Below are 144,179 nucleotides of genomic sequence, written 5' to 3' on the forward strand. Positions count from 1 at the left end.
GGCCAGCATCCTTAATACTGTTGATACATACCTGTTTGTATTGATCTTCATTCTTATGTTTTATAGGGAACGTTGATATCTAATGAAACATTGTCACTGTTACGTGTAAGCTAGTTCTCCCTGAGACAAAACTAAAGAGTTCTTTGCTCTGAAAGTACCTCCCTTTCCCCTACGTCTCTCCTAATATTAAAGATGACTGCAAATGTCTTTCTAGGGAACAAGGATTTTCTTTTACAGGAGCCAAGACTTAACAATGCTGTAGGGGGAACGAAAGAATCTATATGACAAATCTTGTAGTACAAGTTTTTGTGGTTAACCAGGAAACGTGCTATGAGTCAATTCTTTGGAAAGAGTTTAGTAATTAAATACAAATGCTATGACATAATCATTTACACGCAGCAGAAAGATTTTTAGATTAAATCTGCCCTGACCCCGTTGCTCAGCAAGTGTTATCAGGGATTCTGGAGAGTCACCCGTTTATTTACATTCTAATTTGACCCACATGTTTTATTATAAACAAGGGCCTGCATTTGCTCAAAGAAACCTGCTCCAGAGTCCAGAGCAATTCTTGTTAATGAGCTCGGCTGACCTAGATTTGTTCCAGTGGAGAAACCCATAAAATAACAGCTTCGGCATTAGATTCCTTCCAATAACACACACAAACACATACACTTTCTCTCTTGAAAATGAGGTCAGTTCTTATGCATCATTCCAGATAAACAAGGCAGGAAATTGAGCTCTTGTGTTTAATAAGAACAATTGCATCATCAGCCCCATCTATTTACAATCCAGTGGCCACCATGTATCAGCCTTATGCTTCCAATAGATGAGCGTTTGCTGTGGGAATAGTTGCCACACACAAATATACTACAGTCTTCAAAAATGAAGTCTTCCAATCTCACACTGGCTTGGGAATTGAACATGCCTTGGACTATTCCCAAGTCCAAGCTGTTTGTATATATCTGACACAAACTGAAAGGAACAAGTTGCTGATAGTAAGAGGCATTCATAGAGAATTTGTAGGGTTTCCCTGAACTGATTTAAACTGTCAAAAGGAAGAATGTTCAGTTGGTTCAGTCCTAGGATTGCCAAGTGCCAGGTGGTGACAGTGGCACTGCACTCAAGTGTGGGAGGGAAAAGGGATGGAATTGGCAACACTGAAGCTATGGTGTCCTTTCTTGGCAAAGAGTCGTCCCCCCACCATTACTCTAAGTGTTCCAGTGATCTCAATGGCCTTTATCTTAGAGATTTGTGGAGTCGCTAGAATGTCACACTAGGAGGGCTGTGATGTCAGTAACACTGTCAACTCCCTTCAGTCTAGAATTATTGAATCCCGAGGAAGTTTTGTTCCCTTGTCAAAATTAAGCAAATGACGAATATACTAAGAGCCTGCTCCTATGTAGTTTGTAGGGATCCCTTCTGTAACTTTGTCAAAGATGACTCCAAAGCTGTCCAGAAAGGGCCGAAACAGTGAGGTGATAAAACAGCAAGATACAGGAAACACAACTGAAGACAATCCCTTGTAGACTTTTACCTACAACAGGGAGTTAGAGGCAGAGTGAGGCATTTTCCTGCCTCATGCAGGTTCTGTATTGCCATTCTGAACCAGACAGCAGATTGTTGCAAAGTCTTGCCTTGGACTTGAGTGGGCAATGCAGATTTAGGAGGCAACAATGGGCATAGACTACGACCATTGACTCATCTCATATTGCTAGTAGCCAGGAAAAACATGTTTCCCAAAGGCATGTTACCTTTGGAGCTTTTGTCTTCCAGCGAGCAGCAGCATTGCTCTGGGAAGCAATGATGGCTCAAACCACCCTCATCACTTTCTCCTGCACTTCTACTAGCAGGAAGCTAACTGTGCCCTGCAGTATGTTGCTTGGATGATAACCTTGCTCTGCAGGGAATTCTGGGGAGCATGCCACATGATGCTTGGCAAAGTTAGTCTCTCTTCACAAGTCATCTTATACAAGTATGCTCAAGTGACTTACTTTCTGTGAGGTCTTATATTCAAGTGTACTCTATCTCCCTAACAGTGCATGTGTATCCACAATGAGAGAACAAGTGTAAGATCTTTCACTTGAGTGTCCCTGTGTAACATGTCTTGTGTAGAGAGACTCTCAGAGATGCATGTACTCTACCCTCAACAATCACCCTGTGAGATGGATGGAGCTGAGAGAGCTCTGGAGAGCTGTGACTGACCAAGGCCACCCAGCTGGCTACAAGTGGAGGAGTGGGGAATTAAACCTGGTTCTTCAAATTAGAGTCCTGCTGCTCTTAACACAAAACTGGCTCTCAAGTAATACTACCCCTTTATGATATGAAACTACAGAAGGATGGTTGCATATGGTTTTGCTTGAAGTCTGTGCATGGGCAGATTTGTATACCTCGATTATACTTTTCTTTCTTCATTTGTGCTTTGTGTATCCCACGAGGACAAACTAAAATATCAGACATGCATGCATTCTCCCAGCCCTCCTGCTCTGTTGCTCCGCGCACCACCCCGGATGCCTGCCATGCCTGGCCCGCGGCTGCTGCTCCCGGCCAGGGGGCGTGGGTTGGTGGTGGCGGCAGCATGGGAGGGCTGGGAGGCTACAGTCTCTGTGAGCCAGGCGTGGCAAGTGGCTTCCCATCCCTCCTGCTCAGCCGCCCGTGTGCTGCTGCCGCCAGCTCTGCAACATGCACCCTCACCCCTGATGCCCCCTCCGGCACCTCAGCACTGGAGGCGGTTGCCGGACCTGCTTCAATGGAGGCGCTGGCCCTGGTGGCATCACACATCACTTCTGGTAAAGAGCCAGAAGTGTCATATGGCAGCATTTGAGTTGCCAGCCTCCATGTGAGGAATGGAGACCTTCCAGAATTACAACTGATCTCCAGATGACAGATGTCAGTCCCCCTGGAGAAATGGCCTGGCAACCCTAGGTACAACAGCCGTATTACATTTTGTACACGTGGAGGAAATCTCAGCATCTTGCTGTGATGGTTTTTTAAAACAGAAATTGAAAAGTCCAGTTTCGATGAAGTCCCTTAATGAAAGTGTCTTGAACTTGGCATTCAAAGCTTTTCCAGTCAGTGCTGTCTGCAGCTATACATCTTTGCTACAGTGAAGGTGGAGACACTGGTGGGAAGAGTTGGCTGTTGGCAAATCCATTACAAGCTAGGCCTGAACTAGTGATTTGGGCCTCAGCTTCTACTGGGGTCAGCATTTCTGAACCTTCAGAGTTTATTTGGCCTTTGCTGACATTTTGCAAAGCAAGATTATAGTGGACTGTAGGGATGCCAGACCCCTGCTGGGGGCGGGGGATCCCCACCCCCCACTTCTGCTTATCTGGCCAGCGTGGGGTAGCACATCTTCTGTGCGCACTCCTGTGCGCTACTGCCACCCAGGTCGGGCCCGTTTTGGCCTGGATCAGGGCCACTGCAAAGCGTGGGAGTGCTCCTGTCCTCCACAGGGGCCCAAAACGCATCTGTTTGGGCAGATTGGGCTCATTTTGGCATGGATCGGGCCCGTTTTGAGCTGCTGCGGAGCACGGGAGTGCTCCTGCGCTCTGCAGTGGCCCAAAATGTGCCAATTTTTGCCTGGATCAGGCCCATTTCAAGCTGCTGTGGAGCGCAGGAGCACTCCTGCGCTCCACAGTGGCTCAAAACGGGCCTGATCCGCACCAAAACGGGCCCGAAATGAGCCCGAAATGGGCTAAACCGGGCGCGTTTTGGGTCCCTGCAGAGTGTGGGTTGCACCCACGGGGCTGCATGATGACGTCACTTCCCGAAAGCATGCACCCCCCACCAACACAGGTAAGTGCCAGGCCCTCTTTAGTGAGAAATTTCTCTCAGAAAGTTCCTTTTTTGCTTTCCCCTTCAATATTCTCCTTTTATCTCATCTCCTTTCTTCAAATTTCTATTTCATTTCATGCTGCTACAAACTTGAATTAGAAAAGTAGAAGAAAAAGCCAATAAAATAGAACGACTACTTTTGGCAAATTAATACTCCATCAAATACCACTGTTGCAATTATTTGCTTGCCAGCAAAGGAGATTTATTTTTAAAAAGTATGTGCCTATGTTCAAATGTTGAATTAAATGTGATGTTTTAGAAATATTAGTGTATATGTTTACAGTGTATGTCAGATTTTCTGAATTCCAATTTTTTAAAAATTAACTTATTAACAACTGAAAAATTCCATCATGAATTCCATTTCTGAAATTGTCCAGTTTTCACACACACTGATATCTACATACATATTGATTATATTCATATTTAACTTTTCAGACAAAAGTAGTTCCCAAAGGGGCTCATAGCAATTAGAAATAGAAATAGAAATTAGAGCTACAGAAAGTCATTCAGATTTCATGTTCACTTTGCTTTTTATAATGTGTGAATATGAATTTGTGAATCTCTCTCTCTTTATCTTCCTCTGGAGAGAGATGATCAAGTAGTCCATGACCTTGGAGAAGACCCATCTGACAAAACGGGTACCAGTACAAGTATCAGTTTGGACAATATGAGATAGCACAGGGTACAGGAAGTGCTCATATGTTATAAAATGGTGGTATGCCAGAACTGCATAAATTCTGTAGCTGCCTTAGGCCTGTTCCTATTGCTGTTTGTACAGCAAGGCAAATAACAAACAGGTCTTATTAGTACTTGATGATCAGAGGAATAATTACTGGGAAAGGGCCAAGGCAAAATATATTGTGGAAAATCCAGTGATAACCATGCTACTAAAGAAGCAGCTCTGATGCAATGGAGACTGTGACTGCAGGTCCGCTAAGCTAAGACTAAAGGCCAGTGCAGACATCAACTGCACACACTGTACACAAAAAGGGAGAGAAAGATCCAGTGACCTGAACCCATGAATGCCTGATCCGAACTCCCTGTGTATTCAGGAGAATATCTGTAATGATTCTTATGGAGTCATCTGTATGTACAAAGGCTCTTCCACACTATTGGGAAAACTTCGTTTAAAAATACTTTCCATGTGTCAATCAGTTCTATACTTGTATTTAACTTAGTTCATTAGTTGCTTAAAGTTTGATCCTGCCTCCTCAGCTTGTGTGCATGCAGATAGCAAGTTGTGGAGCTTCGTAGGAGGCAAGCTCCCCTAGACCACAGACATGTTTGCTCCACCAGGTGAGCCATGGTCACATCTACGCACTCTAGCTGCTTTTACACGGAGGATTTTCCCCGTTTCTGCCACCCAATGTATACAGTTTTTTCCATTTTTCCACATGATGCCATCTTGTATTTGTGCACAAAATGTTAAAAGCCCATTCCTTACCCACCCCTCACCCCCCTTTATTTTAAACCACCCTGGCAAGATGCTGTCAGCATGAGCACTTTCTTGTGTCTGAAAGGGAATGAATGGAAATGCCCTTTTCTCTCCCTTCCTTCCTCTGCATTATATCAGTGAATGACCCTGAAATTGCTGGGACCCCCTGTCCACAACTGCCTGGCATTTTTGACACCAATACAATTTTTTTTAAAAAAGAAGGGGAGGGCAGAGCAGAGCAAGGCTGTCCCACTCTTTCCACAGTACAATGCCACTGTGTGGCACTCTGTGAAATCTGCAGGTATGTCTTCCCTGATACTTCATGATTTGTCCTGTTTTTTTTTTTTGAGGGTGGACTGGAACAGATACTACAGAACTGTGCAATTACACAATAAAATTGCAAGTTGTTAATGTATTTCACCACTGTTGGACAGGGAGTGGCTGCCTTTTGCTCCTGCCAAAAACGTTGAATCTTTTTGAAAAAGAAAAAGTACTCAGGAAGAGTGTAATTGAAGGACTACTATGAAGTGCTATCTAACCAATTACTCTCTTTATTTGTGATTACTGCAAGGGGTCAGTTCTTTGCATCAGGTACAGGCTATGCAAATTCATGGAGATTTTTTAAAATTAATTTTTTTTAAGTATTATGCTTTTCCTATGCAGTACTCAACAGGCTCTCCAGAATAATAATTTTAAAATAAAACATGGTAGGAAGAGAATCCAGAAAACACATTGTGGGAGGGCTTCATAGTACATCAAGTGTGACAGGAAAACTATGACTAACAATGGAGAGAAAATGGATTACCCTCTGCTGTTTGAAATCTCCATTGCAAGGGCAAATTCACACACAGTTGCACCAGCAATCTGACCACCATGGAAAACCACTCTGGTGAGGAAAGCCTTCACTTAAACCAAGCATTTTAATTCAGCAGTGGCTTTTTCACAACCCACCAGGCTACTTCTCCTCCAGCTAAATGAACAGCTGCTCCTTCTGTCTGTAGAAACCTGCTGGGTTGTCTTGTGCAATGTATGGAAGTATTGTGGCTTGAGAAACTTGCTTGGCTGCAATAGAGCATACTGGCATGTCCAAGAGTGTTAGAGGCAAACTAGACAAGACAAATTATGTGAGGTCATGCAAGTGTCTGTTCCTTCCTGCCCATGTCCATTTTACCCCTGATGAACACGTGCCCTGTAGCCCTAGTCCATACATGTGTCGGGTAACTGGTGTAGTCATTGCTGTGAATGTCCATAGTCATAATCAGTGAGTCGCCATTGCAGAGCGTCTATTTTGAGCAGCTTCCACTTCCCTCTCCCCTCTTTTTGCCCTTAGATCTGGCTTATACTCAAAATGTTTTGCTTTTAATCTGGCAAGTTTTAAATTCCCCCGTTTTCTAGTTGACACTGCCGCCTCCCTACTCTTCCTTCCTGCACCCTCCTCCTCCTCCTCTTCATGCAGCATCTTCGGTCGGGATGAGGAGGAGGTGGGAAGAAAGATTGTGGCAACACAAATACACATCTGAGCAAGCCACCTTCAATCTCCATTATTCCCTGTAGGGAAAACTAGGGGAGCAATCTAGTGGGATAGGGGTGGCATTTTACAAGCAAAATCCACCAAATATTTGTCCCCTAAAGACCCCCCAAGTTTCAGAGAGAATAGACCCCGGGAAAGGCATGATCCATAGGTTTCCCCATGTCCTGACATTTCTTCTTCACAATAGTAAAAAACGGAGTGGCTGCTGGCACCTACTTTGAGGGGCTTCAAACTGACCTCCCCGAGGTCCAAAATCCACCAAATTTGCAGGGGGAGATAGTCCTTACTGTCCTCTAAAGACCCTCCCAAGTTTCAGGGAGATTGTGCCCCGGGAAAGGCATGATCCATGGGTTTCTCCAGGTCCTGTCATTTTCTCTTCACAATAGTAAAAAACAGGGTAGCCACCTACTGCTGGCACCTACTTTGAGAAGCTTCAAATTGATCTCCCCAAGGTTCAATCTCCCTGAAATTTGGGGGGTCTTTAGTGGACACTTAGCAGTTGGTCCCCTGAAAATTTTGTAGATTTATTCTGCAAAATGCCACCCCCATTGCCCTAGATAGGCCCCATAATTTTCCTCATAGATAATAATGGAGATCACAGGTGGCTGAGAATAAACAGGCAGGAAAGAGTTGATTCTGGCTGACAGCAAGAAACACTGCCATGGCTTCTGACATAGGTATTGCCCACTTCCTTTTGCATAGATGCCCCCCCCCCCCTTCCTAGCAGGCTGAACTGCAAGATCTCAGTAGAGGTGTGAAAACCCCATTTTCAGCCCCCCCCCCGAAACCCGGTGGGTTTTTTCCTGATACATCCAACTGACTAAACAGGGCTCCCTCTCAGAAAAGCAACGTGGAAATGTGTAAGTGCATTCACGTGTCATACACATGTAATTTGTCTTGTATAGTTTGGCTCTCAGTGAGAAAGGTCAGCAACGAATAAATTCAATAAAGTTTGGTTGCTGCAGTGGCTTAGGATAGGGAAGAGGCTTATTTGGCACCTTATAGGAAGCCATTCTGCTTACTATTCTTTTCACAAACACCATCTGGGAGCAGAAGTTGCCCCATAATCTACAGTTTACTCTGGCGAAAGAACTAATAGCTAGCTCTTCTTCTGGATTAACATTAGGAACAAACTACTGTGTATAGATTGAATTGGCCAAATCATTATACTTCCAGAGGATCCAAATTGACATCACCAGGATTTCCTGCTGGCTCAGGACAGTCTGGATTGAGTTTCTTAATGCAGCCAATTGGACCTTTCAAACGGAGGATGATAGGGTTCAGAACAAGGGGATTTAAAAGCATGAGGAAATCATCCTTCCTCTCATAGAGGGGAGAATGGGAACTGAAACTATGACCGCCTCAAGCAACTCTTGGTTGTCTTATTTTAAAATGTATCTGCTTCAGACAACTGAAGACTGAATCAAAGATACATTTGCCATTAGTAATTGTTTGGCACTGATGTATAATGTAATACAGATCTTTTCTATCTACAGCAACATTCACCTTTTCCATAAGTGTGTCAGACCCAAGATTTACAAGCTAATGAACTTGAAATGATAGGTAGACAGTGCCCATTGCCCCACGCTCTGCCTTTTTGGTGAATGTAATAAGTCAACCCTCACAAGGATTATGCTCTCAAGCTGTCTGAAGGCAGGTTATCTGTTGAAATACTTACCCTTTTATGAGGGTGAATCCAAAGTGCATTGTGTAATGTATAATAAAATTAGTTGGGGGGGGGCAAACAGAGGGAGAAGAAAGAGAGGAAAAGATAACACAGTAAAATAAGCTCCAATGACTTCACCATTCAGTAATGGCTCCTACCAAATAACAGCCCTGTAGTTTTATCTTTCAAAACCAAGATTGTGTTAATGCTCTAAAATTAAATCTCTTGTGAAGTTATCTGGAATTTCTCAACAAGTTTAAAAGGGGGATTATTTTTTCATCCGAGGTCATGCCTCAAGAATTTGTAGGAATTCCGCCTGGAAAGTAATAATCAGTGGAAACTGGCAGTCAAAGCTAATTTATACTACTCTTCCAGATAAAAATTCCTTCCATCTTAGACCTGCATTTAAAAAAAAGAAAGAAGATTATTATCACTCTTGAGAGAATACATCAGTGAAAAAATTAGCAAGAAATGACTTAAGAGGAGTCTTGCTGCATCTGTAGAGGGTTTTTAAAAAATCTTTTTTTTTTAATGCTTGAGTAGTGGAGACAGAAGAAAAAGGGAAGTGAGGAACTGCAGGTCAACCACAATATTATAAACTTGTGATCATGATTGAAAACTTGTGATCACGATGAAATGTGATGATGTGCGCCTGCCTCTAAACTCGAAGTGTGTCTGTTGTGCTACATATCACTGCAAGGGGCTGGTTTATTTTTCACCAGAAGCCTTATTTACACATGCATGCATATCCTTTGATTATGCAACATTGCATAATCAATTATGATCTTTGGATGATCTTCAACAGGAGAGTGATGGAGGAGTGTGTCCCTGTTGATTCTCCTGGAGCTTTTTGTGGTGTTCAATACCATCAGCAATGGTATTCATTTGAAAAGGCTGGTTGAGTTGGAAGCGGTGTTCCACTCTTCCTTAACCATTTGATTCCAGAAGGTGGTGCTGGGGGACTTCTGCTCGGCTCCATGGCATTTATACTATGCGGTCCCACAGGGTTCCATTTTGACCATTACATGCTGTCTAATATCTACATGAAACTTCTGGGAGGGATCACCCAGAGGTTTGGAATAAGGGGCCATCAAAATGTATATGCCACCCAGCTCTTCTTAACAGCTAAGACAGGTGGGTCTGTGGAAGTCCTGAACAGGTGCTAGGATAAGGTAATGGGATGGAAGAGCCAGTTTGGAGTAATGGTTAAGATCTCAGTACTCTAATCTGGAGAGCCAGGTTTGATTCCCCACTCCTCCACTTGAAGCCAGTTGGGTGACCTCGGGCTAGTCACAGTTCTCTGGAGCTCTCTCAGCCCCACTCACCTCACAGGGTGTTTTGTTGTGGGGATAATAATGGCATATTTTGTAAACCACTCTGAGTGGGCATTAAGGTGTCCTGAAGGGTGGTATATAAATCAAATATTATTATTATTATTATTATAAGTGGGCCAACGTACTAAAACTCAGTCCAGCTATGACTGACATGCTGCTGGTCAATAAAAAAGCTGCTTGAGGAGTGAGGAGTCAGCCTGTCCTGATGGGGAGTGTCAGTGGTCTGTGTTTATGATCTAAGTTTTTATGCTAGGCTGGGTTTCTAAACAAACAAACAACATAAAGTGGATAACCTTTGATTGTATTACATTGTTTTGTTGTAAAGGACTACATGGTGACAGGGTATGGGAGAAGTTTTATTTATTTATTTAATTTATAGTCCACTCTCCCCACGTGTGGGCTCAGAGTGGATTTACATCATAAATACATAAAAACAATTAAGAACAATTAAAAACATTGGTGGCAATCATGTAGGTACAACATTAAATATAAAAGGCAGCTCATATTGCACCCTACATCTCAGCACCTTAAGCCCACAGGGCAGGGTGGTTAAAATGCAATCAGTGTAGGGTTCGGCACATATTCCCTCCCCCCCCCCACTGGGAGGGGCTGGTTGGATGATATATCTGCCTCAACCCCCATAAGTCTGGCGGAACATCTCCATCTTCCAGAGAAATGATAATAAATCTTGTTGAGAACAGGCCTCCACAGAAAGTTCCACCAGGTAGGTGTCAGGACCGAAAAAGCCCTGGCCCTGGTTGAGGCAAAGTGAACCTCCTTGGGGCCAGGGATCACCAGCAGCCTCCAGGGAATATAGGGTGAGAGGCGGCCCCATAGGTATGTTGGTCCCTGTCCACTAAGGGCCTTAAAAATCAAGACTAGAACCTGGAACCTGATCTGAAACTCCACTGGGAGCCAGTGCATCTGGCACAGAGCAGGTGTAATGCATGACTGGAAAGAAGTTCTGGGCAAGACACGCACCATTGCATTCTGGACCAGTTGTAACTTCTAGAGCAGACACAAAAGCAGCCCAGTGTAGAGCGAGTTACAGTAATTCAGCCTGGAGGTGATTGTTGCATGGATTACTGTCGCTAGATCACAGGTTGACAGGTACGGTGCAAGTTCCCTGGCCTGATGAAGATAAAAGAACACAAACATGACAACTGCAGTATCCTGGGCCTCCATTGACAAGGAGGCATCAAGAATTATACCCAGTCTCCTTACCATTGGTACTGGCTCAAGGGACACCCCACCAAGAAATAAACTTGAAATAAAGTTAATTTTAAAAGATCAACGAGCAAATCAATGAATGAACCAACAAATGAATGGACTTTGTTGAAAAGTATTTTGTCTGAGGTGTGATAGGCTATGCAAATTTTATCTATGTTGTTGAAGGCTGTTTCACACTTGCAAGTTATCATGTGACTGGGCAGTTGTCAGCAAATGAACATAATGTATGAAACTGTATATATGGAAAATGACCACTAGGAATCTGTCCTGGGAAATCCCAAGGACGGCTAATGTATCCTTATGCCACACAAGCTACTCTTTTGGATGATTCTGGTCAGGCCTGATTCAGATAAAAGTGTACATTTAAGAAGCCCAAAGCATCTAGGAGCTTTAACTCCAGGGAAGAGATACACCTCAATAAACTTTTTGGTCCCTTAGCTGGTATTTCACATAAGTAAATACTATTAGAGAATCTCTGCTTCCATTCTAAGCATTTATTAAAACATATCCAACATTTTCAACACTGGCTAAATCAACAGAAAATCATACTATCCATCATTACAACACAGATCATTAAGGGAGAGCAATTACATGAGTCTGTAAAAGTTTCTTACTCCAAAGATCAGAACAGAAGGTCTTAAGCAAGGAGCCCCTTCTAGAAAGAAGGTCTTGCATCTGCTTACTCCTAGTGTAATAAGCAATCTGCGAACTCTTGTATCTCCTCCACTGCGAGATGCATGCTTGCCACATGTGTTTGGTACTCATGCACCTAACTGCACAGGGTTTCTGTTTGGAGCACCAAAGAGGAATTCATCCATACTTCCTCTACTTGTAAGTTTTACATCCAAACCCATCTGCACCTCTGCTGAGCAGTGACCCCAATAGATCTCTGCATTCCAGCCACAAGAAATGGCTTCTCTGAAGGCACAAGCTGTCATGTGCCATGAGGAACTGAAGCTGAGCTATAGGATAAGGTTGCTCAAGTTTAGAGTCTAACCGCCTTTAGGATATTAAGATGGAAAGCCGGTCAAAAACGCACTAAATAGATAAATAACTGTATATTTTTCCAGTACTCACAAACAAGCAAATAAAATCCATATCTACTTATTATTAGTGTGGAATTTTTGGATAAGTGTTTTGTTATGCAAACTGGCCTTTTTATTGAAGCCAATGATTTTAAGGGGAAATATCTATGTTTTGTTAATTAACCCCCAAGAAGCAGCCTGCTCTGCCGTAAACTGGAAGCTGTGGTCAAGTGGCTGAGACACAAGCTAAAACTTAATCCATAGAGGTGGTGGTTGGTAAAACTGATTTTCTACATGGGAGTGACCTGTTAGCATGGATGGGATTAAATTATCCTATGCAAATTATGCAAAGAATTTAGAGGTGCTCATCCAAGTATCTGAGGGTCTCTCTCTATCCGTACGAATCCATGTGGCAATTCCTTTCAGAAACTCCTTCTCACTGTGCCACCCCCTAGAAACTTTCAGTCTTTTCCAGCCTGGGTTTGAGACTTGTCTGGTGAGGTCAGGAAGACAGACAGCCTTGTTCCACAGAGCATGTCACCAATATCTGACGGTTTTTCCACCTTTGTCTGTGATGAGTTTATATTATGGTGTGGGGTTAAGTTTGCTATTGATATTTTTAATGTTGGTGAGTTTTTAATTTTGATGCATATTGGCATGTTTGTAGCAAGACTCTGGCTTTTTGAGGGAAAATTGGGGTATAAACCTTTCTAAAAAATAATCTTCCTTATGCTGAGTGAGAGTGACTCACGGTTGTTCACTCTCTAGGACCTCATACACAATGTTTGAGTGAAGAGACCAGAAACTGAAGGTGGAGTTTCTTTTCTTTTACTTGCCTTGCAGGTCTTTTGCTTCAGCACAGTAGATGAGACTGATTCTATCCAAGGGTTGTTGGATGATTGGGTCAAGTACTGAAATGGCATGGGTGTGTGTGTGGAGTGTGAGAATCTATGCCTCCTGTAAGGTGTGCAAGAATGAACATGTGAAATGTTCTCGATAACATAGACTAAAAAACCAAATGGTGCTCTCTCTCTCTCTAGTCAGTGTTTATTATGGATACAATCTTCTTCCAAGGAGCCTTCCTCCAGACTTACTCCACTGGAAGAAGAGCAACTTAAGTTGAAAGAAGGCCTCGTGATGCTTCGAACTTTGCTTAATGGAGTGGTAGCATCAAGTGCCCAAGGCTCATTAACTGATTTGCTCACTCTTTATGTAAGCAATTGGGTGCCAATTGGCATGCAACAATTGTGGGAAGTGGGGGAGGGGGTAATAGAACTCTTATTGGGCTGTGTGAGAATTAGAGCTGCCAATTCCAGTTTGAAAAATTCCTGGAGATTTGGGAGTAGTGCCTGGAGTCGGTGGAGTTTGGAGAGGCGAAGGAGCTCAGTGGGTATATGATGTCATAGAGTCCACTGTGTGAGGCTGCCACTTCCTCTAGTGGAACTAATCTCTGTAGTCTGGAGATCAGTTGTAATTCCAGGAGAAGTCCTCCAGCCCCCATCTGGAGGTTGGCAACCTTCGTGAGAACACACATGTGTGAAGCATTGCTATTTGCATTGTATTCTTTAAATATGTGAAAAGTAATCTAATGAACCAGAACTGTTTGCTAACAGCCAAAATGATCAATGAAAAATCTGTTTCCCTTATCATAACCTGCAGCACATGCGCTAAACTGGGCAGTGTTCAAACATCTCTACCTTATTGTTTATCCACTCTTATGGAATACTTGTACCTGGTTCTTTAGTCAAATAGGAAATCTGTTACATTTTTTTCATGTAGATCCACAAACAGGTCAGACTGGAGCTGCTCTAATATACAATTACTCTAAGTTAGACACAATACCAGAATAAATTATGTCACATTGTGGTACCTGAACTAGGAACCTCACACATTAACAACAGTCTCAGCTCACTTTCCCTATAGTTCCTTAGGCTTTCCCACCAACTTCCAGGCAAAAATTGAAGTCATAAGGATTTAGTCTGTAGAAATAGAAGATACAGTGTATCTGCCTCCCTTACGCTTATGCAAGGTTCCAGTACATGACTTATTTAAAAGCTTGTGCATGGGGCTGCAGCAGCATTCAATAGATTGTTCATACATTCACCTTGAAAACTGCAGCTGCTCAGAAATGTGTAGAAGTGGAAATGGTATAACAACATGGTCTACTCTACAGCCAGAGGCTATAAGTTACAGCTGCCACATGATAAGTTTCTAATGAACTACTGCATGGTTCTTGTTCTGCCATTCTCAATCTGCTATTATCATTTACAAGTAGATAATGTGTGACAAGAAAAAAATTGCATTTGCAAACTTGTAATTCAATCATTTTTATTACTCTACTGCTACCTCTCTTTAACATTATATAATGGCATTACTGTGTTAGGTGTTGAAATAGGAGTGATATAGTCCTTGCCCAATGGGTTATCATCTATGAAATGGATGAAACAGGCACAACTGACATTGCTAGAGATTGGAAATTAATTGCGTTGTATGGGTTGTGAATGGAGATGCATGTACTCCATGACTTAATGTATAAAGCAAGAACAATAACAAACCTAACATTTGGGTACAGAAATCAGCATCCTGAAAACAAAAGACTGGGTTCATGTGATTGGCAGCCCCTCTGTGGGAGGGGGATGGCCAGCTAGCTTGATATAAGCAGGGACTCCAATCAGGGCACTGATGAACCAATGTGGCCACAAGACTTTGCATTGCATCTGCTGTGCCCAGTTAGTCCTCTTTCAATTATGTTGATGTTGCTGAGTGCCTCACTTGAGACCCAGAATTCAGATTTATTTATTTATTCATGTTATAGTCTGCCTTCCTCATGCAATGGAAGTGAGTACAATCAATAGAGTGAGGAGACAGCGAATAAACAATGTAATAGGACTGCATGTGTGTGCTATGTGCTATCAAGTCACTTTGACCTTATGACAATCCTATGAATTAATGACCTCCAAAATGTCCTGAGCCTTGCTCAGATCTTGCAGATTGGAGGCTGTGACTTTCTTGATCGAGTCAAGCCATCTCATATTAGGTCTTTTCCTACAGCCTTCAACTTTTCCTGGCATTACTGTCTTTTCCAGTGCGTCTTATCTCCTCATGATGTGACCAAAGTACAATAACTTCAGTTTAGTCATTTTAATGTCTGTGGAGAATTCAGGCTTGATTTGATCTAGAACAACAAGAAATTCTTCTTTCCACAATGAGTATTAAGATGTTAATCCACTGCCAGAGGATGTGGTGATGGCCACAAGCACAGGCAGCTTTTATCGGGGGTTAGACAGATTTCATGGAGGACAGGTCTATTATAAGCTACTAGCCATGGTGACTAAAAGGAACCTTCGTATTCAGAGGCCATAAACTTCTGAATACCAGTGCCAGGAGGAAACATCAGGGGAAGGCCTTGGCCTCTATGCCCTGTTGTTTTTGCCCTGCATAGCAACAGATTGCCAATGTGTAAGACAGGATGCTGGACTAGATGGACCATAAGTCTGATCCAGTAGGACTCTTCTTAAGTTCTAACCTGGTAACTAATGGGTGGCCAGTGGAATGACTGCAGAGTGGGTGGGTGCTAAACGGCATCACTAACTTGTGGGTCCTGCTGTGTTTTGGCCCTCTGAGCTGTATAAGCACCAGTGGTCACCCCAAGTCTCCGCCTGGCAACACACCAGTCTACTAGCTCTCCCAATGCTTGCGGGGTGGATAGGTTATTTTGCACTTCTTTCAGTACACTACTGCCAGCTGGTCAATTTCAGAATTACCCATGAAGAGGGCCAGCACTCCCAGCTTCCCTTCAGTGTTGCTGATTAAAGGCCCTGCCTAGAGCCCACATCTTTTGCTATCCAGTGACTGGTTATTATGAGGAAAACTTACTACACTTGCTGGGAAATTAGCAATCTAGCAACCAGCTACCTCTCTTCCCTGGTGCCCATTTTGAATAGCATGTTCAAATAGTGAAGGCCTAAGTGGAGAACAACTGCCAGCAGTGAAAATAGTAAAGATTTTATTAAAAGGAAAAAGTCCACATACATACTTTGCACAGCGACAGACTGAGCAAGGAATGCAAAGAAAGGGTGCAAACATGCAGTCCTCTTTCCCTCGCTCTATACATGCCCGAGCTGGACTTATTCTAAGGCGCACTCTCTTTAAGCTTTGAAGTTACTGATTTCTAAAAGCTTCCCATTACCTTTATCTGGGCTGTCAGTCCTTTGTCTGCTCCATATGGCAATGGCTACTGTCCAAGAAGTTGCTTGATGTGAGATGCAAATTACCTCCAATTGGAATCAGCCTTGACTTCCCCCTTCCTGCCTTCTGCTCACAGACAGAAACTTTTAAAAACCAAGTATAGGGTTTGTGCAGAGCCCAAGCTTCAAAATAAAATAAATTTCTCCACAGAGTGATAGCTGGAGTTGATGATAGCTGGAGTTTCTGAGTTGATTTGGAGGGGAGCCCTATGAAGAGTGACTTACAGTAGTCTAGCCTCAACATTACTATGGCATGGATCCACAGGGCCAGATCAGCCAAGTCAAGATAGGGGGCCATCTTCCAGGCTAAACTAAGTTGAAACACAGAGGTTTTTTGCAGCTGCATTAAAATATATAAATATATACATATAAAATATTTGCACATTTGTTTAATTTTTAAATTCACAGTATTCAACTTCCTTTTTCATAAAATGTTGATTTATTAAAAATGCAAAGTAAGAATGGTCCTGGAAGAGGATGCCAGTCAGTTGCCGATGAGGCCTCAATAGTATTTCAGACATCTGAGACCCAACAATTACCTGGCTGCTTTATGAAGCAGGTACTCATACATTCACATTACAGATGGAAACACACTGTTAGCAGAAGATGGTCAGTGGAGAAACATCCAGAGCTGGGAGGGTTAAGTATAATCCTCCCCACCCCGCCCCAATCATTCCTTGGTTCTCCACTGAAGATTACTGCCTCAGCAGCTGCTTATGGCAAAAAAACAAAAACAAAACCTAAACTTACAAAAACTTCTAAAAATATGCACAACTGTTTGTCATGTGTCATTTGGGCCTCAGAAAATCTATTTCTATTTGCTACTGTCTCTCCTGCCTGGTGTGCAATACCCATTTGTCATTCCCCTACTCGCACAGAATTCCACATTGTATTTTTATACAAGTCCAGTTCTAATGTGAGAAGCTTTCAGAGACTAGGTAATTCTTTAGGAGTGAAAACAGAAGACAGATTTGCTTCCAATGGTGAGCTCATTTCTAGGTCACCACTGAGAGCAGAAAGAGTTGTAGGCTCCAAAATAAACAACAGTTTCCACACCAAAGAACCCCTGTTTTGTTACAGGGTTCCCCACAAGCTATTTCTGCACATTCGTGTCGGCAATTTGCAAGTCTGGGCTGTTTCCCCCACATCCTCATTGAGTCTTGACATAGGGTACATTAAAATGGCACATTGGTTTCATAATGCTATTCACAGGATGTGCAGTACCTTCATCCAGATGGAAGCCACCATCTCACATAGGCTCACATCCTGCTCATCTGAAACAAAAATAATGGTTATGAAAACTATACTGGAACAACATTCTTAACTCCATTTAGTCAGATAAATCTCTGTTTATGCACTGAGACTCTTAAAATTGCTATGAGAAAACAAGATTCATTAAATAAGACAATATTGCTAGGAAAAGAGGAAGATCGAAATGAAATGGATTAACTAAGTAAAGGAAATCATGGCCTTCATTTTGCAAGAACTGAACAAGGCTGTCAATTATAGGACATTTTGAAGAGCATTCATTCATAGAGCTACTGTAAGTCATATGACAGCGCATAACATACACACGTATTGCCAAGGCATGCAAATTTAGGATTCTTTGACATGGATATTCCTCAAAGCTCTCATTGCAAAGAACAGGGCTAAAACTCATGATAACAAAAGAAACCAAACGGATATGAGGCAGCCTGCAACTCTCCACCCCCCCCTAAAAATAACAGTAAATATATTGTTTGAAAACCTTGGATTTGAAACGGAAACAAAATTTTTCTCAGTACACACCTCCAGCTGTGGGGCCCAAGTTGACCAATTTCTCTCAACTGAACCTACTTCACAGGGTTGTTGTGAGGATAAAATGGGGAGGGAAGAGAACATATGCTGCCTTGAACTCCTTAGAGAAAAAAGGAGATATCAAATTGATAAATCTATGGGTAGGATGGCTAGTTAACTGTAGAGTGAGTTTGATTGGTGGATTTTTTTGTAGGCCAGTAGCTTAAGTGAATTTATTTGCATGGATGTTCATTAGCAACAAAAAGTGCCACGTTTGAACTCTAGTTAATTCTATTCTTACTATATTGCTTGGCAGGTGGGAAAGTTCTACAATTAGAGGAATGTGGGCCAAAGAATCAAGACTCAATTTTCTCATAAGCCAGATATACGTTAGGAAATGAGTAAACTGCCATGTCCGTGTTAACTGAAAGTGACAACAGAAAAGGTAACCTCCATTGGCGAACAGTGATGGGCTTTTTTTTTTTTTTAGAGAGGTGATGGGCTGTATGAAGCTGTTTTCCATGGCATTCACCAGTTCCTTTAAAAATATTCTCCACAAGGAGATGAGAAACGAGGCCCTCCCTCCATTCATGGTCATGTAAAGCTCAGCTTGGGCAAGTAAGAATTTGCCCACTTATTTATTTAAGGGCCAAAGCCTTATAAATTCTACAATCTCTTCGAGCTGCTGTGCTGAGAACAAAACAAGCAACATGTGTATTTGGTCTTGGTCATTTCATAACATCAGAGTGAATCTATGCCAAGACAAACAGAAGGGCAACTTTAGCAAGAAGCAGAGAATTTTGTTTTATTACCACCATTTCAGCCCTTTCTGTTTTCACATTTCGTATGAAGGCTTGGATGTTTTTTACAATGTGCAGTATTTAAATGGGATTTTTTAAAAGCAGGGCATTTAAGTACAGTCCATCAACAGGAGGATTTTAGAATTAAACTACAGCTAAGACTGTCACAGCTGCTTCCCCCTTAAACTTTGTCGCAACTGCTTCATCACATAGGAAGAGATTTGTGGCAGCCAAGCTGCAAAAAGAGCCTGGCCAGACTGCAGGGTAGCAGGATACTGTCAGAAAAGCTGTCAGAGTGACAAACTTCCTGATTTTCTGGCACTGAAGAAAATGACTGTATTTTATTTCCAAGGAAAATTTAGTGATGCTGATGGGAGCCAGATTTATTTGCTGATTTAGGCATTAATGCTGATAGTCACTGTAAGACGATGCTTTCTGTTACACCTTTACTCATTTGCTCCATTCTTTGTTACACAGTGAGAAAGTGGAAAAAGTAGTCTTTTGCAAGGCCACATCAGGACAAAAAGGATACCCTCATCTCCCTCCCTCCCCCCTCCCGCACACAGAGGTGATAGGTTCCAAATTGGCTGTTTCAGCAGGAGGGCCTGCATTGATGAAGCCTATCCCAGAGATTGTGGAGCGAGCATTAGGGACTTCAGGGGGATTAGGGGAAATCTAGAAAGATATACAAAAGAGACAGGAGATGGGAAAAGGAAGTGTTTCAGCTCTTCTGGAAGTGGAGACAAGTAAATTGCAGGAGGTCTTTGCAAGAGAGTGGAAGAGGCAGATCTTGCATAACAAGCCATGTGAAATTTACTACATTTTGAGGCCAGGCAGCATTGAAATAGGCTATGATTGAGAAAGGATGTGCATGGCCCTCAGAAAGGATTGGTGTGCAGATTCTAGGGCAGAAAACTAGCCCTAAATTTCTGGAACCCACAGGGGTGCTCTGCCACAGGGGTTCACCTCCCTTTATAAACACAGAGAGATTACCTCTGCTGTGTCAGCCAGGGCTGCCACGCCAGGGGATTCCCCAGTGGGATTTCCCACCACTCAGCTAACAAGTAGGGGGAAATGGCCAGGAAACTGTGGAGGATCTATTGTGCAATCCAATGTGCTGACATCACTTCCTGTGCACCTGGAAGTGGCGTCAACATATCACCGGAGGATCTGGGGAAAACTTTATTTATTTATTTACTTATTTATTTATTTATAGCCCATCTTTCTCACTGAGACCCAAAGTGGATTACACAGTGCAAGTGAATACAATATAACCAACAGCTAGGACATTCACTAAGCAAACGACAAATGAACAACAGGACATTCAATGAACAATGTGGTATGGTAGCATAAAATTTGAAAACGGGTATACAGCTGAACACAGAGATGAAACCTTTCTGAAACAAAACATAACTAATTAACATGACATCTTTAGCTATGTGGAAGCGATCCAATAGGAGCATATCTACATCAGTAGATAGTACCCAACAGTATACTCTCTGTCCCTTACCAAGGTATCTCTTCAAGCTGTTTCTTATGAGACAGCAGTATAATCTGAGTAGAAAGGATTCCTGAATAATTCAGTTTTGCATAGTTTGTGGAAAACTAGGAGAGAGCGTTCCTGACTTCCACATGCAGGCCATTCTATAATGTGGGGACTACCCCAGAGAAGGCCTGTGTATGGACAGCTGTTGATTTTGCCCACTGCAGGTTGGTATCTGCAGAAGGTCCTGTTCACATGAGCAAAGCTGCCATGGCTGAAGATAAGGAGAGAGGCAGTTGCACAGATATGAAGGGCCAAGGCCGTGAAGGGCTTTGAATATGATAGTCATGACCTTGAATTGAACACAGTAACTGATGGGTAGCCAATGGAGTTACTGCAGAATGGGGTGGCTAATGCATGCTCCATCTAGCTCGTGAAAGTAAAGGAGCTGCAGTGTTCTGCATCAGCTGGAGTTTCCAAGTTGACTTAGAGGGGAGACCTATCTAGAGTCCATTACATGAGTCTAGTCTCAATGTTACCTTGGTATGAATCCAGGCGGCCAGATCAGCTGTATCAAGGCAGGGGGTGATCTTCTAGGCTAGTCTGAGTTGGAAGAAGACTTTTTTTACAGCTGCATTTACTTTAGTAGTAGAGCTAGAGTCAATATAACCCCCTAGGCTCTTAACTGAGTCAACCAGGGTTAACTGAACCTCATCAAAAAGTGGAAGCACAATGTCCTTCAAGATCTCTGCTCTCCAATCCGCATCACTTCTGTTTTGTCTGGATTCAATTCCCTGTTTGCAGGGGGGACTTATTGGGGGTGTGGCTCACTAGTGACATACTGATGTCACCAACAACATGCTAACTATGGTTTATCTATGGATAAAAGCATGAATCTCCAAGGCTTATTACATACAGCACATTCCAGCACCCTCCAGAGTAACCACGCACTCGACAAGGGTGGCTGCCACTTCTGCATCCCTATCCACTAATGCATCCATTGCAGAAATCTGTAGGGCAACTACATGGGCATCTGTCTTAACCTTTGTGAGGCACTACAATATGGACAGTTTTGCCTTGGCTGAGGCAGTGTTTGGTAAATAAGTCTTCCAAAAGGTAGTTCTGCAGTAATTCCACTCCTCTTTATTGCTCCCAGCTGGGATAATGGAACTTTTTGAATATCCCATTCTAGGATACCTTCCTCCACTGATTGAGAACAAAACATTGGACTTATTGTGGGGGTTTCTTGTTATCAGTGACTTGGAAGGTATTCTTACCCACTCAAGTTGGAGAGGAACAACTCTGTTTGATGTGAGGAATGTAGGGGGTCACCTTTTTGGGGGGGGGGATCATTCAGTATCTCCAGTACAGGTTTCCAAAGTAAAACATGATTGTACTCTGAGATGGATACATCAGCGGTGGATTTGTCTCTTCTGAAGCTTGGCAAGTCATGAATGGGAGGTGGTGGGTGGTGGAGCACCTCCTCAGGATGATGGGAGGCCTTTACAAGAGATTTGCATGTGCCCCCAGAAAACACCTATAAATCAAACAGGCACCACTCTATTATATACTTCCTGTTGCTTAAAAGGGAAAAAGTGATGTCACAATGAGGCTCCTGATCACGAATGAAGGGTATTTAAATACCCCCCTGTGAAACCATTTTGGGTTGGAAGTTCCATATGACATCACTGCAAAGATACAAGACAGATTTCTTGTTGATATAAATCCGTTTATTTTCTGTTGTAAGAGGTATCAGGCAATTTAAGCCTTGCCTCATGGATGTTAAAAATGTTTACTTTTTTTCCAGGCAATTACTTCATGACTTCACAGAAGTAAAATGACTTCATATAAGGAGTGTACATGTATTAGAATGATTGACATGTCAGTTACAAAAACAGAAAAAGACAGGACTAAAGGAAGTGACCTTATGGGAATTACACAAAATATTCATAATGTGATTTTCTCTAACGTTTCCTTCAGGACCCTTGCATGTACTCTTGAGACTGTGAAACAATAAATGCTCACAATTTTCTTGTTCCTTATTTGCTGTACACTATTTATATAATTTGAAGTGCTTATTCTGTAAAGGATATCACATTTGGTGAACATTCAATTTTTTTGTGGAATTTGGTTACCTAAATAGCATAGGTATCTACTGCATATTCTTTGTTCATGTGTATGGTAAACAAGAAACACCCCCCCATGCCTTCTTCACCATTTTATGAACTTTATTTATGTCACCGGTTACATAATCAAACACTAGAATACTCACTCAAGAGTGTTGCCCATCCGTGATTAAGTCACAGGCACTAGTCACTGAGATGCAGTCATTTTTATACAACAATAACAAGACACATTGATGGAGGTTAATATTTCCTATTTTGTTCATGACATTCTCCTCATAGGAGAAAATCCAAACGCATCTATTTAAGTGAGATGACCTCGATAAACTTACTACAATTGCTACCAAATTGAGCATGTGCCTGTCCTTGGCACTTCATATGGAAGTCAGGATAGGGAAGCCTCTGCATACACAGATGGACTCTTGAATGAGGAGATACTGATAATCATACCCTATTTGCAGGGACAATGCATACCTATAGCCTATACTCTGACACCATGGCAATGCTAGTGACTTACAGGCACTTTAGGCTGTGTCACAGCAGCCGTTTCTGCACTTCCTAGCATTGCATTTAAACACCCAGATTCTCCACACAACCTTTGCACACAATTTACTCCCAGTTGCCACACATGGATGGTTCAGCCACAATCAGAATAAATCTGGATGTGTTTGTGTGCATTGGTGCAGAGGCATCCTTGCTTACTCTTCATGAATCCAGTGTGTTTTCTGCACATTAGTCTATTTCACATCCCAAGATTAATCCAGGAGCATCAAAACACCCAGAAATGGCTGTGATACTTGCTTGCATAGGATGACCCCTTCTTTTGGGTTGTGGCTGGTGGGTTGTGACTGGCAGCATCCTGTGGGATTGGCTAGATTATGGTCAACAGCAATGGAAAGGGGAGATGATGTTCCATGTGTGCACCCATCCTGAACTTAGCATACTTGAGATCTGTGTCAGGTGACTCTTCAATTCAGCATCCACTTAGCATTTTACTTGTTTCAAAATGATAGTGCTGTAAGCAACAATAGGGAGAGGGTGCTGTTGCTGAATCAAAACCACTAACAACCACAAGCCCCAGAGCCACACAGAGCTTTATATGGTGGATAATGATGACACAGGTTTTTCTTCTGCAACCTTGTTTTAACTGGAGCTATCAGAACGCTGAGGGCTGTTCTACTTCATAGGAACAACAGAGCATTAATGTTCTCTGAAGAGCTAAACCAGGTATGGATGTTAGCCCTATAATTCAGTGTTGACCATAGACTGTAAAAATGTTTCATGTTCTGCATGATTGGAAACCTGAGGAACATGACGTAATGCCTCCCCAAATATGGAAAATTTTATTCTGACTTTGAAACTTGAGATGCATATTAAGGGATACTCAAGAGAGTAGCTTTTTTCCCTCTTTTTATGAACACATAGCACTGTTCATTTACATTCTCAGGCTTAAGAAGTTCAAAATGAGATTTTGCAATGCTTCTAATTTATCGTTCTTGCATTTCATGTACTCAAGTCCCTAACACCTCAAGCTTACACATTTATTCTGAAATATAAATCCCACTATGTCCAATGGAGCTTGCTATCAAAAGCATTCCCACTTACCTGAGAGTATTATTGGGTTGGATCCAGCAAACTATCAGAGGAAAATAATGACAACTCAGATCTTTCCCTTGTTCTCTGCCCTCCATGACCTTCAACTAGAGATGGGCACGGAACGAAAAAAACCGAACCACTCAGTTCATGGTTCGTTAATTTCAACGAACATGAACTTAACGAACTCACCCAATTTCAAATCGGTTCGAGGTTCAGGGGGGAAGACTAGGATTGGGTGGGGGGAGAGAAAGGGAAAAAGCACCCTTTCCCCAAACACCTCCCCAGTCCCCAGTCAGTAAGAAAAACAAGAAAGCAAGAGAAAAGAGGCTTTTCAGCCCCTTTTCCAGCAGCCAGAAGCATAAACTAAGGCTTCTAAAACTATACCAGTGGCTCTTAGTGTTGAGTGTTAATAATTTTATTTTCCTTATTTGGGAAGCAATGAATGTAAGCGGTTGTGCTGGGTTCCTGATGTACTTGTAGATTGGATGACACAAAAGTAGAAGAGCCCTTTCAAACTTTTACCTAAATCTTTCCAAAATTTCTTCCCAGACCTTTAAGAGCCCGTGGGTTGTAATTTTTATTGATGTTTTTGATCTTGTGGCCATGTTTGTAAGTTGACAAGGAACGACAACATATACATATTTTAAATACATAAAATTAAACTGCAGAGATGTTGTAAATATGTATGATCCTGGTCAGATGGTGATTATAGATGGTCATTTATCCAGTTTATCTTATACAAGCATATAGGAACCTGTGTGGAAGAATTTACCACATATTACCATTTTAACTCATTTTGTGAAATTCTCCTCATTGCATGGCCAGACACACTAGGGAACCATCTAATTACTTGCCAAATGACATATGGTGGTAGCAAGTTGCAACAATGTGCAGGTTGGCCCTATGTGGTTGAAAAAATCAGCACACTAAACTAGCATTTCCCAAATAGCAATCTGAATCCACCCTCAATCTTATATACAAATCTGCTGGTTGAACCAAATTGCTCTCTCAAGAAGAAAATTATTTCAGTGGCTACGTCAGAGAAGATTCCAGACAAACCCAGCAACTCCTACTGATGGGCACCTTAAGTGTCTCTATGGAAAGTATTAGATCCAGAGGAGTTAGCCGTGTTAGTCTGTAGTAGCAAAATCAAAAAGAGTCCAGTAGCACCTTTAAGACTAACCAATTTTATTTTATTGTAGCATAAGCTTTCGAGAATCAAGTTCTCTTCATCAGATGCCTGATCCGGATCAGGCATCTGATGAAGAGAACTTGATTCTCGAAAGCTTATGCTACAATAAAATAAAATTGGTTAGTCTTAAAGGTGCTACTGGACTCTTTTTGATTATGGAAAGTATTGTGACTTTAGTTTTATTTTAGGATCAAAAGCGGGAGAAAAAAAACCTTTAAAACTTCATCACATAAAGCAACGCCATTCAGTATCTGCCAGCATTTCCATTATGAACCACAATTTTCAGGAGTTTATAACTCGGCTGTCAAAATTTGCTTCCAGATGAAGTTGGAAAGAACCCTTGTTCCTGTGCATTTGTCCCTTCTTCATGGTGGTGGTGGTGGGAAGTGGGTGTTGAAAATTCAGGTTATAATAAAAAGCAATATGTAAAAATGTAGTGGTACTGGCTTGCCGGCTGACCCATGACAGTAGTGCCTTTTGGTATGCTGCTTTCTAAATCTGGAACAGTCTCCTACTCAAAAAGCATTTGTTAAAAACAGCTTTTGTATTTTATTCGTATTACCATATTTTATTACTAGAATGCCTATAGAAGCTGTGCACTGTACCTAAAATGAAGTAAAACAAGAAGCTTGGCTTTTTAGGTGTATGGTCTTTTGTGAAGGGGGGATGGGTGGGCAGGCAGGGGGCTGATCTATACAAGCAAGAGCAGCAGCACTGGGTGATTAATGGAAAGCACCACTTAGATGTGAGGAATTACAAAAAACATTCCCACCTGCAGAAAATTAAAACAAAAACACACTGAAAATGGAAAACTAGGACAACAAAGAACAAGCTAAATCAGAATCTGGTTGCTGTGATTTTTTAAAAGAATATTTGCAAGAAGCTTTTTCTGTGGCGGGGGGAGGTGTTCAAAACTGACATCTCCATATAGTCTGAAGTGGTTTGCTCTATTATTTCTACCACTTCTTTCTGTTGCACATACAGACCAAGCCTAAGAGACTGGACATACTAGGAAAAGGGATAGAAAAGACAACAAAGAAACAAGAGAAATATTTGAATTTTACGATACTATCTGAAATGTGAAGCTCGGAGAAGGTAACAAACTGACATTTTAAAGAAAAAGTCCAAAGTCAAACATTTTGTACCTGGCCTTTATAAAGAGGCAAGAACCCTATGGTGCAAAGCCATGCAATTGAACTATACCAAGGGTTGAATTGTCAGTGCTGTTTTCTTCTAAAAGAATAATGCTTAAAGCTATAGAGACATATACATATATTTGAAAACGCTTTCTGTCTTTTTTATTGTTTTCACAATCAAAGGGTAAATAGAGTTTAGCAATGAGTCTTTAGGTGCATTTTCTGAAATAACATTTTTACTTCTCTAACCATGATCAGTGCTATACTTGAAGCACATTAGTGATGTCTTCAAAACATTGAAACTTATAAAAATGAAAATCTGTGAAGCATGCATACTTTTAAATATGCATTATATGAGCACAGGAAAGGGAAGAGAGCCTATGAAATTCCATCCATGCAACTGAGGAACCGGCCAACACCAGCACCCCTTCTACTGGTGTGATGGAAAATACAACAGAGAAGGAATCAGGTGCGTGCATTGAAGAGTGTGGCTACTCATCCCAGTTTTGTGACCTTGCTGTCAAGGAGAGTATACTCACACAAATGTAGTATAATCATATATACCCACAGAAATGTCACAAACCATCATGGAGTTTTGTGTAAGTGCATGCTTAATATGAAATGAGTGAATCCAGAGCATATATATGATTTTTCCAAAAACCTTCAAGTAGTCAGAGAAGTTGAAAAGATCTGTGAGAGGGTCCCACAGTGGATATGAGATATGTCATGTGTTCAGTAGCCATGAAAAACCTGTCTGAAATCAGTGAAGTAAGATGCTATTTCATATTTGGACCTCCAGAGTTTTGGACTATTTTAAGAAAACTAGAAAAGTCTGCTCTGTTATATTCTGAACCTTCCAATGTAACTGCTTCATCTCTTACAAAAACATCACTAATGTGTGTTATTGTTGTAAAATATGAACAACTTGAGACATGAGCAGTTTCCAATGAGAAAAGCAAGGCCAATTTGCTTATTTATCTACAATGGTCATAACAAATGTAGTTCTGTAGTCTTGACAACAGGATCACAAAATGCTGACAGCCATATGAAGAATATTAGAGTTGTTCGGCACTAATCAAAGACATTTCTGAACTCTTGATTTCATACTGATGAAAAGCTTGTGATTCAAAGGGCCTCATTGCCAGTGCTTTAGAAGCTTACATATTTTGCTTACAGAAGCCTCTTCCCAGTTGATTTCATGATGCATTCACAGGTTTGCCTATTATCTCTCTCCCCCCCCCCCCACCCCTTTGGGTCATCACACATGTGTTTTGGCCTTTGAAATAATTCCATCATCATCATCATCATCATCATATCATCAGAACTCCTTTGACTTCTGTAGATAAGTCACACTAAATTAAATAACACAAACACAGTGGCTCTTACAGAAATATTCAAAAGACAAGAACTGTTGCTCTCATTGCATCATCTGTTTTAACTGCAAGTTAGCTAATGACACGCAACCCAAGACTTCTAGGGTTACTGGTGGGTCCTCCTGCCGGAGTTGGAGAGTCATATAGTCAATCTTGATTCTCTAAACTGTTTGTACCATTCGAATGTGTTTGTTTACATTGTTCTCCCCTCCTCCATTTCATTTTCACAGCAAACCTGTGGTTTTGCTTAGGTTGATAGACAGTGATGGGTTCAAGTTCTCCCCAGTAAGCTACTAGACAGAGGGCTTTCCCACATACTCTACTTATTCCTGATTTTCTTAGCAGCCGATCCACAAGCATTGGAATAGGTTTGGGTATGAGTCTTCTGCACATTTGCCCTCCCTTTGCTTTTTTACAGTTGTGGAGTCAGTTTATTTGTTCTGCATGTGCCTTAAATAATCAGGATTTTCAAATAAGGGTGCTGTCATCAGTGGCATCATTAGTGATGCCATAACCCCTCCCCCCCCGTTATTTTTTGTGCATCTTTTTATCACTGTAAGGGCTGATTTAAAAAAAAAAAGATTGAAAATGAACACATGGAGAAGCCTCTGCATGGGGAAGCCTGAAAGGGTTGCAGCTCCACCACTCATATCTAAGTTCACCTCCTCCTGTGGTCCAAACTGGAAACCCCTGATGAGGCTGACCCAGAGCTACCACTGTAATATATGCAACAGATTCTCTGAATTCCCAGCTTTCATTTTTTTAATGGAAGTCTCTAGCCCCTTCTCTTGCAGAGACATAAGGGGAAAAGCTTATCTCTGTAATAGAAGGGGTTAGAGACATGCTTTTTTAAAAATAAAAAATGAAAGCTGCGAATTCAAAGAACCTGCTGAATGTATTGTTACAACATTAAGTTTACAGAATGCTATGAAAATGAAGATTTTAAAACAAGATAGAAAACAAAACCAATTAAGGAGGAAAGGAAGGTGGTGGTGGGGGGAGTGGTTTGATGATGATGAATGTTCAATAATCGAAAAGTGGGTTGAAGATGGGTGGGACAAACACAGGCCTCTCCAGTACTTTAAACTAAGTATCACTTTGGTATGGTTGCCAACTTTTAAACTGGTTTCTCTATCTGTCTTTCTAATATCACTTTGATCTGCAACAGTTATTTAGCTCCATGCTATGGAAAGTTTCAATTGCCCATTTCCACACATTAAACAGCTTTTAAAGGGACAGGATGTTTTTTTCCTGCCCAGTTAGCAACCATACATACTGATTTTGCACTTTCTATAGAACACATTTTTCAAAACCAATTTCTTGCTAACAAGTAAACCTCTTCCCAGAAAGTGAAGTGCAGCATACCCTCTTACACTACATAATGTTTTCTTGCTAGCGTTCAGCTCAAAAACCTCTATCCTTTTCATGTATCTACCCCAAGATGACTCAGCTTGACTTCCCCTGTTTCTGAAGGAATTTATTAAAGGTTTGAGGCCTATTTTCTTTTAAAGATTGTCTGATACTTTTTTAATAGGGGGACTAACTTAACATCAGGACCTCTTATTTGTTCCTGTTTTACCAATAATTGCAGCCTTACCAGCTGATTTCAGCCTTGCCTGTAATTGTTCTCTGGCTCCAGCTGTCTGCGGCCGCCTGTCAATTAGCCAGCAAGCACTGCCGTTCAAAGCACTAATCTATTCATAAATTTCAACCCTCTTAAAAACACACATTTATAATGATGAAAGATTAAAACAAAAAAACAAACTCGCACTTTGTTTCCATGCAGAACAGAAAATGGTTACAGAGCCCAGGAGAATTCAAGCCTAATTGGAAGTCATTTTCATTTGCTTGTTGAATTATGTACCTTGCCAATATAAGTGGCAGCTCCAGAAGGTATCATGAAACGGACTGCTTAAGCCCACTCATTTGTTTCATTTAGATTTGCCAAATGGCCTTCAACTCCAAGGCTGAACTAAGAGGCCGTGTAATATATTGGTCAAAATGCCTCTGGAAGGGTAACTTTTAAAAGTTAAAAGCACATTGACTAATTACCGTTATTACTGACAGCTTGAATGCTTCTGTACTGTATTTTGCTCTTGGAAAAGCAGTAAGGCTGGAGGTTGTGGGCAAGTAGTCCTTCCTTAGCCTTAGACCTGAACTGTAGAAAAAGGATCCTCAACATTTACGTTTGAGAGAAAAGCTGATAGACTGAATAAAATATTTATAATAACCTTTCCAAATTTGCCTCCAATAGGATTCTTGAGAGACAGTATCCACTAAATAGATAAATAAAATGTTGTTAGAAATGTAAGTCATCATCAAAGAGCTTCAAAATTACTTCAATGAGTCTACTTGGCCTTGTGATCCTGAAAAAAAGAGAAAAACATAGTCCTGAACACTGCTTGGCAAACTACTCCTCCAAGTGAAAGGAATTTCAAAATCTGGTCATCACATGGTGAGAGGGGTACGACTCTGGTTAAAAAAACCCTCTGTGAATGCTCCACTATGGACCTGGCTCTAGAATTGAGTTGCATTCCTAAATACACTTATTAGGGAATAAATCTCATTGAACTCCTGCCTCAGTAAGGAAGGTTAGAAGCACTTGACACATCCTATTTCAGAGGATATTTTTGTGGAATTCCTGGTGGTATAGTACACTAATATAGTGTGAAAAATATTTGATAACTACTATGCTAATCTGAGGTAAAGAAATCACTACAAAGAAAAATGAGCTCTCAAATTAGCTATGCAAATCTGAACTTAAGTTGCTTACCAGTTTTCCATACTGATACACCTTATGTCACTCAGGGCAAGTGGGGAATTTCTTTAAGACAAGTAGCTTGCCATCCTTCAAGTGCCCCAACATATATAAATGGACATAGTCTGGCAACAGCTGCCTTGACAGATGGCATAGACATTTTCAAATAAATTTATGTGCAGGGCACTACTATGAAAGAAAAGCAGAGTAGTGTGTGTGGGAATAACATCACAATTGTGCTTGTGAGGGGGGGGGAGTAAAAGTGAGGGCTGTCCAAAATTACATCATTTCCCTGCAAAATTTGCCATTCTCTCTGTGTGTCAAGTATATTTCCAAAAATATTCACTACTTCCTCATCTTTCCACCATTTTGCTCATTTTCTGGGTCTGTCCTCAGCTACTGTTGCCCTTACTTGTTGCTCCTTTAGCATGTGTGCGTGTGTGTGGGGGGGGGGGGGGCAAACAAATCCTCCTATCTGGGAAACCAGGCCAATACTTCCTTCCTTGTCACTTTCATGGTGTGCCAGTACAGAACTTTTATTCCAACCCAATTCTAGCTGTGTAGTTACTCATGATGACCACTTGTGGAAGAATGTGTGCTGGGATGTGCATTAAGATGGGTATTCAGCTACCTTCTATTCTAGTTAGTCAATTAATCATAAATGGACTGGGGTGAGGAAGAATCAGCAATGACAACAAGGATGCAACCAATCTTCTTCTGGCATCTGTCTCTTTGTGAAGGGTTTCACATGCATTTGAAAAGAGGTGTCCTACCAAGTAAAAAAGGGAGGCATATTTTTACAGGTGAAAGTAAAATGTGCCCAGCCCATTTTGCCAGAGCACTAAAAAAAGCGGTCTGCTGACATTAAGTGGCCTAGCATTTACCAAAAGGACCCCAAAGAGGTTAGTGCCATGTGTTCATGGAACTCATAAAGATGCACTCCATATTCCAGTGGGCTCCAGAACCAAACAAAGTTTTGCTGGTGTTTTATAATCCACATTGGTAGGGAAGGTGACATGGTATAGCCTAGTCTTGTCAGATCTCAGAAGCTAAGCAGGGTCAGTACTTGGATGGGTGACTGTGATGGGCTGCACTTGAAAGCAGGTTTCCTAAGTGCAGCAATCAAGGAACTGGGAGGGAAAGAGTTAACTCTTGCTTGGAATGGAGAGCTTGAGTGACATGTTGCTCCCTCCTCTCTGGACAGTTAGAACTCAGCTGAAGAACTGAGAGTTGGTTTCTGACAGGATTGTTCAGAGAGTGTTTTGTGAGTGAGTCTGACAGGGAAGGTCAGACAGATTCCCCTATAGAGTGAGGAAGACAAAACTTTTGCCTTAACTGTAACATCAGTGTCCTGTAGAAGAATTTTATTTAAGAACTCTTAGTATGAGTCAGCAGAAGCTGAAGCCCACTTGAAACAGACACCATAGAACTGCGAGTGTGTTTTGACAAGAGTGATTTGGTAATAAGTTAGATTCCTTTTGAAGTCCAAAGGAGAAGGGTTTTATCTTCTTAGGAGATTAATTCCTGCCCAGGGGGTTTAGCTCTGAGGAGAACCCCAGGTCTGTTGTGAAGGGAAAACAGTTTTAAACTAATTCCAGGAAACTAGAGCCAGTTTGGTGTAATGGTTAAGAGTGCAGGACCATAATCAAGAGAACTGGTTTGATTCCCAACTCCTCCACTTGAAGCCAGCTGGGTGACCTTGGGTCAGTCACAGCTTCTAGGAGCTCTCTCAGTCCCACCCACCTCACAGGGTGATTATTGTTGTGGGGATAATAATGACCACTCTGAGTGGGTGTTGTTGTCCTGAAAGGTGGTATATACATCAAATGTTGTTGTTAAACTTATTACTGTTATTATTATCATTATTATAACCTGAGCTGTCATAGGAAACTCTGTGAAGAAACACTATTGCTGTAACTAAAGCGTTAAGTAAAACACTTCTTATTTCTAAGAACCAAGAATATTAGAAACTAAGCTTCAAGGAAACTATTTTGGTGTTCTGTACTAACCAACAAAATTTTATCTCAGCACTTTCATTCCCTGACTCAATCCCTGCCTGTTAAATAAAGTTGTTATTTCTCTTTGAACATTATACAGTCTCCAGTAGGAATGTGCAATCTGGATTTCGTATTTGTTAAAAATTACCAAATTAACCTGATTCGGTAAAATTCAGTATTACCAAACTTAAATCTGTATTACCAAATTTAAGTTTACCAAATTTATTCAGTAAAAATTCAGGAAGCACAGCAGCGCTGTTCCTTTCTGTTTCTTGGGGGGGAGGGGTTGGGTCTGGTGTCTTGCTGTGTATGTGTGTAGGGGGGCTTTGGTTGGGCTTTTGTGGGGGGGCTTTGATTTTTGGCTTTTGAAGTTGATTATATTTATGGTTCATTTTGCTGCTTGTTCTTCTAGGGGGTTGTTTTATCCTGTTGTGGGTAATTTGTTTGGAGTTTTATAGTTCCTGTTAACTTTACTAAATTCACTTGTCTTTATGTTTTCCCCTGTTGTTGGGCTTTCTTTACAGAAATTTGGTTGGTGTTTTTGGCTCGGTTCTGTTTTCGTTTGGCATAGAAATTTGGTTTAGGCAGGTGTTCAATTGTTATTGGTTTTTATTCTGGTTGGGGGTGTTTGTTGAGGTGCTTGGTTCAGTTTGTTAACTTAACCTAGTGGTGTTTGGGTGTACCTTTGGGATAACCTGAGATAACCTTAGTGGGATAACCCACTAAAATAAAATTAGTGGGCACATTGATGACCAAAAGCTGATGAGGAAAACTCAGCATGGGTTCTGTAAGGGAAGATCTTGTCTCACCAATCTGTTAGAGTTCTTTGAGGGAGTGAACAAACAAGTGGACAAGGGAGACCCGATAGATATTGTTTATCTTGACTTCCAGAAAGCTTTTGACAAAGTTCCTCATCAAAGGCTCCTAAGTAAGCTCAGTAGCTATGGGATAAAGGGCCAAGTCCTCTTGTGGATCGAAAACTGGCTAATTAATAGGAAACAGAGAGTGAGTATAAACGGGCACTTCTCACAGTGGAGGGTGGTGAGCAGTGGGGTGCCACAGGGGTCGGTATTGGGTCCAATGCTTTTTAACTTGTTTATTAATGATTTGGAATTGGGATTAAGCAGTGAAGTGGCTAAATTTGCAGATGACACGAAATTGTTCAGGGTGGTGAAAGCCAGAGAGGATTGTGAGGCACTCCAAAGGGATCTGTCGAGGCTAGAAGAGTGGGCATCCATGTGGCAAATGAGGTTCAATGTAGCCAAGTGCAAAGTAATGCACATTGGAACCAAAAATCCAAAATATAAATACAAGTTGATGGGGTCTGAACTGGCGGAGACTGACCAAGAGAGAGATCTTGGAGTCATGATAGATAACTCACTAAAAACGTCAGCACAGTGTGCGACTGCCATAAAAAAAGCTAATGCTATGCTAGGGGTTATTAGGAAAGGGATTGAAAACAAATCAGCCGGTATCATAATGCCTCTGTATAAATCGATGGTGAGGCCTCATTTGGAGTACTGTGTACAGTTCTGGTCGCCACACCTTAAAAAAGATATCATAGCACTGGAAAAAGTACAGAGGAGGGCAACTAAAACGATTAAAGGGTTGGAACACTTTCCCTATGAGGAAAGATTGAGGCGCTTGGGGCTCTTTAGCCTGGAGAAAAGACGACTGAGGGGAGACATGATAGAGGTTTACAAGATAATGCACGGGTTAGAGAAGGTAGAGAAAGATGTGTTTTTCTCCCTTTCTCACAATACAAGAACTCGTGGGCACTCTATGAAATTATTGAGCAGTCGGGTTAGAACAGATAGAAGAAAATACTACTTTACACAAAGGGTGATAAACACATGGAATTCGTTGCCACAGGAGGTGGTGGCAGCTACAAGCATTGCCAGCTTCAAGAGGGGACTGGACAAATATATGGAGCAGAGGTCCATCAGTGGCTATTAGCCACAGGAGATAGATGGTATTCTCTTTGTGGGGAGGTGGTGCTCTGTTGTCTTGGTGCTGGAAGGAAGGCAGTGGGAGGGCTTCTGGTGTCCTGGCCTCACTGACAGTCCTTTAGATGGCACTGGATTTCTAGCCACTGTGTGTGACAGAATGTTGGACTGGATGGGCCACTGGCCTGATCCAACATGGCTTTGCTTATGTTCTTATGTTCTTATGAGAGAGTTGTGGAGTGTGAACTTTTAAAAAGGGTTTTTAAGTTTGGCTAGTTGTAAGTTTGCCCCATAGGGAATAATGGAGATGGGGGGGTCATTAGAGGACGATTAGGAGTAGGTCCACTGCAAATTCAGTGGATTCTTTCAAAATGCCACCCCCCCATCTCCTGGATAGCCCCCAGATAATTTTCCCCATATGGAATAATGGCGACCAGAGGTGACTGGGGACACCTTCGGGGGACATAAAATGGCTCCCCAGGCGCCAATCTTTATGAAACTTGGGAGGTTGTTAGAGGATGGTTAGGAGTAGACCCCTTAAAAATTTGTTGAAATTTGGTCCAAAAATGACTTCTCCTCCCCCAGGCTGCCAGATATTTCCAAACTGAGTTTCCCATAGGAAACAATGGTTGAATTTTACTGAATTTATTCTGTATTACTGAACCAAATTGGAGAATAAATTTAGTATTCCCCGAATTCTGAATATTTTTCTGAGTTTGGTATTACAAAACCAAATCAACATTTTTTTCCCTGTGCACACCTCTGGTCTCCAGTGCCATCTCCAACAAAAAGGAAGAAGGCTCCTGCTTCTACTCATCAAGTTCCTGGCTGGGCTAAAAAGCCAAAATTATATCTGACTGTCAGGGTGGAACAAACAGTCTTTCAAACCACAAAGATTAACACACTACTTGGAGCTGCTCAGCAAAAGCAAGAAAACTGAATTTTGGCAGGAAAATCTACCTTAGTAGGGGGAGTAAGGGGTCCATCATAGTGACCACCAAGGAAGACTCTGCAGAGGAAGGCACTGGCAAACTACCTCTGCTTCTCACTTGCCTTGGCAGCCACTTGCTGGGGTCACCATATGTAGTTTGAGACTTGACGGCACATACATACACAATAACCCACCCCAGATTTTATGCCATTTAATATCACATGATACATATAAACAAAACATTCGTGTTATCATTACAATAATTTTTTTAAAAAAAATCTCGTGCTAGTTTTTAAAATGTATTTCTGTTAACAGGGAGTAACCGCAATATAAAAGTTAAAAGTAATGGAACACTGAAATCTGTGTGAAATGGTAGTTATGCATATCAAACACACAGTACTTTCCTTTATTTGTCATTCATCATTTGACTTCTCTGGCAGTTTCTTCAAAATCCAAGCTTGCAGTTTTTCTAGCTCACTTTTGTTCAGTTCATGATAAAGGTGTGGAATACTAACAAATGTTGTTGGTATTCCCAGAGATTTCAACATCCTGTTGGTCTCTTCACCCCAGGAATGCAAAACTAGTTCATCAACAGTTCCATGGCACTGAAATAATTCTGGCAGTTCCCTTTCATTCTTCATCAATGCCTATTGAGAGAAGAGAGATCTGCAAGGTTATCACTCTGAAAACAAACACGTGTACCTGGTAGATACTCAAGTTCATAGGAAGGCACAATTCCACTGATTTATAGAAGTGAGCATACAGGCCAGCAAACAGAGAACTAGCAATGGATATCGGTTCAATTCCTATCCTAGCTAAAGCACTTATTCAGGTATAATTAAGAATGCTGAAGTAACTGAGTGACAATTACTATTTAGTCAGTGATTAACCAAGGCATTATAAAGGTGCAGGTAAGTTGAGGCTAGAATAGGCAAAGAAGGGTCATCTGAAGTTGCTTTATGCTGTTGGTCTACTGGTTCATCTAGTCCATCTAACAATGGCCCATCTAATTCTATCTAACTAACATTTGAGATCTCCCTCGCTATGCTGCCCAAGATTATTTTACTTGAGATGCCAAGAACTGAACTTGGAACTTTGTATAGCCAAAGTTATGTACTCTACCACTGAGTTATGCCCCTTTTCAAAGGCTTTGGTAAAGAAGTGGGTACTGAAGAGGACCCTGGAAGAAACAGAAGCAGATGATAGAAAAATGCTGTTTAAAGAATCAGAGGAGACATGAACAACAGAAACAAAGGAAACCAGTACACAAGCTTGCATAAAGAACACAAAGTGGAAGGAGAAGTGAGAGATTAGATGTAGCTGGAAGAAGAGATTTCAGAAAGTGTACTAGAAGCTTGACACATCTAAATAACCAGGGAGGATTCTTACAACTACTTTTTTGCAATCACTGCATAATCCAATCAATGTGAAACATACTAATTTAGTCTCCGTAAGGGGCCACTAACTGCGTTGGACAACTCAAGTTTTGAAGTTTGCTGACACCTTGGTGCTTGAAGAGCAAATGTGTGTAGACCAGTTTGTGAGACAGGATGAAAAGTCATTGTGCACAAAAAAGGTCAAATAATCTGCCTTAAGATATTCTGAATACTGCAATTTGATTAATACAACATGGCAGTTCTGGGATTTAATTATCAAATACAAATACACATTCCATTAATCACTGCTGTACAATGTTCTGTGGTTTTTAAGTTTAAAAAGTATAGGCTAGTTAACAGTTTTACACCCACCTGGTAGACAGCAGAGTTCTTGTTGAGAAAACTTGAAAGAGCAAACACACCTGCCACGTCTTGGTGATATCTATATGCTAAATGCATTGCCATGCCTCCTCCCATTGAAAAACCACCTATAGATTTTGGGGTGGGAGAATAAGTAATGAAAGAATACCATATTCAAATATTTCAAGACTTGAGTGACTTTAGAAGTTTCTAAGTAACTGCTTTATACTTTCCAAACCTTACACAGGCATATGCATACATACACATATGTTTGATCAAGGTATGATTTAAGTGAGCTGTCCAGCCAAAATGATCTAAGGCCTGATTTTGATTTACTTTAGTAAATGAACATTTTCCTACCATCTCTTAGATGTGAACCCTACCCTCTATCCAGATTGAAAACTGTGTACCATTGGAACACAGGTTAAAAATGACACCAGATTAATTACCAATTAGTGAGTTTACTATATATTGTTGAAGGCTTTCACGGCCGGAGAACGTTAGTTGTTGTAGATTTTCTGGGCTGTATGGCTGTGCATTGCAGGAACTACAATGCCAAGACCATGGCCATACAGCCCAGAAAATCTACAACAACTAGTAAGTTTACAGTTTACCTGGCTTTCCTTTAAACTGTAAATATGGTCACAAGTAATGATGAAAATGGACAGATGGGGCAGATGAGGATTTAGGTGTGAGGGGAAGGGGCTAAGCATATTATAAACAATCCCACAGTCCATTTCTGATCACTCAGGCCCTGGTTTTAGCTGCAAGTCTGAACCAGGTCTACGGACATATTTCAATGGGACATGGGAGTAGGGATGTGCAATTCAGGTTTGGGATTTGACTTAAAATACCAAATTTTACCTGATTCGGTAAAATTCAGTGTTGCTGAATCCAATCCGGTATTGCAGAAGCTCTTCAGCAATACCAGATTGAAGTTTACCAAATGTATTCGGTAAAATTCAGCAAACTCAGGAGCCGCAGCAGCAGTGTTTCATGCTGCCCATAAAAATCACTGCTTCCTGCTTGTTTTTCCGGGGGGGGGGGGGGCATTTTTGGACTAATTTTTACCAACTTTGCTGGGGACCTACTCCTATCTATCCTCTAATGACCTCCCAAGTTTCATGACGATTGGACTTCAGGGGGCCATTTTATGGCCCCCAAAAGAGGGTGCCCCAGCTAACTCCAATCTCCATTATTCCTTATGGGGAAACTATGGGGGTAGCATTTTGCAAAATAAATCTTCAAAATTTTCAGTGGACATACCCCTGACTGTCCTCTAAAGGCCACCAAAGTTTCATTAAGATTGGACCCCGGAGGACCATTTTATGGCCCCCGCAAAGAAGGTGACCCCAGCTGCCTCCAATCTTCATTATTCCCTATGAGGAAACCTTGGGGAACTATCTAGGGGAACTATTGAGGTGGTATTTTTCAAGCAAAATCCATCAAATTTGCAGGGAACCTACTCCAAACTGTCTACTAAAGACCCACCCCAAGTTTCAGGGAGATTGGACCCTAGGGGGCCATTTTATGCCCCCCAAAGAATGTGCCCTCAGCCACCCCATTTGTTTCTAAAGTCATTTCCATTGCAGAAACACATGGATCAAGGCTTCCCCAGAGCCCAATCTCCCTGAAACTTGGGGGAGGTCTTTAGAGGATAATTAGGAGTAGGTCTACTGCAAATTCTGTGGAGTTGAACCTTGGGGAACCATTTTATGGCCCCCTAAGGAAATGCCCTGAGCCATCTTATTTGTTTCTAAAGTGACTCCCTCTGCAGAAACACATAGATCATGGCTGCCATGTCCACAAGCACACTCCCAATTACAATATGCACACAAGACAGCCCAACAGAACCAAAATGAAGCACACACCCACCCCAAAAAACCCAGCACCCTCTGAGCAGGCTGACCAGCTACTTTCCATTGTTCCCTATAAGGACCAACATCACACCTGAGAATCACTCAATCAAAAATGAAGCAAGGGACAGCTCAGAAGGTGCTGGGTTTGGGGGCGGGCTTAATTATAACAACAACAACAACATTCAATTTATATACCGTCCCTTCAGGACAACTTAATGCCCACTCAGAGTGGTTTACAAAGTATGTATTATCCCCACAACAGTAATCACCCTGTGAGGTGGGTGGGGCTGAAAAAGCTCCAGAGAGCTGTGACTAGCCCAAGGTCACCCAGCTGGCTTCAAGTGGAGGAGTGGGGAATCAAACCCAGCTCTCCAGATTAGAGTCCCGTGCTCTTAACCACTACAACAAACTGGATTTTGAACCAAATTTTGGTTCTGTTGGGCTGCCTGGTGTGTAGATTGTAATTGGGATTGTGCCTGTACCCACTGCAGCCATGATCCATGTGTTTCTGCAGTGGGAATCACTTTTTTCCCCACAACAGAAACTAATGGAGAGTGGGTGGTTTGCCTACTCAGGGGCTGCTGGGTTGAGGGGTGCTTTTCATTTTGGTTCTTTTTGACTGTTTGGTGTATAGATTGTAATTGGGACTGTACCTGTGGTCATGGCAGCCATGGAAGCAGTGATTCCCCCCCCCCAATAGAAACAAATGGTGTGGCTGCGGGCGCCTTCTTTGAGGGCCATAAAATGGCTCCCCAAGGTCCAAAATCCAAAGAACTTGCAGGGGACCTACTCCTAACTGTACTCTAAAGACCGCCCCCCCCCCAAATTTCAGGGAGACTGGACCCTGGGGAAGGCATGATCCATTTGTTTCTGCAGAGGTTGACAGTTTCCCCCCAGAATAGAATCAAATCGTGTTTCTCATTGAAAACAATGGCTGAATTTGCTTCCTATTGCTGAGCTGAACTGGGGAATGAATTTGGCATTTGGGGAATGCCCATTTTTTCCCTATTTACCAAACTTGAATTAGCCATTTTTTTTTAAGTGCACATCTCCACATGGGAGTATCTAAATTCCTCTGGACTGAATATTCTAGAAACATGCAGAAAGTGCATTTTTCAGAACTAAAAAATCTTAATTTGGCTTGGGCTACACAGCCTTTCTTTATAGAACAGAATTAAAAATGGTGTTATTAGCAAGCTGACAGGCTACTAGCAGTGCAATCCCATACAAAATCACTTTTCTGAAGGAACTCTGCATAGGATCATACTGTAAGTCCTACAGTTTAAGGGTCTGCAAGGACTTAAGAATAAATGATTAAGAAATCTCTCCCTACACAATGCAAGCAGTGGAATACAATGTGATCCCCGAGAGGCAGGGCTCCTTCTATGCATACCTAATAAAAGTCCCCCAGGCATGTAGAGTCTCTAACTTTATCTGTGGTTGGTTGGACCTGTTTCATTGTCTTCATGTGAAGCACAATATCATGAAGTATTTTGTTAGAAGGAAAAGGTTAGGAACAGTGAGAAGTGTTGGCAATGAATTTGGAAATTCCACTTTATCACAGAAGCTCCCAGTCAGGTCTGTTGCCCACTGTCCCTCCATACTGTTACCCAGCTTAAGATATGTTGCAATAGCCTCGTGCACCTGTTCCCCTGTTGCTTTCCAGATTCCAGGACGGTCAAGCCCTTATCTTGGATGGCTCGCCGCAGCGGCCCTGGGACAGCTCCTTCCGTCCCACTACTGATTGTGTCTGGCTGGAAGAGCCGGAGGGGTGGGGGGACATGTGGAAGGGTTGATATAATGTATCATGTACTCAATGCGTCATTCTTAACAAGAGACCTGTGTACCACCAGATGCCTTTTATTGCTTCTGTGTAACCTATGGACATATGTATGGCGAAGCCTATGATATCTCAGTAAAGACCCATTTACTCAAGAGAGCTTGGACTTCTTGCTGAAAGGGTTGGGAGTCACCTTCAACGTATCCTGTCTTCCATAGACTGACACTCCCCTTCTATGAATGTCTAAGTTCTGAAGTTTGAGCAGCCTAATAGTGCAATCCTAAAAAAAAGCAGTTAATGGACTTAGAATGGTGTAATGTCACTTGGGATTGCACTTCCCATCCTCCACTTGCCCTCTTAACTGATTCTCAACGGTCCATGCTCCTGGAATATATTCAGTTGTCATAAGCCTCACAATTGCCTTTTTTTAAAAAAAAACCCTAATTTGCAAAGTCCTATTTTTCTGCATAGCTGGAAAGTCCCATAATAGGTAGAAACATCAGCTTTGTTTGTGTGTGTTGCATGGCTATCCTCCATGCAAAGTTCAGCCAATTTATCATTATGAATAGTAAAAATGTGTACACTTCTAAATTGCTTTTTATTTTTTATATTTTTAAAATATTCAACCAAGGAAGGACTGTATAGCCTGACTGTCAGGCTATGGATGACAGGATATGGCAGAGAGACCCCTGTACCATTGCAACAAGAAGTCCAGGCTCTTGGTTAAATGGTTTTACTTAGAAATCAAATCTTTCCATATATATGTCCATAGGATTACTCAGAAGCAAGGTAAGCATCTAAGCAGTAAGAGCAAGATTGTCAGGAATAGTAATTCTTGGGGAAAACCTTCCTCTTAACACACACAGTTGTTCCTTCCCGACTCCCAACCACAAACAGGATTTGTGGTGTGAATTTGCCCTGAGAACATCTCGCATAGCTGTACTATCAAGCTGAGTCACTGAGAAAGCAAGAGATCAAAGCTGAGACACAGCAATGCATGGGAGTGAGTAGTCTACAAGGTCATGAACACTGAAAGTTTCTGCAGTCCGTTAGAAAAGCACCTGCAAGGAGCCTGTGAAAGAAACAGTTATGGCATTGGCAATAGGACATCAAGTTACAGTATGAAACATTGGTTCAGTATTAGCATTGGCATGGATGGGGCTCAGACATGACCCTGACTCATAGTGGGATTTTGATGGATCATTGTTGAGTAAGAATTCCTATGCCTATTAGGCACAATTTCTTCTGGCTTCGGTAGTATCAACCTTTTTGTGGCTTGAGTTAAGGAACCTCAATTAGTTCAAAGGCAACCCACATTTATTTCCAACATAATTAACACAAGAAGACACCTGGAAAGCGTACAGAGTGTTGGAACACAAATTCAGAAAATTTAGCATAAGCTAAAGTAATAGTTTGACCATGGAAATAATATAGCATAGTAGATAAAACACTAGTAGAGGTGTTATTTATAAATAAGGCATAATGTGTCAGGGGATCAACTCTTACTTTGTTCTTGCTTTTTAAAAAAAGTCTTAATTGCTCCTGAGCCCTCTGCTTGTTCTCTGTGCCACCCGGTGAATTATGGCATCACTGTAAACCTTATAAAAATACAGTGTGGAAAAGTTTTGCTAGGTATAACTATGCATATATTCACTCCCAGACACTGCTACATATTGTGCATACACAAGATTAAGTACATTCTGATGTATGGGAATACAGAGGGAAAAAGCAACACACTGAAATCTCATTATGAATTTGTAAATGATTTAATCTCTCTCTTTTTTGCATCCACTTAGTCACTAGTTGGCAAAGCAAGCTGTAATTACTCACCAGCCATTTCTGATAATGCTGTCCCCTTCTGTGAGGAGAACATTAAGCAATGGAGCTTTTATGTGGCTCATGCAGCTCAGAGAAAATCAAATGCAGCCTTGTTGAAATTTGGTTTTCCAGGGGAAAAACCTGCACTACAGTTACCAACTGACTACTGTGGCTTGGCAGACCCTGTCTACAATGGGTTTAATTGGGGGACACAAATGTGATTACCAGGGAAGCCTGTACTTGTCCTGCAGGAACTTTGATTTGGACACGCTATTAAACGAAGACCTTGGTCCTACCAAGAAAGATTTCAGCCAGTTTTCAATATCAAAAGTGAAATTCAAAAATAAAATCTAGATTATAAAACTAAGCACTTTAGCAGATTAACAAAACAAACACCATACAATGCTTTGCTAACCATCAACTACATCAAATAACAAAAAACAGGTTTCGCTTACCGTAACTGTTGTTCATCTAGGTCTTCCGTGCAGGCACACATGGGACTGCGCACGCGCAGGCCTGCCGATACCGGAGATTTTTATAGCTCAAAGCCACCAGGGGGCGCTCTCGCCTTCCACCGCGCATGCGCGGCCATTTTCCCGCCTAAATGGACTATAGAAGGCGGAGCGCCCCACACATACCCTCAGTTCCCCTTTCGCCGCCGTACTACTCTCAATTATACTATACAGCGGGGAAGGAGGGAGGGCATGTGTGCCTGCACGGAAGACCTAGATGAACAACAGTTACGGTAAGCGAAACCTGTTTTTCATCCACGGTCTTCCTGTGCAGTCCCACATGGGAGATTATAAAGCTTAATACCTGGGTGGAGGTGCCACAGTAAAGTCACTCAAAAATAGAATGCAACACTGCGGTGCCCACTGCAGTCTCCTTCCGGTCCAGAACGTCCAGCGCATAATGCTTGATAAAGGTATCCGCTGAAGCCCACGTCGCCGCTCTACAGATGTCATGCAGAGGAACACCTCTCAGCAGAGCCGCAGATGACGCCAAGGACCTAGTGGAATGGGCATGCACCTCCAAAGGACAAGGTAAATGAGCAGAATCATAACATGTTAAAACTGTTTGAACAACCCATCTCGCAATAGACTGAGATGTCGCTTTCTTTCCCCTCTTTTGTCCTGCAAAACAGACAAACAAATTAGAATCCAAACGAAAAGGCTTGGTACGATCCAAGTAAAAGAGAAGAGCCCTGCGCACGTCCAACGAATGGAGGGCCCTCTCCGCATCAGAAGACTGCATCGGGAAAAAAACAGGTAAGGCAATGTCCTGAGACAAATGAAACTGAGACACCACTTTAGGTAAAAAGTCAACTTTAGTCCGTAAGACCACCTTGTCCGCATGAAACTTCAAATAGGGGGGTTCTGACGAAAGCGCAGCCAATTCCCCCACCCTTCTGGCTGAAGTGATCGCCACCAAGAAAGCCACCTTCAAAGTAAGGTAGCGTAAAGGACAGGTAGCTAGAGGTTCAAAAGGTTTAGACATCAATTTAGTCAATACTAGCGGTAAAGACCATTGAGGGACAATAGCCCGAACAGGGGGGTACAAATTATTCAGTCCTCTGAGAAACAATTTCGAAGTGTAGTGTGAGAAGACTGATTTCCTATCTATAGGAGGATGGAATGCCGAAATTGCTGCCAAATATACTTTAACAGAACTATTGGCTAAACCCCCTAATTTAATCTCCCAAAGGAATTCCAAAACCTCAGGCAAAGAGGAAGAGAAAGGGTCCAAATTCCGGCTGCGGCACCACCCAGAAAAGCGTTCCCATTTGAACGCATAGGACTGTCTCGTGGAAAGGCGTCTAGCATTCAACAAAACATGAGCTACAGCTTCAGAAAACCCCGATTGTGAATTATCAGCCACGCCGTCAGTTTGAGTCGTTGAATGTCGTGATGCAAAACCCCGTGCCAGGACAGAAGGTCTGGAACGAGTGGCAATCTGATCGACTGCGACTGCAATCGAAGGAGAGTGTGAAACCAAGGTTGTCTCGGCCAAAAAGGGGCTATCAGTATGACCGTCGCCCCCTCCCCTTGGATTTTGCTCAGAACCCTGGCCAACAGGGGGAATGGGGGAAATGCATAACACAGAGGACCCGACCACTCGACTTGAAATGCATCCCCATCGGACCCGGGACCTAGACCCCCCCTGGAGCAATAGCGATGGGCCTTGCGATTGTCCAGTGTGGCAAAGAGGTCCAGTTCCGGGAAACCCCACATCGAGAAGATCGGAACGAGGTACTTGTCCCGAAGAGACCATTCGTGAACATCCCGGTGTAGTCTGCTCAGCTGATCTGCTTGGAGATTCTCCACCCCCGGGATGTGTACCGCTCTCAGCCAAACCGAGTTCTGTATGGCCCAAGTCCACAGCTTCATCGCCTCGGTACAAAGGGTCGCCGATGCCGTGCCACCCTGTTTGTTGACATAAAACATTGCAGTCGTGTTGTCCGTCAACACTTGCACTGATTTGTTGCGCACGGTATCTGAAAAGGAGATCAGTGCATTTGAAATAGCCCTAAGCTCAAGGAGATTAATATGTTCCGAGCGTTCGGCCTGAGACCATGTGCCGTGAGCAAAAGCACCCTCACAGTGAGCTCCCCAACCCAACAGGGAAGCATCAGTGGTTATGGACAAGTGAGTTTGACGATAGCCAAACTCCACACCCTTAAATAGATTCGCATCTGCCAACCACCATTCTAACGAGGCCACCACCCGTCGAGGGACTGATAAACGCTTGTTCTGGGAATCAGAGTTGGGAGAAAAACTGGCATTAAACCACATTTGTAATGGCCGCATGAACAGCCTGGCAAACGGAACCACAGCCGTAGTAGAGGCCAAACAACCCAAGAGAGTCTGGATAAAATGAGCTGATTGAAAACGGCAGCGCTGCAGCCGAAGGACCATGCCCTTAATCCTGGCCGCCCTGTCTGAGGGCAGGAAGCCAGCATTCTTGATCCCATCCAAGACTACTCCTATAAATTGTACAGACCGTACTGGGGTCAATTTTGACTTTTTCTGATTAACGAAAAGACCCAACCTAAGACATAAATCCAAAGTCAGGGACACTTGGGTAAACACGTCATCAGCAGAACTTCCAACCAGGAGCCAATCATCCAGGTACGGGAAGATTCGACAGCCCTGTAACCTCAGATGGGCCACCACCACAGCTATACACTTCGTAAAGACCCTAGGAGCAGTAGCTAAACCAAAGGGTAAAACCCGGTACTGGTAAATTTTACCATCATAAGTAAAACGTAAATACTTCTTATGTTCAGGAAAAATGGAGATATGGAAATAAGCGTCCTTCAAATCAAGGACAGCAAACCAGGAGTGTCTAGGTAAAAGGGTCAGAACCATTTGCAAAGTGACCATTTTAAACTTTCGAATTTCTATAAGTTTATTAAGGGCCCGTAGGTCTAAAATGGGTCGAAGACCACCATCTTTCTTTTCCACCAGAAACAGGTTAGAGTAAAAACCGAAGGGGGCAGGATCACAGGGCACCTCTTCAATTGCACCCTTCTGAATCAGGGTGGCCAATTCAGTTAAGATCTCCGTATGAGGAGGTCCGGAAGAAAAGACAGGGAGACTCAGGTAAGGTAAACTCACAAACTCAATTTTATAACCATACTGAACAATATCAGAAACCCAAACATCGGAACCGATGGACAGCCACTCCCTCCAGTAAGCATGTAGCCTGAACCCAAACATAGGTTCAGGTCCCTGTAATTGTCAGAATTGCTTCTGGGCGTGGGGGGCGTCCTTAGCCTGTTGATGCTGAGAACCAGGCTTGGGACGGTGACCTTGTCTGCGCCTGGAAAAGGATTGTTGAGGGCTCTGGTAACTCCTCTGAGACTGATACGAATACCCCTGATAAGGCTGGTACCGATATGATCTGCCCCGCTGAGAAGATCTGAAGTAAGGTCTGGCGGGATGCTGAGGAGCCTGGTGCAGAACACCATAGGACCGTGCTGTGAGACGATCCGTTCTCTTTTTCGACAGGTATTCATCTGTCTTCTCAGAAAAAAGGAGTGTCCCTTCAAAAGGTAAGTCCTCTACTTTGTTCCTCGTCTCAGGCGGGAGAGCAGTCGTGCGGAGCCACGCAAATCGCCGCAAAACCACTGCAGAGAGCAAGGAACGTGCAGACGTATCGGACAAACTCCTGCTCGTATTAATCTGGTGCCTCGAGAGGCGGGTGGCCTCCTCCTGGATGACACGCAGGAGGGTCCGCTGGTCTTCAGGGAGTTTGGGAAGGAAAGCAGCCACTTTCTTCCACAGGAAGAGCTGGTAAGCCGACATCATAGCCGCATAGTTAGCCACTTTGATGGCAAAAGCAGCAGAGGTGTACAATTTCCTCCCTAGAGTATCAATCTTTCTACTGTCCTTGTCAGTAGGAGCCGACATGGAACCTTGTTTGCCCCTTGCCTGCATCTCCTCAGTGACTAAGGAGGAAGGAGGTGGATGGACAGCCAAGAACGGATGGTTTTCGTCCTTTGTACGATAAAGGCCTTCCACTTTTCGGTTAGTGGCGGGGATAGAAGCAGGCTTAGCATTGAGCTTCTTCCACAACTCAACAAAACCATCGATCAGCGGAAAGGCTACGGAAGGAGTGGAACCCGAGTAGATATGCTGGTAGATCTTATCAGTAAATTTCGACTCCGTAGAGGTCGTTTCCAAATCCAGTGCTTTAGCCATTCGCTGAAGCAATTCATTATAGGCTCTGAAGTCGTCCGTCGGCGAAGGTTCTTCCGCTGGGCCAAGTTCAGCATCAGGCGAATCCGAAGGAGGGGACTCATAACCCCTTGGTCGGTTCCGATGGTAATCAACCTCAGAAAGGTGCGGTGTTCCATGCGAGTCGCCATAGGATCGGATCCGAAAGGAAGGAGACATCGAGTCCCCTCGAAAAGAGCGGTCCGATCGGAGCGGACTATCCCCCCTGTAGTATGAGGCCGCCCGGCCCTCACTGCTGTATCGCTCCCTCGAACGGCTCCGAGTCGGGTACGGGCTGTATCTACGGCCCGATCCACTTCGATAACTCCGACCCGATCTGATGGACCCGGATTCATGGGAGGTCGATCGCGGGCGTCCCGTAGGGGTCGGGGGTTTCTCTACCGGAACCGGGTCCTCTTGGGAAGAGGTCAAGACAGGAACCGGGTCGGGATCCTTGCGCCTCTTTTCCGGTGGGTCGGAACCGAGCGCACCCGAAGGGGCCGGTAGCGGAGAGGAAAGTAACTGCTCCAGAACCGCCTTGTCCCTTTTGGAAGAATGTTTTCTCTTCTTCTTCTTCTGCTTGTCAGAGTCGGACGGAGCGGATGGTTCTCCCGTTGTCTCCGAAGCGACTGCACCCTGAGACGGTGGAGGCGTCGGTCGTGACACCGAAGGCGTCCGGCTCCGAGACGCAGCTCGATCCAAGGCGGGTGCAGCAGATGAAGTCGAGGGCGGTCGGCTCCGAGGGAGCTTCGGAACCGATGGTGCTGGTTCCGACGCGCTCCGAACCGAGGAGGACGAGCGATCTCTCGGTCTCGACTCCGAATGACTCGGGGAAGGTAAGGCGCGAGGGGTCCTCGAGCTCACGGTTTCGGCCGGCCGAGGAGTGGATCCGGGCGCAGCAGATGGAGGTGCCTTCGCCGGAGGGTCCACAACAGACATGGCACGTTGCCACAGCGAGGCGTGCAAACGGTCCGCCCTCTCCGCCCTGGCCTTCGAAGTAAAGGCACGGCAATGTTTACAGGCCTGGGTATTATGGGTTTCCCCGAGGCAATAAAGGCAATTAGAATGGCCGTCTGACCTGGTCATCTTTCGATTACAGGAGACGCATCGTTTGAACAAAGCAGTATCCGACATCGCGAACGAGTAGAAGAGCTAAAAACCTCATCTATCGGCGGCGAAAAGGAAACTGAGGGTATGTGTGGGGCGCTCCGCCTTCTATAGTCCATTTAGGCGGGAAAATGGCCGCGCATGCGCGGTGGAAGGCGAGAGCGCCCCCTGGTGGCTTTGAGCTATAAAAATCTCCGGTATCGGCAGGCCTGCGCGTGCGCAGTCCCATGTGGGACTGCACAGGAAGACCGTGGATGAATAAATAGAGTTATCTGAGATTAGGAAATAAACCAGCAAATTTGGTTATAAACAGTTGCCAAGACCAACAACATTAAATATGATTCTTTGGCTGCAATCTGTTCATACTTAAGCTCCCTAAATCCCATCGGAGACAGTGGTATATAAGCAATTTATTGTGTACAGAACTGCAGCGTGCAATCACTAGTATATTTGCTAACACTGTTCGCTACCATTTAAAACAAGTCTTGGCAAAGGATGCCATGTGGCTATTAAAATAAAACCATGTTGCAAATGAAATTGCAGAATACCCATTACTTGAGAAAGAGCTGCAAACCGTCACAGTCTATGCTACCTTTGCATATGCATCTTGATTTTTGATATTTTGATATTTTTAACTTACATTATTTATAGTCTGCCTTTCTCACTGAGACTAAAAGCAGATTACACTGTGTAAGTCAATATGATCAACAGCTGGGACATTCAATAAACAATACCGTAAGAGTAGTGGAAGAGATTGCTCTCAAATCAGAGTTAACTTATGGCAACCCCTGGTAGGATTTTCATGGCAACAGAGGTGGTTTGCCATTGCCTGCCTCTGCAGACCTGGTCTTTGCTGGAGGACTCCCATCCAATTACTAATCAAGGCTGACCTTGCTTAGTTTCCAAGATCTGATGAGATCAGGCTCACCTGGGCTATCCAGGTGAGAGTATGCAAACAGAAATTTGCAGACACAACTAGAAATCTAATACAGAGCTGAGACACTTCTGAAACAGAAAATAAGCAATTAAATATGACGTATTAAATAATGCAGAAACTACCCAGTAGGATCATACTTATAGAAACAGACAGGACAAAGTATTATAGTCTATGGTGCTATCCCTTTACCAATGCATCTATCTGAACCATCTCCTTATATACAGCCCTCCTATCTGTGTAAAAAAGCCCTCCTGAATAATTCAGTTGTGCAGAATTTGCAAAGAAAGGAAGGAGAGTGGGAACCCTCCTACCCTCATCCGACAGGTCATTCCATAAGGTGAGGGCCACAACAGAGAATAGATCCAGAGGAGTTAGCCGTGTTAGTCTGTAGTGGCAAAATCAAAAAGAGTCCAGTAGCACCTTTAAGACTAACCAATTTTATTGTAGCATAAGCTTTCGAGAATCACAGTTCTCTTTGTCAGACGCATGGAGGGCAAAAAGAAACTGGTCAGATATAGAGGAGGAGAGGGGATGGCGGAGTAGATGCAAACAGCTCCTTCTGTTATTACTGTAGATAATGACTGGAGCCATTGACATGGAATAGCAATCCTACATGCATTTAAAAAAATCACAGATAGTGGCCATCATGACAACACACAGCAGTGAGTTCCAAGGGCTAATTCTCCATTGAAACAATGTCCATATATTAGTTTTGAACCACCCCCTGTTGCATATGAGCCAGGTGGGCTGAGGTTGGCAGTACTGTGGGCAGGAGGGGAAGGGGGAGCATATGTAAATTTGACTCTGTCAAGCTGGGACTGAATAGGGACTATGAATGGTTATCTCATTATCAAAAGTAACTGATTTCCTTTACAGAAGCAAACTGATCTCCATATCAGAAGGAGCTGTTTGCATCTACTCCGCCCTCCCCTCTCCTCCTCTATATCTAACCAGTTTCTTCTTGCCCTCCATGCATCTGACGAAGAGAACTGTGATTCTCAAAAGCTTATGCTGCAATAAAATTGGTTAGTCTTAAAGGTGCTACTGGACAACAGAGAATATGCAGTATGGGCAGTTACTGATTTTGTCCATTTGTGGAGTGGCACCTGTGGAGGGCCGTGTTCAGATGAGCAAAGCTGCCACAATGGAGGAAGGTTGAAATTGAAAAACAAATTTTGTAATATACAAAAGAAAGTTTATTATTTGGACAGAAACAGTCTCATGCAGTTGCAACAGGTAGGACTACCAGCTCCTGCTGCCCCATTTACAGTGCCACCATCTTTGCCAGCCTGGATCACACAGTGCTGGGGGACAGCTCCCATTCTCCTGCCTACAGCACTGCCACCTCCTCCTGACCAGCTTCTGCAGCAGTGGCTCCTGCTCCCCCTTCCCCTCCTGCCCACAGTACTGCCACCTCAGCCCACCTGGCTCATATGCAACAGGGGGTGGTAGCACATGCTCCCCCCACACCTTCTTCCTCCTCCTACCTGCCTGCATGGCCACCACTTGCTCCACTGGCTCACGTGGCAGTGGAGGGGTGGTAGCAGCTCTCCCTCCCTCTGCCCACTTGCAGTGCTGCTGTTCTTGCCTGCCTAGCTCACGCAGTGGTGTCTCTCACCTTTCCTCCCACACTCACCCACCCACTCTTGTAATGGTGACTGAGATCTCACAACACTGCATTGTTAAATCTCAGTCTTTTCACAAAAACCGTTACATTTTCTTTTTGTGTTTTTCTGCAAAACTGTAGGGGTGGGGAGCATAAAACTGGGTCTATAGAAAAATACCCACATTCTGGCCACATTCTCTGGGCTTTCTAAGCTGCATGGGGTCCAGGTTCAGAATCAGATATATGATGAGTATGTTTAGGATTGCACTATAAATGTCTGGTACCTGTTAGAGACTGATTGCAAGGACTACACCTAGGAGCCAAGATGGAACTTGAATTTGGAGACTTGAGTTCAAGTTTGCAAAGAAGTTTACTGCAAATACATCATCCTGAGCTCATTGCAGAAAGTGCAAGATAACCATGTGATGGATATTAACTGAATATCCTGAATATGCCACTTCCAAAAGTTAGAATTTGTGCTTTTATCGTGAATATATTTCCTAATAAAATATACAAGAGAAAGATGGAAAAGGTGCAGGAATATGATGTCTTGGGATGCTAATGTCCCAAGGTGCAGGAATATGATGTCTTGGGATGCTAATGTCCCAAGGAAGCTCTTCAGCTGTCCCCCAGTATTGACACTGTTTTCTTTCTCTGATCCACACAACGTTATTCCTGTATGTACCATCCCTGTTTTACACATGGAGATACTGAGCATGCCAATGGTTTATAAGAAACAAAACACTTTCATGAACCTTCCCCCATGGTTCAATAGTTCTGGAAGAAGTCTAACAATAAACAAAAAAGTGGCTGTGTGTCTCATGTTATTGTAATGAAACAAGGGGTCAAAAATCATGCATGTATTCTTTGGCATGCGGTTGAGTCTATGGCTCTGTCACTGAAAGTTTATTTTCGCTGGCTGCTTATAAAAGTGACTACAGGTGGCGAGGACCAATTGGCTTGGATCAGCATTTCTATGGCATTCCCCCTCCCTCACCCAAAAGGGAAAAGAAAAAGTGATCTGCGAAACTAGGAAAAATACATAGGCCTTGCTATAAGTAGCCAAATAAAAAAAAGATGGAAGGTTTTTTTAGTATTCTACTGTAAGTACAGAAGAAAGCTAGCGCTTGCATTTTAAAATGCTTTCATCCAAGCAAGAAAGATCTTTGTGCGTAAACATCCTTCCATGTGCATTGCGGGACACTCATCCAGCACAGTGATGCTTACGTGAGCCTTGTTTTCTACACTGTGCCAGCGCTGTATGAGCATACAGAGATGCCGTATACCAGGCCATGTCACTGACACCCCCCTCCCGTTAAGTACTGTCTACTCTGACAAGCAGAGGCTTGTTACATCAAAAAATTTTAACTAGAGATTCTAAGGACTCAACATGGGATTTCTTCCTGCAAAATTTGATTCTGTACTACTTACAGGGTTATCCTAAGCAGGTCTAACTCAGAATCCTATTCAAGTCTATTAAATGGAACTTACCACCAGGTGCATGTCCTTAGAATTACACAGCCAGCCCCAAATCCTAACACAGCCTTATTGAACTGGTTCTGAAATGCTTGGATGAAATTCTAGATGTAAAGAAGTGTATTAAGGCTGTGTTAGGATCTGTTATGCAGTGCACCTGGATTGTGGTCTGTAAATCTAAGCCTTAGTATGTGTATAGAATAATCATAATTTGTATTAACATAAGATGCATTGTATTATTTTTTAAAAACCTGCTATGGAAAAATGGTAAACAGATTAATGACAGGGAAAAAAGCTTGGATGAACGGATTTATCTATCAAGCTGAACACATTTTTTTAGTTATATAAAACACAAGAGGTTTCAACAAGACATATTAATTCCATTTTTTTAAGTGCAAGCATTCACCTGTGCTATTTAAGTAGTTCAGAATAATGTTTTCTTTGGGCAGTCACTAGTCACTTGTTCCAAGTAGAATCGTGTTCCCAAAAAATGTCTTTCCACACAGAAAAACTGTCTTCCAAACAGTCTTTCCCAGATTGTGTTTTTCTAGGACACAACACAGTGTCCTATGTATGGGATGCCCTCCCAGCCAGTTCTATGGAAGACACCTGCTCTTCTTCATATACTTCTACGCCAGCAGGTAAAACAGGAAAACCAGATCAAATAGACTCTGTTGATCCCTGTCCAAAACAACACATCCTGGAGCCAAGGCAATGATCCATCAAGGAAAAAAAAGCAGGTCCCTTCAAAGACTTAGAGGAGGGGCTGGATCCAGAAAGAAACCAGGCAGAAGGGTTTTGGCTCCATTGTACAGCATCTTGGTGGCATCTGGATATGATTTTAGAAATCCCCACATTTAAAGCAAGTTTTCTGCACCTTGGATTATTCATTGAGAAGCCTGTAAGCACTTGCTTCTTACAATCATAGCAAAAGATGAGGGCCACTTCACACACAGCAGTTTTCTTACAGGGGTATAGAGGAGGGAAAATGTGCATACCTGAACTCTGGATGTCTAACTGGGAGCTGCAGAAACCACACAGTAACATGGTGAAAGAGAGGCTTGTACAAATTTTACACTTGATAGCATATACTTTCCCCCTAAACCCATGTTTTAAAAAGACATGTGTGAAGCAGCCTTGTCTGTAAAGCATTTAAGCTGCTCAAGTCCTCAAAATATTGGTACAATCCACAAGGAACATTCTTCTTCACAAGTCTTGTCACAATGAATGTACGATTGTGCTCTTCTGCAGCTCCTATTGAGACTGAATTTGTGTGACAGAATTTTTCATTTTACGTGTTACATTCAGACACCACAATGAGCTGTCAAACCAGTTTGTCTTACAACTCCTGGTTATGTAACAGGCCATAATTTGTTAGTCTGCTGCTTGCCCCTTTTCCAGCAGAATCCCTAGTGCCTCCTTGTTCTCAGTTAAAAGATTCAATAGCCGCTTCATTTAATTCTTGAACTTTAACCTCAGAAACAAAATAAGCCTCTCTCTCTCTTTCAAACATACACACGTCCAAATCTCTCTAGCTGTTCATCAGCCACCTTCTGCCTCCCCTTTTTGTTCAGGCTTCTCAATGCATCCCTCTAAAATCAACTCACACAAGCAGATTTTCTACAGCCCCGATTCTCTCAATGGTCCTTTTGGTTGCCTTTTAAAATTCCCCTCTGGTTGGGTTGAAGCCTTAAAAGTACATTTCTGCTGTAATCGTTACCAGGGTGGAGGCACCGTCAGAAGGAAGGCATCTCCTTAGGAAGTATCATCCATAGGTGAATGGAACTAGAGCAATTTTTATGGTCTATGTTGCCCCTGTGGGAGGCTAAGAGGAGGGGGCACTATTGAGCAAACTGGGATGTCTACATTCAAGCATCATCACAAAACCTAGTTCAAGGAAAGTAGAAATGATGATACAGAATTCCAATTTAGCACCCAACAGTAACCCACAGCCTACTTTCAGACAACATATTAAACTGGAGTTTAATCAAACTATGGTTTCATATAATATGGTATGTCATAACATCAGAATTCAACCAGTATACAGCCCAGGCAAGCCTGATCTTAGAAGTTAAGCAGGGTCTGTCTTGGTCAATAACTGGATGGGAGACCTCCAAAGAACAGAAGGGTTTCTATGCAGAGGCAGGCAATGGCAAGCCACCTCCATTAGTCTCTTGCCTTGAAAACTCCTGCAGGGATTGCTATACCCACCAGCATTGCCATAAGTCAGCTATGACTTGATGGCACTTTCCACTACCACTGTATTGTCTCTTTGCTTCTCAGCCCAAATGAGCTCTAAATACAGATTTTTAGATGCTGCCTGGTGAGAGCTCATTCCTTAACAATGATCCCTAAGGGAGGCCCATAATTAATTTCCAAATTAATTAGCTTGTGACTTATGCTTTCCAGCAGAAGCCCAACACAAAAAGCTAAGTTAGGTTGCTTTCAGTTAAAATGGCTGTACACTGCCCCTTGAAGGCATCAGCAGCAAATCCACCAAATGCTTAAAGAGTTCTTTGGCTGCTCAAAGCCTCCACAACCACTTATCATATTTCCGGCTTGGCTCAGCTCACAGGATGAGCTCTCTTATGCATTTTAAATGTTCTTCCTTTAAATCTTACCCAAGAGTATCCTGTTCTTCCTGATGCCATTTTTAACTTCATCATCAATCAAACTTGTAAGCTCTTGACACATCGAGTCAATGGTTTCAATATGTTCTGGGCAATCGTTCGAGATCTTATATCTGTCAAACCACACAGTGGACAAGGATCCTCTCATAGGTGTGTATGGCCTGGAAGAAAGGTTGATGAAAACTGCATGAGAACAAAGGCAAAACACAACTACCAAGCAATCTTGTAAGGCCTTTCCGCACACTAAAGTTTTACCAGAGAAGGCTGTGTCATTGAAATACTGATGTAGTTAAGTCTCATATTACATATTACAGCGTATATATCCTTATTTTGATGCCCACGTCTCCCTCGAGCAGAAGGAAATTTTAAGAGCAAGAGGGGCATAACTGAGTCACACAACTGAACTCTGCCCTTGCAACTTACTGGCCCAAAGTCTGTTGTCACAGGCACTTTTCTCCTGCTAAGTTCATGTTCAGTATCAGAACCTACTAAGCTACAGGATAGGGTATGGTTCAGACTTCCTAGTAAGTTTTCCATTTTAGGGAAGCTGCTGTTTTACTGTTACCCAAATGGCTGGTAAAATCTTCCGTAGTGTTAAAGAGTAGTAGATAGCAGTGGACTTGGATCTTGGCTTCAGTTGCTATTTCAGCTGCGAATTAACTAAGTGTGTTGATTGTCCTCAATTTACCATTTTATAACATGTGACTAATGATCTGTCTCACAGCTACTCTGAGAGAGGACATGACTGCAATGTACATAAAAGTAGTAAGGAAATACTTTTTCTTAAAAAAAAAAGATCCTTTCAGTTTATCTGGGCTGTGCCTAAAACATCTTAACTTTCACTGAATCATAGTAAAATAAACTTTAAAACTCTGGTACTTTCCTGCTTTCCCATTATTCCTAGATCAAATTGGAAAGCAGCCCTGTTTAGCCAGTCATCTCTGGTGCTTTGAGAGATCCACAATTATTAAAACATTATAATTTAATGTGAAATTCCCACAAGTTCATTCTAGTTGCTGGCACCTAAGCCACCTATCTGTCTTTCCTTCAAATATGTAATATTCCAGTATCTATAACTTCATCTGATTATTGACATTTATCCCGATGATGTTCATGGTAACAAATAAGATACCACTTAATGAAACTGCTTCCTTATAATGAAAATCAGTTAGTAGATAGATTACAAGTATGTTCTCCCAGGTCAGTTTTGTTCTGCTTTTCCGTTCTCAAACTTTTCCATTCGAATTCATCACCAACAGAATTTTGAATGCAATGGACAGTGAGTTAGATGCACTTCTACATCCATCTTTTCTACATCCAACTAATAACCCTATGAGATCTCCACAGCCGCCCTCCCCAGCCATAGTAACAATGATCCTTAGCATGCATACAGTATGTTGTACTTTAGACTATACAAAGCCCTTTATATACATTAGCTCATTTATCCTTACAACAGCAGGGTAACGTAGGCTCATATTACTGACATGCATCTTACCATTCATGGCACTTTCAGTACAGTACTTTCCCACTTTCTCCTACTGAACCTCCTGAAATTTTGTTCTTGGGAACCCTCAGGTATAGCTTAGGGGCAAAGTCTTTGTAGGAAGGGAGAACTGGCAAAAGTGTGCCATTCTGTTGGAGAAACTGCATGGGGATTCCAATGTGGCATGGGGTATGGTGGTAGTTGTGGTCTGAGAATTAGTAGCCTACTTAGTACTATCTAGAAAATTCATTGCAAAGATTTGAATGGGAACTTCCAGATTCGAGGAAGTTTTTTTTAGCTCCTACCCAAAAAAGCTGTGTTATATTTAGAACAGCACATCATGAAGATGGTCACCATCATCTACAGTTGCTTCCACACCCTCCTCAGTGGTTGCCAAGAAACTCACCATCAGCCATCTTCACAGTCTGGGGTGAAGAAAATACCGGGAGACTTTTTAGCATCCCATGGGAAATCAGATTATGCACACTGGTCTTTAATGTGCATTTTTTCTTGACAAGTGTGCTTAGGATTTCAGGTCTGGGCTAAGAGTCAAGGGAGACTGGGTTCCCCATGCTCTGCAGTTGCCCATCACCTTCCCTATCATACTTATTGCTATGATCAACTTAGTAATATCCTGTGGCATCATTTAGGATGCCAAATGTGCCATTTGCTCTATGTTGAAGACTAAAGAGATTCAAGTCCTGTATACATTGTCTGTTTACAGCAAGATTTATTTCTCCAGACTAAATTAGCAGGTATGTATGCTCATGGACTGACACAACAAAGGAATTCACACCCTTCAGTTTGCAAGATCTGAGCAAGGCTGTTAATGATAGGACATTCTGGAAGTTGTTAATTCATAGGGTCACCAAAAGTTGGAAGCAACCTGACAGCACATAACATACACATTCACATGGATGACCACACATACCGTATCTTGTCAGAGTAGATCATACTGATCTTGATGGACCAAGGGTCTGATTCAGCATAAGCAGCTCCATCTTGCAGGCGCAATTCCCCATGGGATAAGCTGTTTGTGCAAATGGCCACCACAGTATTTGGGTGGATTGTAAGCACACCAATGCAATCTTCCATAAAAGGACGGCCTAAACTTTTGACAGAATAATTAAAATCATCCCAAAATGCAAGGAAGCCATTTGCAAAACTTTGTTTTCCACAGACTGTCAGCTCAAATAGCCTCATCTGTGGGTGGCTGCATGCATGCATCTCTGAAGTAGACCAAAAAGTCAAACTACAGCAATGGCAGCAGTTCTATGTGTTTAAATGAGGAACTTTGCTAATCAAAAAAGAAAGCACAGTAGAGGATCCATTTTTCACCACACAAAGGATACAGAGATGAGGGTATCCTTTTGTACACTCACCATATATTCTTCCCTCCCAGACCCTATCCACACAAGCATTCTTCACCGAGCCTATGTCCTTTCCAGCACTGAAGGTCAGCTGAGAAGCAGCTCTGGGGAGATAAGCCGTGCATGACAGGGTGCCGGTGGGATGGGGTTCCTGCACTCCACTGCAGCAGTTTTCTTTTACTGTAAAAATAGATCTTAAGATCTAGTCTTAACTTTGTGTGATTTGAGTAATTGCTCTGATACCCATAAGAAGCTGCAGTACTCATAAAGTCTATCTTATTCATTTCAACTGAAGCCTACAAATATGGATATTCCTCTTCAAGTCTCTACCTGCTGTTGCTGCCATTAAAACAAATGGCTTTTAAAAAAGATCACTATTTATGCATCAGAAATGCAACAGCGTTAGTTCAGACAAATGTGTTTAGGATCAAGGTGCCACACCATCAAAACACAAGATCTTGGGGCAGAGGAGGAATGTGTAATCCAGTCTTTTAAAGAGGAAGGTCTGAATCCAACCACAGTCTGAGGACAATCAGTCTAGTTTAGCAACAAAAAAATAACACTTGTCAGGTAAGGGACAAAACAGTCTGAATCTGAAACGTAATTTTAATAGGTAATTAGGGTGTCAGACAGTACAGAGTAACTTTAAAGAGTGCACTTTTTTAAAATAGCTGACAGATTCTTTCTTGTAAGATTGCATGCACTGAATCTGAGTAGATGTGGCTATAGTATGGATGCCATTACTTCTGTAAGAGAACAAAGAGATTTGTTTTCTTTCCCTGACATCCAGCTTTGTGTCGATTAATCCGCTGGTACTATTTCCTGATGTCTCTTGGCCTCTATCCCATTGGCAACAGAAGCATTCTCCATCAGCACAAATATAAGCATATTCAACTACAACTCTGATGAACAGCTTAATGTACGTGTAGACTTTAGGGGGGAAACTCATAATTTCTAAAAATGTTAGCTCAGCTTCTTCTGAAAGCCATTCAGCCATCGCTGAGCCTTTTTTTCAAGAGTGCTTGATTTTAATGAGTTAACCTTTTTGGCTCTGCCTTGCCTTCTGGAGGTTTTGCCCACTGAAGATAGATGGAGGGGCTTAATTACTTTGCTGTACCCGGGCCTAGAGCTTTACAAATGGATCTCAGCTTCCAGGTTTATATTCAAACCAAAAATCACCTCCAAAGCCAAACAATATTTTTAAAGCCCTCCTTTGTTTTTGCTTTGCTTCTAAACCTTTAGGAAGCTTAAAATTTCAAAAATGAGGTTTTCCACTTCAATATGTCAATGAAGATGTTTTTCCATGCTATATTTACATCAGGATTCAAAGGCCAGTACTGAATGGCTTACAAAACACCTCGGCATCCCAGCAATTCACGACTATAAGCAATTTCTATTTTCTATAAAAGCCAATTCATTCATCAATGAACATCAACTGTTTCATTCAGGCTTGTACATCTGATGACTGACAATTGAATGTGTGAAAGAACATGGAAGTGTGACATGTGATGTTGGTCCTCCACTCTCGCATGCGAATCACGACTTGATGTTGCCCGAATATGCATGCAGGAACCAAGCCCCAAGAAGAGAGGCTAAGAATTCACTCTTGCCTACTGTGATTATGTTGATGCAGGAACTAGAAACAATTCATTTCTAGATAAGGGGAGAAACTGCAAGATGCAGTTCTAAAACCTATAGTAAATTCTTGAAATCCCTGATAGTTTCAGGCAGTAGTCCTTGTTTCCAATCACATGTTTTGACTGGGCCTGATGTGTTCAATGGTCTCTTTTCAGCTGTGAGCTGTAAGAGAGCTAGGCATGAGAAATGGCTGCTACCTCTAAACTAAGGGGATGTTCCTAACCCACAATGTCCTTGAAGCTCAAGCATATCCAAATAGATGAATTGTATGTCCAAACCAAGAAAATCACTAAGCCAGCTTTAATTCTCAGACGAGATTAGTATCAGAGAAAGATGTTTTGAATAAATGAGGGTTATCAAGTTCAGTATGGATGCTGAAAGGCCTGTTCATAATGATGAGGAAATAGGTCTGGCTCACAACTCGTACTGCTCCAACTTCAAGGGGCTACAGAGAATCTCTCCAGCACATTACAGCCAGGCAGTAGTGGCACACATGGGGAGAATGCCTTCCACGAAGCTCCACATACTGCTTCGTCCTTTCACATGCTGCACAGGCTCCTAGAGGCTGTGGAGAGTCTCTGCAGCCTGTTGTACCTAGGAGGCAGTAACACCAATGGGAAGGATGTGCACGCCCCCCTTCCCAACCAATCCACAGCAGACCACAGACAAACAATGCAGCCTGCCTTGAATCTGGACTTGGGGAGGCTGCTTGGGTGGTGAATTGACTCTAGGAGGGTGGGAAGAGGCAGCACAGCCTTGAAGTTAATTCCAGCCACACCCCACATATCACCAGCAACGTTTTCTGCTAAAACGTTAAAAAACAAAATTCTCCAAAGCCTAACAAGATTGCAGGAACAACACAAAAATATTTTCTGAGTAGCATGTGTTTCCTGCAACCTTTATTTCTTCATTCTTTGACAACAACCAAGATTGAAAAATGCTACTATGTCATCTTACCCAACACCTTAAATTTAAACAGGCTCCCAAGTTCTACCACACCACTAAAATAGAATATAAAAGCCTACATTTAAGTGCACATTGAACAAGCCAGAGAAAACTAGACTACAGTTTATCACAGCTGGAGAACAGCCATAATATCAGAGGCATCTGTAATGGAGACACCCACTGAATTTGTTATCATATTCTTATTCCAAAACCAGGCTTGCAAACTCTTTAAATGTGCCTACAAAAATACCTGCAGCTAACCAAAAGCAAAGAGATAGATGATATGGGAGAGAACTAGTATCCCATTTCATCTCATTTTACACTGTCTGCATAAAGAGAATCCTTGATTCGCTTTTATTCACCCATATAAATCTTTATCATATATGGGTCGAAGTTGGTGTATGAAAATATGAACCCTGAATCTAAGGAGTTAATAATATATTTGCTGGACAGTCTGGGTGGGCACTTGGCATTGTACATCCCCTAACACAATTTTACTGATCTACCTCAGCTATGATCAACAAGGCTCCTGCCAATATATTTAAATGGTGCCAAATTGACTGGCGATTTTGCACTGTAGCCAAACAAGAGACCTGTTCTGAGAAGTAAGCCACTGCAAGCTCAAAAATAGTTTGTACTATCCTACAAAGCCATTTTTAGGGCTCCACAAATATTTACTTAAATGTAAAAGGGGTAAAATGAGTAACAAAATGCGTAACAAAAGCATCCAGGTTATTTGATGATTGCTGGAAGAATGCATTCAGAGTATCAATTTATTCAAAGCTTGATTTTTGGATTTACAATGGGAAGAACTGTGAGAAGGAAATGCTACATAAAGCAAAGATTCTTTGACCTAGATTTTTTAAAGAGAAACTTTAAAAGGTAGGGTATACTTATTTCAAAAAGTTGAGACTACATAATTTTAACTTGGCCACATTCATTGCTGCAATGCCAATTTAAACTATCACTTTCTATTTAGGAAGAAAACGATGGGAGAAAATGGGCAGTATTCTGTTCAGATTTAGACATTCAAAGGAGAACAAATGTTTAAAGTCACACTAGTAGCAGCTAAAATAGTATTTAAAGTTGCAATGATACAGACTGAAAGGATGGAGAAAAAAACACCATTTACTTTCAAACCACTTGGGCAGATGACAGTATTTTTAAAGTCCCACCTTAACTAACAGCATGTTTAAAGTTGTATTTAACAATGGAAAGCTGATATGACTATTTTTACGAAGTAGCAGTAGAAAAGAGCAAGAGTCTAGTGGCACCTATAAGATTAACATTTGATAGCTACAGCTCACTTCTTCAGATACAGCTAGAGTGTAAGACCATCTGTCCTTATATCTTAGAGAGTGGAGTGATTGTGGAAGCTGAATGCTACCAGCTGGTGAATGACAATGGCAGGCCTGATTGAATAGGTGGGGTATGCAGAGGGGGAGTGGGTGAGGAGAAATCAGCATTGGTAATGACAGGAAGCCAGTGTCAAGCAGAGGAATTTCAAAGGGAGATTAGAGAGACTGCTGAATCGCAATTGATAACGAAGCTCAAGACAATGCATCCACCTGGACTGAATCGAGACACTGACTTCCTGTCTCATTACCAATGCTAATTTCTCCACATCCACTACCCCACTCTCCAAGAGACAGAGTTCAGGCAGTCTGCTATAGACAAACACAGCTACCCATTTACCCATGGCTACCCATTTACCCACGGCTACCTATTTACATAGTAGGTATTCAATGACTCATTCAAATACAAACCTTTATTTCCATCAATAGATTAACTAATCTGTGCAAAATATTTATTTGACCACAACTACACTCCAAAGTACTATGCAGATATTTGAAAATGCACCTCTATTCTATAAACAGAAAGTCCTAGTTAACATTCTGCCACCTTTAGGGCTATTGAGCCCAATGGTGTGACACCAGATTTACTAGTACTATTTTGGCTACTTTGTTAGGCTATTGGCCCAGAATGGGCAGCTGATATTCTTCATTGGGAGTTGACTGCCATAAGATGGTCTTCAGAACATAATCTTGTTCAGGGCCTCATTAGTGACTGGAGAAGGTAACCCCTCCCAGCTGAAGAAAGAGGGTAGATGTGACAACTCGTGGAAAAAACAACTGTTTTGGTATTTAGACAATTCAAAGACAGAAACAAAAAAACAGAGCTGAAGATTAACCCCTGCAGGGTTTAGGGTCTCTCTGTAGATCTGATGATCCCTTGGCTGCTTTGGAGTGTGTACTCTATGGCATTATACCCTGCAGAGGTCCCTCCCGAAACCCCACCAGCTTTAGTCTCCACCCCCAAATTCTCTCATCCCAACCTAGAGATAGCAACCCTACCGCCCTCCATTTCCCCATTTTTCCCCCCTGGCCGATCACATCTCTATGTGGCCCCCATGTCCTCAATGATTATTTCTAGACACTGTTCCAATGACTGAGAGAACACTGATCTGTGACAAAATTTAATAATATTAGTCTTGTTTACCAATTATAAATAGGCCCTCGTAGAGACAACAAAATCTTCTCCTACTCTACCACTATCCCTAGCAAGTCCAGTACCCATGGCACATCAGCATTCCCATAGGCTCAGGGATGAAACAACTGAGTGGCCATTTTACCTTTCAGGGCAGGACATTTGAAAGTTTGCTAAAAAATAAAGATGCACTTCAAGAACCTGAAGACCTTAAAGTAGGCAGGAGAGTATGGAACCTTGCTCTTGACGAAGATACCTTCTGGGTTCAGCTGCAGATTCAACATCCTATTTCGTCAACAATCACTATATGGTGCACTGTTGTCAGACATTCCTTACCTTATTGCATAGATAAAATCCACTGTATTTGACAGTCTAAACATATTATCACTTACAAGTTTGGAAGAAAGGTGAATTATTTGAATAAAAAACAAGAAGAATTTTGTTACCAATTCATGCATCTGCAAATCTCTTGGATCCAAGAGTCAAAGGTAATAATGTCAATGATGATAGCATTCCTGCTGCATTTGACTGGATTAGCCAACAAGAAACACTCTTGGGATTTTATGTTAGAAAGGTTCTCTCTAATGTTGCAGAATACAGGACACTGTCAAGAGTTTAGTCTTGGACTCTGCCAAACCCATTCCTTCTCTAACATGGTGGCAAGGAACGTGCACAACGCAGACTCTGACTCCTCTTACTTCACACCTGCTTCAGATTCCTCATCTTCTACACTAGGTGAAAGAAAGTGATTCATATTTGGAAGCAATCATACCAAATCAAGAAAAAAAGGAGCATGTGAAAGAGTAAAGAAGTTTGTTTCAAGTCAGGCAAATCTCAGGTTTTCCAAAGAGCTGCATGAAGATAAAAATGAAGGCTCAGTACCAGAAATTTTGGAAACTGATTCTGATTAGAGACTTTTATTTTTTGTACGTACATAAAATGCTATATAATGTGTATTCTGATAGTACACTAATGTTATAAAACTACTTATCAAAAATGCTACTAGTTTTATTGTGTGTGACCCTTTTTCTGACCAAATAATATATTTTATGTTGTGGTTTCTGTTTAACTCTTTCCCCCTTGCTTTTCAGATAGCAAAAATTATGTGCTAATGTGTAGCACAGGGATGTATCCGTTTGCAGTTCTTTCTGAAGTATTGTGTATATTTACGATTTTGCTTGTAGAAAACTAAGATCTGTAATTTTCAAATTCCATAAATATGTCAACTATTGCAATCTTATATGCTAAGTAAGTTATAAATGATACATTTTATGTAGTTAAAGCAGTAACATTAGTTTAGGTTTTATCGCACAGTAAGTATTGCATATGCTTCAATTTCCCCCAAAATTTCTATTTGGCCTCGAAAGTTCTAGAAATTTTATATCTCTAGAATCACACAGCAGTATTATTATCACAAGCTGAACACTAACTATAATCCATGGAGATAGATCAGGATAGGTAGCCATATTAGTCTGTCTATAACAGTAGAAAAGTGCAAGAATCCAAACTAACAAAATTTGTGGTAGGGTATGAGCTTTCATGAGCCACAGCTTTCTTCTTCAGATACAGCTAGAATGTGAGTGAGATGGACTCACATTCTAGCAGTATCAGAAGAAGTGAGCTGTGACTCACGAAAGCTCATACCCTACCACAAATTGTGTTAGTCTTATAGGTGCTACTGGATTCTTGCTCTTTTCTACTAAGTGAAAAAGTAAGTACTAGAGCTGCTGTAGTGTAGTGGTTAGGCTGAGATGTAGCACTTTGCTGATTTGAATCTCACTACTGCCAAGAAACCAGGTGACCTTGGGTAAACCACTCCTCTCAGCCCCAGCTCCCCAGTTGCATTGTAGGGATACACTAACTTTGTTTACTGCTCTGAGAAGGCACTAATCTTTCCAGAAGAGCAGTATACAAATGGATTGTTGTTGTTGTTGCTGCTGCTGCTATACAACCCAAGTACATGTCAGTTTGCTCACAGCTCCATGTAGAGCAGCAGTGGCTTTAGCTCCCTGCACTTCTCATCACTTAACCACAGCCAAGAGATCAGGAAATATTATGTCTGCACCAAGCTTTTGTTGGCCATTTGCGTTGTTCACAGACCATTGGTACTGGTGCAGAAAGTTTTCTAATATACCAATATAGATGTTGTCAGGCACCTAGCCCAAACCTGAGCTAAGAGGTTGGAATTAATATCCCACTAGAGAACATTCAAACCGTTACATCATCCTGCAATGCTGATGCAGCCTCAGTATGCCAACAACACTGCTAGCAATGGAGCGTTTTTGCATAGGTGAAAAAAATACCATGGAACTTGTCAGTAGCAAAATGAAATTACATGGAGGATAAGGCAAGAAGCAGAGCTGGATGGGACCCAATGAGATCATGTTGTATTTGCCAAAATTTAGATACCTGGGACGCAGATGAAACAGAATTTTTTGGATGAAAACTTGAGACATTCTTTACTCTTATACTCTAAAGGATGCATACATTTTTTTCATTCTGCTTCCAAAACAATAAACAGGCATTTTTAGAGACTGCAGGACAGCCCTCCTGGATTCCCATTACCTTTGCCCAGTTAGTCCAGGGATCAGTGATTGACCTGTGCTTTCTTGGAAATGGTGATCATAGAATCATAGGGTTGGAAGGTATATCCAGGGCCATCTAGTCCAACCCCCTGCACAATGCAGGAAATTCAGTGACCCCTATTCTATGCCCAGAAGATGGCAAAACACTGTCAGGATCCTAGCCAAACTGGCCTGGAGGAAATTGCTTCCTGACCCCAAAGTGGCAATTGGCATTACCCTGGGCAAGTACGAAAGGGCCACAAGAACTAAGCACTGATGTATCCCTTCCTAACCTCCCTCTCACGATCTGCCTAGATTCACAGAATTAGCATTGCTGTCAGATAGCCATCTAGCCTCTGTTTAAAACCTCCAAAAAAGGAGAGCCCACCACCTCCCAAGAAAACCTGTTCCACTGAGGGACCATTCTAACTGTCAGGAAGTTCTTCCTAATGTTTAGCCACAAACTCTTTTGATTTAATTTCAAGCCGTTGGTTGTGGTCTGACCTTCTGGGTCAGCAGAAAACAACTCCACATCAGCCTCTATATGACAGCCCTTCAAGTACTTGAAGATGGTTATCATTATCACCTCTCAGTCATCTCCTCTCTAAGCTAAACATACTGTGCTCCTTCAACCTTTCCTCATAGGACTTGGTCTCCAGACCCCTCACCATCTTGGTTGCCCTCCTCTGGACATGTTCCAGCTTGTCTATTATCCTTCTGAAATTGTGGTGCCCAAAACTAAACACAATACTCTAGATGAGGTCTAACCAGAGCAGAGTGATACCATTACTTCATATGATCTGGATAGGGCTGTGCTATTCGGGTTTCGCTTCGGGTAAAGATACCCGAAGCGGACCCGATTTGGCAAGCTTCAGTATTCCTGAAGCGGGGCCAGCATGCTGGCCCCGCTTCGGAATACCAAAGCAAAGCTTTCTGAAGCATCCGGAAATGCTTCAGAAAGCTTCGGGGCTTGTTTAACGGGCCCCACCGCTGCTTGCAAGCAGCAGCGGGGGCCTTTAAACATCAACCCCCCCCACATCTCCCCCACCTACCTTGCGGTGGCTCCGGGCTGGCTCTTCTGCTGCCACCGCGCCGCCGCCCAAGCCTGTGGGCTGGGGCGGAAGGCCGGAGCCCTTTCTGCCCCTCAAATGGCTGCGGCGTACTAGCAGCGCGGCGGCCATTTGAGGGGCAGGAAAGGCCGGACGAGGTGGAGAAAGCCGTTCCTGCCCTTCAAATGGCTGGCACGCCGCTGGTGCGCCACAGCCATTTGAAGGGCAGGAAGGGCCAGAGGAGGAGGCTCCAGCCTTACCCACCACCCCTCAGGCACAGGCGGCGGTGCGGCGGTGGCAGAGGAGCCAGCTGGCTCCAGGCTGCGCTGCCTTGTGCTGCTGCTGCTGCCGCCGCTGCAGTGGCCCGCCGCCGAGCTGATGACCCTCCCGCTGCCAGGTAAGTGGGTGGGGGTGGAGGGGTCTCCCCAGGGTTGGGTGGGGGGTGGAGGGGTCTCTCCAGGGGGGTGGGGGTAGAGGGGTTGCCCCAGGGAGGGTGGGTGGTGGTGGTAGGGAGTTCCCTCCCTCACTTCAGTCTGCTCCAAATCTTCATGGAGCATACTGAAGCGATTCCCGAACCCCAAATCCAAAGCATCTTGCCGCTTTGGATTTGGGGGTATTCTAAATGGGTTTCCCGCTTTGGGTAAACCCGAAGCAGAAATACTGAATCTCTCCACCCGTGCACAGCCCTAGATCTGGACACTATGCTTCTGTTGATACAGCCCAAAATCACATTTGCTACTACATCACACAGCTGACTCATGTTCAGTGTATGGTCTATTAAGATCTCTAGATCCTTTTTGCACATACTACAGCCAAGACTAGTCTTCCTCATTCTATAATTACGCATTTTATTTTTCCTGCTTAAATGCAGAACTTTACATTTATCCCTGTCGAAATTCATTTTATCTGTTTTAGCCCAGTTCTCAAGCCTGTAAAGATCATCCTGTATTCTGACTCTGTCTTCTACCGTATTTGCTACCCTTCCCAATTTAGTATCATCTACAAATTTAATAAACATTCCCTCTATTCCTTCATCCCAATCATTTATAGAAATGTTGAACATACTTGTACATGACTGCCCTTACATGTTAGCAACAGGTGGCCTGCATCAGAAAATTCTGTATGTCCTAATTCTTTCCATAATGGGCAGACCGGGTAGGGGGGTCAGTATTGAATGGGACCTCCCCATGCCAACAGATACAGGGTATTGGACGCTTTCAACATATTGGGTTAAATTTTCAAGGCACACTTTGGCCTTCTTCATAACATACTGTTGAGGCAGTTAGGGAAGCATGTCACCGATATACATGGTTTTCAGGTTCTTAAGAAAAACACTGCATACATAAAGGATTCCCTACTGATGGTCACTTAAGCTGTACCACTCTGGCTAGAGTTTGTACTGAAATTGGATAGAGTTTGTATTTTTGACATGCCCATGCCCACTTTTACAAAGCTATAGACATTAACTTTGTAGCCAGAAGTTCAATTCTTCAAATATTTAATGTTGTGCATCAGCCTTATAATCAGCTAAAAATGCAGTGCCATCTAACCATTATCTTCAATAAATACCTTGATGTGTTTTTTAAAGATAATATTTCAAAGGCATCTGTATAACATTTAATATTTCTACTATTTTATTCACTTTGCCCTGGACTAAGACTCCTGTTGCAGTCTACAGCCTTTTTAGGTCCAGGATACAGATATAAATTTACTCTGCCGCACAGGCCAACTTTTAATTATTTTTACCACATTTGTCTTTGGTCGTCTCCACTTTTTGAGTCTGATTTTACTTTTTATCTTTTCCCTTCATTTAAAAACTCTTAACTTTAAAAAGACATTATGTATTTACTTACATCATTAATAGCCTGTTTTACTTCCACAGAACTCAAAGTGGCATGTGTTTCCTGGCAGTCTACTGTGCAGGCTCTGACAAGATTCAGACCTGCTTGGCTTCAGAATGGCTGCAGTACCTGGTGCCTTACAACTCAAAAGGAAGGTACTATCCCGCCTTAGTGAGGAGTACCCCAGGGCATACAGTCCACCAGAAGAAGGACGGTCACTTAAATAATTCTAGATTTGTTTTTCAAAGCTATCATGCCCAGAGAATAAAGGCCTGATTCCTATGCAGTGCAAACAGAGCTGCGATGGCAACCTCCTGCAGCAGCCAATAACACACACAATTTTTCCGCCACCTATAATGATATTGAGTTAGTTAGTTGGATAAGATTTCTACTTCTCAAAACATCTGAGTCCTTAATAAGAGATCCTAGTACATCTCTGAGACTTCCCTTCTCCATCAGTGCACTGTCAATCACAAGCAGTGCGAACACTTGAAGAACTGCTTTATTGCTTTCTAAATTGGCCTACATTTTTTTACATACATGCATCTTCACAGTGCCACTTGGAAACTATAATAGGCACATTGTAAAGGTTACAATTTTTAAAAATCCCCATTTACAAACCATCTCAAGTTAATTTCAGCAATGAGACAGTTTTATTCATACCAAGAAAGTGGCTGAAGTAATCAGGTCTGGAGCATGCACAATGAATACTCTTGTCACAAAAATATGGATTAGAGCACATTATACTTTGTGATACACATGTATTCCAGTGAACTCTGTATGAACTTTACTGTAGTTTTTTTCTACTATGTTGTATAACTACACAGATGCTCGTTCACCTTTGACAGCCTATTAAAAATAGCGGACAGTATCAGATAAATGTTCTCTAATTGTTAGAATGGACCGAAGATGTTCTGCTCACTTAATTTTTCCTATCATCTTTACTGATTAACTTATCTTGCAGCTGGAAATAGTGCCACTTTTTGGCTAGGTAGAATGTCACATAATTGAAAATATGAATAATGAATTACATCTCAAACCAATCATAGTTTATCTAAGTTATCTCATGAAAAAGATCTTAGATTTATGCATAAGATAACATAAAGGTGCTAACTGAGATAGCAGATCAGAGTTTGGGCTGAAAGAAATCTTATGAACCTCTAGGAGAGAAAGTTACCTTTGTAATGTGTGCTATGTGAACTTTAATGCATTTCATAGTAAATTTGATTGATTTAAACCTGAGTTCGATCCTGGAGGAAGCCGGGTTCAACCAGCCAGCTCAAGGTTGACTCAGCCTTCCATCCTTCCGAGGTCGGTAAAATGAGTACCCAGTTTCCTGGGGGTAAAGTGTAGATGACTGGGGAAGGCTATGGCAAACCACCCCGTAAAAAAGTCTGCCAAGAAAACGTCTCGTTGCGACGTCCTCCCATGGGTCAGTAATGACTTGGTGTTTGCACAAACCTTAACCTTTCACCTAAACTTAGATTTAATTGAGAAATGGCTTAATTCTTGTTGCCTTTATCTGTTCTATTTTTGTAGGTTTTATCTTAATAAGCATTTATCTTTTTGATATCTTGCTTTATTAAAAAGACTAGAGTTTATTTTAATAAAAATATAATTAAACTCTAAAGATTTTATAATTAAACTCTGTGTCTTGATGGGGTGAGTATTGCAAGAACCCTACAAATTATTTTGTACCGGCAAACAGTTTTTCTTAAAGGAGTGAAAGCTGTTTTCAGGTCTCACTTCAAGGCTGGAAGCTGCTCAGGATTTAAGATAAAATCTTTAGTCTGAGCAGTTAGAAGCCTTAATGAGATGTGGATAAGCAGTCACTCTCTGCAAAAGTTGCACAAAAGCTCAAAATGTATCTTGCTTTGAACAGTAAATGGCATAATAAATTTACAGCAAGGGGAACTGAATAAAAATGCACATTAGTATTGCAAATATTTATATTATTAGCACATTGTACTCAGAGCTTCCTGGCACTGCTACTTACCATGGTTCTTCATAATCTTAAAAATCAAAGATCTATACGAGAGAGCCAGTTTGGTGCAGTAGTTAAGCGTGGAGAACCATGTTTAATTACCCACTTCTTTGCTTGAAGCCAGCTGGGTCACTTTGAGTCAGTCACAGCTCTCTCAGAGCTCTCTCAGCCCCATCCACCTCACAGGGTGATTGTCGTGAGGATAATACACTTTATAAACCACTCTGAGAGTGACATTAAGTTGTCCTAAAGTGCGGTATATAAATCAATTGTTATTATTATCAATTCAAGACTAACATGAAAACACACTGATGAGTACCTGATAGGAGCTGTTGGATAAATGACTTTTATATGCTGGAACGACAAATCTTGATTCAAAACTTGATTGATCCAGGCTCTTACTCCTTGGCCAGTATCACCTGAGTAATACAGAAAGATAAAGTCTGCATTAGATTAGATACAATAAAAAAACAGGCCTATCCATTATAATGTAAATATCATCTAATTTCTCTAAGAGAAAGTCCAGGCTGGATTGTGGCATTTCCTTCTGGTGCAAGGCCCCCTGCAACACTAGAACCACTGGTGCCAAAGAAAATGCTGCCATCCGCAGAAAAGTTCTGTAGAATCCAGTACTAACAGCACAACCAGAGTTGTTAATAACAACAACAACATTCAATTTACATATCACCATTCAGGATGACTTAACACGCACTCAGAGCGGTTTACAAAGTATGTTAATATTATCCCCACAACAACAAGCACTCTGTAAGGTGGGTGGGGCTGAGAGAGCTCCAAGAAGCTGTGACTGACCCAAGGTCACCCAGCTGTCTTCAAGTGGAGGAGTGGGGAATCAAACCTGGCTCTCCAAATGAGAGTCCTGCGCTCTTAACCACTACACCAAACTGGCTCTGAGTTTGGTGTAGTTACTCTGTTCAGTGACTTTAATGGACTTAGGAATGCCATCATAATACAACTAACTTCATTAACTTGTAGAATATTTAATGAAATTAAATACATAACACAAATACATAACACAAATAACGTTATTAATGTGTAGAATCAACATTTCTTTAAAAAATACATTATTCACAGGAGTGAGTACATTGGCAAAGAATGTGACAGACAGAGGAAGACAAATTATGTCTAACATACCTGGGAATTTTCAACCTGCCATTTATAACTGATAAGAAGCCTGCAAGTGGAGCAAATCAACACCAAGGCAGATTATCCTCCTCTGGCATGTTCTTCTACCCTGCCTATCTGCTCATTGGGGTTTGGTGGGGTGGGGGTGGGGGGCATTAAATAAAAGGTGAAGGAAGTCATGAGTAATTCTAATTGAGGCTTCCAGCTTCAGATCTAGAGACAGTTCCTTTTGCATTAAGATTCCTGCCCTAATGCTGCAGCAGTTATCTTTCCTACCCTCTTTCCTCACCTGCTGTAGCAAGAAGGAATCTACACAGCAGGAGGCAGGGAAGAAGGGCAAGAGAACTAACTGTAGAAAAGTAGAATTCATTCTTGAAAAAAGTCTTGGCTACCCAGGAGCTTTTAAGCAACAGGTGTTGTCTCTGCATCAGGAACTGGCAACTCTGGCTGTTCTAATTTCCCTGAAAAATTATCCCTTAAAAAACACAAACTGAGTTTGCACTAGGGCAGTAAAAACATTTTAAACAGCTTTACAGTGCTATAACCCCAATAAGTGTTCACACTTCTAAAAAATGTTATTTAAAACCACATAAAAAGGCTTTGATCTAGCACACCTACTTAGGTGCCACAGCTTAAATAATTGTAAGCACAGTACTTGCTGATGCGCAACAGTTTCAGTACGCTTGTGGGCTGAAAATCAAAGATGCCCCAACACTGAAGTCTTTCCAGAGTCCTCTGTGATGTGCACCCCACCCTGAAGTTTGAAACTCTGCTGTTGAAAAACTACAGAAACCAAGCATGTGCCTCTAAAGTAGCACTTTAGTAGCAGTAGCTGGCAGAAGCAGTGAAAAAGACAAAATCTAATCTAGCAATAATTAGGAAAGAGATGGAAAAGAAAACAGCTGACACTGTTGCACAGATACAAAAGGGTATCATGGAAATAGAAAAAATGTCCAAAAGGGCAACCAAAATGATCGAGAGGCTGGAATGCATTTCCAATGAAGAAAGTCTGGGCCTTTCCGTTCAGGAAAAAGACAACTAATGGGAGAAAATATGAGGCTTATACAAATACAGCTTCTTTGTTCCTTTCCCTTAATAGTAAAATTTGAAGCTGAATGTAGTTGAAGCAGATTCAAGATAGCCAATGCACTTATGATACTTACTACCATAAGATGTAATGAGAGTTGCTAGTCCAGATGCCATTAAAAGGATATTAGGCAAATTCATGGGGGATAGCTGTCTAAAGTGAAAACATTCATATATGTTCTTAAATAATATGCAGATACAACAAATAATATGCAGATACAACTTTTCACCCTCTACTTCCTGCATTTCATGACCTATTGTACCTGCTGGGTTTTTTTCTCATAACCTCATATATAAATGTCTGCCCAGTGAGATCCTACTACACTGTATTTGATGAAGATAGTTCCAGGTGGGTAGCCATGTTGGTATGTACTAGAAGAGCAAGATTCACGTCTAGTAGAAAGTTGGTCTTTAAGTTGCTACTGGACCCTAATCCTACATTTGAGGAAGTAATTGCATGAAAACTAATGCTGGAAAAAATTAAGGTGCCATTAGACTCCTGTTTATTTTTGTAAAAAACGGGGCAGCATTTTTTGCCAACTTGTGAACCTGCCCATGCACCTGAAGCAATTACTAGGTGGTAATATTTATTTCCAGGCTGTTATATACTGATTTCTGCAGATCACAGTGCTGTTAGAGATATAAAAGCAAGCCAGGCTATTTTCTTTCGGGACAATTGGAAATTCTATTAAATCTCAGTAATATAAGAGAAACAGAAAGGAGTCCTGTGGCTCCTTCAAGTCTAACAGATTTACTGCAGCAAAAACAATCACAAGCGAGAAGCCATTTCATCAGATGCATGAAGTGACTCTTTAGTGGCTTATTCCCAGGTTAAGTGTGCAAAGACTGCAGTCCGTTAGCCTTTTTGTTTTTGCTGTTTGTTGTAACTGACTGACAGCACTATCTTAGTGGAAATTATATGAGAAAAAACCTTTGCATATAATCTTTGAATCTCATAATCTTTGAATCGCACACACTCACATTATTTAGCTCAATAGTTAGCTCCTGGGGGAGGTGGGGCGGAGAATCATTGGGTATGTCGAGAGAAAGATCAGGTGGGTTTAAATTCCATTGTAGATTCAACCATTATCACGGAAACACAGCCAGCTCTTCATTTTGCTGGCATTTTCCACATTTACAGCCTGTACAGAAGCACCACCAGCTGAATAAACAAACTGGAGGGGGTGGTGGGGTGGCCTTGTTGCTGTGTAGCCTGGCTTGCAATTGGGGGACAAGACGTTAGTCACACCAAAGCAGAGGAAAATGATTCACAAAAGACAGTGTGCTGCTGCATGATGAGGGATGTAGCTCTGTTGTCACTGTTATGTTTCAAATAGAGGCTACGTAAGTACATAAGTTTGTGTAGTGCAATGGAGTGTACAAAAGAAATATTGAAAACAAATAATATAATCAAACTTTATAAATAGTTCTCTAAATTGTCGCATGCATGGAAAGGGGAAATTATGTCTTGTGATATCAAAGGTACCAATCTCATTCCTACAGCCATCTTCTCATCACAAGAGAAACGATAGTCTTTCGTGAGAGCCTGAATCCAGGAACCTTTTCCTAAGCATCTGCCCCTGCACAAAGGAACAAAGGCTAATGCGACCCCCTCCCCCGTCCCAGGGGCAACCTTGGCCCCGTCGCTCGCTGCTCCTAGTTTGCTGCGGAAAGGGAACCTGCCCACGCCAGGGCAGACGGGTCTCCCCCTACAGACCACTTTGGGATCAGAGGCAGCCACCTGAACCGTGGAGAAAGATGACCGAGGCGGAATGTCTTCCCGCGGGGGCCACCACGCTTCTGTGCAGGGCGCCCCGACCCGCCATCCAGGCTGCTGCTTCCGCCGAAGGGAGAGGCTCACAGCGCCGGCGCGCCAGGCAACGGGTGGAGCCTCGCTCTACAGGACGACCCGCTGCTCCGCCTTCGGTGGGTTGAACTTGCCAGTGGTTTGCGCGGCTGTCACAGGCTCGTTGCTACTCAATGGGGAAGGGAGGGAGGTTGCAGGTGGGAAGGCTTTCTAGGCCGAAAGACGCCCGCTCTGTAGAAGCAGTGCCCCGTGAGCTGTCGCCTCAAATCTCTGGAGTGTGGAGAGGTGCACCTTAGCTGGCGTGGTTTTAGATGGGTCGCTGCGCTGGTCTGCAGTAGAACAGCAGGATCCGAGTCCGGTGGCACCTTAAGGACCAACAGGCTCTTCACCTTAGTCCGCAGAAAGGGGAATGAACTCTGCGCTCGATGGTCAGGGACCTGTCCTCGCATTCTTACTTCAAATGTCCCAGGCTGGAGTGGGTGTTAGCATTGAAAAAACGGGGTGTCAAGGATAAGCTCGTAGCCTCAAATTGCCTTGGGAGGGGAAACGAGAGTTGACGGGGGAGGGGGGATCAAGAGAGGAGTTAAACGTGGAGAAGATAGCGGGGAATGCTCCCAATAGAGCATCCCCTACCTGTACGTGAATAAACTGCCAGAGTTCTCAGAAGGCCTTAATAAATTGTGTGTGAGTTATGCCACTGAACGGTTCTAGAGCATTGGTCAGCTACTGGTTTTGATGTTGTATCTTGAACACTATGGCCCACCAGCTTTATATACAATAAACAGGTTTTTATTCAGCTGTCACTTGGGCTCAGCCTGCATTTGTAGTCAGCCTCTCAGTCAAGCCTCAACAACTACCAGTTTGCTACAGGAGACCTCAAGGGCCAAGCCTGATGAACACGCAAAGCAGAAAACTGTCTCCTACAGGCTGCTTCTACACATTACAACAGAGAGCTATTGTGATCTCCAGGACCCAGTGCTCCAATGGAACTGAGAACTGTTACTGGGTCAGCAAACTTAAATAAAATAACAGAGTCTTTGGATTACCCAAGGACCAAACATTTTCTTTCCACAGCTGCCAGAAGTCAACATTTTTTTCACAGGGTTGGCAATTTTCTCAGAAAAACTGGCTTTGGATTTTCTCAGAAAAATTTTCCCCCACATTTTTTCACATTTTTACTACTGGTTCCCCACCACCACGGAAAAAGTTAAATGGTAATATGCTTTTTTGTGTGTGGGGACAACCCTTAGTTTATGATTCCATTGTTTCATAGGATCCTAATTTGAATTTATAAATGAAAGTGAACTAATCTACAGCAATGGGAGGGAAGGCAGCATGGTATAGCCTGATCTCGTCAGATCTCAGAAGCTAAGCAAGGTAAGTACTTGGATGGGTGACCACCAAGAAAGACTTTGCGGAGGAAGGCACTGGCAAAACCACCTCTGCTTCTCACTTGCCTTGAAAGCCCCTCGCTGGGGTCACCATAAATCAGTTGTGACTTGACAGCACTTTACACTCCCCCCACACATACACAATCTACAGCAATGTAGTATTTATTTAGATATTATTTCTCCCTACTGGGAGTGACTTACAACATCATTATCTCCACCTCCATTTTTTCCTCACAACAACGCTCCTGTGAAGGGGGTTACGCTGAGAGAGAACTTTTTGAAAGTGGGAAGTGTTTATGTTGGGACTACTTATTCATTTATTTTTTAAAAATTATATGTTGTTTTTTCTCCTGCATTCCAGGACCCCCTCCATGGAGATGAGAAAACACAAACTGAAATGAAGACTTGATGGTAACAGGACAGCCCATGCCAGTCAGGATAGACAAAACTGAGTGGATGGACCAATAGACTCAGTATAAAGCAACCAAATGTTTGTGCAGCATATTGCTTCTCATTACACAATATACTTCTATAGTGGTATGCTTTCATCTGGGCTTCATCCATTTTCCCCAAGAGCAGATAAATTCCTGAAGTCTGTATTATGCCCAAACAAGAATGACTAAATGAAAGACAAAACACTTTTCACTGTTATTTTACTATATAGATAAGGTATAATATTCAACAGTGTATGCTATAATTTTGTAGTTATAATGTGCTGTTTGGCAAATCACAGGATCAGAGCTGCTATTTAAAAAAAAGGCAACAAAGCTGTAAACTGCTTGAGATAGAGGTGTTAAGCCTTTTAAAAAGAATACTAAACACCTGAAATGGTATGTGCACAATATAAAAACAAGACTATCTTGTTCCTACTTGAATTACAGTGCAATCCTAACCACAGTTACACCCTTCTAAACCCACTGACTTCAATGTAATTCAGTTTAGGATTGCATTGTTAGTCTTTTATTTATATTTATTTATTTTAGACTTTTATTCCACCCTCTCTACAAGCGGGCTCAGGGCGGATTGCTGCAGTTTAAAAACACATCATATAATTTATACACCATAAAACAGTAAAAACATTTTAAAATATCCAGCAGCACAACATACAAGACAATATAATTTATATATGTCACTCTGTATGAGATTTATTTATTTACTTCATTTATATCCTGCCTTTCTCTCCAGTGGAGACTGAAAACAACTTGCATCATTCTGCTTTCCTCCATTTACCATGCTGCATGGTAAAAAGTTCGATAATTCAAGAAATGGGATGTTATTTTGATTAGCATGATGATTAGCATGATTTGTTTATAGAACTGGAGATGAATTTGTAAAGCTTTTTACTGAATTTAAAAAAGCGGGAAAAAACCCCCAAATCAATCAATTTCAACAGTTATAATAACATAGGATTGGGTAGGAGAGTCCTTAGAAATTCTGTAGATGCACATTTCCAAATAAAGGTTACAATGAAGCTTAGCTATTTCTTTTTTAAAGGTACTGTTTCTTAATATTATGCTTGAAAACAAATAATACAAGCAAAAACAATACAGGTGAAATTTTAGGAAGTGGGTAATCTGAAGTGTGTGTATAAAGTTGAAACAGGTTTATCCAGTGTTTGATATTAGGGATTATGTCACATTGAACTCATTGGGATTAACTTCTAATTAAATATTTTTGGGGTCTCACTATGCAAGTGTTTAATTTTCAGACTGTGGTATATAGTTTAACCCTATCCATGTTTTCTTTTTTCTTCTTACTGCCTTTATCCTCTGGCTCTGCTCACACCTTCATTGGCAAGTGACCGCCTCTCCTTGGGGAGGCCCAGTGCTCATTTTGAGATTCACAGCAGTTTGTAGAAGGCATTTTAATCTCCTACATATGTGGATTAGTTCTTAAAACACATGTGAAGCAATCAATTGTTCCCATTCCCACTGTATACTACTGACTTCTCATGTTTATAGCTTTCACATTTTGCCATTTATTTGTCTACAGTGGGGTGACAGTGTATCTCCCCCATTTTGCACTACTCTAATAGCAACTTTTTTCATTTTTCATCACTTATTAGCACAGCTCTCCAGCTGTACACCACCACTCCTTGGGGTGATCTACAGTGGCATAATTCTCACAAGTTTATTTTGGCCTAAATTACAATATTCATACGGGTTAACTAGTATCTTGTTGACATTTCCACTGTAATATTGTCATTTTGTGTGACAGCATCCATCTACACAGTGCTAGAAAATATTGCAAAAGGGGCGTTTTGGAAGGTAAAAATGATGTGTAGTGGAATTTGCCTATAACAGGAACCAAAAATATTATAAAAGGGGTAAGTAAACCATTTTAGCTGAAGAATCATATTTCTTACTATTGCTGAGGATGACATTCCTTCCAAAGAGAAATACTTCACATGAATTTTTCATTGGTGAAATGCTTCTGAGTTAAATGTATTGATTAACTTTTGCATCATTTCATTAAGTAGTTCAGAATGGCACATGTCACATTTAATTGATTCATTAAATTGATTCAACAGTACTATGAAATAGATTAGGCCAAGGGATCATAGAATCATAGAGTTGGAAGGGGCCATACAGACCATCTAGTCCAACCCCCTGCCCAGTGCAGGATCAGCCTAAAGCAACTCTGACAAATATTCATCCAGCCTCTTCTTGAAAACTGCCAGTGAGGGGGAGCTCACCCACCTCCCTAGGCAGCTGATACCACTTTTGAACTACTCTGACCGTGAAAAAGTTTTTCCTAATATCCAGCTGGTACCTTTGTGCATGTAATTTAAGCCCATTGCTTTGGGTCCTACCCTCTGCTGCCAACTGGAACAGCTCCTTGCCCTCCTCCAAATGACAGCCTTTCAAATATTTAAAGAGAGTAATCATAATCCCCTCAATCTCCTCCAAACTAAACATTCCCAAGGCCCTCAGCCCTTCCTCGTAGGGCTTAGTCTCCTTTTTGAAGTGAGGCCTCCAGAACTGCACACAGTACTCCAGGTGCGGCCTGACCAGGGCAGTATAGAGAGGGACTATGACCTCCTCCGATTTCAATGCAATGGCCCTTTTGATACAACCCAAGATTGAATTAGCCTTTTTTGCCACCGCATCATACTGACTGCTCATATTTAGTTTACAGTCCACTCTTACCCCAAGATCCCTTTCACATATACTACTGGCCAGAAGTGTATCCCCCATCCAGTATTTGTGCTTCCCATTTTTGAGGCCCAGATGTAATACTGTGCACTTGTCTTTGTTGAATTGCATCCTATTCACAGCTGCCCACTTCTCCAGAGTATTCAGGTCTTGTTGAATTTTAATTCTATCTTCTTGGGTGTTTGCTACTCCTCCCAATTTGGTATCATCAGCAAATTTAATGAGCAGCCCTTCCACTCCTTCATCCAGATCATTGATAAAAATATTGAAAAGTACCGGGCCCAAAACCAAGCCCTGCGGCACCTCACTGGACACCTCCCTCCATTCTGATGAAATGCTGTTGACCACCACTCTTTGGGTGTGGTCCTCTAACCAGTTCCCTATCCACCGAACTGTCCTATAGTCCAGTCCACAGTCTTCCAGTTTGCCCATCAGAATGTCACGGGGGACCTTATCAAAAGCTTTACTGAAATACAGATAAGTCACGTCAACAGAGTTCCCCCGATCCAGTAAGCTGGTCACTCGATCAAAGAAGGAAACCAGGTTGGTCTGGCAAGATCTGTTAGGAACAAAACCATGCTGACTTCCCCGGATCACTGAGCGGTCCTTCAGATGCTTACAGATTGATCCCTTTAAAATCTGCTCGAATATCTTCCCAGCAACAGAAGTCAGACTGACCGGCCTGTAGTTTCCCGGGTCATCCTTCTTCCCTTTCTTAAAGATTGGGATAACATTTGCTCTTCTCCAATCTTGTGGCACGTCCCCAGTCCTCCAGGAGGCCTTGAAGATGATGGACAGGGGTTCTGCAAGTACTCTAGAAAGTTCTTTCAGCACTCTTGGGTGCACCCCATCCGGCCCAGGGGATTTGTATTCATCCAGTGCAGCCAGGTGCCTCTCCACAACCTCTCTGTCAATGACAATTAGCCACTCACAGGTGTCCTGCCACATTTTCTACTATCTCTAGATTTTCCCGAGTTCTTCAGGGAGAAAACAGAGGCAAAAAAGTCATTAAGTCTGCTTTTTCTCTGTTCTGTATCAGAGTTTCTCCATCTACTCCCAACAGTGGTCCAATTGCCTCTTTTACCTTGCTTTTGCTTCTCACATATTTGTGAGAAGCAAACACAAACATATCTGTGAGAAGCAAACGGATGATGATATACTCTAAACTAGGAAAAGGTCAGTAGGTTCATAGAGCCCCAGGTAACATTGCATTATTAGTTCCCCTCTCAACTTTATTTTGACATGCCTGTGATGAAAAGGCCATTCCAGCACCCCCTTCCTGAATCAAGGTGAGGAGGAAAGGGACGCATTTGCTGCAGCCAGTGGAGAAGGAGAGCCAGTGCCCTTGTGCACCTTCTGCATCATAGGAGCTTTCATGTGGAGTCTCACAGGGCTCAGTATTTTTATAAACCACTGAACACTCTAACCTGGATAGCCCAGGTGAGCCTGATCTCATCAGATCTCAGAAGCTAAAAAGGAACAGCCTCGGTTAGTAATTGGATGGGAGACATCCAACAAAGACCAGGATTGCAGAGTCAGGCAATGGCAAACCACCTCTATCAGTCTCTAGCCATGAAAACCCCACCAGGGGTCGCCATAAATCAACTATGACTTGATGGCAGTCTTTACCATCAAGACCACTGAATAATGAAAAAATAAGAAAAGTGGGCTGTCTGGAAGTTGAGGCCAAGTGGCTGACAAGGAGTATGGTGATACTTAATCCCAATAAGAAGGTGATGCTGGATGGAAAGGCAGAGATTCTGGTGGGAGTTATGTTACCCACTGTAGATAGTGCAAGGGCATTTATTACTTTGTCATTCAAAGGCCCAACCACCTCCCTAGCCAGTTTCCTGCTCCTCATATATATTTTTAAAAGCTTACTGTTTGTCTTAATGTCTTTTTAGTAATTCACTTCTCAAATTCTCTTTCTGCTTGTCTTGTTGTCAAGACTCTTCTGTCTGGAACAATTGTGATACAATAGTTACTGTGAGATCCAGGGGAATGAATGTTCCTTTCCAGCAGTGGCACTAGTATAAATGGTAAGAAATGAGTTTAAGAGGAGACACAAGTGGGAGAGACAGTGAGAGTGCAAAGGAGATACACATGAGGAAACTGTCCCCCAATGCAGAGCTGTTGCAGTAGAAATGATGGCATCACAAGTGCATGCCCACATGGATTGCAGTGCTTTTCCTGACTTTGCTGAACTGGCAAGATAGAACTTTATGAAATTAATGTTATTTCTTTTTTAGCTGCAAGTTGTCACTGGGTCAGATCCAATGCTGGTGCTTTCCTCTGGTGCCAGGAGCTTTTACATGTTGCAAAAGGCTCTCTGTGTCAGGGAGGAAAGGGCCACCTTAAACAGAAGAGTTGCTTGGGGCTGGATCAAGTCTACATTTCCCGCTCTTGCAAGGCACTTCTGTCAATAGAACATAATATTCCTGCCTCCCCCACCCCCACCCACAGCTCTCTGATCTCCCTAAAACAATGGTCCTGTAGGGCAGGGGACTCTGAGGAAACAGCCTGTGAGGTAAATTGGGAATCTTTAGCAGCAAAAAGGAATTGATGGAAATTACCTTACCCAGCGCCTAGTGTCAGCATTGGCTGAGGTGGGGAAGATGCCCAGGCCCTCCCTTCTGTGAAATGTTTTTATTTTCTCAAAACTTGTAAACTTCACATTGCAGTATTTATTTATTTACAATGTGTAAAGTGAAGACTGTCAGCTTTATTACTTAATGGTGATGGGCTTTTGAGAAAGCAAGCTTCTGCTAAGCTCCCACCCAGTTGCCAGGGGATAATTTGCCCACTCTAATCATGCATACGCCCCTCTCTTTGTTAATAGCCAATCAATGGACATCAAGAAGATCTTTTGTTTTTAATTTTTGTGTATAATTGGCACAACATAAAAAGGTCTTGCAGGCAAGGGGCTGTACCAAAGGGGAAAGGGGACCCAGTTATAATCTGTAATGCACCAACACCTGGAATCAGCCCTAACCGCCCCCCCCCCCCAATTTGTGGAAAATTAAACCTGTGAGATTTGTTTCAACTCATTTTCATTACTTTGATCATAATTCTCATTTTTATTGCAATTTTACACAATTTAAATATTATATGGCATTTTTCTGCATTTGACATAAACTAAATTAAAAATGCATTTTTATAATTGACTTACAAATTTGGAAGTCGAAAAACGATCACAAATAACTCAATCTACCAGTTTCACTTTATTCTGTTTCCTTATCACATAACATATATACAAGTATATGCATATGATTTTTATTGAAAGTAAAAAAAAAAAAGATTGCATATAAAAATGTGTTACTGGAAAAATATTGCAAGGGAAGAGAAACTGGTATGCAAAGAGACACACTGGCTCATTTTTCAGAAAGGAGAAACAAAATTGAATGGGGATATTTGAATTGAACCATCGGTCTTTCAAAATTCATCCTCATCCTTACTTATGACTAGTTGTACACAACTCAAGCTGGGTCATTTGGGGTGGGGGGTTGTGTGTGTGCGATTCTGTATAAATCACAGTACTTGGGAAAGGAAATATAAACAAAACTCCATTGCCTAGAAAAATTGTAGAACAAGTTTTAAATGACTTGTCTGGAGACTTCTCACATTCCATACTTTTGTTCCAGGAACAAGTAAGGATCCATTCTCCTTTAAGTGACTGCAGAAAATCTGGCTTTGAAAATGTTCTCACACTTTTATTAACATAATGGACTCAAAAAATTCCTCAAAAAGCAGTTTTTTCCCCTTAATGCAGGGTTTTATTAACTCTGGTTAGCAAAAGCTTTTTCTATCTTTCATAAATCAAACAGAAGTCTCCAAGGCCACATTTCAACCCAGTTGTTTGAGAATTAGACCTATTGACTTTTATTGGGGATCCTGTGTGATTAAACGTTAACAGTATAGTCCTAAACACAGTTACACCCCTATAAATCCATTGAAGTATATGGGACTAGAAGGGTGTGACTTTGCTCAGGACCGTATTGTAAGATGCCTAGTTCAAAGGTAATCTCCCTAGGTTAGAATGTTTTCCCAAATCCTATAAGAATTCTAGTGAAAACTTTTTCTCTCCAAAGTCAATGAGCAAATGGAATATCCAAGGATCCACAAGAGATGAATTAGCTCCATTGTCTGCAAGGCTTTCTCTAGCCCTGGATTCTTCTGATTCCACCTACCACCATTCTTCCTTCCAGCCCACCTGACCTCACCATACCCCAATTCTGTCAACTCTGTTAAATAACTATTGCTTACACAGTGCCCTTATAGTGTGTTAGATCCATCAATGCATCACCAGAAGGTGCTGACAGCCATGGATGTTCCACATTTCCTGTCACTCATCATTCCCTTCTGTCTCTGTGAAAGTTGACTTTTCCCGAGCTAATGGGGCCCTCATGGAGTAACAGCCACATGGGGCAGTGGTCTGCAGTAAGGAGGGAAAGAGGGATCATTTATCCTGCTTCTTCCATTAGTTGAACGTGCTAGTGGGAAATGGACAGATTTTTTCCCCCTTCATACTGCAGGCCATCTACCTGCATGGCTATTGCTCCTTGTGAGTCCCATGACCTTGGATATCAACTTTCCCAGAGCCAGAAGGGACTTCTGGAGGTAGTATAACCTAGGAAAGATCTGCAGTTCTTCAGCAAGCAAATTGCTGACCCCATTCCAGTGGAGTCTCACTTCATTTACATCTCTGCTTGAGTTAATTTCTTGGCACTTACACTAATACCAGTGCCTGTATGGCATATATACCCCCCTGGATATTTTCAAAGAAATGATTAGGAGACTGTAGCAAAAAACCCAACTGGTATTATTCTCATACAGGTATCAAGGATATGATAAATATTCAGTATTCCTGCTATTCTGGTAAAAAAATGTTGGTATAGTATTTAGAATTCTAAATATAGTCGGAATTCTGAATATATCTGACCCTATTATTCCCTATGGGGAAATCTTTCCAGAAGGCTGGGGGGGAGTCCAAAAATTCTCCCCAAGTTTTAAATAAGTTGGACCAAAGGGTCTAATTCTACAGGCCTCTGAAAAAGTTGCCCCCACCACTCTCTATTGATTCCTATAGGGGGAAAATCCAAGGCAATAGCTAACACACAAAAGCTTCCCAATGCTAAAGGATCCAACAAAGCCCAACACAACCAACATCAAACCAGAGAATCCCACCTGAACCAAACTGAAGAAAGGGGCACTGTTACAACCTCAAACCAGAGAAAACCATCAGAACCAATGTCGGACTAGGGAATCTCTGCATTCAACTGAACAAGCCAGTAATACCAGGCAGCAGCCAGACCTAGCAATGACATATAGCAAGCAAGCAACACACACTCACACTAATGCTGCATCTCCCATTGCCCAGGAAGCCCAATTAATTAATTAAAATGGCTGCATTCACTGAATCAGTAAGTAGGGATGTCTCTGAATATTTCTTCTTGTGAATTTCTCTTCATATTTTGGATTTATGAATTATCTTTTTGTTGTTATTTCTAAACTGGAACTGACTCATTCAGAACCTTCCATTTGTTGTTCTTGTTTCATTTTTTGGCCCAAATGTTATACAGAATGCTGCAGAGACCCCTCCTTTCAGTGACTGATGCGTACAATACATACTTATAAATAAAACTCCCCCCAAAAGCAGTCTTAATATTTTGGTATATAGATTGCAAGCAGATTGTTTTTGAGTAGTATTTTACTTATGGACATGCGCATGCCTTGGCTCAAAGAAGAAAGAAGAAAGGTGGAGTACAAATATTTAAACAGAAAGACAGATAGGTAAATAAAATGTCAGTATCAAAGAGGAGAGCAAAAGATACAAAAGGCTGAAGGAACGGAAAGTGCAGTAAATTGTGCAAGTGCCTATTCTAAAATTAATTTCAGCAATTAACTTAAGCCAGAACTGAGAGTATTTGTTGTGGAGATAATAATGACATACTTTGTAAACTGCTCAGAGTGGTCATTAAGTTGTCCTGAAGGGCAGTATACAAATTGAATGTTGTTATAAATGTAGAAAAAGATGGACACATACAGTGACAAAATTGTGTGGGGGAAGGGAGCAAGAGCCAAGGGCAGGAACCAAAGAGTTCTTGGCCTTTGGCTTGTAGCTTGGGGCTCACTGGGTTCTGTGTTGAGAAGCCTCACTCATCAAGGCCTGCTCAGGATGTATTTGTTTTGTTTGTCTTTGTTTAAATTGGAATATTGTATTTTGGCATTTCTTGTGAGCCACTTTGGGCTGCTTTGTGGAGAAAAAAACAGTGTGCTAATGTAATTAAATGTTGCACATTGAAGGTAGGTACTTGGTTTGAAAAGCCTGAAGAACCACACTCTTTTCCTTAGCTCTTCAGATCTCAAATTTTTCATGAACCACATGAACAGCTTAGTCAAAAGCATGCGATGCAGCTGGTGAATGACCTCTCAGCATCTTTTAACTAGCCTAGCCTATTCACATACCATGGGGTTAAAAAATGGTAAAAACATAATAATTTTCACACTGTCAGTGTGCATTAAGGATTCAATGGTGAATTCTAACCTATGCTAATATGTATGGAACTTGGAATAGTTTTCTTTCCAGATTAATTCAAGCAAAACGTGAAGGCTACCACCTTGTGTATATATAGCGTGTGTGTGTGTGTATGTTATGTATCATCAAATCACTGGCTTATGTCCTATCATTTACTGTCTTGTTCAGGTCTTGGAGCCTGAAGGCCGTGGTTTCCTTTATTGAGTCCATTCATCTCACATTGTGTCTTCCCCTTTTCCTACTGCCTTCAATTTTTCCTAGCATTATTGGTTTTTACAATGAGTATTGTCTTCTCATGATGTGACCAAAGTACAATACTTCAGTTTATTCATTTTAGCTTTTAGGGAGAATTCTGGCTTGATTTGATCTAAAATCCACTTATTTTTCTTTTTGGCAGTCAATGGTGTCTGTGAAACTCTCCTCCATCACAACATTTTAAATGAATCAATTTTTTTCCTATCAGCTTTCTAAAGTTTAAGAAGCAAACATTCTCTGTTTTTCTCTTCCCCTGTTTCTTATTTTCTCATGTTTATAGGAAATCCATATTCTATTTTGCCTTCTGTGCAACATGTATGCCTGTTATAGAGTGGTCATTGTTGTATTTTGAAATATTTTTGTAGCTCAGCATTCAGTAATCCTGCTTGTTCCTTTAATTTGATCCTTTCACTTAATGTCTGCTTATTTTTACACAGAATCTCTGAGCCTTGTCCCCAGATTTGTTTAAATATATAGATGTACAGACTGTGTAAAAAGCTTTCAGTTTAGAGCTTGTAAAACTCCTTGCATTTCATTCCTTACCTAACCACAATGGCCTATGTTGTACTATTCCCTGTATAGAATGATCTGGGAAAGAATTCAGTTGCATGTTCTCCAAAAGTTTTTGAAATATTTCCCATTTTCATTTAGTACTTTTTCATAGTTACTTGAAGTCCAGTCAAAAGTACTTTCCATTTTAGCTCAAAGAAAGTCAGCTACTTTATTTTATTTACTTTTTCCATAATTGTCTGCACTCACACTAGATTCTTAGAGATTTTTTTGATGAGGCAGGGGGTGGGGGAGTGGAAGGGCTGACCAAATTAATGCCATTTCATGCCCATGTCATTTTGTGATCTTTGAAAAATATTAAAATGGTCCACTTTGTCCTCTTAGATATGCAGATGGTTCCATGATCTATTTTACTTTTCATCTCATGTAATACTTATGTTTTTCTGTGGTGACATCAACTTTTATGCCTGTCCAGGGAGATTCATCAGGAAACACATCTCTACTGACCTTCTAATGACAGGTAAAAATTGAACTGAACCCAAATCCTCCCCCTTCTAAATCTTGTTACCTTGTTTGCAGCCTGTAGACAAGATCTCCTATTGGTGGCAGTCTTGGGGGATGAGGAATGGTATGCCACAAAATGTGGCAAAGTTTTTGCCTTGCATTATCAGCATTTTTTGCTGCTACCAGGCACCATTCTCTCTCTTTTTTTTAAAAAAAAAAGAGGCCATTGTGGGTGCAGGAAGCATCCTTGTATCAACAAGCAGCCAAATCACACCGGCTATGTGGCATCATCAGGGCTTTTTCCCAGAGGGAATACGGGGGAACGGAGTTCTGGCACCTCTTGGAAATACTCGGCAATAGTGCTTGAAAATAATATGATTTCAAAGAATCCTGTGTGTTTCTTCCTCATTTCCCTCTTGAGATGGTTGTTGGGGGTTTTCCGGGCTGTATTGCCGTGGTCTTGGCATTGTAGTTCCTGACGTTTCGCCAGCAGCTGTGGCTGGCATCTTCAGAGGTGTAGCACCAAAAGACAGAGATCTCTCAGTGTCAGGACACTGAGAGATCTCTGTCTTTTGGTGCTACACCTCTGAAGATGCCAGCCACAGCTGCTGGCGAAACGTCAGGAACTACAATGCCAAGACCACGGCAATACAGCCCGGAAAACCCCCAACAACCATCGTTCTCCGGCCGTGAAAGCCTTCGACAATACATCCCTCTTGAGAGTTCCACCACCTCTGTTCCCAGGAAAAAAAACCCTGGGCATCACCATGAAGCTAAAAGAGCAAGAGAAAGGATCAGCAACCATTCCTCATCCCACCCCTAGAGATGCCTATTTTGAGCAAGAAAAGTTTACAGAACTTTTGGTTCAGAACTAGTAAAAAATCTCTTTTATTTTAGAGCTTTTTCTAAACAAGAATGAACAGCTTTCCCTTCTTTTGTTCCCTCAGTGTCCCAGAATTCCTGTCTGTACCATTGTATTCTATTTCTCCTAAATTCCAGTTTATCTAGGAGAATTCCTAGAATGAATTTATAGAACAGTGCATTTGCACTGAAGGAATTTTCAAAGAAAATGTTCAAAGAAAATCACATTTTCAAAGAACAATGCACATTCAAGAAACACTGCAAATAAAGGAACTTTGATATTATGGTGCTGTAAGACTTTTCATTGGGGTCCCTTTGATGGCTACCCATAAATTTGCCCAGTTGGGTAAATAGCAGATCCCTGGGGACTTTTTATGTTGGAAAATGATATGGAGGGATCCCCTTCTCCGTTGCATCACTTTTCTGATTGAACCATCTGTACTTTCCCGGGAATCATCTTTTAATCTCTGATAGAAACAAGTCCAGCAGCTTGAGAACTTTACAACATGTAAACTGGCCCTTAGTCTAAAGGAATAATAATGCTTGCTAATGCGGTTTCCCTGGACCCTGGGGAGGGGGGCGGGAGAAGAGGAAGAGTAGGCAAGCAGGCTCCTAATGCCACTTGTGGGTAGCCCGTTTGGTGGTGGCCACCCACTCCTGCCTCTCCAGGGTTCAGTTAGCAGCTGGCTTGACAGAAGTCTGCCTGCCTTGTCTGGTGCAAAGTGGCACTGATTATGCTCCCCCTCCTCCACCAAACTTTTGCCCAGCATCCCACAATAACTAAAACTGACATTAGAAGAGATACTTATCCTTGCTCAGCTGTTGGAAGAAGGCAGGTGTGTGGGTCATTCTTTGTAAGTAGAAAACACAGTATATGGGGCTTGAAAAAGAAAAGAGACACAAAAAGAACTAAAGCACCTGACTGGTAAAGGTGCTCTCTCTCTCTCTCTCTCTCTCTCTCTCTCTCTCTCTCTCTCTCTCTCTCTCTCTGGGAAGAGTAGTGGATATGTTTCCCTGTAGGAGTGCATCTACCTGAGTTCTACCTGTATATTTGTACATAAAGTAAACACTACAAAAAGTGTCCAGTGCTATATGTCTCCAGGGCTATCTCCTCCACAGGAACCAATCAAAGTAAGCATGGCTCCTGGGACTTTTCACTGCTCAGAGAAATGGGGCAAGTTTAACAATATGTATGATTGTATCAAGATTCTTTTTGTATAGTGTTCACCCAATTGATGAACACGTGGTCTCAGGGATTGATGAAACACTGCCCAATTTGTTTAAAATGTATAACTCTAAAATTAAAATCCCTTCTGATGAAGGGGGCTTGACTCTTAAAAACTCTGGAATAGACATGGGCACGAACAGAAAAAAAAAACCGAACACCCTGTTCATCGTTCGTTGCCATCCACGAACAATGAACATGGATGAACATGAACTGTTCCCGGACATGTTCGTTGTTCTGTCCTTTTAAAGATTCCTTTAAACTATCAGCTGGCAGGTGGTGCGGGGGGGAGTCCCCCCCTGCCGCCTGCCAGCTGATAGTTTAAAGGGCCCTGTCCTGGCAAAAACAGCAGTGTCTGCTGGCAGCTACTTTGAATTGTTACCAACTGACCTTCCCAATGTCCAATACCCACCAAATTTGCAGGGGACATAGTCCTCACTGTCCTCTGAAGACCCCCCAAGTTTCAGAGAGATTTCACCCCAGGAAAGGCATGATCCACGGGTCTCCCCATTGGTTGTCATTTTCTCTTCACAGTGGCAAAAACAGGACTTTCTGCTGGAAGTACTTTGAAGGGTTAAAGCCAGAAGGAGTTCAGACAGAGTTCAGTCCCTGCCTCTGGTTGCCAAGGGGATTGATTGCAGGTGCCAGACTGTCTGGCTTGAGGAATGGCTGCTGAAGGCAACGAACGAGGCTTGCAATGACCACCTATTCGTTTAGGATGGGGCATCATGAACAGCTTGTTCGCGAACAGCAGATTGGGCTGTTTGTGGTTTTTTTCTGTTCGTAATGCTGTTCGTGCCCATGTCTACTTTGGAAACTCTTGTTGGTCTTTAAAGTGCTACCGAACTTGAACCTTGCTCATCTACTGCAGACCAACACAGCTACCACCTGAAACTATATAAAATAAAAGCACTTACATTATCACTTGCATTCAAAAATCATGGAAGTTGTACATTAACGATGTGATCCTATGTACAGTTATTCTGTCTAAACCCACTGAAATCATTGTTGCCATATTACCTTCTGCTTTATGTGAGAAGTGCCATAATCTACTGGCACATAGGCAGACAACCAGGCAGATAGGTTATTTATTTATTTCATTTATAGTCTGCCTTTCTCACTGAGACTCAAGGTGAATTACACAGTATGAGATTAGTACAATCAGTATCAAGTACATTTCAATACAGTATCAAGGACATTTCCATAAACAATGCGATAGGGTAAATAGATACAAGTTTAAAAGACGTAGTATTAGCAAGAATCCAACACATAATCGAAAAAATACTGAAGCAGAAAATAATTCTAGGACTAACATTAGACAACATGGGGCTCTGGTAGTATATAAGAGTGCATGTTTAAAGCATCAGATAATATGTAAGGCAATATAGTGATGAAGTCTATGGCCCCTAACTCATTAGCAAAGCATCTGAGACCCCTTCCCTACAATACAGCCCTCCCATTTGAGTAAAAAGACTTTTTGAATAGTTCGGTTTTGCATCATTTACGAAAAGCCAGGAGAGTGAGGGAAGGGAGTGGGGGAAAGTGGGGGAAATCTTCTGACTTCCTCAGGCAGGTCATTCCACAAGATAGGGGCCACCATAGTCCTCACTGATAAGTAGCCAATGGAGCGGCTGTAAGATGGGAGAGATGTTCATACTCCTACTCACTCCTGATAACAGTTGAGCTGCAGCATTTTGCACTAATTGGAGCCTCCTAGTTAACTTAGATCTGGCTTCTTCTTCCCCACCCCCTTCCCCAGCAGCTTGGATGTTGGTTGGTATTTTCTGAGGCACCTGGCCTTAAGCCAAAGTCCCTACAGTGTTTGTTCCATTTGTTTTAAACTGTTACGATCTCTTGTTTTTTGTTCTTACTAGATAGAAATAAAACCACAAAGCTCTCTACTGTTTGTATTGGGGGGAAGCTTAGAAGAAGCGCTTGACTGAGAACATCTGCTCAAAGAACTCACTTAAGAAAGAACAATTCAGTAGCATGATAAGAAAATATCTGGGAAGCTCGTAGCAATGGGAGGAATATTAACAGTGGGAGGAGGAGGAGAAGAACGTGCCAAGATTGGCAGTTGATCAGGGAGAGGCAGCACAGTTGTGAGCCAGTGGCATGACCTCTATTATTCCTTTTGTGCTCACACCCACGTTCAAAAGTCAAAGGTGTGTTGAAAGAGGTGAGGCAATAGAAGAGGGAACTGAAAAAAGGGCACTGCTACAATTTATTGTGAATGAAAACATGGAATAATAGAATATGTCACAAAGGCATCTTGGACTCCATATGTGAAGTACAGAAAAGCTCTCCTGCCCATTTTGGGGAGCCAGGGAATGAAAGTCAAACGGAGGGTAGCCCATCTCCAGTCAAGCATGATGACTACATTTGAAAGGTTTACATAATCACAACCTGGTACATGCACTGAACCTTATGCACTCTTATTCTTTGTTGTATTTTAGATGTTGGATGAATCACATGGAATTATTAGAACAGAGTTGTTTTTATTAAAATCATATATAAACAGTACCCCTGCCCTCATGCATATATCTGTAGATCATTTCAATACTACTTGCAAATTTGAATTCAGGTCGGCATGGGAAAGTTCTTGTTGCCAGTTATTGGGCACACATCAATCATATATGAATTGGCCATTAGGCACACATTTGGTTTTAATTGATTAGCCTTCACTCATAAACACATAGGCAAAGATTGTTTGTTTACAACAATAACATTAAATACTCGGCAGTTTAACAAAGAGCATAACCCTGTTAGAGATTTCCTACAAATTCAACACTGTGTTATTGTTTGTTAGTTCTAGAATAAATATTTGGAAATTAAAAACAGAAAATCCATATGAGAACGCATTCTGGTACTTCATATACCAAAGCCACAGCAACAAGTCCATAAGCTAAGAAAGCAGCCAGCCTCCTTTTGGTCATCACCTTAAAAAAGCATCAAGGGGTAGCTATGCTTAGCAATTGTTCCTTAGTTTTATCATTAGGAATTCTATGATGTGGGCCAGATGTGTGCTAATGTATCAGCTGAGTAGAGATGACCTTCAATCCATTTCTAGAAGACGAAACATCTGATACCTAAAGAAAGACATCATATTACTACAACTAAGCACAGCTAAAGCACCATAACCATCTATTGTTATAATGGTTCTATGCCCATTTGAAATTGGTAAGTGACAATAGATTCTTATAGCACCATAGCACTGTAACCATATATTGCTGCTTATTTTTACATTTAGTAGAATTGTTGTATAGCTGTAGTGCATGCATGAAAAAAGGAACACCAGAAGGGGCAGTGGGCCATCATGGTAGCTGTCATGACCATACCCTCAATAGCTACTGCAGAATCACTGCAGATGATGCATGGAAGGGAAAGGTTGGGGAAAAGACAGAAAACTCTCACATGTGGATGCTCTAATGCAAACATCTGCCTCTGTATTTACAGCAGCAATGAAAGCAACATGGAAAAATCTCAACATGTAGAGGTAACCTATATTTACCTCGATAGGCCGGTGCAAGCCCAAAAGAGAAGTCAGCCCCAGAACATGTGTCAATGGACAAGACTGATCACCAAATATGTTACAAGAATTTTAATCCAAGGTTCAGAACCTAGGTTGTTGATGATAAGTCAAAATAGTACCATTTTGGGAATGAGCTCCGTTTTAGTCATTCTACTTGTTCTGAACCATTTTTCATCCCATCATTGGATAAGTTTTTCTTTTTTAACAAAGAACATGAGATGGACGGAGACGAGCTTTTACTGCAATCCTCTGCATCAGCCCAGGTCCTCCTGACTCAGTCAGCTGCTTGCCCTTGTCTTCTAGGCAGTGCTGCCCCCTTAAATGGGCCACCAGTTGATTGTTCTTGTTTTAACACCAAGAGAAGCAGGGAGGTCCCTCCCTGGTTGTTCCTCTTCATTGTGAATGCCATTTCTCTATGAGACTCAGAAGTTTCAGCCAGCTGGCTCCTTGGGCAGCTCCTATGCTGTGTTGCTTCTGTTCCCTTTTGCATACTCCCCCAGGTATGTGTCCTCTTCCTGCTTTTTTTTTCAAACTTTGGAAATAGTGTTGGTTTATTCTAAGTAATTAGTTGGAATCCTTTTCATTTGACCTATGAAGATTAACTAGGGTCACGGCTTGGCAGTCACATCTGAATCACAATAAAAACCATCGTAGAGTAACACACAAAAAGATGATATAGGTGACTATAGTCAGGTGGATCAAAATCTGTGGATCTTTCACTCTGCAACTATTACCTTTATTTTATTACTGATTCCTTATAGAATAGTAATGTACTCTTTTCATTTTCCATTAATTTTAAAAATATATACTTTCTAATTCTTTTATCTTATTAAAGTTGTTTTACATTCACTTTCTGTATTTATTTCCTTGAGTTGGTTGGTTGGTTTAAAACATTTGTATGCTACCTTTCTACCCAAAATAGGGTTCCCAAGGCTGTGAACATTAAAGCACTAACAGTTTAAAACAAGATTTTTAAAAAAATTAAATTTAAAACATTTAAAATAGTATTGTAATCCATATTCAAAATTCTATAACCAGACACAAAGAACAGGGAGAGAAGCCAATAACAGTTATTGGGGGCATGCCAGACAAAATTTTTAAAAAATCTTCATCTGCAGGTGGAAGACAGCAATAGAAAGGGATAGATAGGGTTTAGATGAAAATATATTCCCAGCTGTAACTTCCCCCCATCAAACTAGAATACAATTCTTGAGGATTGCCCCCCCCCCCTCACCCAATGGATCCTGCATGCAAAATTTCAGGCCGTTAGGAGGAAAGTATCTCTTATCATATACTATTAAAATTCTTACATGCATAGCAGGTAGAAACAAATCTTCAGCAGTCCAAGAAAGCAGGTAGTGGGTACAAATAACACATCATAGAGAAGTCCTTATGTATGATTTATTTTGTCGAAGGCTTTCATGGTCAGAGAACGATGGTTGTTGTGGGTTTTCCGGGCTGTATTGCCGTGGTCTTGGCATTGTTGTTCCTGACGTTTTGCCAGCAGCTGTGACTGGCACCTTCAGAGGTGTAGCACCGAAAGACAGAGATCTCTCAGTGTCAAACTGCATGTAATATGATTTATAATAATAACATTTGATTTATATACTGCCCTTCAGGACAACTTAATGCCCACTCATAGTGGTTTACAAAGTATGCCATTATTACCCCACAACAATCACCCTGTGAAGTGGATGGGGCTGAGAGAGCTTCAGAGAACTGTGACTTGCCCAAGGTCACCCAGCTGGCTTCAAGTGGAGGAGTGGGGAATCAAACCCGGATCTCCAGATTAGAGTCCCATGCTCTTAACCACTACACCAAACTGGCTCTTATTTGTTGTTACTTAATTTATAACCTGCATTTTTTTCCAGGGGGGAACCCAGAGTGGCTTATATTGTTCCCTTTCTCCATTTTATCTTCAAAACAAATGTCCATACTAGGTTAGGGTGAGAGTGTGTAACTGGCACAGGACTACCTCCAAAATTCCATGGCAGAGTTGGGGTTCAAACCAGGGTCTCTATGTTCCTAGTCTGACACTTTAACCACTACACTACACTGACCCTCAAGCCCACCCCTTCATAACTACAACAAGTTGGAAGTTTATCTTTATACAAAGCTGAAGTTGCATGGGCAATAGAAGCCAAAACCTGATTCCTCCTGTATAAAGTATAAAGCTTTGCTCTGGTGCTTGAAGTGTTTGCCATTGTCTCCCAGTCCACATTACTGCCAATACTGGAGCCAACCAGGAATTACTCTAGTGTAATAAAGCTCAGAAGAGAGCCAGTGTTACCCACCCTCACCTGTATTTCAGGTTGTTGTTTTTTTAAAAAAGCAGACCCTTCACCTCCTACCCAAATTTTCTTAACAGTGTTCTCCTACTGTAACTAACAGCAGCAGGAGAAGGGGTGAGGATTTCTCTTGAGGAAATTATGCAACTACTTTTCAGTGAAGTTAAAAACATTGAGACTTCAGTTACGCCTTCATTGCTGCTCTCTTGCTTCTCATCTGCTTAGCCATTCTCTCCTTTTCCTGACCACATTTCTCACAGATTAAAAATGGCAAGGTATGTGCTGCCTATTGTCTGGGGAAGGGCTAGTAGGCGTGGCAGTCTATAGTTTCCCAAACTATAACATTGCCTGATTGCATGCAGGGAAATATTCTTATTTGTGTGTATGTAGCAATGTACATTACTGTATAATGTGAAATGGTTTTAAAAACTTAAAGAATATATAATTGTCAAGCTTTTATTTTCTTTGTTGTCAGTTTACTCACTGGCGAATTTTTCCAGTTTTCTCCCATCAGCCTTCTAAGCTGTCCTTTCTCTCCATTAGCTGTAGAGAGATGAGAGGGTAAAAATAATTCTAAAGCTAATAAACATTCTGAACCATTTATTTCAATAGCTAATAATCGCAGCATAATGATTTACAAAAAAAATTGCCTCTCCTCTGTTTAACTAAGGTTTTTGCCTGTGATCACAGTGATCAGTTCTGCCTTGCTGAAGCAACGCATGCTTGCACAGCTTGAAACATTTAAAACCTTTCAAGTTGGGTTTTGGCAATTCCAATGGTACTATGAAGCTTCTGACAGTTAATCATGTGAACTGATTCTCTCTCCTGCCCCAGTTCCCCCCAAACTGTCATAACTCTAAAATTGGCGGATAAGATTATCTTTTTTCACATATTTGACAGATTACATCTTCCAAGTTCAATTTCCAGTATATGGCCCATAATCCCTAAGTGGTTGACCCTTTTCAGGTTTTGTATGCATGCATTGTTTTTAGTATGATTTGAGTAAGCACTCTGTAATTTTATTTATCTGTTAAGGCTGTAATCCTAAACATGCTTATGAGGAGTAAGTCTTAGTGACCTCAGTTGCCAAGTAATCATGTTTTGGATTGGCATGTTGAAACTTCTAAATCACTCTGACCTCAAGGGATCCAGCTGGATGACAAAATTGAAACAAATAATAAAACATTTTAAATATATTATGGCTTGTATCCTATGAGATCTGTGAGAAGAAGTAAGCTTGCAGAACAATATTTTCCTACCTCCCTCTCATGTTATTCTCTACCTTCACACAAGAGTGTGGTTCCTACCAATCTACTCAACAAAGTGCATAGCTTTCCTCTGATGGAAAGAGTCTTCTCATGTTTGCTTGGAAGAAGGCTCCATACTTAGCTAAGTGGAGTGGTAGGGTATGATCCAACAGCCCCTTACAAAAACAGCAAAATTACCTGTTTATATATATATATATATATATAAAATATATATATATATATAAAATCAGAAACAAATCTATTGGTGCAGATATACTTTAAAAAAAATCAACATGACTTAGCTGTTTATGCGGGTCTCTAAGAAAGCTGTTTGGAACTTTGAATGTTCTACTCTGAGTTTTTTCTAGGAGGAAAAATATTATTCACTGAGGCAAAGATGAATGCATTTCCCTGAAATGACAGAGTTCAAGCAGAGTCACCCAACCAACGGTGCTTTTGAACATAAATAACAGATGTCAAATCATTGTCTTTGATCCTGGTAGCTTAGGGTTCATTACAAAGATAGTAGGATTCAGTGGCCAACAGATAAAACTATCTTTGAGTTCAGTGCTACAGGGAACCATTTCAGTCCTTTTGAGGTAAATAATTGAACCATGACATAACCAGTGCTCATATTAAGGTGGAAAAAAAACCTCACTGGGGTTAGAAACATTCTGAAACACAACAATCTTGTCACAAAACAGCTATAAAATAAATAAGACATCAAAACAAAACTAATCTGAGGCCCTTTGAGGACTTCAGTGATTCTAATATAAAGACAGGCTCAAATGATTTTTTGATGCATAATTACATGGAATAGATAATTCATGGAAGAATGAGCCAGTAAACATGGGATTAATTCCTCAAATTATTGTCAAGACACCTCCCTTTCTGTATAAACAATAAGGGATGAAGTGAAATGTTTTTCAATTACAGCTTTACTAAGGCAGATTTTCCAGTTTCCAGTTCATTACGAGCACAGCTGAAGATACATTCTCTCTGAGTTTGGTAAAAATATTGTCATGCAATAAACAGATTTGTTTCTCTTTTCAATTGTTCTTTCTCTGGCCATGTACTCTATATCAACCATAGATACTAGTAGCAAGAATGTGTAGGAATCAGTCCTCAGCTCTGATTTTCTTTAGCATTCAAAGAATCCCAAATCCTATGGTACAAAAAGACATGGGAAATGTGGGATTGCGTGGGAAAAATTAATTTGGAATCAAAGATGGGTTATGTCTGTCTGTCTCTCTCTCTCCAGGGAGCTCAGATCAGTATATATAGTTCTTTCCTCCCTATTTTATCTTCATAACAATCCCAGTCCTTTTTAGACATTATATCCATACGTATTTGGAGCTACCCTTAATGTTCCCTAAATGAAGGAATAAGAATGTATTAGCATGCATATACAACTTCAGTACATGTGAACAAGAACCCTCAAAAATCTAGTGGTTAGCTTGCCTGTATTTAAGATGTAGGCACAAGCAAAAATATGTGCATTGCCCCTGTTAAGACAACATGATGACCACACATATTGAGAGCATCTGCACATGGTTGGGAAGCTCTTGGTGCACCTGGTTGTAATGTCTGAAAATGGCTTCTATGATATTCATAGCAAAAGTAATCCAGTAAACCACATACCAGAGTGGTGAGTTGAACTCAGATCTAATCCAATATTTTAGTTGCTACACATAGTGGCTCCCATATCTTTGTATTGGCTAGGTTTCTGTATTCTTAATGTTCATTCACAGCATAGGAGAGAAGCAGAAATCACATTATTCTCATATTGTATAAATCAAGCCTCAAAAAAATTCCAGCAGTTACAATATTGATTTGACTTTGGGAAGGTCACCATGTTAAAGTTTGATAGCTCTCTGAAAAAGAGTTCATCTCTTATACATGAATCTACAGAATTCATAAGAGCGCATATATATTTTATTTCTAACTTGCTCCATCCTGTGTGCTTTGGACAAGTCTCAACACTAAGTACCAAAACAAGTACCCATTAAAACAGAAAACAGTATATACTATATCTAATTAAAATGAAATCCCCACACCTGCTTAATGCGGATCATTAAAAGACAGCCCAAACTTTTATTCTGCTGAATCAGTTTGGGAAAGGGAAAAGTCTTTTGATGTGCCCTTGCTGTTCCCTTTGGCACACAGAGAACATAGTCAAGAAGGTGTTCTTGCTTGCTCTTAAATGGTTACACTGCAATATGTGAAGAAAAAGGCAATCTCTGAGAACCTAGTAGTTGAGGGCTTCACACTGACAAATCAGATTTCATGGGTCCCCCCCCCCCCGGACTTTTTTCATAATGTTTTGACAGTACTTGGGTTCAGTTCTAAAAGTAGGAGAATTATTCTGCCTAAATTCCCATATGATTTAGTTTTATCCTGTTGCATCCTTGACCATTTCTACACACCATAATAGGAACAGTCCACTAACGGAATGCTGGCTGCCTTTCCCCAGGCCAGGAATCCAGACAACTCTGTTTGCAAAATGTTTGTGGGCCATTTGGCTTCTGTTTTTTTGGTGTTGAAAAAAAAGTTCTGTTAGTGCGCCATCCCTATAAGGGCATGTGGAAACGGCCCTTGTATTTTTTTAGGTCAAAAACTGGGCCCTGCTGATTGTACTCTTGGTTTGATTTTTGTGTCAAAAAAGTTCTGCTTTTAAGGATGAAAGGAAAATTTATTCTCCCGAAAACTCAAAAGTTGAGCGAATGTGCTTCTAGTGTTGGTGCTGTTCTCTTCCATTAGTGCTATTTTTGCCCTTCTTTCTTGGACTTCTTTCTCTTTCCTAGTGTAATCTGAGCTATGAGATGATGTCATAGCATTATGGGTTGTTTCCCACTTCCCACCAGCGCTGGAGCTCTTCTGCTTGTGGTAGAAATGCTACTGATACAAGAAAGCGGCATGAGCTTCCCCCCCCCCTACAGTTTTCGCCTTCTCCGTGCAACTGCACCCTTTTCATGGCATTCAATCCACACGTTATCCAAAATCTCAGTCTCTCCTTTTCAGTGCTCACAGACAGCTGCTGGGGAAAGGTGGGAAAGATCTGCATAGTTTACTGGTGTTGCATAGAATCCAACCCTTTGCAGTCATCAGGTTTGGCTATGCGCTGATGTTACTGAGAGCCAATGAAGCCTATTAGGAGTGAGGATGATGCTTTCTGAATAGGCAGAATATTTTATCTCATTTGAAAGTGATCATTTTAAAGTACTCAAAGGAGGGTGTCATGCTCCCACCTGGTTGGGTCCACGGTTGTGTGAGGTCAGTCCTGAGATCTCCAGCCCTCAGGAGAGGAGGGGTTTATGCCACCTGATTCCTCTCCATCACCTGAACTGCTCTTGTAGCCCTGGAACAGAGCCCAATGCTTCCTCCCCAGCCTGTTGTAGGAGCTTTCATTTCTGTCTGTCTGTTTCCTCTCTTCTTTCTGCTGTGTTTTCCTTAATAAGGTCATAGAGCTATTTTCCTTATGGGTAGTGGGGAGAGAGAACCTCTGAGTTTTCTTGACTGAATGCAGACTGCAGCCACTAAAATGACATATATGTGCAAGGTAGTCCAATACTGAAGCATATGGGGTGGGACTTTTAATCAGATAAGAGTTGGTTTTATATACTGCAGCTTACCTTTTTGTAGGGAACACAGAGGGAGAGAGATTGCAACTTTTCTTATGCCAAAGTAGTGTAATATTCTTTCTTAACTTTCTTCTTTAATATAATTTCTGTTTTGTGTGTGCTGTGTTCTCTAATTCTTTCTGAAGCATTTTATTGTTTTACTTGGGACTTTCTCCCTCCCGTCTTCTCTGCTTTGTTATTTGATTTGTGGATAGTCTTCTGTATTTTGCTTTTTGCTATTAAGTGTTTCAGCTTGTGACCTGCTGTGATAGTGTGTTGCCTGAGTGTCCCTACTAAACCATTTTGATTTTTACCTATGCTCCCCCCAATCACTGAAGCTGCTGTGGTTCTTTGAAAATTACAATTAATTTGGGATTTGTCTGTCTTGTGTAACTCAGTCCGTGTTGTATGTCTGGGTGTCTCACCCAAGCACAACATTTACAATAAATAAATAGAATTAATCACACACAGGCAGGTAATAAAATTACATACATTTCATACACACATTACAGTATTTTGACTCCCTGCAAGCTCCAGTTACTGTTCTTCAACTATGTGCCTGCAGTGCTAATTCCTCAAGCTGCTTTATGCGTTACTGTTTCCTATCAATGCTCCCATAGACTTTAATGTTAAACATAGTCACTTTTCTTTGTTTCAAAAAGGAGACTCCTTTATTCTTTCAGTTTGATATTTGGCAGTATAGATGTCTGGGTGGAGTACTGCAACTTTCCTTAGTTTTGTCCAGTTTAGATAGAAAATTAGGAAGGTACAGACACAAGAAGGGTGTGTGTGGCTTCCACTGAAACCAGTGGGGAAAATAATGATACAGTATTATGAAAATGAAACAACAATTATGAAAGAAACAATAATGAAACAAAACCATATGAAACAACTCAATAACAAAACAGTCCCTTTGGGAAATAATAATAAAAACAAAGAAATGAAACAGTCTCATGCACAAATCTAGTTGCTATTGCTTATCCGTCTCTAAAAATATTCCAATCATGAGGTCTAATTGGAGGCTTGTTTTTAAGAACTATGCTCTCAAAGATTTCAGAACAATGGAAGTGAAAAAGAGGGGATTGACTGTGTTTTCAACAGTGAGAGGGGAGTGATGCCCAACTCCTTCAAATCTGGGCCTAACTAAAAATAGTGTTTGCATCTGCCCCCCCACATGATCCAGCTTTTCTTCCCACCCACTTCCTTTACTGAACAACAAACCTTATCTTAGTGATGGGGGGAAGAGTAACCAGTAGTGAGGGCAGACTTGTTAAACTAGCTATTACAATTGCCAGTCTTCTCTAGTGTTAGCTCTCTACTGTCAGCTTGTGGCTAGATAAGGCTCTTCCTACAGGTTCCCTCTCAAAAGCAAACAAGAGTCCATGGATTGAATAAGGAAACTTTACTGCAGAAAAGGTCCATTATAGTCCACTGTCCTGAATAGGAGACTCAGGATGGTACACAGTCATTGTTACCAATGAAGGGCAAAGCATGAGGTACAGAGTAACAGTTCCCATCTGCATCAGCCTCCCCCCACAGTTCTCAAAACAACATCTTTCAGTCTTGGGAAGCTGCTCTCCTTCAAGGCCAATGCCTGGTGGAACGGTGTTAGACAAAACAGACTCCTCCGGTGGGAAAGCTGCCTGGGAACTGGTGCACCTGCGGGGAAAGCACTTAGACACTAGAAACATTAGAAAATGGAGTCAGTACAGTTTGAATACACACTGGACCTGACATTCTGCCCCCCTTAAAATAGATCCCCCCCTGGCTTATATGGGTAACGAGTATGAAAAGCTTTGGTTAATCTAGGAGCATGAACATGTACAGAGTTCACCCACTCATCGTATCCAGAATCAAAGTCCTTCCACCTAATGAGGTAAAAAAGCTGATTCCGTTTGATCTTAGAGTCCAAAATTTGTTGCACTTCGTAGTGTATTTGGTCGTCTATCAAAGTTGGAATGGGTGGAGCTTTGATGTGCCACTTGTCGTCGGTGGGAGCTCTTTTAAGGAGGCTGACATGAAATGTATCATGGACATGGCGCAAGTTCTTGGGTAAATTTATAGCAACAGTCACTTTATTAATTACTTTGCGCACAGGGAAAGGCCCAAGGAACTTTAATGCTAGTTTGCGGCTTGTCTGAGCTAATTTCAGGTTCTTGGTGGAAATATAAACATGATCTCCAGGTTGTAAATCCCATTCGGCCACACGATGGCGATCTGCGTACATTTTGTAATCCAGTTTGGCTTTCTTGAGGTGTTTTTTAACAAGAGTCCATTGCTGCTTGGCCTCCCCCCACCAGGAAGATACATCAGACGAATTAGAGGAATGGAGGGGGGGAGTGTCCAACGGGAAGGGATTGAAGTGAGTTCCATATACAATTTTGAAAGGGGCCTCCCCAGTGGAAGCATGCACACTGTTGTTGTATGAGAACTCGGCTAAAGGAAGAAGGTCCACCCAATTATCTTGTTGGAAATTAATGTAGCAACGAAGGAACTGTTCTAAAATCTGATTAGTTTTTTCGGATTGTCCGTCGGTTTGTGGGTGGTGGCTTGAACTGATTCCTTGCTCAATATTCAACATTCGCAAAAGCTCCCGCCAGAAGTTGGCAACAAACTGTCCGCCGCGATCCGAAATCACCTTGGACGGAAAAGAATGTAATTTTACGATGTGTTTTAAGAATAAATCTGCCAGTTTTCGAGCGGTGGGTATAGCAGTACATGGAATAAAATGAGCTTGTTTGGAGAACAGATCTACTACGACTAAAATGCAATTATGTCCTTTCGAAAGGGGTAAATCAGTGATAAAGTCCATAGATATTATTTCCCACGGTCTGTTAGGCGTCTCCAATGGTTGTAGGAGGCCTGGAGGTTTCCCTTTCCGGGTTTTGGCGCTGAGGCAAATGGGGCAGGAGCTAGCGTATTGGGAAATGTCTTTGCGCATGCCCGGCCACCAGAATTGCCGTTGTATTAGGTGCAACGTTTTCAGATACCCATAATGACCAGCAGTGGGGGCATCGTAACATCGTTGTAATACCTCCCGTCGGAGGCTGTCTGGGACATAAAATTTGCTTCCAGCTAGCCAGTCCCCCTGTGGGGATTGAGTCAGTTTGCTTTTAGGCACTTTACTCCCCTCCTTTTCCACCTCAGCTTTAAGTTTCGATTTCCACTCCTGGTTAGGCGGGAGGGGCTGTCTTGCGCGGCTGCGGGTAGTTACCACGCCTCCCAATTGCGTAGGGGAGAAGACCGTGTCTACAGTCTCCTCCCGTTTGCTCTTGTGTTGAGGCATGCGCGATAGGGCGTCTGCAAGAAAGTTAGTTTTGCCCGGGAGGTAATTTAAAGTGAAGTTGAATTTGGAAAAGAATTCTGCCCATCGCAATTGTTTGGCATTTAGTCTGCGAGGGCTGCGAAGGGCCTCCAAATTTTTATGATCTGTCCAGACCTCGAAGGGATATCGCGCCCCCTCCAGCCAATGCCTCCAGTTGGTGAGGGCCGCTTTCACTGCAAAAGCTTCCTTCTCCCACACATTCCAATTCCTTTCTGCTTCTGAAAATTTCCTTGACAGGAATGCACAAGGCCGTAGTTTCCCATCCTCCCCCTTCTGCAATAATACCCCTCCTATCGCCGCATCGCTGGCGTCGACTTGCACTACGAAAGGGTAATTTTCGTTGGGGTGACAGAGGATGGGTTCCGTTACAAATTGTTCTTTTAGGCATTCGAAAGCAGTTTGGCAATCGGATGTCCATTGTATTTTGGAGGAGGGTTTTTTAGCCTGGTCCCCTTTATTTTTTGTCCTTAACAAGTCGGTTAAGGGGAGCGTGATTTGAGCAAAGTTCGCTATAAAGTCTCTATAGAAGTTGGCAAAGCCCAGGAAGGACTGCACTTCTTTGCGGGTGGTGGGAGTTTGCCATTCTTGGATCGCTTGTATTTTGGCTGGATCCATTTTTAACCCCTCTTGGGAGATACAGTACCCAAGGTAAGTGAGTTCAGTTTTGTGGAATTCACATTTGGACAGCTTAATGGGAAGTTTATTGTTCATCAAAGTGGACAGGACTTTTTGCACCATTTGAACGTGTTCCTCCTCCGAGTCTGAATAAATTAATACATCATCAAGGTACACCACTACACCTTTATAGAGGAATTCGTGTAGAACTTCATTTATCATGGACATGAATACAGACGGGGCTCCCGCCAGTCCAAAGGGCATAACTAAATATTCATACTGTCCGAGGGGTGTATTAAATGCGGTTTTCCACTCATCCCCTGCCCTGATACGGACGTGGAAGTAAGCATCTTTTAAGTCTAATTTTGTAAAGATCTTACCTTGGGCCACGACGTTGAGTAGATCTCGGATGAGTGGGATAGGATAGGCGGTGTTGGTAGACACAGCATTAAGTCCTCTAAAGTCCGTGCACAGTCGAAGTCCCCCATCTTTTTTCTTCACGAAGAGTACCGGAGCGGCATGGGGGCTATTGGCTGGGCGGATGAACCCTCTTTGAAGATTGGTGTCGATGAATTTTCGGAGCTCCTCTCGTTCATGGAGACTCATGGGATAGAGTCGTCCTTTGGGCAATGAGGCTCCAGGTACAATTTCCACCGCACAGTCGGTTCGTCGGTGCGGGGGTAGAGTATCAGCTTCTTCTTCGGAGAAGGCATTCAGAAAGGGCCAGTACGGTTCGGGAATTTGGTTTATTTCTTCTTGGGTGAGAAGAGCCTTCTCGGTGTGAGTTGGATCACTACCCCAGTTTTGGTTCCAGCGATGGTTTTTACAGTTGGAGTGACTGAAGGTGATGCACCCTTCTGCCCAATTTATGTAGGGATTGTGATCACATAGCCACTTGCTGCCTAAAATTAACGGGTATTTGGCAGTGGAGCTGATGACAAAAGACCTTTTCTCCCAGTGTTGGCCCATGCCGGTGATTATTGGGATGGTTTCAGTGGTAACAGGGTTCATATTGGTGCCATCCATTTGTTCAAAAATCACTGGATTTTGCAATTCACGAGTTGGTAGAACTAGTCCGTTGACTAGGGCCGGGGCGATAATGTCTCTCGAGCAACCCGAGTCGATGAGGGCTTGCACTCGGATGTGCATCTTCCTCTCCGGATTAAGTAAAGTCACTGGCATGAATAAGATGGACCCAGGTGGCCGGTTCCGTGCAGGGACGGGCTTGGGGCGGATCTGTCGTTTGGGCCCTTTTACGACAGATCCATCTCGTTTCCCGACTGGGGGCTTTCTGGATTTACCTCTGCGTTTGGGGAAGCGGGGTCGTATTCCATAACTTCTTCCGCTTCCAGTCCTCTCTCTGAGGCAGGCCTTTGGGAAGCGCCGCGGCCTCTGTTCGCGCGTGGCGCGGGAATCGGGCGTTGGAGAGTAGGAAATGGAGCAAGGGTTGGACGCCGTAGTTGAAGCGGAGGTCTTTGCACAGGCCGGTAGGGGCATTGTGCTGCAAAGTGACCGGCTTGTCCGCATTGCAAACACAGCCCTTGTTGCCATCTAGCATCTCTCGCTCCACGAGTGGCATACCCAGCTCCCCGTCCTCCCTTCTGTAAAGTCAAGGGTCTCCTTTGTCCCGTTTGTTGTTGTTGTTCAACCAAACGGACTTCCAAAATGCGATTTTCAACTTCGCATGCAAGTTGGATCCAACCTAACAACGTAGGGGGATTGTCCTGCATAAGGGCTCTGTCCAGAAGTCTCGGGTTTAGCCCTTGCTTGAACAGGATGATTTTGGTGGACTCCTCACACCTAGGGCATTTGGCAGCCAATTGTCGGAATTTCGTGATATAGTCTCTCGCCGACATGCTGCCTTGTTTAATGGCTTGCAATTCTGTTCGGGCCCTGGTTTCCTCTAAGGGGTCTTCATATTGCGCTCGAATAGCATCCACCAACCCCTGGAGAGTGTTGAGTTCCGGGGCCCCGATATTGTATAGTCCTACATACCAGTCCGCTGCTTTGCCTTGTAAGCGGGAGCCGAGATGTTCAATTTGACTGGCCTCGCTGCCGAAGAGGTGTCCCCACCGGTTGAAGAATTGCACGACTTGCACTAGGAAAAATCCCAGTTTGGAGGGATCCCCATCAAAAGTAGCTTCCAGTTTCACCCAGCCCATTGGGAGGTCTTGCCTCGGAGCCGGTGCTGGGTAGAAGTCCGTCGGAAGCATCAATGGCACTTGAGGTACGGGGGGACCCGGTTGTGGTAGCGGCGCTGGTTGCGCTGGCGGCGGCATCACCGGCTGAGCTGGGGGTGGTGGCCTCGGCTGGGCTGGCGGTGGCGCCCTCGGCTGGGCTGGCGGTGGTGCCCTCGGCTGGGCCGGTGGCTGTAGCCGTGGTCGGGCAGGCGGCTGCAACCTTGGTCGGGCTGGTGGTGGCAATACCGGAGGTGCTGGCAGTAGCGGTTGAGGTGGAGGTGGCCGGTGCGGGTGAGTAATGACCGGCCGCTGAGGGGCGGGTTGGTGGGGTCGTAGCGGTGTAGGCCCCACCGGTTGGTTCGGAGGTGGTAATACGGGCTGATCAAGTGGCAAACGTATCGGTTGCTGCAAAGGGGTTAGTTGCGGTCGAAGCGGAAGGGGCCGCAGCGGCGAAGGCCTGATGGGTGGTGGGCCGCGCGGGCTTGCCCCTCCCGGCGTCGTGACTCTGGGAAGTAGAGGCTGGTCTTGTGGCGCCGGTAGACCGTCCCTCGGGGTTTGCTGAATGGGAACCACTTCTAGCGGTTGTTGCGGTAATTCCTCCCCAGAAGGGGCCGGAGGCTCTTCCGTCTGATCCGGCCGAACTGTTATTGGAGAAGCGGGAGGGGGTATCACCGTCGTCTCGGTTGGACGGGTTGGCCCTTCTTCCCCTTCTCTAGGCTCCTCAGCTGGAGTCTCCTCGGGAGGTGGATCCACGTCCGATTTAGGGGGTTCCGTTGGAGTCTCTCCAGGCACCTCAGCTGGAGTATCCCCGCTAGGCGGAATTTCGTCTATTCTAGGGAGTTCCGCGGGCGATTCTCCCGGTTCTCCAGGGTAGGATTCCTCCTCTCCCGAAGGCAGCGGCTGCTGCGGGGCGTCATCCACTGGATAGGACATAACACTTTGGAGGGTGGCGATTTGTACCGCCATTTCTTCAGGTGAGATTCTCTCTCCTGCCCCCATCGCTGAGATTAGGTGAATGGCATGAGCCAAACTTTCCTCCATATCGATCAGCCTAGCTTCCAACTGTTGCATTCGGCTAGGACCCGGTTGCCCCATCATGGAACCTCCCTCGGTTGTACTCACCGGGGAAAACGGCCCCCAAGGCGGAGGATCTCCTTGATCGACTCGTGATCTCGCTGCTAGAATTCCTTTGGCTAGGCCCGTCACTGCCGAGATGCCGGAATCTACAGCATGGGTGCGACTTTGCATTTGCACCCAACTTTGTTCAGGAACTTCCGTTGGCTCTTTCCATGGGGCAAGTTCCGAATAATCCCAACTCAGGGCGCCGCGGCGGGATGTGTTCCCGTCCGTCTGTTCGGCAGTTCTGTTCCAAAACAGCCACGGTTGGCTGCTATCCAGCTCAGGGACAGTCTCTAGGCTTCGGCGTCCGTCCATCGAAACTCTTGGATGTAGCCCTCCGGCCCGGCGCTCTCGCGTTTCTCGGGGTCTGGCTCCCCACTCCGACGGGGTGGGTAGCGAGATCAAGGGGAGAGCGGCAGCCGTCGGCCTTGTCCCCTCACTGCCGAGGTCGATGAGAGGCGGTGTAGAAGTCGAAGCTCCGGCCCCGGCTGGCACCTGAGATTCTTGGGGTTGCGCTGTTTGACTGTCGGGGGACGCATACGGATCAAACAAAGGATCCCTGTCCGGGACTACCTTGGATTCCGCTGGGCCCGACTCAGGCATGATTGGTAACAAAATGTCAGCTTGTGGCTAGATAAGGCTCTTCCTACAGGTTCCCTCTCAAAAGCAAACAAGAGTCCATGGATTGAATAAGGAAACTTTACTGCAGAAAAGGTCCATTATAGTCCACTGTCCTGAATAGGAGACTCAGGATGGTACACAGTCATTGTTACCAATGAAGGGCAAAGCATGAGGTACAGAGTAACAGTTCCCATCTGCATCAGCCTCCCCCCACAGTTCTCAAAACAACATCTTTCAGTCTTGGGAAGCTGCTCTCCTTCAAGGCCAATGCCTGGTGGAACGGTGTTAGACAAAACAGACTCCTCCGGTGGGAAAGCTGCCTGGGAACTGGTGCACCTGCGGGGAAAGCACTTAGACACTAGAAACATTAGAAAATGGAGTCAGTACAGTTTGAATACACACTGGACCTGACATCTACTAAGGTGGAAATTCAGTTTGGATGGCAGAAAAAAAATGCAATTCCCACTGACAGGAAATGATGATGGGGCTTGTTGGAAAATGCTACAGCAATTTTAATGAGCCCTTTCTTGCTGCTCCTTACAGTCCCCCTTCACTAAGCTAAGGTTTTCTGCTTTGCAGAAACTGACTAGGGAGGAAGAAAGTGCCTGTTTACCAGGCTTTTTCAGCGAACATTTTTTGTTGCTTTACTGAGTATGTGACAGAAACAAAACCAGTCTTTTCTGGGACAAACTTTGGGAGAACCCTCCATACATCACTACCAAAATTTGCCACTGCCAGTCAGAGTAGGAAATACTGAGCTAGATGAAACAATTGTGTAATCTATACATACAAAGACAAGTGTCCTGAGCCCAGACCCCTGGGCCTAGAAATGTGAATTTTGAAGAGAATGTTCCTTTTGTGATGTAAAAACTCACTCAGAAGGGATTTTAAGAAATTCACATGCTAAGGGGGTAAAAAGGCATAAAATGTGTTTTCCCATAGGGATACAGCTTCCCTGTGTGGCTGGCAGGCTTCTCCTCCCCTGCCAACTGCCAACTCAGCCACTCTGCTCTGATTGGGCTAGCTTTCAAGGTCATTTGCATGTGGGGCCAACATTCTAAACAGTTGCTAAGGGAGTCAGTGAATGTGTCTTGGGGTAAAAAGCACCTTCCAATCTTCCCCTAAAAGTTCACAAGGGTTGCCAATCTCCCTGTGGTGTAGGGTTGCCAGCCTTCAGGTGGTGACTGGAGATCTCCCAGAATTACAACTGATCTCCAGGTGACAGAGATCAGTTCCCCTGGAGAAAATGGCTGCTTTGGACAATGGACTGTATGGTATTGTACCAATCTGAGGCCCCTCCCCTCCTCAAACCCCACTCTATCCAACCTGGACCTGGCAATCCTACTGTGAGGCCTGCCTGCTTGCACTCCCCTCTCTCTGATGGGTCAGCTGTGGAACTCTGTGTTCTGAGGTAAAAATACGTTCAAGGACACTACAGACAGTTGAAGACAGTACAAGGTTCCTGAATAGGGATTTTATATAAAAGTCAGTAAGGCAACTGAGTTTTTAACTGTTCATGGGGAGATGGTGCACAACCTTTCTAGGGCCAGTTCAATGCAAACCTCTCATATGAACCTGCTGAAGGGCCCACCACACCACCCCTCCCTCAGTCAAACCCCAAGTCTCATGGCCATCACCTCTTACTGCCCCCAATAAGCCTTCTGGCAGATGTTGTGCAAGATACACCAATGCTAAAAGGAAGAAGCAACTTAGAGATGCGGCAAAGAAATATGCACATCATACTCCTGTGGTGCACCAAGCAGCAGTGGCCAAGTACCAGCAAGATCACCCTGAGGTGCACAGAGTGGCAGAGTCTCTCTATGAGCAAAGTAATCCTGGAAGACAAGTAGAGAGGCATTCACTTCCATGGAAGGTCAAGGCTCACTCAGGCATGGCCTATGATCCTTTGCTAGCTTCAATCTGCCTCTTGACCTCATCTATGCAGAAACCTCCCTGTTCAGCATCTTAAAACAAAGCAACATGGCCCAAGTGCTGTGGAACTAGAAGCTCATGGTTTGGGATGAGAGCACCATGGCACACAGTGAGTGTTTTGAGGCATTGAGCATAACCCTAAAAGATGTCAGGAGAATGAGAGAGTGATGGGGGGAGTCACTATGATGCTAGCTGGAGACTTCTGGCAGACTCTGCCAGTAGTCCCAAGGGGAACTTGAGCTGACAAGGTTACCGTGTGTGTCAAGGCATCATATCTGTGGCCCCTCATCAGGAAACACTCACTAAAAAGAACATGAGGGTCCACTTGAGGGGGTCCACTTGACTGCTGGGGAATTCTCTGAATTCCTATTTAAAATAGGAACTCCTATTAAAAATAGGTGACAGAGAGTATCCCGAGTTCAAGGGAAAGGTGACCATCCATGCAGGCTTGGGCACAGTAGTGACGACCCTAGCAGACCCAACAGCCACGATGTACCCTGATATCGCCACTATTACGGAGAAGTCCATGGACTGGCTAGGCAAGAATGCTATTTCTGACCCTCAAGAATTAAAAGGCTGCCATCATTAATGAAACGCAACTCCTCAAAGGGGCAGAAATGGATTACAGATCTGTGAACTCAGTGGTGCAAATGGATGACGCGGTCCACTACCCATGTGGAGCTCCTCAACATGTTCAACCCTCCTGGTGGCCCAGCCCACAAGCTTCTCCTCAAAGTGGGGGCTCCAGCGATGCTGCTCTGGAACCTCAACCCACCCAAACTCTGCAATGGAACTAGACTGTGAGTGAAAGCCCTCCACTGGAACATCATCGAGGCCACACTGTTCACCGTCAGTGCTTGGTGGGAGTTGGTGTTCATACCACACATCCCACTCATACCATCAGATAACCTCTTCAAGTTTAAGAGATTGCAGTTCCCTCTCAAGGTTTGCTTTGCTATGATGATCAACAAGTCCCAGGGCCAGACACTGAAGGTAGCAGGAACTGACTTGAAGGAGGATTGCTTCTCACATGGGCAGTTCTATGTGGCCTGCTCGTGAGCTCACCCAGCACCTGGTGATCCTAGCACCTGAGGGGAAAACCACCAATGTAGTCTACAATGAGGTCCTTCAGAGGAAAAAAACCAGTTGTATGTAATTTTCACTTTATTTCTTGCACTATGATCTTTTCCTTTTAAAAATCTCTTCAATGTTACATTTCGAAATTCACTTCATCAGTTTTAGGCATCAACACACTTCGAATAAAGATTCAAAGATTGAATAAAGATTCAAACACTTTTGTGAAGCTCGGGTACTATGGTATTATACTACAAAACCAACTCAACACCCCGCCCCAACCAAAAAATGTCTCATAAACATAAATATTATAACTGGATTTAAAGTAGTTAAATACTGTAGTGAAGCACAGGCATCAAGCTAGTCTATATATATAAAGACAAGTGACCTGACTGACTCATCAATGCCCAGCCCTAACTCCTGGACCTAGAAGCGTGAAATTTGGGGAGGACGTTCCTTTTGTGGTGTAGAGGCTCACTAAGAAGGGATTTTAAGAAATTCGCCCCCAAAGGGTGTAAAAAGGGGTTAAATATGTTTTCCGATAGGGATACAGCTTCCCTGTGTGGCTGGGAGGCTGCTCATCCCCCTCCCCCTGCCAACTGCCAACTCAGCCACTCTGCCCTGAGGTCATTGGCATATGTGGCCTTGATTGGTCATCATCCCAACATTCTAAACAGTATGCAGGACTCGTGCAGGACTCAGGACACATTCAATGACTCCCAGTCATTGAACATGTCCTGAGTTAAAAATACACCTCCCCTCTAGGATTGCCAATCTCCCTGTGGGACCTGGCTTTTCTGTGTGGCTGGCAGGCTGATGGGTCAGCTGTGGAACTATGTTCTGAGGTAAAAATTAGGTCAAGAAAACTACAGACAGTTGAAGAAAGACAGTACAAGACTCCTGAAAAGAGATTTTATATAAAAGTCAATGTGGCAGCTGAGTTTTTAAATGTTCATGGGGAGATGGTGCATGACCTTTCTAGGGGTCATTTCAATGCAAACTTCTCACATGAACCTGCCGAAGGGCCCACCGTACCACCCCGCCCTCAGTCCAACTCCACCTCACACCTCTTGCAGCCATCACCTCTTACTGCCCCCAAGAAGCCTCCTGGCAGACATTGTGCAAGATATACCAATGCTAAAAGGAGGACACTGTCCGGGGTCAGCAGCCCAGCCCCCGGACTTGCTGACAGGCAGCGGCAGGGGCCAGCCGGGAGACAGCAGTTCAACCGCTCTGTCTGGCAAACAGAGCCAGAACCTGCCTACCCCAGGGGGAAGGGGCGAAAGGCCAAAGCCTCAGAAGGCTGGAGGGAGCAGGGAGAAGCCAGCCAGTCCCACCCCCCAGGGGGAAGAGAGGGGGCTAAGCAGGCTAGAGTAAAAGGGCCAAGGCAGGGGGAATAGGGACCCAGCAACAGCCCAAACAGAACCCTTACCTTCCAAGGAGGAGAAGCAGCCACTACAGCCCAGAGCCACACCCCGGCTAGAGGACAGCAGCCTGGCTCAGGAGGTGCTAGGAGCCAAGCCCCTCGAGGTGGAACTGCCACAGGCATTCTGGGGGAGGAGATGGGTAGCCCCACCCGGCATCAATGAGCAGGCAGCCCAGAAGCTGGCCAGGGCAGCTCCTCACAAGCAAGGCCAGGCATGCTCAGCAGCACAGAAGCCGGCTGGGGCAGCTCCTCGCGAGCAAGGCCAGGCAAGCTCAGCAGCACAGAAGCCGGCTGGGGCAGCTCCTCATGAGCAAGGCCAAGGAGACCTCAGCTGGGGATGGCTCGCAGTCAACCCCACCCAGCCAGCAAGCCAAGAAGGGATTAGTGGTAGGAGGGAAACACCTGAGGGAAGGCACAGCTGGGCCAAGTCAGGAGAGGGAACAAGCCTAGAAGGAGGGCGGGGTGGGGAAAGGAAGCCCTATATAAGGTGGCTAGGAAGAGCTCTGAGGTGGTGGGTGTGAGTAAGGAATGATGGTGTGGAGTAAGAGCAGAGCAGTGCGAGAGTGGAGGCTTGGAGGAGAGTTCTGGTAGGAGGAGATGATGGAGGATGCAGAGGGTAAGCAGGCCAGGTTGAGCAGGCCAGCAAATTGACTGAGAGGGAGTCTGGGTGATGTATACCGTCCCTCCTTCCACAGAGCAGGGTCCTGCAGTATCCCTGGCACCCCTCTGATGTCAGGGCCGGCCCAGCTGGGGCCCCACCCAGCGGTGGCAGCGACAAGCCCTGACAGACACAACATAAGAGATGTGGCAAAGAAATATGCACATTGTACTCCTACAGTGCACTGAGCAGCAGTGGGCAAGCACCAGCAAGTCCTGAGGCCACAGGAAAGGTGACCATCCCTGCAGGCCTGGGCACAGTAGTGACTATCCTAGCAGACCTAACAGCCACAATGTACCCTGATATTGTCACTATTATGAAAAAGTCCATGGATGGGCTGTGCAAGTGTGCCACTCTGACCCCCAAGAAAGACAAGGCTGCCATCATTAATGAAACACAACTTAACTCCCTCGAAGGGGCAGAAATGGAATACAGATCTGTGGACTCAGTGGTGCAAATGGATGATGTGGTCCACTACCCTGTGGAGTTCCTCAACATACTTAACCCTCCTGGCTTCCAAGCCCACAAGCTTCTCCTCGAAGTGGGGGCTCCAAAGTGGGGGGAACCACCAATGAGGTCTACAAAGAAGTTCTTCAGTAGAAAAATAAGGTTGTATGTATTCTTCACTTTATTTATTGCACTACAAACTTTTCCTTAAAAATCTCTTCAATAAATGTTACATTTCAAAATTCATTTCATCAATTTTAGGCATCAACATGCTTCACTTTATTCAAACATTTTTGTGAAGCTCGGGTATTATGCTATTATACTACAAAACAAACTCAACCCTCCCCCCCAAACCAAAAATGTTAGTTACCCATAAATATAACTGGATTTAAAGTAGTTAAATACTGTAGTGAAGCACAGGCATCAAGCTAGTTTAGTATAAGATGTCAGGGCTTGTCGCTGCCGCTGCTGGGCGGGGCGCCGGCTGGGCCGGCCCTGACATCAGAGGGGCACCAGGGATGCTGCAGGACCCTGCTCTGTGGAAGGAGGAGCGGTATACATCACCCTGACACCCTCTCAATCCACTCGCTGGCCTGCTCAACCTGGCCTGCTTACCCCCTGCGTCCTCCATCATCTCCTCCTACCAGAGCTCTCCTCCAAGCCTCCACTCTTGCACTGCTCTGCTCTCACTCCACTCCTTACTCACACCCACCACCTCAGAGCTCTTCCTAGCCACCTTATATAGGGCTTCCTTTCCCCGCCCTGCCCTCCTTCTAGGCTTGTTCCCTCTCCTGACTTGGCCCAGCTGTCCCTTCCCTCAGGTGTTTCCCTCCTACCACTAATCCCTTTTTGGCTTCCTTGCCTTGCTGGCAGGGTAGGGTTGAATGCGAGCCATCCCCAGCTGAGGTCTCCTTGGCCTTGCTCACAAGGAGCTGCCCCAGTAGGCCTTTGAACTGCTGAGCTTGCCTGGCCTTGCTCATGAGGAACTGCCCCAGCCGGCTTCTGCGCTGCTGAGCTTGCCTGGCCTTGCTCGCGAGGAGCTGCCCCAGCCAGCTTCTGCGCTGCTGAGCTTGCCAGGCCTTGATTGCGAGGAATTGCCCTGGCCAGCCTCTGGGCTGCCTGCTCATTGATGCTGGGCGGGGCTACCCATCTCCTCCCCCAGAATGCCTGTGGCAGTTCCACCTCGAGGGGCTTGGCTCCTAGCAACTCCTGAGCCAGGCTGCTGTCCTCTAGCCAGGGTGTGGCTCTGGGCTGTAGTGGCTGCTTCTCCTCCTTGGCTGGTAAGGGCTCTGTTTGGGCTGCTGCTGGGTCCCTATTCCCCCTGCCTTGGCCCTTTTCCTCTAGCCTGCTTAGCCCCCTCTCTTCCCCCTGGAGGGTGGGACTGGCTGGTCTCCCCCTGCTCCCTCCAGCCCTCTGAGGTTTTGGCCTTTCGCCCCTTCCCCCTGGAGTGGGCAGTTTCTGGACCTGGTTGCTGGCTGGGGTGGTAGGGCCACTGCCTCCTGGTTGCCTCCCACTGCTCCCTCTTGGCAAGTCTGGGGGCTGGGACTCAGACCCCGGACATAAGAAAATGTTGTATCTTAATATAGTTAGCAGGTATTGAGCATAATTTTTGTGAGTTGTTTCTCTGTTTAGAAATACAGTTCTTCAGGACTGCCACAGGGGGAACTGTTGGCTTGATTTTGTATTTGCAATTCCTGCCGTTGAAATTATTAAACTAATAATTTACATTCCTGTAACACAACAATCTCTTGTGTTTCAATTGGTTACTATTTTTTGTTTACTGTTTATGACTACCAGAGCTGTTTTAACTGCCGCTAATTCTACTTGCCAGTGTGTATGGTTTATTCATCCCTCCAGCTTTTCACAAACCTCTGATTGATAGAGAAAAGAAATATTGATTTATGTTTTTTAAAAATCCCACAAGCTATGAATTAACCACTGTTCCCCTATAAAGAAAAAAAAAGCAACCTCCTGTGACACTGAACAATGGATGTCAAGACTAACTTATATGAATGCTACCTTCTGGTTTTATCATAGTGGAAACTTTGAGTCTTTTAAAAAAGAAGTTCTATGACTCCATTGGTTTGGGGTTATGAACTCACGAGTTTTTCCCTTAAGATATTTCATTTCTTGTCAGCTTAAAGGCCCAATGTGTGCTTAAAAGAATCTAATGTCTGCATACATATTGGTACATTTGTCAATTTTTTTAAAAAAATGTTTTTGCTTTGCAGCAAGTTAGTTCCTTTTGATGTAAGGTTAACTGGGCAAACTAGTGTTCCAGCTTGTATCTTAGGTTTAAGACTGTAACAATACTGTAAGAAAAATAGCATATCTCTATGAATTCTAGATACTGCTGCTTTCAGGCCTTTTAAAAATAGTAGACTTATAGACTTTCTTTCATGAGGTGGGTTGGGAGGCCTGAAGCTGTTGGTGTCAGATGGCTTCGTATAGTAGGCAAAATCAATCATGTATTGTCGAAGGCTTTCACGGCCGGAGAACGATGGTTGTTGGGGGTTTTCCGGGCTGTATTGCCGTGGTCTTGGCATTGTAGTTCCTGACGTTTCGCCAGCAGCTGTGGCTGGCATCTTCAGAGGTGTAGCACCAAAAGACAGAGATCTCTCAGTGTCACAGTGTGGAAAAGATGTAGGTCATTTGTATCTACTCAGGAGGGGTGGGGTTGAGCTGAGTCATTCTGTAAGAGTTTCCCAGGGTGTGGAATGCTAATGGCGGGAGGCTTCACTGTAACCTGAGGAGGTTCTTTTGCATATGGATTGGTGCTTGATGTGCTAATCTTCTCTGCAGGGCTGTTGTCGGGTGTGGAGTGTTTTGTTGGCCTGGTGTTTTTCAGAACTGGAGCCCATGCTCTGTTCATTCTTAAGGTTTCTTCTTTCCTGTTGAAGTTTTGCTTATGCTTGTGAATTTCAATGGCTTCCCTGTGCAGTCTGACAAAGTAGTTGGAAGTGTTGTCCAGTATTTTGGTGTCCTGGAATAAGATACTGTGCCCTGTTTGAGTTAGGCTATGTTCAGCCACTGCTGATTTTTCAGGCTGTCCAAGTCTGCAGTGTCTTTCATGTTCTTTTATTCTTGTCTGGATGCTACGCTTTGTGGTCCCGATGTAAACTTGTCCACAGCTGCAGGGTATACGGTATACTCCTGCAGAGGTGAGGGGGTCTCTGCTGTCTTTTGCTGATCGTAGCATCTGTTGTATTTTTCGGGTGGGTCTGAATACTGCTTGAAGGTTATGCTTTTCCATAAGCTTTCCATAACACTCCACACCCGACAACAGCCCTGCAGAGAAGATTAGCACATCAAGCACCAATCCATATGCAAAAGAACCTCCTCAGGTTACAGTGAAGCCTCCCGCCATTAGCATTCCACACCCTGGGAAACTCTTACAGAATGACTCAGCTCAACCCCACCCCTCCTGAGTAGATACAAATGACCTACATCTTTTCCACACTGTGACACTGAGAGATCTCTGTCTTTTGGTGCTACACCTCTGAAGATGCCAGCCACAGCTGCTGGCGAAACGTCAGGAACTACAATGCCAAGACCACGGCAATACAGCCCGGAAAACCCCCAACAACCAAAATCAATCATACTCCTTAATTCAGCCTTCACTCCTTCCCTTCATCCCTCTTCCTGTGAAAGCTCTGCCTGGTTTCTAGGCGCAGTTTCACAGAGGGAACCTCTCAAGTTCTTGCAGGGAGTCCCTCACATTCCTCTGTACCCCCCTCTCCACACTATTTCCTCTTTTCCTCCTTCTAGCAGCCCCATATCCTCATCTTTCCTCACTTACTTCTCCTTCCCACCCATTAAGCAACCTACATTTCATCTGCCCTCATCTTCAGCTATATTTATATATTTATTTGTTTACTTCCATTGTATGCCACCTTTCTTCCCAGTGGGAACCCAAAGCAGCTTTATATCATTCTCCTCTCCTCCATTATATGCTCACAGCAACCCTGGTTAAGTTGAAAGCATGTGACTTGTCTAAGGTCTCCCAGTGAGTTTCTATGGCAGAATGAGTTTTCATACTTGGATCTCCCACATCCAACTCTGAAATAATAATGAATAAACCACTTAGATCAAAAGGCAGTTTAGAAATATCCATCCATCTGTCTGTCCGTCCATCCATCCTGCCCTTCCTCCAGCAACATATGTAGTTTCCTTCCATTTGCTCTAAGTAGCAATTCACTGGCTTTCATGGGGTGGCTGCTGTTGAACAGCAGCAAGCAGCCAAGCCTGGGTGAGTCATGCAAGTCATGTAGTTTCAAGTCATGTGGTGGATGCTGCTGGGCATGGCCCGCAAAGTCATCCCTCAAAGCAAGAATCACTGAGGGCATCATTTTTTTAAAGTTACAGGAACCCCTTTTATCATGTTGGAGTTTTTACTTCCCCTCAGTGTAGGGTTGCCAGCTGTACATCGGGAAATTCCTGGTGATTTGAGGGGTGGAGCCTGGCAAGGCTGGAGTTTGCAGAAGGGAGGGCCCTCTGTGGGGTATAATGCCATAGAGTTCATCCTCCAAAGCAACCATTTTCTCCAGGGGAACTGATCTCTGTAGCCTGGGGGTCTCTTGTAATTTCGGGAAATCACCAACCACCACACAGAGAGGTTGGCAACCTTACCTCAATGAATTTTTTAGTTTTAGATTGCTCATGCCCTGTGGGAAGAATTGGGACCATAGCACATATTGTATTCGACTGCCCACTGAGAGTGGAAGCTAGGAAGAAATTTCTTTTGTCTTTATTTTTTCTCTAACTCTGGAGTCTAGTACTACAACCAAATCTATGATTAGTTGGCTTCATTCATATTTTGATTGAAAGGTTACCTTCTATATGAAGAAATTTTTTGGAACCCTATACTGTGTGTATTGTTGTTCTGTTGTAGTCTATGTGGCCTTTAACAGTATAATTAAAGTAAATAAGCAAGATTCCAGATGGTTTTTTCAGCTTTTTCTTGTCTGTCCATGGCCCTGAGTCTCCAAATTTAAGTATCCACAAACATGGCAACATTGAGAATTAGATATATTGATATTCTCTTAGTTAGTAGAAAGGCAGACTGGAAACTTGATTTGGATGGTATTATGCTTCCCTTGAAAAGCCAGGTTTGCAGCATGGGAGTGCTGGTTGACATACCATTCACCTTAAAAAAAAGAATAGAATACTCGTGAGTGGGGTAATAAACCATATAATAAAATCAAAACAGTATACAAGAGAGTATAACTCTTCACAAAATCAAAACATCAAAATTTCATTGATATCAGCACAGAAGTCTCAGCAAGGAAGACATCCCACAGGTAAGCTTCCAGCAATACAGAAAATCAGGAAAACATCCATCCAGTAAGTTTCCAATATGCACAAAGAGAATCACACAAATAAAGTCCAATCAAGTCCAAATATTTTGCAGGTGGGTCCTACTCCAGTAGCACCTTAGAGACCAACCAGATTTCTAGGGTGTGAGCTTTGTTCCCTTTGACTCTCAAAAGACCCAAATCTTGCTCTTCTATTGCAGACCAACATGGCTACCCACTGAAGCAATTACACTGGTTATCAGTCCATTCCCAAGTACAATTCAAGTTGATGGTTTCGGCCTTTAAAGCCCTACATGGCTTGGGACCAGAATATCTAAAGGACTGTCTTCTCCCATATGTTCCTACCTGGGAATTAAGATCACAGAGACTGCCTTATCAGCTAAAGAAGCTCAGTTTGCGGGTGCAAAAGAGATGCCCTTTTCAGTGGCAGTCACACAATTATGAAACAACATTCCCAGGGACGTGCATCTGGCCCCCTCACTGGAAATCCTTCATGAGATAGCTGAAGATGTTCTTATTTAGATGACTGCTTTTAATTAACTCTTTATTTATGTTCATTGGCTGTCCTGAACTGTGATACTAAAAATTGATTTAAAAATGAAAAAAAATCCCAAATCTGGATCCTAACGCACAAGGATGCTTGCCTAAAGTTACTATAACAGTGGTCTACAGGGGATTGGGGAGGCACAGGAGGTGCTGGTGAGGGCCTCCAGCCTGCCTTTCAGGCCACTCTTTGCTGGTAGGATGGAATAGTGCTGTGAAAGCCACTGCACCATGTGACCATGAAGAGTTGCCTGGTACCCATGCCTCCCAGCTTCCCTGAAGACTCATTGCCACTACTTCTGCTTGCTAGTGGCTTAAGGATGACTGTGGTGAGGCAGGCTCAGACCATGGCCAGTTGCAGTAGTCCAGCATGCCATGCTCAGCTGCCAGATCCTCCCCACTGTGAAGTTCACAAAGTCCCTACTTGTAATAGAAAGCCAGTTTGGTGTAGTGGCTAAGAGTGCGGGACTCTAATCTGGAGAGCCGGGTTTCATTCCCCACTCCTCCACTTGAAGCCAGCTGGGTGACCTTGGGCGAGTCACAGTTCTCTGGAGCTCTCTCAGCCCCACCCACCTCACAGGGTGATTGTTGTGGGGTAATAATAGCATACTTTGTAAACCGCTCTGAGTGGGCATTAAGTTGTCCTGAAGGGCGGTATATAAATCAAATGTTATTATTTTTATTATCATAATACACTGATGAACCTGAAGAGGTACTATATGATTACACTGATTTACTCTTCCAGCCCTATTTGCAACCCTTGTTAAACATGCAAACTTGGCTCATGAACTACAGCCCTGAAAAGCAGTTGCTGCTTAAAGAAAATACCTTTACAATTTGATGAACAGCAGAGCACTTTACATTACAGGTTATTGTCTTCCAGGAGAAGGGCAATTTTTCAAGGCAGCTTTTACATGTTTGTAGAAAATGTGTGTGTGGGGGGGAAGATTTTTAAAATAAATTTACTGGAAATTCCCAATGTGTTTTAAGGCATCAGTTTTGATCGGCCAGGAGAGAACTGTATAAAGATGTCTCTGGTGAGATATAAGGTGTTTCATTGCTTTTTACCAAGCAATAAAAATGCTTGCTAAGAGAACAGTGTAAAATTGTACATTTAAAAAAATAATTTACAAATACGTTACTCTTTTCAAGCATGCTTTTTCTTGAATGTAAAATCTCCCCGATTAAATGAATGGCTATATAACTGCACCTCTACCTTTTAGTTATAAGTACAGCCAGTTTTATTACAGAATATAAAGAGTGGCTACGTGAATATGGTTTTAAACAGCTTTTACTATAAAGTAATAAAAAGATCAACTTGGAGACAAGTTACAATATTTTCCAAACTTTCCTCATTTAACTACAGAAATGCTCTTGGCTGCTTCAGCTGTGTCGCAATTAACAGCTCTCGAATACCATCCATATTTCAGCTTTACATCAGAGTGCTACTGCAGTGTGAAGAGATGTACAGGTGTGTATGTATGAAGCAATCTCAGCATTGCCTCTGTCACACACTGGTTTATAATAATCAGTTTCCAGCTTCCCCATCAGTGCATGTGTTGTGTGAATACCTGGGGTTGGATGCTGAGATCTGCAGACACAAGGATCATGGATCTTTCCCATGCCCACCCCGTAGCAGTCCTTCCCAATCTTGGTAAAAATTATTCTGGGGGACAGGGGACCTATGTGATCTAATGGCTATGCAGGTCAGGAGGCTGCAGTGAGGAGGGGCAAGGGGGAAAACTGTCCTCTCTTCTCTCTTTTGTCAGTAGAGTTGTGCCAATAGAAGAGGTGGGAAAAGCAATTTTATGCCCCACCTCTTGCCCTGGGACCACCAGGTGGTTCACAAGTTTAACCTGAATTAAAACACTTTAAGTAACTAAAAATGACAACAACAAAAGAACACAATACAAATACAGTAAAAGCAAAGCAAGGTGCCATCTTCAGTCAGTCCAGCCAAAGACTTTCAGACCAGAAATGTTCTCAGTTTTCTCTGCAAGCAACAGAGACAGCTCCAGTCTCACCTTGCCTCAGTTTCATTGCATTCACCCAGATCAAGCCCTTTACTTCCTCCAGTACTACCTCTAGACTGCCTCCTTGGATTTAGATGGAAAGGAGAGTTAGAGTTGTGCATCATCAGCACACAGGTGATGATATGCTCAGTCACCAAATGGTCACTTCCAGCAGTTTCATATTGATGTCAAAAACCATGGTGGATATGATGGAAACACGGAGGATTCTTACAGGCCAGTGGCCAAGAGAGTTGAACTAAACTCACCCAGCAATACCAACACAGAACTGTACCGACTAGGCCAGTATTGATCAGGCAGCCCTAAAAGGGATACCACTGTTGATGGTACTGAATGCTGCTGAGAGTCTAGGAGAGCCAACAAGGATGCACTTCTCCTCTCTTTAGACAAGCATAATGGTGAAGGCAGTTGCCATCCCCTACCCAGATCAGAATCTAAATGGAAAATGATTCAGATAATCAGCTTCATTAAAGTAAATGTGGAATTGTTTGGCCACTACTTTTCCTAGTATTGAAAATCACAGTTCTGAGAAGCTGTTTGAACAGTGTTTGGACAGTGGCATGAAAGAAAGGGTTACCAGCCTCTTCCCACACCACAGTGTCAATCCAAACTGGGGGTGCCTCAAAAGACTTTTCAAATCATAATACTGTCTTGCTCTTGTGGGCTTATCAAAAGTTTGTGTGAATCTTACAGTATTTATTGGTGCCTTGTTCAGGATAGAAATACAACAAGCCATTACTTGGTAAGTGCTGCCACCAACGCTACGATGCTACACTTTTTATGATACAATGCTACACTTTATCTAAATACCCTCTAAGGAACTGGTCTCTCACATTCCTTCACCTGTAACCTTGAATTTCAATAGGAGTGAACATCTGCTCAGAATATGTTTTTGGCTCATGGACTCATCAGGCATAATGTATTGCACTTCAGTTACAGCACTTCACTGTGGCTTAGGGTTGCCAGCCTCTAGGTGGGGCCTGGAGTTGTGGAATTACAATTGATCTCCAGACTACAGAGATGGGTTTTCCTGGAGGGAAACGGCAACTTCAGAAAGACTCTATGGAATTACATTGAGCTCTCTCTTGTTCTCAAACTCTGCTTTCCCCAGGCACTGCCTTTAGGAATTTCCCAAGCTGGAGTTGGCAGCCCTAAGGCCAGGTATCAAACATACACTAACTGAGGCATAAGCATTCTGTAGCTGCTTTTCAAAGGTAGCAGCCCAGTTCAACAAAGATACCATAGGCATGCAAAGTCCCAGAGGAGAGTGTTTCCAGCATTCCCTTTATGGCAAGCCTAAGCTGCACAAGTTTTTTTTCTGTGTTGCAGACATGCTGTTTTCTGTTCTCCTTTATCTTCTGCTTGATTTTGCACCAGAACAGCTTCAAACTTTCCCTTCCCCAAGTCTCTTTGGCTGAGCTTTTTTCCCCTTTGTTGCTTCCCACCCTCACTTAGCTATGTGCCATCAGCAACTGTGGCTTTTGAAGTTGCACTTTTGCACTTCTCAAGGACATTCATAAACATGGTAAACCAAAACCGGATCTCAATATTGACCTTTCCAGGCACACCACTCATTACCTCTTCCTACTCTCAACTCTTCACTTTTGCTAACGCCTTCTGTTTCCTGTCGGTAAGCCAATTTTTACATGGACAATATTTATATAGTAGTCTTACACATGGATTTCTGAAGGCAGATTATTCCTGGCTTTCACGTGGGTTTGGAGAAAGAGTGGTAGAGGCTGCAATGAGTCTTCAGCTCCCAACTCCATAATTCTGGACCATGTAAGAGTGTTCTGGAAACTGGATCTCTGCATGGAGTAGCTTCTAGACTTAGTAAAAGCCATGGACAGGACTTCTGATTTACGAAACTCCACTGAAACAAGTTGGCCTGTAAAGCAACCGGGTTAAAGAATGAAATAAATGCATGAAAGGAATGCCACCTCCCCACCCGCAGAAGGCATTTTCTTGCTAACCCACTCACTTGTTCAACAATGCTAATGGTGGGTGAAAGTGGGGGGACTGCATCTCAGCCTGACATTGATGGGTGACGCTCTAGTAGGGTAGCCATTTGCCCTCTGGGAGCAGGAAGTTTTCTACCCCAGCAGACCTTGCCCACCAGCAGGCCTTGACCACTGAAACATTAATTTCTATCAGTGACAGTCACACCTCTCTAGGAATTGCCAGAAATTCCTAGAGATTGTCATTCCTAGAGAGAAGTGATGTCATGCCATCACTGATGGTGACTCCCCACCACCATGTCCTCTCCTCTCCCCTCCCCCAGTCTCTCACTGCTTGTTAGGCTGGGCCTGGCAACTCTATGCTGTAAGGAAAAAAAATCTATTGTCTTTACCATAAAGATTGAGACAATTTCTGAAGCATCAGCTGGAAATGTCACTTTGGGGATCAGATGCAATCCACCTCCATTTTCTCCTGCTGTAATGATCAGCAGTCCTGACAACCATGCCTGGCAAACAGGACTACTAATGATTATTATTATAGTGCAGCTGCTGCAATGTTTTTTGTTATAGAGAAATCTCATTTTCAAGAAACCGAGTATGGAAATTGGATTTTCCCCCTCCAGTGATTTGTAGCACAGTGTCAAATGCAATTGTGTGAAAGTCACAGACAATTAGCACCTAATGTCTTTGCCATCTTTGGTGAAAAAACATAAGAAGATTCTGGTTAGTTTGGATCAAAGGTCCATTTGGTCCAGCATTCTGTTCCCAACAACGGCTCTCTAGGTGCTTCTGGGATGCTTACCGGTAGACCTATCTCTGCTGTTTTGCAAAAATTATCATTTTAGTGGGGGACGGGGATTTGGAAGTGAGATTTGATTATTTAGAGACTGAGTGAGATTTGATTATTTAGAGACTGACTCACTATACTGCTTCAGCAGAGGATTTCCTATGGAGGCTTTTAAAACGAGGAGTGGGAAAACATTGCAATGTTTGTGAGTGTTCTCAAATCTATTTGCTGTCATGCCTATTTCTTAGATATTTTCTGTCTGTTTTCCCCCTTTTTTAGTTCTTGGTTGTCTGTATCCACTCATAGATCCAGAGGAGTTAGCCGTGTTAGTCTGTAGTAGCAAAATCAAAAAGAGTCCAGTAGCACCTTTAAGACTAACCAATTTTATTGTAGCATAAGCTTTCGAGAATCACAGTTCTCTTCATCAGATGCATCTGACGAAGAGAACTGTGATTCTCGAAAGCTTATGCTACAATAAAATTGGTTAGTCTTAAAGGTGCTACTGGACTCTTTTTGTATCCACTCAAGATCTGCAGTGCATCTTCCCCCATCCGTTTTTTAAATGTGAGGAACTGAACAGCTACATACCCAACAAAAAGCAAAACTAACTTTCAACTATTAGATAAGGGCAAGAGTAACCCTAGAAAGGGCCTCCCCCCACCTCTGCCTTTCACTAAGAGAAACCAAGACCTGAAGGCTATCAATACTGGTGTGGTTGCCTAGCAATGTGGGCATCTGTTTCTTAAAGCTTGAAGCATAGCTGCTGTTATTGGATTGGGGTGTTAGCAGTCAGATCCTTCCTCACACTGAAAGGGCAATTTATGAATATGGAATGGCATAAACCCCTTTTCCTGAAGCAGAAAATACTGCCTAGCAAGGCAAAACAGATGCCAATCCCAGCTGGAGTTGGGAAATTATCAGGTGTGTCAGATTGACTAGCTGCCCCTCCATGTCTCAGAGAAGCACTTAAATGAAGCAAAGAGGTTTTCCAGGACTTCCTGCTTTATCTTATCAATGCCCTTCTGTACCTTCCTCACTCATCTTCCTAATCAGGGCTATTCAGGAACCTGATAGCTCTCCCCATCCAGCAATTGCTGGGTCATCAACCCACATTCATACCTTTTGTCTACTTTAGGTAGAGCCTCTCCTAATGTATTGTTCAAACCTACAGATAAGCCATTATCTTTGAGGCAAGATGTCAGTTTTGCCTCAGGAGTCAGGACACGTTTTGCTCTATAATTGGGCTGCCTTCAACCGTGTGAAGTGTGTGTGTTTTGGAACCAAACACCTACCCTCAAGTTCGTTTGAGCCCCCTCTTCTCTCTGTGAAACACTGGTTGTTTTGCTGTTGTTTCCACAGACCTTTCCTTCTCTTCAGGACTGGTAAATATGACCCCATGCCAACTACTGTCTCCTACTTTCCTTCCTGTTTTCTAGCTAGCCTTGTATGTATGCTGTGTGTGTTTTACTGTATGCTAGCCCTTTATTTCTCTGTTAAAAAAAGAAACCTTTTATTAACCTTCCCATGTAACATCTGCCTGTTTATTTGAGATTTCTCTAAGGGAATAACCCTGGTGTACATTGGTGGAGATCCCTAAGTTTCCCCATCTGTCATGTCTCTTTTAACGCTAATTCCCCCAACCCACAAGGAGTCCTCCCTCCCATTAGGGTAACGGGGTGGATATTTTTCAAAAAATAGATTTCAGGGTGGGGTTTTTTGCAAACGAGGGGTTTTCCTCAGTTTATAGAAAGACCTGCCTTGTCTGTTCATGGTTCTAATCTCTAGATTTAAGTATCCATGGATGTGGCCATGCTGAGAATTAGATATGTTGGTAAGATAATTATATTTATTTATGATTTAAATATTTAAGCTATTTTCATGCTGCCATTCCAGAGTTCCACTGGAAGAGGTTTACAAATAAAATAACCATAAATTGCTAATGTAAAAATAAAACAAGCTATTACAAACAAGCCAGGAACATAAAAACAGCACAGACATATCCATAAAATATACCTCAGACCAGAAGCAGACCATAAAATAGCCCAAAAGATAACCCCCTTAATTAAACACTTGTGTCAGTGCTAGCTGTCGCTGCCACTGGGCGGGGCGCTGGCGGGGCCGGTCCTGACATCAGAGGGGTGCCAGAGATGCTGCAGGACCCTGCTCTGTGGAAGGAGGGACAGTGTAGGCCAGGACCAGAAAACAAAAAGTTTATATTGTTCCCTTCTGTTTCAGAACCCATCAGTATGTTAACCAAAGATATGTAATCAACCATTATGAAACCACCGGTGGTTTCAATCATTTAAAAATAGATATATTCAGACATATAGTTGAGGAAGTAAAGCGAAAACTAGGTCTCTGTGGTTAAGCTAGCAGAGATGTGTGTGTGTGCTAATGTGTGACAAACTATGTATGGTATAAAGCAAATAAGGGGAGGGGGTTTCCTTAAAAGAGTAAGGGGAGATGTAAACTAAGGCGGAGTTTTAGGTGAAAACCAGAAAGGTGTAACTCCCAAGTACCTCAGCCTATGGGGAAAGGGAAAGGGAAATTGCGGACGAGGATAGGATGCTTAGAATCTATCAATTATTAGTAGTGATTTGCAGTCTATAAAAATGTATGTTCAGGAAGCCTCGGGGTTCCTCTTTGGCACCCTCGGGCCCGTGTACTTCAATAAAGCAGCAGCTTGTACCGCTCGAAGTCTCGGTCTCTCTTCTTGTGGTTTGAGGCAGGAAGGCATTGGCCGTCTGGCCCAGCCGCCTTCGGGCGACAGCTTTCTGGTGCCGAAACCCGAGAAACTCTCTTCCTGGGGACCTCACTGCTCTCCCACTCTGAAGCCGTCAGCCACCTTCCTGACTCTTGATCTACGGTGAGACCTGTGGACGACTCGCCAGCTGGCACACGACACCTTTGTTTCGTGGGCGCCTTGACTGCTTGTCTGTTGAAACGGATCCCGAAGCAGAGAGACTGACAGACTGAGAGTGACAACTCGCTGCACTGGTGCCTGGGGAACCTGCTCAGGTCCTGAGGACACCCTTCTTTGGTAAATATCTTGTGTGGTTGTTGTACTGACTGGCCGGTTGTGACAGACACGAGTGATCCTTCTATAATTTCTCCGGGGGTGCCCAGGGTCCCTGTTGTCAGTTTAATCGGAGGGGCGACATGACACCTATATGAGCCTCGCCAGGAGATGACTGTAGGGTCAGATGAGCTTTGCTCCTGACAAGTTGGATTCAGCAACGCTTGACTGGCAACAAACCCCACTCCGCAGTGAACAAAGTGTGTATGGTTGTATGATACCGGCATAGGGGATCCCTGATTTTCAGACAAGGTACCTAGTAAATCCCATTTAAGTCCTCGGTGACGACCGACAAAAACCTCTTGGTTGAGGGATGGGCACGGCAGAGTCAAAGATTCCTAGTGCAGATACACCCTTAGGGTGTGTTCTAAAACACTGGAAAGCGGTAGCAGAAAGAGACATGAGAAAGAAAAAGATGATCAGATACTTTACAGAAATCTGGCCACAATATAAGGTAGATGACTATGACCAATGGGATGCTAATGGGTCATTCCGAATGGCTCTAATTCTCCCTTGGCTTAACTGGATGCTCAGTGTAGGAAAGTATGAGGAGGTTAGTTACATGAATATTTTTAGAAAGATTGCAAAGGGTGATGTCCCAGTCCTGTTCTTTGGACCACGTTCCTGCCCACAAACTCAGGAAAATAAAAAGGGGACAAAAGCAAACAATCCAGTCCCAGTCCGAGATTCATCAGTGATCCCAGACCCACCCCCAGTATATCCAGGATTACCACAAGTAGATAGTTCTGGCTCAGATAAAGGGGGATCCCCACTTCCAGATTTGCAGACAGCAGCATCAAGCATACCTTCGGCTCCAATGTATCCACTACACCAGAATCCACAGGTTGTTGTTCCCCAGGGAGGCCAACCCACTAGTATTTCTGTATGGAACCACCATCCTTGGAGTCCAATGGACCTTGCCAAGTTTAAGGAGATGTCTGGAGGCTTCTCTAAGAAACCCCAAGTGGTTATAAATTTTCTTAAGTCATTGTTCCAGACTGCCACACCATCATGGGAGGATGTTAAAGTTATGGCACCCATGATTTTTACTGAGGTTGAATTACAGAACATTATTAATAAGGCACGAAAAGAGGTTTTTCTGGCATTCCGACTGCCAATAACATACCAGCCCGTGTTGATGATGTCTTCCCATGGGCCACTAATCCCAATTGGGATCATAACGACCCACGTCAGAATGCTTACGGAGGCCAATTTGCCATGCAAATTTTTAGGACCATGTTTCCGGAAGGAGCCCGCCGGTCAGTGATCAGGACCAATAATTGGACACAAGTTGAGGAAATAGGAGAGAAAGAGGACCCAGCCACTTTCCTTCAGAGGCTCAGGGATGCCTGCCGTAACGGGGCTCAGGCTGACCCTGATGACCCAGATAATCAGACTGTTTTAAAACATCTTTTTACAACTCATTGTGCTCCAGACATATGCCGTAAGTTACAGAAGTTGCCTGGAGGTTGGGGACTACCAATGAGCACCCTGTTGGAAGCAGCTCAAAAAGTGTTCCAAGGGCGGATTATAGAAAAGGAGAAGGGGAGGAAGGCCATGGTGATGGCAGTCCAGCGAATGCAGACTATAGATAGACCTGGCCCCTCCAGACCTCGTGAAGACAGAGAGAGAGAGAGAGAGAGAGGCCGTCCTGGTCCACAGGAGAGATGCGCCCCAAACCCCAGAGAGTTAAAGAGAAACCAGTGCGCGCTGTGTCGTGGAATGGGTCATTGGAAGTCTACCTGTCCTAAGAGGAACCCTCAAGGACGGCCAATGATGGCCATCGAAGAGGAATCCGATTGAAGATGTCCGAGGTCGAGTCCCCAGCCACCCGCCTCGCCTCGAGTAAAACTGCAGGTGGGAAATGTCCTCCGTAACTTTCTCATAGACACCGGAGCACAATATTCAGCTCTAACCTCTCTCCCAAAGCATAAATCCTCCACCCATATCAAGGTCCAGGGAGCCACTGGCCCGCAAGATACCTCCCTCCTTCATGGAGTATCCCTCCAACTTCCTGATGGTTCCACCGCTGAGGCAGACTTTATCTTCCTGCCACAGGCTCACACTGACCTCCTAGGAAGGGACCTCCTGTGCCAAACCAAAGCTCTTATTGATTGCCAGGCAGATGGCCATATTAATGTGACTTTTCGGACCCCAACTGTTTATTGGAGGGGAAACTCTTGGCACTCAGTGGCGTCCGTCCTCAGTCTACAAGTTACATCCATGATAGATGCTGTAGACCCATGGGTTTGGGCCACGGGGCTGCCAGGACTTGCCATCACAGCTGAGCCAGTCAAAATCACCTTCCCAAGATACTGGTTTGTCCCCTGCTTCAGCGCATCCATTCACAGGGTCATTTAGGAGAAGAATCCCTCCTCACCTTGTGGAAACGATATTTCCATACTATGGAACCAGTGCATGCAGTCCTTGCCTCTGAGGTCCGGTCCTGTCCCATTTGTCAAGCCAACAACCCCTCAAACCGCCAAAAAGGACCAGGACCCCCAAAGCATCTAAACAACCCCTCAGTGTACCCAGGACAATTTTGGCAAGTGGACTTTGCTGAGTTGCCTAGAACGAAAGGGTACCGATAGCTTATTGTATTCATCTGTAAATTCTCTGGTTGGCCAGAAGCTTTTGCAACCCGAACAGCCAAGACACGTGAAGTCGTCAAGAAGCTGCTCCAGAACCTTGCGGTTTTGGGGGGGATCCCCCAGGAGTTAGACAGTGATTCAGGCCCCCATTTCACTTCTAGGGTCTTAGCTCAGGTCAGTCAGGCACTAGGGATCCAGTGGAAATTTCATTCTCCATATCATCCTCAGGCCAGCGGCATGGTCAAACGCCTAAATGGGCGCCTAAAATCCCTGCTAGCCAAAATAGGACAAGAAACAGGTCTAAAATGGCCAGATGCACTCCCACATGCACTTAGTGTCCTCCGGTCAGCCCCTAGGGGAAAACTTAAACTGTCTCCATTTGAAAGGGTTTTCGGACGCCCCTGACCCCTTATTATAGGCCAAAGGGGGGAGGTCCACATTGGGGATAAGACTCTGTTAGCGCATGTTCAGTCGTTGTCTCGCACTCTGTCTGTTCTTCGTTCTGCAGCCTTGCTCGAGCGCCCCTTCAGCCTTGACGGGCCCGTGCACGACCTTGAGGCTGGAGACTGGGTTGCAGTCAAGATCTGGGACGCAAAACCTCTCCAAGCCCGGTGGACAGCACCCGCTCGAGTCCTGCTGACTACCGACACAGCAGCCAAGGTTGAGGGATTCAAGTCCTGGATTCATCACTTGCGGCTCAAAAAGGTCCCCGCACACGAAAAGTGGACAGTGCGCCAAGTTGACGGCAATCCTGCTGATGGACTCAAACTGCTGTTCCAGAAAGATCCTGATCCTAGTGTCTAAGAATTGCCATTAATGTGTTTGACTATTTCCTTTTGGTTTGCTGTGGGATTGTATATTGTGATTTTTTTTCTATTGTTTCTTCTTTGGTTGTATGACCATGCCCATATTTATCCTGATCCTTGGATGCCTCAGTACCCTCATGACTCCTTTCCATTGTAGTTCCCCCCTTGGTAGTTCCTGTTCCCACTGTTATGGCCTCCGGCGAGGAGTCTGAGTATTCAATTCAGTTGCCTCTATTGATGACCGGTGTTACCAAACACCCCCAGCTCTCTGTCAGTATGCAGGTAAGCAATATATTATGGCCCGAAGTGTAACCACAACAGGTTCTAAAAATGGGGCAAACTGTCCTCACGTCCCATGGGTCTGTTTTCCACCCACTGCATATTGGGCCTCGGCCATAAAAAGGGCTAAAAAAAGGAGTAAATCAAAGGCCCTCATGGCCTCTAGTAGGTCCCTGCCCACAACCACTACCAAACCTCCATTAGTGGTGTATCCCTCATTGTATCAAGAGGTAGCACATGAAATGCCGGTCCCAGTTCCAGGGAGAAATCTCTTTCTAACACTGGCAGAACAGATTGCTGCCTCTCTAAACATTTCTGATTGTTGGGCATGTGGGGGACCTCTTATGAGTGAGCAATGGCCATGGGTGGCATCAGAAATAACTCCTGAAGTGTTAGCTCAGTGGAATCATACTATGCGGACTGCCTATCAGGCTCGGCCTCGCAGCTGGGCTTTGGCCTCCCCAATCATTGGCACCTTTTATCTCACTCAATTCCCAGTTGCCAAATATACTATTCGAGTTGGCGACACCCCTTGTCAAACTGCCTTGATAGTGAATGCAAGTAATGCTGTGCCCACCTGGTGGACCAATGGGGAGGTGCCCATAATAGGCAATCTCTGGGAAAATAACATCATCTTAAAGCCCTTTTGGGAAAGCCCCCAAGACCTTTCCCATACATGGGATGACCCTGAAGGTCTATATTGGATATGCGGATCCACTGCCTATTCCCGTCTCCCCAGAACATGGACTGGTTCTTGCACTATAGGGACAATAAGGCCTGGGTTTTTCCTTTTGCCTAATAGGATAGGTCAAACCCTGGGGGTTCCTCTGTTTGATGATCTGCATCGCTCCAGGAGATCGCTAGACATTGGGGGAACCCAGTGGGGAGATGAGTGGCCCCCACAGCGTATCATAGAGTACTATGGTCCTGCTACTTGGGCTCAAGATGGATCTTGGGGTTACCGGACCCCAGTCTACATGCTAAATCGCATAATCCGCCTTCAGGCAGTCCTTGAAATCATAACTAATCAAACTGCTTTAGCTCTTGAGCTTTTGGCCTGACAACAAACTCAAATGAGAGCTGCCATCTATCAAAATAGATTAGCCTTAGATTACTTGTTGGCAGAGGAAGGAGGCGTATGTGGAAAGTTTAATTTGACCAATTGTTGTCTTAATATTGATAACAGTGGTCAAGCGGTCACAGATATAGCCTCAAATATTCACAAAATTGCCCATGTACCAGTACAAACATGGAAATCTGCCTGGGATGTTGGATGGTGGGACTCAATACTTGGAGGGGGTTGGTGGAGAAAATTCCTACTCGTTATAGGATGTGCCTTAGCTGGAATTATTTTGCTCCCTTGTTGTATCCCTTGTATAACCCGTCTAATACAGTCCACTGTCTCAAATATGACAATGTTAGCAACCCCAGTTTCATCACCTATACCCACAAAGGACTCTGCCTCTGTGGCACATCCAATGACATTTACTACTTTGCCACCTGAACAGGTATGCTTAATAAGGGAATTACACTTAATGGGGTCTGCTCCAGAAGAGGAACAAAGGGGGGAAAACCTGTAGGCCAGGACCAGAAAACAAAAAGTTTATATTGTTCCCTTCTGTTTCAGAACCCATCAGTATGTTAACCAAAGATATGTAATCAACCATTAGCTAGCTTTTAGAAGGAAACCGGTGGTTTCAATCATTTAAAAATAGATATATTCAGACATATAGTTGAGGAAGTAAAGCGAAAACTAGGTCTCTGTGGTTAAGCTAGCAGAGATGTGTGTGTGTGTGTGCTAATGTGTGACAAACTATGTATGGTATAAAGCAAATAAGGGGAGGGGGTTTCCTTAAAAGAGTAAGGGGAGATGTAAACTAAGGCGGAGTTTTAGGCGAAAACCGGAAAGGTGTAACTCCTAAGTACCTCAGCCTATGGGGAAAGGGAGAGGGAAATTGTGGACGGGGATAGGATGCTTAGAATCTGTCAATTATTAGTAGTGATTTGCAGTCTATAAAATGTATGTTCAGGAAGCCTCGGGGTTCCTCTTTGGCACCCTCAGGCCCGTGTACTTCAATAAAGCAGCAGCTTGTACCGCTCGAAGTCTCGGTCTCTCTTCTTGTGGTTTGAGGCAGGAAGGCATTGGCCGTCTGGCCCAGCCGCCTTCGGGCGACAACAGTATACCTCACCCAGACTCCCTCTCAGTCCACTTGCTGGCCTGCTCAACCTGGTCTGCTCACCCTCTGCGACCTCCGCCATCTCCTCCTCCAAACCTCCATTCTCGCACCACTCCACTTCAACACCATCACTCCTTACTTACACCCACCACCTCAGAGCTCTCCCTAGCCAGCCTTTATAGGGCCTTCTTTCACCGCCCCGCCCTCCTTGCAGGTCCTGCCTGCCAGGCCACACCCCTCCCTGGCCTTCCAGCATTGGCCTGGGCTGTCTCAAGCTGCTGCAGTTGGGGTAGCTGGCTGTTCTGCCTGGATCAGCAACAGCTGCGTCATGTAGGCTGGCTGCCAGGCCTCTCTGGCTGAGCTGATTACTGAAGGTAGGCCCAGCTATGGCCCCTTGGCTGGCTGCCCAGCTCTTCCCACAGAATGCCTTCAGCAGTTTCACCTGGAGGGGCTTGGTTCTGAGCATCTCCTGAGCCAGGTTGCTATCTTCCGGCTGAGGTGGAGGCTGGGGCGTGGCTTTGGGCTGCTGTGGCTGCTTCTCCTCTCTTTTTTAAAAAAAAATTTTTTTTTTATTGGATGGGTTCACAAACATACACAGAAATCATTAACATTATCTACCCCATAACAATTTCCCCATCCTTACCCCCCTTTTCTAGTGACTCCCAGCAGTTTTCCATACCCAACTTAATCTAAAAAGTGTATCATATAGATTCTTACAGAGCAATCCTAAACAGTGTTACTCCAGTCTAACCCCATTGAAATCAATGAGCTTAGACTGGAGTAACTTTGCTTAGGATTGCAGTGTTTAAGTCTATACTGTATATCTATATTATGCATACTAATCAAATCTCTTTACTCATCTTAACTATCTACACTTACTATATTACTTATCTTAATTAAAAATATAAAAATTATATAAGTATATAATAAGTACTACTAAATATACTAACTAAAAAAAGATACATATATATGTGTAACATACTATTCCTTAAATACCTATTACTATAATACTATAACTTCATACTAATCCAATAAAATACAATAAAATATACCCCTTTTTGACCTTAAGTAAGTTTCTATCTCCCCTTTAATTCTCCAAAGACCACAGTTTCCCCTTCATGTCCCACTTTTTCTCCACATATTTCTTGAATTTTTCCCAGCTTAATGTATAATCCAATTCTTCTTGTTCTTTCAATTTCCTTGTTAATTTGTCCATTTCTGCCATATTCAAAACTTTCAAAATCCAATCTTCCATAGATGGTATCTCCTGAGTCTTCCACAACTGTGCATAACACATTCTGGCCGCCGTGATCATATAAAACACCATAACTCTGTCCATTTTATCAAAATCTTCTAGGTTCATACATAATAACAGCAATTCTGGGCTTTTATTTATATTCCTTTGTAAAATATCTGACATAACTTTTACTATATCCCCCCAGAACTGCTTAGCCTTATCACAAGTCCACCATATATGATAGAATGAACCTTCATGCTACTTACATTTCCAGCATTTATCAGACATCTGGCTATTACCATTGGCCAACTTCTTCGGTGTTAAATACCATCTATACAACATTTTGTATACATTTTCACGCACAGTGGTACATGCTGAAATTTTAACTACATTTTTCCACACCTTTTCCCAAGCTTCCATTGAAATTTCCCTATTACAATTTATTGCCCATTTGACCATCTGAACTTTAACAACCTCCTCCTCCATAAACCATTTCAGTAATATCTTATATATTTTAGAAATTATTTTCTTCCCCCCCTGAAGCAAACAGTTCTCAATCTCAGAATTTTGTAATCTAAAACCATTTTTTGCTTTTGTCTTTCTCATATAAGTCTTTTATCTGCATATATTGAAACCATCCATATTAGAATGGCAATTCATCATTGCCTTTAAGCAAATAATTGTTCTGCTTTATCTCAAGAATCTCTTTATATGTCAACCAGTCTTCCCCTGCATATTCTGTTCTTGGATTTAGTACTTCCGCAGGGATAATCCACATTGGTATAGACTCTTCCATGTATTTCTTGTATTTGTTCCATACAGCAAACAAACTTCTTCTTATGTAATGATGTAAAAACATAGTCTGCTTTTACTTTGTCATACCATAGATATGCATGCCACCCGAATAGTTTATTGTATCCTTCCAGTGCTAATAACTTCAAATGCTTCAATGACAACCATTCCCTTAACCAGTCCAAATATACCGCATCATGATATAATTTGAAATTTGGTAATTGTAGACCTCCTCTTTCTTTTGCATCATAAAGTACTTTCATTTTAACTCTGGGTTTTTTCCAGCCCAAACAAAATTTAAAATCATTCTCTGCCACTTTTCAAATTGTTTACTATCCTTAACAACAGGTATTGTCTGTAATAAAAACATCATTCTTGGAAGAACATTCATCTTAATTACTGCAATGCAACCTAACCATGACAAGTTCATTTTGTTCCATCTGATCATATCTTTATCTATTTGTTGCCATAACTTGTCATAATCATTCTTATATAAATCAATATTTTTCGCAGTAACTTCCACTCCCAAGTATTTGACTTTGTTCACTACTTCACATTCCACCTTATCCATCAACTCCTTTTGTTGTTGTTTAGTCATATTTTTACACAGTATTTTGGACTTCACCTTATTTATTACAAATCCTGCTAAATCTCCAAAGTCTTTCATTTTCTTCATCAATTTTGGCATGCACTCTATTGGATCCTCCACTATCACCATTATATCATCAGCAAAAGCTCTCACTTTATATTCAAATCCTTTTGTCTTCAGTCCTCTTATTGAATTATCTTCTCTTATTTGCCTAAGTAAGATCTCCAATACCATTACAAACAGAAGTGGGGAAAGCGGACACCCTTGTCTTGTTCCTTTCCTTATTTCCAACTTTTTCATCACATCTGAGTTGACAACTATATTTGCAGATTGGTTTTTATATATTGCCTTTATTGCTTGTATAAACTTCTCTCCCATCTGCATCTTTTCCATTGTTGCAAATATAAAATCCCAGTTCAAATTGTCAAACGCTTTCTCTGCATCCACAAAAAAACCACCAACCTGCTTCCCTGGATTTTTATCGTAATACTCAATGGCATTCAACAACACTCGTAAGTTATTTTTTATTTGCCTTTCCGGTAAAAAGCCAGCTTGGTCTTCATCTATGAATTCCACTAACCAAGCCTTAAGTCTTTCCGCTAATATCTTTGCAAATATTTTATAGTCATTATTAGTTAGAGATATTGGTCTGTAATTCTTAACGTTACTTAAGTCTAATGTCTCCTTTGGTATCAATGTAATATTAGCCTCATTCCATGTATCTGGCATCTCATCCCCTTCCAATATCTCATTCATTACTTTTTGCATCAATTGTTTCAAATCCTCCGCCATCACTTTATAAAATTTTGCTGTAATTCCATCTGGTCCCGGAGCTTTGCCAACTGCAGTAGCTTGTATTGCTTGTAATACTTCCATTATTGTTATCTCAGCACTAAACTTCTCTTTCAGCTTCTCTGGCACCTTTGGTAAATCAATCATATCAAAGTAGTCTCTTATCTTTTCATAATCCACTATTTTTTTCTGATATAGCTTGGCATAGTATTTATAGAATGCTCTCTCAATCAAACCTTGATCATATAATTCCTTCCCCTCTTCTATAATTCTGCTTATTGTCCTTTTCTCTCTCTTTTTCTTTAATTGCCACGCCAAATATCTCCCTGGTTTATTAGCTCCTTCAAACGATTTTTGCTTCATTTTCTTCAACTCCCACTCCACTTCTTTATTTTCCATAGCCCTAATTTGTTCTTGCAGTAACTTTATTTCATACAACAATTTCTTTTTACCTGGCCTCTTTTTCAGTTGTTGTTCTACTTGAATAATTTTTTCCTGAATCTCTTTTAATTTTGCTTCTTTTTTCCTCTTCTCTCTACCATTTAAGTCCATCAACACACCTCTAATTACAGCTTTATATGTGTCCCAGACCATGTGCATTGACACCCCTTTATCCACATTACACTGAATAAAAAACTTCATTTCTTTTCTAAGCACCTCAACGCATTCTGGGTCACTCAAAAGATCCTCATTAATTCTCCATCTCCGTTTCTTATGTCTCATTCCAAATCTCCACATCACAGGATTATGATCCGAGCTAACTTGCGGTAATATATCAGTCTCTTTTGTAAACACTACCAGTTCTTTAGACGCCCAGATCATATCTATTCTGGAAAAAGATTGGTGACTAGTTGAAAAAAATGTATACTGCTTCACTTTAGGATTATATTTTCTCCAAACATCTTCTAAGTTTTCTTGTTCCTGAATTTCAAAAAAAGACTTTGGTAATTTCCCCGTCCTTGCTTTACTTGTTGATGAACTTTTATCCAATTGCAAATCTAGCACTCCATTAAAATCTCCAGCTATAGTTACCTGATCATAAGTCCATTGCTCCATTTGTTCTCATAAGTGTTTAAAGAATATATCCTTGGAGCCATTTGGTGCATATCGTCCAAGTACCAAAGTTTTTTTTGCATTACATGAAAATTCCACAGCCAGGTATCTTCCATTTTTATCAGACACTATATATTTAGGTTCCAATTCTTCTTTTATATATATAACAATTCCCCTCTTTTTTTGTGGCTGCTTCTCCTCTCTGCCAGGTAAGAGCTCTGTTTGGGCAGCTGCTGGGTCCCTAATCCCACTGTCCTTGCCCCCTTCCTCTGCCTTGCCTAGCCTCCTGTCCTCTCCCTGGAGGGTGGGACTAGCTGGCCTCCCCTTGCCCCCTCTAGCCTTCTGAGGCTTTGGAACTTCGCCCCTTCCCCCTGGCACAGGCAGGTTCTGGCTCTGTTTGCTGGCCAGGGTGGTTGAACTGCTGCCTCCCGGCTGCCCCCCGCCGCTGCCTCCCGGCAAGTCCAGGGTCTGGGCTGCTGACCCCGGACAGCTTGGGTTAAAAAAAATGTTTTGGATAGGTACCTAAAATATAGTAAAGTAGGTGCCAGGTGAGCCTCATGGGTGAGGACGTTTAAAAAGCAAGATGCCACCATAGAAAATCCCCTCTCTCTAGTTGCCAGTGGCCTATGCTTGGCAATCCTGGAGACTTTGGGGCAGGACATGGGGAGATGGAGTGTCATTTCTCAGTACAGATCCCATAGATTAGGGAAATTCCTAGAAAGTCAACAATATGTTGACAAAAAGTGAAGTCGCTGCATCTGCAGTGCACCTCTTCCCATTTTCTCGCACTTCAAGAGTGGGTGAGAGAGTGGGAGAGCTGGCGGAGGCAGGAGTTTGCTGTGGTGGGCATGGGCAACCTGGTAAGCCTAGTTGTCACCCATCTTGTCTCTGAAGTCAGGGCTTAGGAGACAGATTTTTAACTAGCAGGGTGGATGGTATATTATGTTGTTGGACAAAGGGCAGGATACGAATGAGATAATAAATGAAGGAAATAATGAATGAATAAATAAATAAATGTAAGGTATGAGTGTGTCTCATGCTTTGAGTCAGGCCACTGATCTATACTGTCGACTCCAGTGGCCAGCAACTCTTCAAATTCTTCGGCATCCTTGCTTATTATCAAATTAAACCTGGCATCTTCTGCATACATTTGGATTGTGGTCTTTGTTCTGGGAAAGCAAATTATTGGTTTGCTCCCACAACACTTACCTGACAGAAATACACTACCCCCCCCCACCAAAACACAAACATCATACTGAGCTATTACAAGCTGCGTTAGAAAAATACTAGTATCTACATGGTCCAGGGCCCTCATACTTACCACACTATATCTCTCATTATCCTTCCATTCACCAGGTACATTCTTCAGACAGCCTTATCCTTATGGTGCCTTCTTTGGGGATTGTCTGCATGGCAGTTCTTAAGTGGCATGCTTTTTCTGTAACAGAACCAGTGCTTTAGGGTAGCTTCCCAGAGTGGGTGTGGAAGGCACTTTCATTCACTGCATTTAGGAAGGTGTAAAACAGCCAACCCTGTTCCCCCAAGCATTTGATGGAGGAGAAATTGTTTTGGTATATTATTGGCTGTGCTCTTTTTATCTTACCTATTTACTGTTACATTGTTTTACGTATTTGCAACTTCTTGCTTTGTTGTCACAAAGATAAATTGATATTTAAATATTTAAATATATAAACATGAAATAAAACAAAATATCACAAGTCTCCCATAAAATGTGGTGATAAAACCACATTAAGATGGTATCTCCTGACATATATGCATGCATAACGTAAAAACAAAGAACTTTTTTCAGTATTAACTGAATCAATTAATTAAATCTCATAATTAATCAACTAAGAATTCTTTAGTGAAATGATGATGGTGGTTGTTATGAAGAAGAAGGAGACTGAGATGGGGAAGAATGGGAAGGATAGTGGAAGAAAATGTCTCCATAGAATTGCATTAGTAATCAGTAATGAGCTAATTTAAATCATGAGATGAAATTTGCGTGATACAAAAATGTGGACACCAACTATCAGCGAACAGTTAAACTTTACTTGGGAAGCAACTACAATACAGGCTCCCAAATGCTTTCTATAATGCTATATCCCTCTCCAGAGCCTAATTAGAAGGGCTGTTCAGCATTGGTTGGACCAGTATTGACGGCATAAAGCAATAGTCTTTTCTTAGAAAACATTACAGTTTGCTTCCTCCAGAGATTCAATAAAGATTTTATGTATTCAGTTTAGCCTTGGTCTTCTTCCATGGCAATGTTAAATGAATACCATCTTTATTTTATTTATGCCATACTGCCTGCGTTTCTGAATATATTTATATATAACTGAAAATAGATATTTTATTTTACATGAAACTAATGCTTTCCGGTAACTGTTTGTGCTGTGTTTTTTAAGAGTATTACAAGTGGTTTTCATAAAGGAACATTTGTGACGTTGAGTTTTTATGTATCAAATTCTTTCCTGAATGCTCTGTGAGGTGTGAATACTTCTTAATCTGAAAAATGCCATCTGAAAATCCCTCTCTGACTTTCCCTTTAATCCCAAGTGCACAGGAGTTGGTTCTAAAATTATTCAGTGGTCAGGTTGTGGCACTCAGAGCACACCTGAAGTTCAGATCTCATACAAAAACAAGGTTTTCAAAAAAACCCAGAGCCCACCAAAATTCAATATTTGAAAGAAAACAGTTTTGTTAGATTCTGATACTTTTGGATTTCATAGAATTTGAGCTGTTAGCTCAAATTCTATGAAATCCAAAAGTATCAGAATCCAAGTATTTGTACGTGTGGGGGGAATTCATAAAAAGAACTGCAGTGTACAGTGAAGGAGAACTTTCTTCCTTTTTTCATATTGTTTTGAATATTACTGGGTACGGTGTTCCTCTCATGAATAATTCTGGTTAAAGTAAGAGCATTACTAAAATTAATTTGATATAGTTTTCATTTCCTTATTTATTTACATCAATTTCCCTTCTGTCCTATCACTGCACATGTTAATTGGAAAGTAGAATCTTCACATACCCTCATATCAGCACTTTGATTTTGGATTATTTTATGATTGTGCACCAGAGTTTGGTCAGATAGGAGGGGAAGACATTAAAGAAGTAGAAAGCTGTCCCAAACTGCATATATGCAGTTCTGTGTATAAAGTTCAGAAATAGAATAGAACAATGGAGGAATTATAAGGCATCAGTTGTATTTCAGAACAGACCAGATCATTTGGAATTCTAAAATCTAGGAAGATTTTAGACAACTTCAGGAATAGATTTTAGACAACTTCAGGAATACCCTGACCATAATATTCTCTGGTATATAAAAATTCAGCAGTAAAGACCTAATATAATGATTCTCTGTGCATGATTATGGTGGGGGAAAGACATAATCAGTGACCAGCAATGTACACTTTTAGATCAATTAGTGTCTATTTTTATTTATTTATGTCATTTATATTTGGCCTTTCTCACTGAGACTCAAGGCGGATTACATAGTGTGGGATTAGTATGATCAGTGGCAAGGACAAGGGCAGGCATTTCCATACAGTGTCAAGAACATTTCCATAAACAATGTCATAGGGTAAATGAACACAAGTTTACAAAGATATAGTATTAGCAAGGATCCAATATGGGGCTGAAGAATTGCTGAAACAGAACATAATGAATTCTAGGACTGACATTAAACAACAAGAAGCACATCAGAGGAACAAGGGAAGATGCATCCTCCTTCATATCTGTCACATGAAACGACATTTCTAGAACTGATCTTCCAAATTAAAATGGTTGTTTCCCCATATCTGAATATAAGACGATGTTCCACCTAGCTTGATATTCTCTGCCTTGACTGTCTCTGGTCTTAGGCCGAGCACTACCTCAAACCCTTCAGCTGGAGATGCCTGTGACTGAACCTGGAAACTTCTACAGGCAAAGCATGTGCTCTGGCTTTAAGCTGTGAACCTTGCCCTTCCTGTGCAATACACTTCCTCTATTGTCACCTTTTAAAAAGCAAAACATTACTTCTATATGGGACAAAAAGGGATTTTTCATGTCAGTTGTGGAACACTTGCTATATTTCAATAAATACATTTTAAAAACACAGAAAAGGCATTTTGTTAGATTTTATTTTGATTGTGTTGAATTAAAATGTATTTCGTACTATAGACACATACTACAAGTGCTTCTAAAAACAGATCCTCCACCTGCCAAACAAGACTTCTTGTTTAAATGTTTTCAAGTTGCCTTTTCCGATGAATGTTAATACATCTTTGGTATAACATTATTGCCTCAACTCTTTTAAAAAGCAAAACACAGTTTTCACAAATTAGCCTTTTACAAAGATTCAGTTTTACCACTTCAGTTATGCATAATGGGAATGTTTACCACCCAATATGTGCAGTTGCTCTGTGCAAGCACCAAGTCATCACGGACCCATCGGGGGACGTCACATCACGACGTTTTCTTGGCAGACTTTTTGTTATAGGGAGGTTTGCCATTGCTTGCCATTACACATTATAATATTTTCAGCTTTGGTACACATCAACCAGACACTGAATTTTTTTACAGTATGTGTTTGCATGTACTGGAGCTGTACAGACATAGAAGATATGTGTGTTACCCTTTTTTCACACAGCATGGTGATCATGCATATCAGGAGATTTGTGGGTGGTATGGGATTCATAATGTACAGCTGGAGTGACCAAACTGCATGTCCTAAAAGGGCTACTGAAAAATTACAATTAATCTCCTCCTCATCATCTAATTAGCATTCATAGCACTTTCAGTAGTCAACACATTTCATATACATTACCATAGCAGTTAAGGCCCAGTTTTCCTTTATAGCTTGAAAAAACAAGTACAACTGAAGCCATTCAAACATCTCATATTCCATCTCATTGGAACTACATGGTTTTCAGAGTTGCAGATGGAGTCTCTCTACACTGGGCACAGTCTCTGCTTATCTACTGAGTGATCTTCAGTACAGACAGACCGCACAGAGGAAAAACATTGGTTAAAAGCACTCATAATAAAATATATGCTGTTTTGTCAAAAGAAACGTTGGGCAGAGACCCAGTGAAAGGGACTCTTATTTCAAGAGTTTGAATGTTCTTTAAATAGAAAACCTTTATGGAAATAATCTTATCTTTAGAAACACCCTCTATCCAAAAATTTCTCTGACGCAAAAATTAAGCAGTTAGGATTTATATGCAGTTAAATGTTTCAGTTATGGAAAGTGGAAAGAGCTTTCTACATCCCAAGCCAAAAAGTAATTAAGGCAAAGTACTTTAATATAGGCAAGTTTGCATGTTACCTTGAAAGCACGGGGCCATGAGGTGCGCTCTTGGGGCAACCACTTTCTCTGCACTGGCACCAGGAATGAGATCTGATGCAGAAGCAGCAGTAACTCCCTTGTCCCAATATGCCAGAATGAAGTTGTGAAGCATGCCCCAGGAGTCCCATTCCCCCACCTTTCCACCCACCCAACCAAGGTGAGTGGTGGTGGGAGTGGGGGATCCCTCACCCCCCACTGGGGGACTAGCAACCCTAGATGATGCCCCCCCCACACATACACACTTTGACTCCAGGCATTGGATCAATAGCCTAGTCTTTCCTCCCTATTGCCCGCATACCACTAAGGGGTGTCGAGCTCCCATCCTAGTCAGTGAGACTTGAGGCTGACCAGTAAGGCCCTACAGTGGCTCCCTATATCAGATCCCCTTGGGCTGATGTGTCATGAAGGGTGGTGTCATGAGTCAGCCCCAGCCCCGACTGGCCACCTTACCTACTGCCTCAGAGTCCTCCTCAGAGGATGAGCAGGAAGGGCCAGCAGAATCTCCTCTGGAGTCGGAAGCCCCTGCAGAAGCTATGGGAGAGGAGGAGCAGTCAGAAACTACTGCTGCTGCTCCAGAGGGAATTCAGCAGGAACAGCCTGGAGCTTCTGCAGAGACTGTCAGGGACGAGGAACAGCCAGAAACCTCCACAGAGGCTGTAAGAGACAAAGACTCCCCCAGGGCTAGAGCGAAATCCGAGCCTCTGGGGCCAGCTGAAAGGAGGAAACTTAGAGATAAGGCAGCGTTTCTGGAAAGGCGGAGGAGTAGCCGGCTAATAGCACAACGCCGGGCAGAGCTGTTCGAGGGAGAGGCAACAGCTGGCCCTCATTAGAACAGCAATAAAGGAAGACGCTGAGAAGACCAAGCGTGGAAGCAACTCAGCTCGCCACTCCCTGCTACCTGGACGTTCGTGTACCTTGCTCTACTGCTTGTTTGGACTTGACCTTGGCCTGCCTATTGACTACTCTTCTGCCTGCCGCTCTCTCACTCCCTGACTGATAGCCTGACCCTGGCACCTGGCCTGACTCCTGGACCCTGGTTTGCTGTCTTGCAATACTGAACTCCTGCCTGCTGTGTTCAGCCCTGCAGTACCAGTGAGCCTCCTGCCTGCTGTGCCCAGCCCTGTGCGCGACAGGTGGTTTACATAACTGCACCATTTACAACTCTCATGCCTCTAGCTACTTGCCAATGTGCTCCTGGCCCAGACCAATTCTTCTAGTTTTGATGATATACTTAAGCAGGAAGAGAAAAATTGCAAATAGGCAAAATGTTTCTTTCTTTACTTAAGAAATTGAAATTTAAAAAATTAACCCCAAGTCAACTGAATCTGAAGAGTAGGCAATAATTAAATAAGTTTCTCTCTCACTCACTTGCCAGTCAAGAATGAGATTCCTATCCTGTTATCTTGACCAGGTGATCAGTTACTCCTGGTTTGCTAAAACAGGTGAATGAGTAGGATGGCTCAGTTGGAAAATAGTGAGCCAGGGAGGGTTTGCAGCCTCTACATGTAACAAATTTGCTCAGAAGCACAGGGCAGCTGCACCTTCCTCCCATCCCACCATAAACATTCACTCTAATCCTTTAATGGATGGAAGCAAAGTCCCCCTCCTGACATATAGTGGCTGGGGAAAACTCCGTTCCATCTCTACTTTTCCTCTGCATATGGACACCTTTTTAAAGTTTCATTGTCAAGAAAAATGGTAGTGAGGGTAAGATCTCTGCTGTTCCAGGGATGTTACATTCCTGCCTGGCATTCAAAATCTGTGTGATCTCTTCAGGGCAACTGCATAGTGATTCTTCCAGTAGTGCTTTCAAGGAGTGACATCA

The 144,179-nt window shown here is 42.9% G+C and overlaps 1 protein-coding gene across 1 annotated transcript; it reads right to left on the minus strand.

Moving 5' to 3' along the window:
- Positions 1–35,610: 35,610 nt before the first annotated feature.
- On the minus strand, positions 35,611–74,525 carry LYPLAL1 (lysophospholipase like 1). The gene is made up of 5 exons (XM_054998007.1): positions 74,412–74,525; positions 70,761–70,860; positions 55,072–55,241; positions 37,162–37,277; positions 35,611–36,060 (listed from the first exon to the last, which is right to left on the minus strand). Exons 1-5 carry the CDS (start codon positions 74,494–74,496, stop codon positions 35,827–35,829), a joined length of 705 nt encoding a protein of 234 aa, XP_054853982.1. The 5' UTR covers positions 74,497–74,525; the 3' UTR covers positions 35,611–35,826.
- Positions 74,526–144,179: the final 69,654 nt, after the last annotated feature.

Source organism: Eublepharis macularius, chromosome 1, assembly GCF_028583425.1.
Source record: "Eublepharis macularius isolate TG4126 chromosome 1, MPM_Emac_v1.0, whole genome shotgun sequence".
In the NCBI taxonomy this organism is placed as follows: Eukaryota; Metazoa; Chordata; class Lepidosauria; order Squamata; family Eublepharidae; genus Eublepharis; species Eublepharis macularius.

Bases quoted from the DNA above. Each gene is read 5' to 3' on its own strand.
- LYPLAL1 (XM_054998007.1), bottom strand. From the start codon at position 74,496: ATGGCGGGTCGGGGCGCCCTGCACAGAAGCGTGGTGGCCCCCGCGGGA. The intron at 37,278-55,071 runs GTAAGATTTAAA...CAAAATCTATAG, and splicing joins GAAGAACAGGATACTCTTGG to GTGGTTTTTCAATGGGAGGA. The intron at 36,061-37,161 runs GTGGGTGTAAAA...TTCTCTCAATAG, and splicing joins AGAACTCTGCTGTCTACCAG to GCATTGATGAAGAATGAAAG.